This window comes from Emydura macquarii, unplaced genomic scaffold, assembly GCF_026122565.2.
Source record: "Emydura macquarii macquarii isolate MOO-44397 ecotype Brisbane River unplaced genomic scaffold, CSIRO-AGI_Emac_v2 contig_3477, whole genome shotgun sequence".
Lineage (NCBI taxonomy): Eukaryota > Metazoa > Chordata > Testudines > Chelidae > Emydura > Emydura macquarii.
The window spans coordinates 7,667,537-7,811,715 of NW_027133614.1; the positions used below are offsets into that span (position 1 = coordinate 7,667,537).

The window sequence follows — 144,179 nt, forward strand, 5'->3', positions numbered from 1 at the left end:
AACCATACCTCCATCCCCTTCCTACCCACTGACCTACCTTGTTGGTCAATGGGTAGGAAGGAATCAGACTAGGAAATGTCCTTCTGTTACAGGCCCATAGAAGTCTGCTCCTCTGTGAAGCAAGGAGGACACAAAGGAAGAAGCGTGCCTCAGAGAAGTGCCCCTGCCTATACCTTTACATATACCTCCTGCTCAATGCTGTGGCTGATGTCGCAGGCTTGCCCTATGGGTTGTGTCTGAAGCAGTGACAATAGAAAAGCTCTGTTGCAATGTGAGGAGGAATACCTAGCTTTCAATTCCAAGGAAACTATTACTATTACAGTTTCTATTCAGGGTTTTGGAGCAATTATTAAATGACCCCAAAAGCATTAGGAGGATTAGAAAGGACTTTGTTTTAAGTCATAGGTTTTTATTACGATATTAATTATGGTGATTTATTTAAGTTACATACTTTTCCTTCTGTAAGACCCCATGCTCTATGAATAAATTATATAAAAGTGAAATGGAAATATTAAATCTTTAAGGCTTCATAAAACAAAATACTGTGGGCAATATTAATCCAATATATCAATCTAAACTAATGTTTGCATGATTTCCAGCCATTGAAAAACCAATCTTATTTCTAACTTGTGTTACAGATATTTTAGCAGAGTCCATAAAAAAAGTCTGAAAAAACTCCATGCTCATTAGATTCTGAAATACATAAAGTCTCAAGTCTTTGTTTGTGAGAATTAAAGGAATACAATTGATATTTCTAATAAGGAATGCAGATATTAAGAGCGTACATGGCAGTGACTGCATAGTTTTTAAAAGTGCCAAATTTGGCTGACTCACATTATTTGTGACCATTCAAATAATCACTGGGTATTTGGGAAAATGTTTGTGACTCTTGAAAGTTTCATGAATTTTAATACAAATGATCATTCATTTGAAAGTTCACACCACAGTGTTCATTCATTCATTATTTGCTATTTGTTATTACTCTTAGGGTTAAAATGATTTAGTCATCCATTCATATGGTAGAAATAGCACCAGGTGATTTAGATGACCAATCACGCAATATGAACAGTGTAGGTATACTATCTCTGTTCATCATCAGACAATGTTTTCTAAGGCTCATCTTTTAAAATAAGTGATCAATTAAAAAGTACAGTCACATCTCTGATTTCCCTCCTTCAGTTTACAATAGACTCAGTCATCCAATCAGGTAGCAAAAACAATGCCATATGAGATGGGTCAACCAGTCACCCAGCACATACAACCAAGTGACTCAAAGCAAAAATATTGCACTCGAACAGGCTTTGATTTTTTACAAATTTGCTCATACAAAATTATTTAATGGGTACTTCATTTAAGACTACATGCTCACAAACACACAAAACCCCTAAATCTTTGCATAAATCATCTCCTATAAACAGTTCACCCAGCTCCATTTACCAATCACTAACCTATGTAAATTATGACTGAAATTAATTATCACCTAACTGCTAATTTGATGAGAATTCCTAGTTTATGTATTTTACATAAATTGTGTTTGCTTACACGGGCCATGAGAATGCTGATCATGAGACAATCTCAGGCACTGGGACTAACCTACCCAATCTAGCTTTATAGTTCTCTATTGACTCAACAGAGCTGAGATATCATAGTTCTAATGCAAGAAGAATACAATTTTAATCTTTCTACTGACCACTGAAACATATGGGACTATTCATGAAAACATGAAACATGGTACTACTCAGGATAAGTAAGGATGGCATAATCTGGCCCTATTTTAAATAACCATGTTTGTTTGTGCAATCTTTGTGTATAACATGACATCACAATATGATTGCACCAGATGAGAGATCTCCTTAGAAGAATTTAAGGTGCATTAAGGTCTGAGATGGTGTCTGTGATGCCATGTTAATGTGTGACTCAAGATAGCATTTTGAAGCGTATTGAATCATTTCATTTCTCATCACATGATTTGTCAAAGAGAAGAAGGAAAAGGAGGGGGGGAAGTGAGAGGAGAGAAGAGGGTCAGAGGGGTCTCACTTCTACCACATACCCACCATTTAGCAATGGGCTGCTCAAACAGTAGCAGCAGCAGAGTTCAAGAAGAGGCGGTGGAGAAGAGAATGTGTAGATCAGGGATTGGGCTCACATTGAGATAGACTACCATCTAGTTTAATACCTTAATCTGCTACAGTACTGAACACAGCTACAAGCCCATACAGGATTCAGCCTATAAAATTAAACAAGCTTTTGCAAAGATTTCTGCAATAAACATTGTACCTTCTATGTTACAGCAGGTAAAATTCAGGTCAAACCCATCTTTAAAGTTTCCAGTATCTACGCAGATTTTATGATAGCTCCATTAACTATGCTTCAAGTAAGTTTGCAAAGCCTGAAGCAGTTTCCATGGTCCCTGTAGAGTAAATGCAAAAACAATTGCATCATAAACACAGCAGTTATGATTCTACGGGGCTTGTTGCAACCATTTCGTGTCTCCTCTTCCATTTATTACAGGAAAAATTACCAACAGCAGAAAAATCACAGTGCTCCCTAACACTTAGGTATATCACTTAATTCAAAGCAGTGGTGGGTGAAACTCAGTGGTTTTGGTTCACACAAGGTTCAGTAACCTTTTTCTTTTAGTTTGATCTGTAGGGTTAGCACCAACTGAATTTTGGTTTTGGATTTCAAGTTTGAATGAAATCAAAAATTCAAACTAAGCTCACTACAGCCCAGTCACCAGACTTTTAGATCCCCAGTATCATGGGGAAAGGGGACAGTTTGTATCTCTCAAAACTCAGGCAGCCTCACTTGGAAATCTGCTTGGGCTCACTTAGAAGTTTCAGGAACCTTTATGGTGATGCTCTTGTGGTATGCTCTCCTGGTCCTATTACAGAAACTGACATGAGTTAAACTCTTAGGGTGACATCCTGCCCATTGACAGAAGTTTTGTCATTGACTTCAGTGACATATAGTGACATATAGCCAAGATCTCTTGTCAGTTACAGCAATAGAAACCTGGAGTCACTCAAAGGTGAGGAAGTTATTTTGAATTTACACCAATGTAATTGATTTTGGAATCTGACCATTAGAACACATGAGCAAAGATGAAGGGGCAAAAAGGACTATTCAGTAACATCCAGGTTAGTGAAATTGCCTAAATACATCCTTATTAAAACATTATATTACAATTATCTAAGCAGAACAGAACAATATCATTCATATTATCAATATTCTAAATTATATGACAGAATCAGAGAACAAGAAAGTTAAAGGCAAAGAATTTCAAAAGATGCATTAGAAAATACTCCTTCTTCAAGAGTATAAGAAATGTGCCTAATGGTTTAATAAGAAAAATGCAAAGGTAATTCAAGAAGCAATTAGATGCTGTCCTGGGAGCACTAGTACATTAAAAGGAATGAATCTTAGATGGTCATTGCCACTACTCTTTCTAAATAGCACTATGTTTTTATATCTTTATCTTGGAAATGGCTTTATGCATCAGTTAGTGTTACAATAAAAAATTGCTACCTACAGTGCAATGAAGGTTTGAAGGTCTTAACATGATTGAAACCTAATGATGTTCACACATTCTTGAAGAAAAATTAGACGATCTAGTCATATTTAGATGGAAAATGCTTTAAATGCAGTTATACAATATTTGAGTTTCATGTATTCATGTAGTACTATTAGATCTTATATGCTTTTAACCAGAAAAATATACCCCCACATTAAGAGGATTGTTTTTCTTTTTCTTTCTCCTCTACTCCCCCCCCCCCCTCCCCATGATTTAATGTAAACAAATGTCTCAATATTACAGTTCAATATAGCATAGCAGCACTTGGCATCAAAAAGATGATTTTGATAAGTCATATTAATTCAAAAATATGCCGTATAGAGAAGATGATCATGTAAGCACCCATGCCGAAAAAAATCTTAGTACCCTGTGCCTCCATGATGTTTATTGATGTTCCTCACTACTAGAGTTTGCTCATTTTTCACTATCTAAAATAAACTGAGAGGTCCTCAAAGGTGCTAAAAAACTAACAGAATCGTATGGGACCTATTAGCGTCCATAGTCTTTAACTCAGAAGTGTTAATATTAGCTAATTGCATTCATGCACTAGCATTACTCAGGCCAGTACAAGAAGAGATGTATTATAAACCTAAAGAACTTTTTAGGAATTCCTCACTGCCTGAACATTCAGGCTTCTTTGTGTCACATGAATAAAATGACCCTAAAGCCAGCACCACAGCTTGTCCTGGAGGAACAGCCCAATGTAAGGAGAATCTAATAGTGGTACAGAGCTACTACAACACCTCCTACACCAATCTCACCTCTGTTGAGCCCAGTGAAGGGAAGGTAGTTAGGAGAATGGAGTTATTCAGGGTTCCCCCTCTACAAACACCAGAAATCCCCAGATCCATAATGACTCCCTGGGGCTAATGATAGTTGGTGTAATTTAGGGCAATATATAGCCTGTTCTGATTTATGCTGAAGCACCTGACTGGTGCAGAGCCAGCCCAGGATTGAAGAAGTACACTGCTGGCTTATAATCATATTTGCATACATGCCTGAATTGAACTATGCATTCTTTGGCCTCAGCTAAGGATTTGAGCCAAAAACCTTTTCACTCTAAGAAGTCATTTCTCCTTACTGAAAATGGGTGTCTTGGTTCATTAAAAAAAATCAGAACCTGCTCAAACCTACTGCATTTGCTCAAATTCCACCATGCTGTGGGTGGCATGGCCAAGTATGATGACCATGCACAAGGGCATGCACAAAAGGCAAGCAGGGGCATGCTCCCCCTCCCCCCAAAAACTCCATGTATCCTTGCAGCCCGGGGAGGGAGGGAGGGAGGGAGGAAGCAGCAGGGCAGCTGTCTGCCGACTGAGCTTCTACTTCCCCAACCCCTACAGCGGTAGTGTTTCAATTGTGTGTGTTTCACATGCCTCCCCAAAGGTATTCACATTTAAATTCCTGCGCACGCCCCTAACCATGCAGGAGTGGATCATCATGACTAGCTCAAATACAGCTATTATGAGCATGACTAGCTCAATTATAAATCACTTGATCAATAGTTAATTAAATAACATTTTTCTAACTAGTACATAGAATTCCAAACACATATTTTACAGGGATAAATCCTGGTATACTCAGCCAAAACTCCATTTGATCCAAACTCTACTCTTTTACACTGGTGCAAATCTGGAGGCAACTCAATGCGTTCTGGTTACTTCAGTGGAGTTACTCCAGATTTCCATGGGTGTTAGTGAAAGTTGAATTACTTACTTCATTGAGAGATTTGCCTGTTTAAGGACAGAGAAAGATCTTCAAGGTTTGTCCCACAGCTATGCTGTATGCTAATGCTACAAATAGAACGTATCAAACAAATACAGCCCAGACCATCAGCAAGTGTAAATCGGCATCACTTCATTCACTTCAATGGAGCTACACTGATTTAGGCCCATTGAGGATCTGGCCTTGTAAAAGGAGAACAATATTACTGTAGTAATATCAGAATATACAATATCAGGAATAAAAATTGATCATCTCCAAAAGTATTTGATCACATTTGCTTTGATAAATGACTTTAAAATATTAATTGCAATCAAATACATTCATAAGAGTCAAAGCAATTATTAGGGATTGTTTAAAATTACATTAGCTGTGTAAGAAATCATTAACACAATAAATGTTAATTGCAAGTCCAAAGGTTAGCAGCTCATGGGTCGCCAGCCCCATTAAGTCTTTCAGCAAAGTTTTCTGCAGCTTGAAGGGCCATTCAGATCTGCATAACATAAATATCATATATTGATGGGCTTCAAGTTCACAGAACAAAACATCACTTATTTATTTTAGGAGCTACAATTTACAAGAAAGAACAGAAACTCATTTACAATCTAATAAGTCTACTGATGAAATAAAAAATCCTACATTAACAGAAGAGGAAAAGCAATGCCTAATGCAAATTCATAATTAAAATTTGAAATGAATAACATATACACTTTATTTTGGAATTAGTAAATTACCCGAATGACTCATGCAGCTTGTGATGTACATTCATAAAGAATGTTAATGTGTTGAGTTGGCCTATATCTTTCTTTTTTTCAGAATTAAAGCCACTTTTTATTTTGTATCTGCAGTGCGTTGGTTCATAAACTCCTTCTGCTAACTATTAAGAATGCTTCTGCTATGTTTCTGCCTTTGGTACTTTAAAGGATGTGTTGTCACAATCAATAAATTGTCCTTCTCTAGGGGCATATTTTTCAGATTAAGTATGAAGACTCTAGAATTGACTTGGCACAAATTTCTTGTGTGTGTTTTTCAGCAAGACTATGTAAAGCACAATGGTCAGATATGTTATAAATACTGTGGTCAAGCAATATCCAAATGCATTGCCTTATGTATATTTATACACACTGGAATAAGTTATATTTAGGCATGTGCTTATACTAAATTTCCATAATGGCAAATGACCTCCAAGCTCTTTTCAAACACCTGGTTCTAATTAAGTCTTGTGACTTACTGGGTATCATCATAAATAGATGTTAAATATTTTGGGTCTGATTCTCTTCTCATTTGCCTCCATTGTAAACTATTTTAACTCCTGATTTACATGGGAACGAGAGGACCTTAATTTGATATTTATATGAGATGTTTCATGATATATGGGTATACAGATACAGCCTGGTGACTTAGTGAGAATAGCTTTTTTGCAATACTTTTTAAAGATGCTTCATTTCCAGCTTTTGGAAGGATTTCTACTGGCTGTTTCTCCCCTTACTCATAACCTACTTCACTGTGGATAGTCAAGCACAGAGGCAGTATTTTGATGCATCCTTGTGATGCAAAGGAAATGTACATGAAACTAAGTTTCATAGACATTTCATATATAGATATATATAGAGAGAGAGAACTCAGAGAAGTGTCAGAGGTATATTATTTCACCACCAGTGGAGGATAGATGACAGTGTCACTGTTGCCTTCTCTCAGGAGTTTTGCTTGAGGTGTGTATCTCTAGTATCCACTAGGCACTCCAAAAGAAGGGAGGGTGTAGGAAGAATAGTACAAAGGAGAGCACTGAGAAAAAGTAAGTTCCTAATAAATAATTTTTGCATATAAATAATCATTTGCAGTCAAGCTTTTCAAACTTTGTGTGTCACGTAATTCAACAGGGAGTGCTCTCTAGCGGACAGGGCGGGGGTCAGAAATCAGAACTACTGGGTCCTGTTACTGATTCTGCCATTGACTTGCAATGTGAACTTGGGCAAGTAACAAATGTTCAGACATGTTCACTAATTCTATGTGCCTCAATTTTTGATTGCCCAACCCTAAGACAACATGGGCCAGATCCCTAGCTGGATTTCCTCTGGAAAGCTATCACAACTCAGGGGCACATTTTAATAATTTTATTTATATTGAGGAATTCCTTACTGAATGTATAGTCAACTTAAATATGGATGTCAACATTTTGCTCCAAATTAATGACACTTTAGCCTTAATGTTTTTGTGTCTCTGCTTTCTCATTTAAAGAAAATATATTTTATATATATAAATACCTATCACCAGTGGGTAGTGTGGGTTAATTCAGTAAACTTTGTAAAACCCTTTGAGATTCCTCCATGAATGATACTTTATAATTACAAAATTAAAATTCTTATGCTTTTTAATAAAGGTAATACATACTGTTGTAACAACTAAGATTTACAACAGAAAAGCTGGCAGTGAAAGCTAGTAACGTACCAGCCTATCATCTTTGGAGAGCTGGATTCAAATCCTATCTTGGGTTCTAGGTAAAAACAATCTCAAAAGGTCTCATTTCAAAGGCTGCAAACTTTTCAAATGTCTCAACCTTTGTTTGTCTCTACCAAGAAGCTGAACACTAATACACTCGTTCTTTCTGACTCAATGCAATGTTACTTCTCCACCACTTTCAAGTGCAATAAATTCATCTGCTATTTTATTTTCTGAAAAGAACAATGAAGAGCCTCAGTAATATTTAAGGAGATAAAATGATTAACTAACTGATAAGACACAAATGTTTTCCTCTTGATTTTGATTAATCTTTCTTTGAGTTCTTTTTTGTAATTAACAGCTGGATTGCTGCCATATACCTTGGTGGAACACACCTGGTATGCAGTTTACATGGTCCAGATGCATTCTACTATTCCACTCATTCCAATGGAGCATTAATGGATGCTGCAGCAGAGCAAATGTACTGAAGTGACAGCCGCAAAAGCACTGAAACAATGTAAAAAGAGATACTTTAAAAAACACAGCAGTGTTAATACTTAGTTAATGAAGGGGATTTAGTTTTGTGGTGACTTCAGGGAAGTTGATGCGGCTCTCAAGCAGGTGATAATTAATAGAAGACGGTTTGTAAGCATTAATCAAACTAAAGACAACTTTAGTTTATATTTCTTTTTAAATCAAATGCTTGTATTTCAAAAAGCAGCATGGGAGTTACTGCCTACAGATTCTTCTTGGAAAGATTCTCAGTGACTTCAGTGCATTTTGGATCAGGTCCTGATAGAGCTAATAGAGTCCTGTTACTTTTTGGACTTATGATTGATGTGTTCCCAATGATACATTGCCCCTCCAAAAAATTATAGGTGACTACTCCACTATCACACATGGAACAATTCACAGAGACATATTAATTAAGGCAAGAGAGATGATTTGGACTATATCATGTACCATGTTCTAGAAAATAATATGAGAGGCTTATCTGTTTCTAAAACTAAGCTGGCTCTTTGTTGAGAGAACAATTTTCAGAGCCGCTGCAAAGGCAGCTAGCATTCCAGACGTGCATAAAGACTGACTTCTTGGTGCCTCTTCAAAATTCTTCCCTTCTGCAACCTGTTCTCCTCCCTCCAAGTTCCATGCTTGTTGGTTCCATGCAAGTTGCTGTATGCACAATCCTTGTCTGATGGTACATTTGAGTAATCCAAGTGAACCTTCTATAAACAGAGACATAAAGCTTACACAGTTTGGGTCAGATTCTCAGCTGGTGGAAATATGTGCAGCTTCATTGTCTTCAATGGAGTTACACTGACTTACACCAGCTGAGAATCGTGACCTTTATTATTGCTACTGTTATAAAAATGAAAACAGTTTTTCAGGTTTTTTTTCAGAACTATCATTTTGTATTACTGACAGCACCAGCCCCTATTATGAGTTTTGTAATCTAAACAAACAAGTTATTACTGGTACCTAGTTATGCATGTATGTTTTTTAAAGATAATTATTAAGCATAACTGAGTTCACAGCAGACCAATGCCATGGGAACTACTGTTAAAGCAATGTCAAGATAAATCCAGAGGCAGGAAAGCAGAGTGTGAGATGATAAAGTAGAATGACATCATTGTGTAGCAAGGAGTCTTTACTTGAAGAGGACACTTTCACACATGGAAAATGAAGTCAGGAGCCAGTGGCTTCAAAATAAAATGACCTGTCGCGACTTTGATCTCCCCTATTTTATATCTACCATGTAAAGAGAATTACTTTGTTTAAAGTAAACATAAAAACTGCTTAGATTTTGTTTTTCTTGAATCATTCTTCAAGTAGGGTGCATTTTAAATGAACCACAGAGAAGGACAGATACAGGTCTGATAAATAAACCCAAAAATACAAATGCTACATGTCAGGCATAAATAAGTCACAAACATGGCAGACCCCAGCAACCACCAACAAAACTCCTTTCCAGCTCCCACATCAATAACATTTATACGGATCACAGAAATCCTAATACATTGGAAACTTTTCCAAACAACAGGAGCCATAAAAACACCCTACCTCTCTAGAGAAGATATTCCAGCAATGCAATGAATGCACCATAGGAACACTGTTTTGTTTCTGATCTACAACATCTATTACACAAGAAAGAAAGAAAGAAAGAAAGAATACAGTTATACTTCCTATGCTGAGGCACCGAAGTGTCCCAGGGTACCAAAACAATGCATGTGAATGGGGGAGTCAGTGGGAACATAGGTGATAGAAGATATGCACATGGAACATTTCACCTTTAATTTAGTTTACTGTCTGTCATTCTCTTAGTACACAATCTTAACCTGAACACTGCATTCAGTGGGTGAATTTACCTTAAAAAATAAACAGTATGTGCATTATTTTAAATTTACAAACTAAAATGTAATTCTCCAAGTAAGGAAGGAGGGGAAAGACTAATCTTTTTTTTTTCTCTGCTCTAATTATGTTCTCAAATTGAATCCATAAACAAAATATGAATGTAACTTGATGGAATTGAATGTGAAATAGACACAATATTTATTCTTTCATTCAGAAGAGCTCATACACATTTAATCTCTGTCCAGTCTCAACACAAGATCTACAACCTGGATACTCTGGCGTTTCTATTAAGTAGCTAAGTTTTCTTATCTTTTCTTTTTTGTTCTCTTCTTTGTAAAAAGTCAAAGATTCTTTTTAGTGCACTATCATTACTGTCCACTATCATAACTCTGCTATATGAACTAACCCATTTTCCCAATCCAGATTTATTGGAAGTCTGTGAGGCTTTTATACTGTTCAGTAAGCCTGAATCTATCAGACTAAAGCCTAACCCTACAAAGATTTATGCACGGTGTTTAACTTTAAGCATGTGAGTAGTCTCTCTGAATTCAGTGGAGTCTACTCTCATGCTTAAAGTTAAGCATGTGCAAAAGTCTTTGAAGGATCAATGCCACAATGAGGTAGCAGCACTGCACTTAGCTGAGCTATGCAAATACGATAAAGCTTGATTTGGTGAATAGTTGTTCACTCTTTTTAAATAGAATTTGCTCTACCATTGTTGCACAGCTTTTGTGTCTGCTTTCTGTGAAATATTCAGGAAGTTGGGTTTCACTGCCACAAATGTTTGCACAAAGTAGTTTTCTAGATACCATGCATGTCATCACCTGATCAGATAACCACAGAACTGAAAGAATACGTCATGACACAAAATTACAACTGACCAACAATAGTTTGAATGCTGAGTATTGAATACTGAGATCGAAATATCCATGATCAGTGTATCCAATAAATTTAGGGGGAAGGAATCATCCAATAATCTGAAATAAATCTGAGGGAATCACAATGTGCTCACAGACATTCTAAAAGCAGAAAAAGAAGCTAAATCCATCTCGTACATTATTTGTTCAACTCTAATCTTTAATAAACTAGACCGTGTAATCCAATTAGATGTTATACATATCCATTAGCTACCAGTGAAATGTTAATTTTTCCATTACATTAACATCATTTTCCCCAAAGTACCAAAAGGTCAAGGTTAGAGTTCCCAATAAGTTTTGCTTTAGAAATTCCAGCCATTTCACTGAATAACTAACTGTTCAGCCTATACCCTGTAAAATGAGCTAGCGGACCAGTGCAGATCTAAGTGGTACTATTCACCCACTCTCACCAGGAGCTAAGGACTGAGTCAGTAACCAGGCTTATTGGGGGTAGCCCCTTCTTCACAACAGGCTACAAGAAGATTGGGGAGTCAATGAGCTTCTACAGACTCTGTCCGTATAGCCTGGTCTTGTGGATTGAAGATGCCAGTTTCCACAGCTCTCAATAAAACACCTTTCTCCACCTTTAACTTCACAAAGAAAACCGCTTTTAATCAAGAATTTCAACTTCAAAGCTTTTGTTCTTGCCCTGTGGGCAGTAAAATACTTGCCAGTATCAGAAATGTTTTGCTTGCTGCCTTATTAGACAGCCTGAAAAATTCACACACTATCGATTCAACAAACCTCATTCATTGCAGGCTCAATATGTAGCAGCACTGAGTATAATTAAAACTTCTGCTGTAGCTTCAAGTATAAACCAGGATGTTCAATGATATAACAATTTGCATGTTTTCAATCCAACTGAGCTGAAAATTTCATTTGTAGGTAAATAATTAGCTCAGAATAACATTTTTAAAAGAATATTTTTGATTGGCAATTTGATTTTTTATTAGACTAGATTGGTTTGAAGTATCCAATGTATCTTGTATGCAGTGTTGTTGTAGAAGAATTCTGCATAAGCGCCAAAGCTTGTCTCTCTCACCAATAAAAGTTAGTCCAATAAAAGATAATAACCTCCCTCTACCTTGGCTTTCTAACATCTTGGTCAGTTACTAATTTGCATTATTGGGAAAAGGATATACCATATAGTGTCTCTTATTTACATATTTTCAAGCATTTAAAGAAAAAAATCCAAAGAAAAAAAATGAAAAATGTAATTTGGCCCTGCTTTTTTGCTAAGGGACCTTTCCATAATAATATATTTTAGCAAGAAAATCCCATTACTGCAACTGCCAGTGTAGTTGTATCGGGGGAACCCTAATGTGGACACAGTTCCATTTATTTCTGGTGACTTTCAACTCCATTGACACAGCACAGTAAGCACACTGACACAGTAGTAAAAATTCTGAACGCTGCCAGAGCCTTGCCTATGCTAATGCTCCCAATGGCGCTACCATGATGTAGCCAAACTGGTGGTGGCGCTTGTGAAAACATTTGCTGCACTTCCCTATTAGACACATGGCCGTGTATGCTATTTTGAGTAGGGAAAGGAATGCTATTTTAAGCCTCTTTCTGTCTCAGTTTCTCAGATGTCCTTTAACACAACTAAGCAAGTTTTTGAATGGACAAAGCTGCAAGTTCCAATAGTTGTGAATATCATGGGAGAGGGGATTATTTTGCCAAATAAATTTGTTATAAAACAGCTCATTGTTCCTTGAACTTCTACAGCTATCTTAAGCAATACTCTCTTCCATGGTGAGAAATATATAGCGAGGTCCTAATTCAACAAGGTACTTAAGCACACACTTAACTTTAAGTAATAAGTAGTCCCATTGAAACCATTAGGACTATGCATGAAAATAAAGTTAAGTGTGTGCTTAAATGCTACAGCTAGTCCTGACTGCATGAAATTGGTCCACTGAGGAAATACCAGGCTTCTACTATGACCTTTGCTTATTTGGTAGCAGTAAAGTTCTGTTTCTAGGATTTTTATTTTGCTGCTGAAACCTAGTCTTCATTTGTTATGTTTACTGAACTAAATTCTGCTCTCTCCTTTGCTACGGTCTGATCCATCTCTCAATGAGAAGGATAACGGGCAGAACACAAGTGGGAAGATAAGCTATTCAATGAAGAGTGTTTTTCCCTTCAGAAGCCTATTCTCCCTTCACTGCCCTCAAGAGAGCCCAAGGAAAGACACTTTAAGAGGCATTAGTTTGTTAGTCACTTCATCTCTCTTTTTCCTCTTTCATTTTCTGAAGCAGTCACACTCCCAGTCATCAGAACATCTCTCCCCTTACTCACTTCCAAAAAAAATCAGTGAAATGACCTTGTTTTGAATGTGACCTTCCATTTGAATAGCCCAGTTGGCTCTTACCACTTCTGAAATGCTAATCTCTCACATGCTTGCTGGTGCAAATTTTAAATTTTCTGCAGGCTCTCTCTTCAATGTGAGCCTCCTGGGCATAATTCAGTCATCCAGAGAAGAGTGCCCCGACAATGCGGAAGGCGGAAAACATCTCAGCTAAAGCTTCTAAGCCTCAAGAGACTTGTTTGTACATTTCACTGAGACTCGCTCTTAGAACAGGCTCTGCAACTTTAACAACTGCTAAAATTGTATTCATCTCAGGAATCTTTTAGCTATGCAAACAGGGAGGCATCATTAAAAGGGTATGAAGTGTAAACAAAAAGACGTGTATGGGATATTTCTGAACCAAGTTACATGAAGTCTCCTGTTTTAAAGGAAACTGCACCTGTTTTCCTCAGTAGAATAGCCTGAGAGTGGAAAAATACTTGTGATCATGAATGTGCTATACATAAAACTGCATACTGCATCACTACAAGTATTACCATTGCATTGACATTAATAAAAAGCTTAAGAATTATAAAAAATGTAAGGATGAAATTCTGAGCTGATTTTACACGTATAGTTGCACAGCATGAAAATCAGGGCAAAAAATGTCCCTACGGGTCAAATCCTGGGGTTCGGACTCTGGGCTCTAGAGGACCTTTATGGAACAACTCTGCATCAAGAGTGCCATGGGACCACTCCATCCCAGTGGGAGCTATGGGAGCAACAGTATCTCAGAGAGGAGAGAACAATGGAGGGAATGCAGCTGCTACATCTCCTCTGAAGATGGTACAGCACACACATCCCGTTTTTGCCCCACTGTAGTTTGTTGTGCAAGTTTAAAACTAGGCACACACACAGAAGCATGTTTAATGATGGTTATTTGCAAAGCTCCAGCAATCTGCTCCACATTCTGACAACTCAAGCACTCCATTTCTAGCAGCGCTGGGTTTTTTCAAATTACAGTACTACAGTAGCCCTGAAGAGACACATCATTACATTCCTCCCCTATTGCTTTTACAAACCTACCAGAGGCAAACATAAACCTGCATAGTTTTGTTCTCACAGAAAGCCCAGTAACTATTATAGTCATTTAAACTTCTCTCCACTGGACCTATCCTTACTCTGGTCACAGTCAACACACTGTGAGTCTTCATATCTAAAATGCTTCTGAAGAAATCTGCTTTGTAAAAGTATCTAAAGGCCTACTAAGTCTTGGATTCAGTTTACTATCAGCAGTCTTTGGGGCTCTGTGCACCTTTTTTCTTCATAAAGAGCTCTTTTTTTGGTGTGATCTGCAACAAAAGGCAGGATGTATCTGTCTTCCTAGATCCGCCTTTTCTCCGTTTATTGTCAATGCACAGCCAACAAGCTTTATTTTTCCTTTGGGAATATTTACCATGACAATTGCACTTGCACTCAGAGGTCCAGATTCCATGATGCAGTCTATCACTGGTGTGAAGTTGCCTTAAAGCTGTCATAACTGGCAATGGAAAGATCTCCCCTGTGTAGGGCAATCCTGTGGTGGCAGAGCAGCTCTAAGCTTATATTTCCCCTGATGACATCATTGGGGATCAAGACAGGCGCAAAGAGGCATGGGCTGGAGCTCCCGTATGCTCAGCTTCCTTCAGCCTCTGCTTATTTATGCTGGCAAAGCAGGTAGGCACACAGCCAGACCAGAAATGTTGGAATTCAGTAGTGAACTCCTTCACACCCCTCACCTGAGATGTATTGTGCACTGTTTGGAGTATTCCAGTGTCTCTCCATCTAACACCTGCCTGACTAACAGCAGAGTAAGGCCCTCAAGATTTGTTCCAAAAAATTAACATTGAGCAATTAAATTTCTTATTCTCTATTGGATAGAAAATATTAAGAGCCCCAGTGTGTCTCCAGGTTCAGAACTCTCATTTACTGCCTTAGGAGCTCTGCACAAAGAACAAGGGCTTAATCTAGATTTAAGATTTTCTTCTGATTACTAAACAAGCTCTTTCTCCCTAACTGATAGTAACCCCTGTGTCTTATTTAGACTGGACTACAGCCAGCTCGCTCTGACCCATGCCCCTATCTCAGTCAAGCACTGGTAAAGCAGAGCAATGGTGCTTCTCAGATCCTATGAAAGTGAGAGACGAAGCTGACTTAGATCTGCAATAGCACTCAAATCCCAAACTTCTCATATGTTTTCTCATGGGTATCACATAATTGTTAAGCAGGACAAGAGCACACACACAAAAGAGACCTCAGGTTAGATAAGCAACTTCCCAAAATATTGCCGTCTGGCAATACTGAATCTATTCAGCCCTGAAAGCTTCTGTAGGTAAGTTAACAGTGCACCTGGCGGCCAACTCTCTTAAATCTAACATGCTCAGTATGGATACCTATTCTTTGTCTAATGCAAGAGAAGATCACTGATTCAGAAAATAAATGCATTCTCTTCACCAGACCCATGTCTCAAACTAGACTGAACAGGGTCAAGGAAGACAGAAGCCTCCAGATTCTGCCAGCACTGCTTTACACTTGCCCTTACCACATAGGGAAGATATGAGACAAGTGGTAATTGAGGAGATTGTAAGCATCCATTAATGATATTTTGTGCAGGGACTTAAACACCAGTTAAAGAAGCTGATCCCATTCCCACCAAAGAGGAAGCATTAGCAGTCACTACAGCTAGCAATCCCGAATCCCTCCTCTTGCTTTCACCAGCTATGACTGGCTCTATTGTGCAGGTGATGGGCTCAGCTTGTCCAGCACTCAGAGTCTTGGTAAGTGAAGCCAGCTGAATAGCATCCAGAGAAGACAATGCATTTTTCCCCTGTTGGTGTGAATCTGCACCCATACAAGCAGACAATCCATTCTTAATGCAATCTGTTATCTGAGTAAATACAAAATTCTCTACAGGCAGAAAGAGTTGATCATTTCGGAGGGGAAACTTTCCCAGTTCCCCAAGCTGCCTATCACTCAGAACAACCCATTACTATAGACTTCATGCATACTAAGAGTTGAAGAATACTTTCTTAGAATCTACCATAATTTTGTCATAGGTTGCAAGCACTCTGTGCTACAGTTACTAAAAAACTCTGAACTGCACAACAGCCAATGGTGTTAACCTACTCCCCACATTATAGATCATCTGCAATGCAACATGACCTATAAAGACAGGGTGATGAAGGAGGATATCTAGGAGCCACTGCATCAATGTCTAAGGACAAATGATCGTCTTACTCTCCAACTAGACCATTACTACAGCATTTCAATGGCCACACAGTATTTTCTCTCAGAATTCTGAAACCCAAGTCGGATCATCAGTCTTCCCAGAAAGATCTCCAGGCCATAAGCAAATAGATTCCTCCTCACGATCATCATACATATTTCCCATCTATGAAAATGTATTTTTCATTCACAGATAGAGTATTCAAAGGTGCTAAGAGAGAGTGAATAATAAATAGAGTCCTCTTCCAAATGCTTTGGCTCACTTTAATGGCTGGATTAAAATGCTGCCAAAATTGAGCTGTATTATAAAACCAACAAAACAAATTGACTCATTCCTATATGTACACGTTCTACTTTAAGAATATGTTCTGTTTCATACAAGCATTTAAAGCAATTGTACTGTGCAATCAATTTGTTACTACAGTAAGTGTTTAATCTGATATCAGTTTGAGTTACATGGGCTGATCAAGGGCATTCATTATGTGGCCCTAACATTACCCTGTTTTATAGAAGAGAAAGCAAACAACCATATAAAGCTGACTTCATTTAGACACTGTTATTTTAGTCCTGAGCTCTCTTGAATTCAGGGACTATTCCCTGATGGCACCAAGAGGCGTTAGCCACCCCATATGGGACAAGGAAAAGTTTTGATGTTAGTCCATTCCGTCTCCACAATGGCAAATAGAACAGTCTGGACACACCGCATGGGCAAAGCTGCACCCTCCTATGGAGTAAAGCAGCATCAACACACCACCTCTCCTCTTTGAAGGGATGGTATTTTGAGAAGGGATCTCCATGAGTCAAAGAGCTTCCTCCAGCACTTCCCTATATATACCCATGCCCATCAGGCACAATCTAGGCTTTCCATGTAATCAGTGCTCCTGTGGCGGTATATCTTCTTTGATTTGAGATACTTCATTCCAGATTCTCAACTTGTTTACATTGTCATAGCTTAGCTAAAGTCAACGGAGCTCTAATAATTCGTACCAGCTGAGGGTATGGCCCTTTATATTTGAGAGGTACATGACATATCATTATTTCACTTTTACAATATGAGACCTTACATGATTTACTTTGAAGTCTTGTTTGACCATATTTATCATAAGAGTACTCAGTGTGCAGAAGAGAGACAGACATATTTTGGTGCTCATGAAAAGTCCCTGAATGACAGATGTGAGAGTAGTGAAGTTTTCTATTTACGTGCAGGACAGGTTCAACACAGGCAATGTCCTGCCAACATGCCTCCGCCTATGAACTAGAGTAAATTACTTCTTTATAGCCATTCTATCCTTGGCTTCATTTCTAAAACCATCAACAAGAGTGCCAGTCATGCTGGTGGCTTTTGTGATATAAATGCCTGTTAACCAGACTGACACTACCTGACTCTTTTGACATAGTTCACTCAAAATCTATCAAATGGTAGCAATTTTCAATCATAACTAACCGAGGCAAACAGGCAACCTAAGATGAAAGGCTCATTCCCCCCTGTACAAATCCCCTGAGAGGTTCAGTTCCCTTATCATAGGATTTCTTGCCAGACTGCCTAAAAATAAATAATAATTGTGAATTGCCTGCATTGCACTACCGTACTCTAATACACCACTGTATACCGGTAACGCTCATTTGAGAGAGACTATACCCTTTCTTGTTGGGTATATATTCTAGCCAAGATCCTCAAGATGTGCCCATGGTGCCTGGATGTAAAATGATTATATACCAAAGAAAATGCTATTCTGAAGTGTGTATGTTATAATGGAACTTTTATGTGATAAATATCCCAAGGATTTTATTTTATAGGCAATTCTTAAATCCATGGGGCAGGTGCATTTGTAAAACAAAATAATATATTTAAAGCATGAAATAAAACAATCAATATATTTCTAATCTAGTCAGAAAAATTGCAGATGCATGCCTGTAGCAGATGGAGAATGAGATCAATTCAGTGTAAATTTCAAGTTTTTCAACTAAGTTTTAACCCTGTTGAAACTGTAATATTGCACAAAATCAAATTATAGTTGAGACAACTCCCTTTCCTGTCCTTTTCTAAATTAAGGTTTTCACATAAAGTGAAGCCCTGGTGCTCAAATGCAGACTGAAATTAGGTCACTGAACTAAACTGATTGGCTAATACCTGTTAGATGCTCTGTTGATTTCCTGATAAAGACGATCCTGGCAAGATATAGAATAAGTAAATTGTTTACATATTCTGTCCCATCCTGTGCTGTATGAGAAGTTATCTGCAGGATACATTTAGTGTAAGAGTTAATTATAAGCATATATACATGGCAGTAGCTACAATCTTTCTACAAAAACAATAAGCGAAATCTTGAGGACTTTAACTCCATTATCATTCAGTCCCCACATGGTGTATTCCTATTGTCATCAATGGAATTTACCAGCAAAAGTAATGAAAGAAAACAAAAGACCATATTATGATCCCCATATTCACAGTGAGAAGCATCTTAGCAAGTAACAAGTAGCCCCACTGAACTTACTGGGGTGATGCCAGCAGAAATTCTGACCTCACATGGTTGAGATGTTACCTATTTCCTCATTAAAACAAGCACAGGAAGAAACCAATCTTTGTAACATGAAAAATGTCATTACCATATTCAAAAATCCTTCATAAAGAGACAAAATAGCAACTCTTGTTTTCTCATTCTTTCTTCTATACCAACTAGTTTACTGGTTTTGTTATATGTGCATAATATATCGCTTATTTACTTAGATAGGTCTTATTGATCAGCTTTCATTTAAAAAAATCCATTAAAACTATACAAGTTGCTATAATAAATCTTCTTGGACATTTAAAGCAGTTTATAACAAAATACATTAAAGGAAGCTGGTCAGTTCAAATACTAAATTATGTGTCCTGTCTAATTATTGACCTTTAGAACCCATTTAGAAGAGATCATTTAGAAATCTGTATTCTTAAAAGAAGAGAAAACTCGCCTCACATCACCTCTTTCTGTCTGATGTATAAAATGTTAATTAAGAGCCTAAAGAAACCACAGCAGGAGTCAGAACTGCTGAGCATCTTTTCCTTCTAGGGCACGCTCAGAATAATGTGAATTAAGACTCTAGATACCGAAGCTAATAAATTAAACACAATATGTGGTGTCTACTTTTTTGACTTGTGGTTTCATTTGAAAGACAAGTTACTTTCCCAAATGCACACACAAAACATGGTCCTGAGACAGTAACAATTGAAAATTTTCTTCTTCTCCATTATTCAGTTCTTTCCCTCTCACGTAGGACTAGGAGATTCTCATAACAATAGTTTACTTCTGTGTTGATTGCTATATTTCTGAATATTCATTAGTTTTATTTTAATAATTCATAAAAACCTGCAAATATCATCAGTTTTCATACTTATTCTGTTAAATTTAGCTGTAAATTAGGCCTCATGGAGTTGTTTGCCTTTGTATCTGTTATTAATTTTCCAGAACGTTTCTGTTCTGAAACGGTGATGAAAGACACCTCTCTAACAAACAAACTCTTTCAGTTGGGATTTTGGTAGCACTATCAACTACTCCATCATGCTGCTGGTTTGGGTGTCCCTGAGTAATAACATACAAGTGAAGAGAGAAATTTCTACACAGTCATCAAAATCAGGACTGATACAGAAGGGGAGCTAGAGGGAAATGCAATTCCCATTGTTACACTTAAGTAATTTATTTACATATCTGCTGTAAAAGTACCAGGGATGAATAGTTACACTTTTTAAGTATTTTCAATTCAAACCATGATCTAAATGCAACATCTTACAGCTAACTCATTGGAAAGACAGAATCATAGAGATGGAAGGGGACCTCAGAAGGTCATCTAGTCCAACTCCCTGCTCAAAGCAGGACTAACTTCAGCTAAATAATCCCAGTGAGGGTTTTGTCAAGCCACAGCTTAAAAACCTCTAAAGATGGAGATTCCACCACCTCCCTAGGTAACCCATTCCAGTGCTTCACCACCCTCCTAGTGAAAAACTTTTTCCTAATGTCCAACCTAGACCTCCCCCACTGCAACTTGAAGACCGTTGCTCCTTGTTCTGTCATCTGCCACCACTGAGAACAGCCTAGCTCCATCCTCCCTGGAACCCCCTTTCAGGTAGTTAAAGGCTGCTATCAAATCCCCCCTCATTCTTCTCTTCTGCAGGCTAAACAAGCCTAGTTCCCTCAGCCTCTCCTCAAAAGTCTTGTGCTCCAGCCCCCTAATCACTTTTGTTGCCCTCCGCTGGACTCTCTCCAACTTGTCCACATCCTTTATGTAGTGGGGATCCCAAAACTGGACACAATACTCCAAATGTGGCCTCACCAATGCCGAATAGAGGGGAATAATCACTTCCCGCGATCTGCTGGCAATGCTCCTACTAAGGCAGCCTAATATGCTATTAGCCTTCTTGGCAACCAGGGCACACTGCTGACTCATATCCAGCTTCTTATCCACTGTTTCCCCCAGGTCCTTTTCTGCAGAACTGCTGCCTCGCTCGTCGGTCCCCAGTTTGTAGCTGTGCATGGGATTCTTCCGTCCTAAGTGAAGGACTCTGCACTTGTCCTTGTTGAACCTCATCAGATTTCTTTTGGCCAATCCTCCAGTTTGTTTAGGTCCTTCTGTATCCTATCCCTACCTTCCAGGGTATCTACCACTCCCCCCAGCTTAGTGTCATCTGCAAGCTTGTTGAAGGTGCAATCTACCCCATCCTCCAGATGATTAATGAAGATGTTGAACAAAACCGGCCCCAGGACTGACCCTTGGGGCACTCCTCTTGTGATCGACTGCAGCTAGACATGGAGCCATTGATCACTACTCATTGAGCCCTATGCTCTAGCCAGTTCTCTATCCATTTTATAGTCCATTCATCCAACCCATACTTCTTTAGCTTGCTGATAAGAATACTGTGAGAGACCGTATCAAAAGCTTTGCTAAAGTCAAGGTATATCACGTCCACTATTTTCTGATAGGTTCCTATACGAACTTATAGGACAGGTTCTTATATGAACTTATATGAACTGCAGAGACCCTAGAAGTAACTATCTCTCCCCAAAAAGCTTATAACAGTCATATCAATGAACAGATGTTAGACAGTTTAGGACTGTGGCATGCAATTTTACAGGAAAAGAGGAACACAGGATCTGCATTATTGGCTCAGACTATTTCTCCATTAGTCTGGTAACTTGCCACTCCCCCTGACAAATACAGCTATCTGCTGCTTCAGGGGAAGGTGCAAAAAATCTGCATGTATACCCCTAGAATGTTGAGTTCTGCTGTTCATACTGAAGGAAAAAAATGTTTAGCCTTGACCCCTGTGACGTCGATCACCTTATGCTTTGAAGAATGAGCTTTGATTTCCACAGATTTGGGAAATGTTTTCCATTTGCAACCCTTCTCCATTATTTTGCGGCTGCATTACTTTACATGTGAACCTAGATTTTCTGAGTACATTATTTTTGCCCATTGAGTGTTGAACTCTTTTACAGAAAATATACAATATTACTAGATTTGTTTCTCTGATCCCAATTTATGATGATAGCTAGCAACACCCACAAGCTGAAATGTTATATACAGCGTTGTAGGAAGGCGCAGTGGCCTTCCTCTGAGCCTGGGCCCGCGGAAGGGCCGCAGGCACCCAATCAGACTCTAGACTTGCCGGCAGCCCAGTCTGCCCGGCAACCAGGCCGCTGGGCCCCGATAGGTCCTGCCAGGCGGCCAACCCGACAGCAGGGGGGCGGAGCCTTAGGGAGGGTGGCAGCCATAAAGAGCAGACCCTGCAGCTCAGAAGGAGGATGGCTGCTGGTGGAGACAGATGCACTGCCCTGCTGGCTGCAGCAAGGGGCCAAACCATGCCAGACCTCCGCCTCAGGTAACCCTCTCCCGGCTTTGCGGCCCCCAGGGCGACCCCGGCGACCCACCTCTAAGGCCTGGGTTGGGCCTCCGGGCCCCCTGGACTGGCCGAGGCCTACAGGCCCGAAGTGCTGGGCCCAGCCTCAGGCCTGCAGCGGCTGGGACGAGCCCCCTGAACCGGAGAGCTGGGAGTTCCGCCCAGAAGCCGGTCCGGACCTGGAGGAGCTGCCAGACGCCCAACCCCTGGAGGCAGGATCCGACCTGGAGGAGCTGCCGGAGGCTGAACCGTACCCCCAGCCCTGTGATCTGGAGGAGCTGCCCCTCGCTGAGGAGCTTCCCAGTCTGCCCCCCGTGGACGCAGAAGGACTGACTGGCCTACCCCGTGCGGTGTACCCCGACGACCCAGAGGAACCGACGGACACAGGTACCGGGGAACCCGGGGAGGAAGGAGCCCAGGGACAGCCAGAGGCGTGGCTGTACTAGGGGTAACGCCCAGTCGGCGTGTTGCGGCAGGAGCCCTGCCGACTGAGTGGCAACACCCATGCCACTGCTAGGGCCCTGGGCTGGGACGCAGTGGAGTTGGGTGGGCCTGCGTCCCCCTCCCCTCCCCCCTGATCCTTGCCAATCCCCAAAAAGGGAAATAGTCTCTACCACCCGCTGGACTCGAGCCCACTGCTCCTTGCTCGCCCGCCCGCCCTGCCTGGGGCCGGGGCGAAAGACTCCTTGCTCGCCCGCCCTGCCTGGGGGCCGGGGCGAAAGACTCCTTGCTCGCCCGCCCTGCCTGGGGGCCGGGGCGAAAGACTCCTTGCTCGCCCGCCCTGCCTGGGGGCCGGGGCGAAAGACTCCTTGCTCGCCCCCTGCCTGGGGGCCGGGGCGAAAGACTCCTTGCTCGCCCGCCCTGCCTGGGGGCCGGGGCGAAAGACTCCTTGCTCGCCCGCCCTGCCTGGGGCCTGGGGGCCGGGGCGAAAGACTGAAAGACTAACATTCCCCTGTTGTGTAGGAAGGCGCAGTGGCCTTCCTCTGAGCCTGGGCCTGCGGAAGGGCCGCCAGGACTGGACCGGGCAGGAGCCCGTCCTACAAGCGTAAAGCTATTACTTTCCCACATCAGCTGAGATTTTCTTCTCAAAAGAGTTTCCATAAATTTGAGCATGTAGAGCCATATTGTCTTCTCCACTGTCTATACAACATTTTAAGCCTTTCTTCCAGCCCTGTGAAAGGACCACTATAAGGGCTTCATGGATGAGGAAGAGGCAGGAACAGCCACTCTCCATGGCAGCATCTTAGCCCCAAACCATAAACATTTCAGTGGGTAAGTCAATACTGTCCCTATCAGAATAATTCACCCCAACTCCCTAGAGTTGTTCAAAGGAAGTGACTAGTGGGAAAGCTCCTGGCCATATGGCTTTGTAGGAGCTGTGCTGCCAAAAGGGTCAGAAGGGGAGGGAGGAATTGGGCATTAGCTCAAGACATAGAGGCTCTGCACAGATAACTCAGGTTCCCATTGGTCCTCTGAGATCTGTATAGACATCGAGGGATAGGGTCAACAGGTCTTGGAGGGACAAAGCACACACTTCAGTGGATGAAAGCAAAGAGAACTGCACACCTGCAAACATACTGAGTTTCTTGCCCCCGTTGTGAAAGAAGATGGGACCCTTAATATTTCTGAATTCTTTAATCATGACACCAAAGGTCCCAACTTACAGAGCTGATGGATTTTAAACTAGCATAAATTACTTTGGACTGGTGGCTTCAGTACATTTATAAGTTTTAAAATCAGATTGTTTTCTGATGTACTCTTTCAGTAAGACAGCAAGAGTGCTGTGGCACCTTAAAGACTAACCAATTTATTTGGGCATAAACTTTTGTGGGCAGAGACCCACTTTGTCGGATGCATGAAGACGTTCATGCGGAAGTTCATGCATCTGATGAAGTGGGTTTCTGCCCACGAAAGCTTATGCCCAAATAAATTGGTTAGTCTTTAAGGTGCCACAGGACTCTTGCTGTTTTGCTTAAAAACTGACTACACGGTTACCCTCTGGAACTCTTTCAGTAAGAGATCTAAAATAAAAAACATATTGTGGGTATCTTGATGATGTTAATTTACCCTGAGCAAATCCTTGGAAAGCTACCTACCCAACATTCTGATTATGTATTAACTGAGATGAACACGTATAGCTAGCAAGTAGAACTAAAAAGGTGCAGAGATGGAAGTATAGACCAGCTTCATGCAGATCCTGCATAATCTACCCAGTGCTATTCAGTCTCTCCCTTATTATCAATATTCAATGACATAGGCTTCCACAAAAATATTCAGAAAAGCTCATTTGAGAACGTTCTATTTGATTTCATATTTGAATTGATGGTGTGTCAAATTATCCTATGCTCTAAGAGGTCACATTACAGATGACATGAAACATCTTAATAACATAACTAAATATGTCAAGGGCCTCCTGCTCCACTTTTTAGCTGAAGTGGGGCAAAGACCAAATATTTTAAGAAGAAGAAAGCTGAGCAACTAATTCACAACTAATAGCATATTCAGCATATTTAGACTTCTCTTTTCTTCTTCATCTTGAAGAAATTTGAAAATTGAGTTGTGTTGCTAAATTGTGACTGGTAGAATAATTCATATGATACTGTTTCTGTTTCTGATTGTAGTTGATGCCACTGATATGCATGCTAATAACTACCTTCACTCCACATAAGAGTTTACTGAGAATTCTCACTGAGGAACTTTGTAGTGGGAAGGGAGGAAAGCATAAAGGATCACCTGTAGATGCCTACAAGCAGTGAACAGCATGTTGAAGTTCTACCACCAGCGGGTTAGGAAAATGTGGACAACTTAAATAAATGTCTTGATAATGAGCTGGTATTTAAACACTATCAGCCACGCTGTCAACCTTTTGCTCCCTCTGCTAAATACTTACTTGTGTGTGTAGACCTATTGACTTCACCGACATGGAAAAGGGGTTCACAATCTGTCCCTTTATGAACATTGAACCAAACCTTTTATAGATAAAAGACGGGTTATGCATGGTGTATAAAGTACAAAATAATTCATAATAATATTTGACAAATTCTTCTTTTAACACTGCATGTGATTTTTGCGGTGATGAAGTATGCTGGATTGACAGCAGTGGAGAGTGAAGTCTACTGAACCAAAGAGCATCTTTAACATGAATAGTGTAAGCTTTTCCGACATCACCTTGCCAATGCACCACACCCCTGCTCTGCGCAGCATATTGTCTAAGCATCATCAAGTCTTGGTCACTCTGTCTTTCTGTGAGGCTGCCACTAATGGTTGCCAACAATGTGAAGTACAATGGTGACCACTGTAATGCCTACACACATTTACTCAAGTTTAATAGATACATGTACTTGATTACATGGCTAGAAACGCTCAGCTCATGTTTAATAATAAATCTATATTTTATCCATTTAAGGATGAAATTCTCTGTTGCTGAGGGCTCACACAGAGCCCCACATACTACTTAAGCCTCACTTAAGCCCTTAATGCAGCATATAAATGGTATGTAGGGTCCTGTGCATTCACTCATGACTGATGTGACTTCACACTAATTGATTAACATTGTTTCATCAATGACACTGAAATGCACATCAGAACATTGCTTTATCAATTGTATTGATAATATTATTTGTCAGATATATGATTAAGAAATGGAGTGGAGTGGTGGGACAAGCTGACATACAAATGGGAGACAAAATTAAAACTAATGGCCATGCAACAGATTCACATACTACACTCCTGGGGGGAGAGAGAGAGAGAGAAAATGCATGTGGCTAGCATCTTCCTTTCTCCACCACTGAATTATTCAGCTGCATAAATTAAAAAGAGAGGCATGAGATTGATTATGAAGGATTTAATTTGGGAAAAAGCATAATCTTCTAAACTTTCCAGAATTTTTGAGCAGTGAGACTCTCTTAGACCCCAATAGCCACAAATTGCTGGCAACACATTAATAAAATGATATTGTTACAAATGCTTCCCAAGGTGAAATTTTTGGGGCAGAAAAATATTTCTCTGAAACAGAAGACAACTTTTCTAACATGAGCACTTGCTGCAGCAGTTCTGATTAGGCAGCCTGTCACTGACATCTATTGGCCAAATTCAGAATCAGGAATTTGGTGTCAGAGCTGAACTTTCAGGCCCAGCTTCTTGAATGATGTAATTCAGCATAGCTCCATTTAGTCAATTTACATCAGGTGAGCATCTGATCCTTAGTCTCTTTATAATGTAAGTTATGATTGTGCAAGTTTTTATGAACAGGTTCAGTCCTATAGACCTAATGAGACTTCTGACATGAGTCCAGCTATAAATATGCATAATGCTGGAGTAGCCTCCTGGGTCTCTTCTGCTCGGTTCCCCAAGAACTCAGTTTGACTCCACTTTTGTCACTTGGGTTCCTTTATTTGGCATACAGGAAAGCTATGCTGAGTTGCTCAGTCTCAAACATAAGGGGGTGGGTAGAGCGTATACCACACACCCAAAGTTACAAAGAAAACCCCTTCCTTTATATACATTTAATAATCACTTTACATTCACTGAACATTTCATCACATGTCTTGGGATTGGCTTGGTTACTTTGCAGGAATCAATCCCTGTACAGCATGTCCTTTCCATGCACCATCCACATTCAACTTTACCCTTCACCTAAGCATTCTGTTTTCAGCCTGCTGATTTAGTTACCTCCCTAATCCTGTCTTGTGCTGTGTTCAGTATTTCAGGGGGATGGAGGGTGGACCAGACCCCACCCCTACACTGGCTCCTCCTCTTGGAGGATCGTTAGATCACCACGGAGCCCCCTGTAGGATACAAAAGAAGTTTGGGACAGTAACAGAGAGATAGCTGATTCCACACAGGAAGGAAGTGATGGGCATGCAGAATTTCTCTCCATTATATGGATGTGGGGGTGGAAGGAACAATCCCCCCAAATAAGGAAGGTAGCAAATCTGCAGAAGCTGCTACTGTAGGAGCACATAGAGAGGGAAGTGGCCATGTAGGATGCTCCTCCATGTCTTTGCATACCCCCTGTCCCTTTCTCAATAAAACCCTCTCTATGGGAGAGGTAAGTGGGACCAGGAGGAGCTAGGGAAAAGCCATGCTAAATGGAAGCTCCCTACTTTCAGAGCTGGGGCCAATCAGCTGGTAAAGTATGTAGAGACCTAATGCTGCCTGAGGCATGTTGCACTTCATGGTTGAGACTTCTTAGAATCACAAAGCTCTTGCATTAACTCATTTCCCTCTTCATGGTTTTGCACAATAGAGGAGCTCATGGGCCTATATCTTATGTATCTGGAGTTCTCATTTTCTTTCATTTGAGTACTAAATATGTACTTCAATTGTGTACAAAAATACAAAATAAAAGCAAACCTTGTCAGGCTAAGATCATGCATGTGGAACAGTTATGCTATAGATTAATTTGGACCAATATGTCTATTAAGAGCTGATGTAAAAAAAACCAAGAACTTCTGAAAACTCCCCAGCCCTCTTTCCTCCACACCTCTCCATCAAGGTTTGTACCTTCATTATTCTCCCTGAGGCTTACAACTCAAGTATCATTTTTTCCTCATCATTCAGCCTCCAATCCCAGCCTCTCCCCACAATTTCTCCTTTCTATCCATCCCAATTGCTAATAGTCTGGTCCATGCCTTGATTAACACTTGCCTTACCTACTATCTTCTCTTCTCCAGATTCCTGGCCTCTCATATCAACTATCCCAATGCCTTAGCTAAAATAAAGAAATAACTGTCATCTCATGATGGTCTGTCCACATCACACATACACCTCTCTCAGCTCATATTCCTGGCTTCTGCTTCCCCGTTTTTGTACTGTTCTTAAATATCTCACTTTCACCTTTAAGGCTCCTCACAGCTACATGACATATACATGTCAGCCATTGTTTCCTTTAAACTCCACCCTCAGACCCATGCTCTTCTTATGTCAATAACCCCTTTATTATCTTTTTCCATTCTTGATTCCAAACCTTTAGATCTTTATATATATATATATATATACTTTGCACTGTATTTGAAAAAGATTCCTCTGTCTTCACTCCAAGGATCTTCCCTCTCCTCCATACCCTACCTGTTTGCATAACACCCACCACAAAGTGACTAGTACTTACTCTAAACCTTCCTTATGGCTTACCTTTTTCCAGAGTGAAGCCAAGGGCAAAGGGTATGTTCTGAACTCAAGTTAACTAACATGAGGTAAAATCCTAGGGAAGGTAAGGCAGTTGTAGTTTTCACTTGAGTGAGCAAATCAAGATAAATTCTAACGTCGCCCACAGTCTTACTTGACCTGCTCATTCAAGTAAAAACTACAGGCTGCTACCAAAGACAAAGCCTTTAAGGTTTATTTTCTAAGATGTCTGTAAAGGGACATAAGTGAGAGTAACCACCCTCCCTCATCACATACACCCCTGCACAGACTACTTGGGTCTGGGCCCACAGGAGAAGTCAGGAGTTATATACTCACTACTCCATGGCTCTGGAGCACATAGATTGGGATGGGGAGGAGCAGGGCATGGGTGGAACTTCGGCTTTGTCTTCCCATGCATTGGATAGCACAGCTAGCCTGTATAGACCATCAGCAAGGTACTACCACTGGATCAAGAGAGAAGAAGAGAAGGAATTGTGACTCAGCAAGGTTTCTAGGGCATGCTTTCCATGGCTACTCCTGGATTGGTGCAGTTTCCATCTTGCTCAGAGTTGTACCTAAATCCACAGTCTGGCCCTAAATATTTGTACTGTATTGAAGTTCCTGTAGAAATCGTATGTATTGTTAAATTACATGCTATATAAATAATAGTGTGTGTGTGTGTGTGTGTGTATCCTAGGCATGAACTGTGCTAACATTTTGATATTTGGAACTCAATGAGAATTCTCAATGACATATGCTTCCTGGGAAATTTTTCAAATTCTCTCAATATATGTGTTCAGAGAAAAGTATTTTGAAATTGTTTATTTTATTTACACACGCAGAGAGAATGGTACTCGATATTTTACTTGAAACCTGTTTCATTTGGCTTCCAAAACATTTTACCTGAAGGACATGCATAACTTGAGTGCAAAATAAGAGTTCATTTTCCTAAGCAAAATTACTTTGTGGTATACTGAAGACAGGCAAATTATACCTATGAAAAAAAAATAGTTTTCTAAGTTGACCTTGCTCATCTCAATCTGTGCAGTGCAACTGCAAAATAGAGATTTGCATAGTGTTCTGACAAAAACGTATTTGAATCTCACATGGCAGGTGTCTCCACATTGCTAAGATGCCAGCTGTGTCCTGAACATCTAGTGGCTCTTTGCTTTTCAATGGCATAACAAAGGCAGCAAAGTCTTATGGTTCACCTGACCAATCTTTGAAAACAGAATATTCCCTTTCGTTCCATTAACGTGAACCATAGAAAAAACAAAAAATCTAAACAAGCCTGGGTATGGAATGGATTCAGCAGCACTTTAGTGTTACACTTGAACCAGACGGTTATAAGAAGTCAAAACTGACTTAGGGAAGAGGAGCACACTTGGACCCAAACCAACAAAACAAATCATACAGCAGCCTTGTAATCCGGTCAAAAATCAAAGCAAAGAGTGGAGAAGTGCAGGTCCTTGTCCCACATCTCATCTAGGTGAGTACAAAAGTATTTTTAGGCATGCAGTGTACATGCACTTGACTTAAAATGAAGATGTTTTAATGTAGTTGAATATTGTACAGTAGCTGTCAAGTCGAGCAAGTTTAGAAAAGCTAAATATTTCAGAAAACATACCACACCACTGTACCTTATTTGGCAATGTTTGCAAGAAATAATGCATTATCAGTTGATACAGTAATATCACTCTCTTTACTAAAGTTTAACTTGGGTTTTCCAAGGACATGAGACTTAAAGCAAAGAGATTCTCAAGCACACCTAGCAATGCTATAGACGTTCTTCTCAGTCTCATGGTTGAAAGTTTTAAAATAAGTTGGAGTTGGTATATTAGAGATGGGCCTTAGCTGCAAACTACTCCACAAAATAGGGATATTTAGAGCTGGGATCTGAATCCAGCACATCTCTACTACTATATATTAATATTTTTTATTTACCTTCTTTATCATGTGACAGGCTTTGGGGGGGGAAGTTAAATCGTGATTGGTCAGGCTGTTAGCAAAGATAGTCAGGGATGCAACCACATGCTCTGAGTGTCCCTAAAATTCTGACTGCCAAAACCTGAGACTGGACGACAGGCAATGGATCTCTCAATAACTGCCCTATTTTGTTCATTCCCTTTAAAGCATCTGGCACTGGCCACTATCAGAAGACAGGCTAGTGGGTTGTATGCACAACTGGTCTGACCCAGAATGGCCATTATTATGTTCTTATGAACTACTGGTTCATAAATTAATTTTATGAAGATACTGTACATTATAAACAGGCATTATTCTTTTGCAATATTTTCATCCTATTCTACTACTAATAAAATAGTTCTAAGAACAGTTGGGTTTTGCTTCATAAACATTTTCAGTCCTTTTCTGAAAATTATTCATTATGCTCTGAATGGAGTAAATACATGACAAGGATTGTTAATATTAATCTTCTAGGTTTTGGGATTTGTAAAGTAAATATATTTCATATGATTGGTTATTTTCTCAGAGGAGAAATCAATTAAAATTAACTTTGCCACTGTACACCTGAGAGATCTATGGTAAGAATATAGCCATATTATCTACTGTGACATTTGTGACATATTAACTGATGCTCCATAGAGGAATCACAGAATCACCAAGAAAAACAACTGAAATATTCCACGTTGCTGTTCAGCCTGAAATGCAGTCAGACTACTGCTCACGTAGTGTATTTCTAAAACATAATCAGATACTGTACTGCACTTCATAAAATAATAGGAATGTCCGATGGCTGTTTGGCAGTCTCTGTGCATTGAGACTTGGATCTCAGTCCAGTTCCAGGTGGACTGGCACCTACCACACTAAACCACCACCATCACCAATGGCACTATTGCTAGCAATCAGAGCAGGGTCAAAGAGTAATGGGCTATGGATTCTGAGCTGTCCTCTTAACACCAGAGATGTCCCTCCTCGCTCAGGGCTGAGGCACATAGCACACTGGTAGAGAAGATGGGGAAGCTTCCCTTGTGCTGCCCCTGCTATACCTGTTAGGTGAATAAGTAAAGGACTTTACTCTCTAGCGCTGTCAATCAGACACCACTCACCAGCACTAAATACACTACAGAATGTAACAGTAATCTGATTATATACAATGTTGTTAAAATAACTGGTTGTATGCTATACAAAGTGTTTATGGTTATTAACATCTCACCATGACTGCTATGATGATTTGCTCTGCAATTAATTTAATTCACAGTTGAATAGCCTTAGTGATGCTTGAAAAGTTTAAAAACTATGGAAAATCATGTGATGAGAAAGAAATATTTTAATGTTTCTAAGTGCATTTAATTCCAAAATATCTGAAAAATCCATTCTAGGCATCTTAAATTATAAATCCAATATTTTAAAATGGGGTACATGATTTGCTATTGCTAATCACATAGCAAAAAATGTGAAAAAGATATTTTCATTAATAAAAACCACTAGTCGATAGTTTGAAAACTGACTATGATTTGGGGTTCTCCTTTGTTTTTGGTGTTCCAATTGAATAAACAGGCCCAATTTTCATGACGTGTAGAGCCTCTACCTTGTGGAAAGCAGGGCCCTTTAGGATACTGGAGTTGGGCATTCAAAAACTAAACGACCCTATCACGCATATTTTTGAAAATGTTAGCCATGAAAGTTGATTTGTTAGAACTCTCAGGGTAATATTTATTATTTTTATGCATTTGGACAACTGCCTGTGCACGCATGAAAATATTTTAGTCCTCACTGGGTCACAAATTTCAGTACAAACAATTGTTTTACTGAAAACTCATACTTGAAGATGCTATTTGTTAGTCACTATTTGCTATGCTGCTGTTTAAAATACTTCAGCCATCTGACTAGGAAGCAAAAATAATATCACGTGTTGTACAGTCACCAACCACATAAGACTAAACAAACAGTTTCAATGTCAGCAACTGGTAGATGATCCACAATCTGAACATTATTCACCTAAATTGTTCAGCAATGAAGTTAATAAATTTGAAGAAAATCAGGATCAGTTCATAAATGAGTTGAACCACAAAAATTCAGCGTTTTTAACATGTTATTGGTAAAGAATAGGTTGGCAAGCTCTAATAATAACCATTAAAGCATTTCTGTCACTTTCCTTTACTCATGTATCTACAATAAAGGTGCAGGATATAAAGACAGGAAAAAAACAAACATAAGAGCAAAAGATTTACAGAAACAGATTGAACTGTTGGCCATCTTGTGTGGCATTATCCTGCATACAACAACCACCAACACCTATGCTTTATGGAAAGACAAATGCAAAATAGGCCCTCAGTGAGCAAGTGTCTCACATTTCAAAAAGGCTGTTGAAGCTTGTGAGTTTACAGACAGACTGGGTGGCTAGAGTTAGGCACTTAAATCCACAATGTGAACAGTTTTCAAGCACAAACCACTCCCCTAAGAATGGTGAGATCTCAGCATCTCTGGTAAAAACAGGATATCTTTAATCTAAACACAATGGACCACATCCTCAGTTAGTGCAAATCAACTTAGTTGATTGAAGCCAAGGAACTACATCAATTTATACTAGCTGTGGATCTGGCCTAACATTTTAGTTCTTGATTTGCATTTTAGTTCTTTGATTTGCAGTCCATCCTCTTTTACTCCCCACCCCATTCCCCCAACTAGACACACACTGACATCATAACACCGTGGTTCCCAAACAGTGGCGTGCGTACCACTGGTGGTACACAGGCCACCTCCCAATGGTACTCATCCACCTGCTGCTGGGGGGCTGGTCAGGAGCCGCTCCAGTGCCAGCCTTACCCCCAAGCAGAACGGTGACCCAGTCATTCTGCCCCCTCCTTCCCGGACACACAGCAACTGGCCAGGATCCACAGCAGCTGGTCAGGAGCTGCCTCAGTCCTGGCCGCACCCCCAAGCAGCGCGGTGGCTGTTCCCCCATTACCAGGCCCGTCCCTTCCCCCCGCCCCTACAGGTGGTACTACAGGTTGTGGCATTTTATGTTGGTGGTACGCAACGTGGTAGAGTTTGGGAATCACTGCAACCACACATACTCCAAGTACACATTAATAAATATTGGCAGATTTAAAGTTTACTTTGAATCCTGAGTGCCTGATTAAAGACAGCAATGTTGCAAGTTTTTTCATGCAAGCATAGAGGAACTTGTGCACCAGACCTTAAATATCTGAGGAACAAGCTACAGGAACTATTCTGATTCGATTAACGTTACTTAAGATGACCTAATTTGGTTGAATGTAGATGCCCACTCACATTATTGGCCTGATTTTACTTCTTAATATACATGTTAAAGTTATATTGATAATTAACAATCAGACAGCCTAGATTCAGCTAGAGCATGTAATAGTGCATACATACATAACATTGATGTGGCACATCATTTAGGAACATGACCAGAGTTTTTAAAAAATGGCGAAATATACCCATTTACTTTCATCAGTAGTAGTAGCAGTAGCATCTTAGTGCCAAGGAGCCCCTGCCATGGATCAGGACCCCATTGTGGTAGGTGCTATACAAACACAGAAAATAATGATAATTCTTGCCCCAAGAGCTTACAGTCTAGTCATATACCTTTCCATTACCTAGCTGTGATATTCAAAATGAAGTGTATAAATGGTGCCAGAAAACAATATTATACTAGGAATGGAATGATTAGCCATAGGTTGCTCGGGTATAAATGGCTGGATTCCTATACCTTTTAAATTCTCTATAGGTGAAATTCACCCACAGTGGTCCAATGCACCATATAAGACCTCAAAAATAGGGCTTATGTGGGCTTTATATGGTACACAGGACATGTGTACATTCTTTGAACCGGGATGAATTTCATCTTATCTGACTTACCATCAGCCATTTTTACTATGCCACCAGAATTATTTTATTGATATAAATTCCCTGATTAGTGAAGTCATGTGTATAACATCTCATTTTTTAATAAATAATAAATAATAATAATATATCTGGAAGGCTCCCTAGATTAAGTATACCTGCCATTACATCTGGGCCAGAAATATCACTATTCATTAACATATGGCTTTGGGTCAAACTTGTTCAGTTCATTGCTAGTAAGAAGGCATTCTGCAGGTGTCATGTTACAACAGGTAAATGCATTGAGAAAGTAATTATTTAATGCTTGAGCACTTCTGTCATCCTGTGTGACTTCATTTCACGTTTCATCTTGTATTATGTTCTAACTTCTTTCTTTTTCTCTTGCATTTAAAGATCTAGAAAACTTCTGCCGCTGTATTCAACATCTTTTGCTTTATTTCAAAAGTATGAAGGGAGATTTTCAAGGACACAAAACAGATGTAGGTGCACAAGCCTCATTAGACATCAGGGGAAGATAGATACCTAACTCCCTTTTGTAAATCTCCCACATTGTGTATATGTATTGTAAACACGTATGCACGTGAGATTGTTCACACACATTTAGCACTTCAAAAGCTCACTCTGCCCATCCTGAATATAATGGCTTAATATCCAAGCTACGACAAGCTAACCATTTAACATCTTTTCATGAAAAATCTATTGATTGTTGGAAAGTTAATTGGTCAAAAATAAATACATGTACAGGTTTGCAGAGTTTCCTGTTTGCAGCCTGGAAAAGGCTGCCCAGGTATCACAAATCAAAAGATTAGAAAACCTAAAGTGGTGAACAAATGACATTATCGACTGGAGGAGTTGTTACTGCCTGATTCACTGGCGCACTCTGGCTTGATGACTTCCAGTCTTCTTTATAACGTTAAAAAAAACTAAAAATAAAAAAGAGTGAGCTATTCCAGCCGTAATTGACAAATTAAGAGAAATTCATTCTCACTCTGCCAGGAAATTACATTTGTGACTATTTACAGGTGCCTGACCAGAAACTGTATCCATAAATGTTGTTAAGGATGACTACCATCTTTTTCCCTCTCTCACCAGAGCTTAAACCTGCAACTTGAGTCACCCATGATTTAAAGTAAATGCAAAGGTTTAAGCCCTCCCATTGGGAATAGCTGAAGCTATTAGCACTGTCAGCATGCTCCTTGTACTTTAAAGAGAAAAGGAAGCAAAGCTTTTGGTCCTTTGTGACTAGACATTGTAGCTCATGGTTAATTACTGTCATACAGGTGCATTGATAAGAGGAAGTGAAGATTAAATAGAATAAGCACTACAAAATGACATATTAGTTCTTTGGGTCTGATTTGTTTTGCCCCTTCTAGAAAAAGAAATATGTATTTTTCATAGAGCACCATAGGTCAGAAATATGTCAGTAATGTCAGGGAATGGACTACTTAGACTTAAAATCAAACTCTCTTCTCAGAGAAAGATTCTTTTAGATTTTGTTTCACAAATGATTTTTTACTTAGCCATACTTTGTTTTACATCTCCCACTTCCCACTACTGCTTCTGCCAGCTAACACAAAAAGGAAGCTTTAAATCAATACAAGCAATTTTACAAAGTTTGTACTTTTCTTTCAAAAAGCTTTCTATTGCAGTCCATAATCTGCTGTGTGCTCTTTTTAAAGATCCTCTAAAGTGGATGCCTGCTAGGTTTCCTTTCAGATTTCTTCTCGTACAATTCTGAAGCTACATTTCTGCCTTTACACAAATTAATTCTGTCCTTTTCCTACAGAGTAGGCCTGAAGCTACTATAATTTGAGAATTTATTTACAATGTAAAATAGGAATCAGATAATAAATAATACATTAATTGTGGCATGATTCTGAAACCCTTACAATCACATTGAGCAACACTTACGTATTCGCACAATTAGCCCCAGACACACATATGGCAAAGGTTCAAACTCAGAGGTCCTGCATGGCAACCCAAGCTCTGTGATTAGTCCCACTGAAAGTTAATAGGGTTGTTTGCTTACTTAAGTATGTGAATAAGGATTGTACAATTGGTTTTTGCCATTCCAATGCGCTTATGAAATTTTTAGTAGTGCTATTAATTAATCGCAGTTAACTCAAGCAATTAATTTGTTTTCAGTTAACTCAATTAAAAAAATTAATCGTGATTAAGCACAATTTTAATCGCACTGTTAAACATTAATAGAATACCAATTTGAATTTATAATAAATATTTTGGATGTTTTTCTACATTTTCAAATATATTAATTTCAATTACGACACAGAATACAAAATGTACAGTGCTCACTTTATATTATTTTTATTACCAATATTTGCACTGTAAAAAAGATAAAAGAAATAGTATTTTTCATTTCACCTCATACAAGTACTATAGCACAATCTCTTTACCGTAAAAGTGCAATTTACAAATCTAGATTTTTTTTTTGTTACATAACTGCACCCAAAAACAAAACAATGTAAATCTTTAGAGCCTTCTAGTCCACTCAGTCCTATTTCTTGTTCAGCCAATCATTAAGACTAACAAATACGTTTACATTTATGGGAGATAATGTTACCCGCTTCTTAGTTACAATGTCACCTGAAAGTGAGAACAGACGTTCGCATGACACTGTTGTAGCCAGCATTGCTAGGTATTTATGTGCCAGATATGTTAAACATTCGTTTGCCCCTTTGTGCTTTGACCACAAAGGAAGTGCTGCTCCACAGAAGAATGAGTGAGATAAGATATGCTTAAAATGAAAACACCTTTTCAAAGGTGAAATAATGTTGGCATTTTGTGTGGAAAGCCTCGAAATTTGCTTAATCTGAGCAACATAGGGTCCACATTTTGGAACTGTACAACAGGAGAGGATAAAGCACACGCAGATACTGAACTTGGTTGTCATGCCGAGATGTTGTTGATTCCATACTTGTTGTAAACGACCACTTGTAGGCAAATAGTGCAAGATGGACCAAAGATGGCACAGGAGGACCACAGGCAGTGACATGGGGCCATTGCAGCTCTCAACTGTCACATCAAAATTGAGCTTTCTGCTGGTGATTAAGCATAGCGGCAGAGGTGCTGGTGGCCAGTGGCTGCCAGTGCTGGGCACAGGGGCGCCAGCAGCCCAGCTCCTGGTACCTAGTGTAGGTAGGCTGGTATGGGTGCTGCCAGAACTGCGGCTTAGATTACCAGCGGCGGGGGTTGGGTTGTAGATCCTGAGAGACCAAAGGGTCGCCTGCAAATCCTTCAATGAATGTAAGGCCTCATCCGTCTTTGTGGAGAACAGTTCGTCCTTGTCAAAAGGTTGGTCCTGAATGATGGGTTGGACCTACCTGGGAAAGCCAGATGACTGGAGCCATGCAATCGCATCTCATCACCACTGCTATGGCCAGGGTGCAGGAGGACATGTCTGCTGCATCCATCAGGGCCTGGAGACTGACTTTGGCCATCAGGCCACCCTCTTCCAGCAAGGCCTGGAACCGCTGATGCTTGTCTTGTTGGATATTCCAGCTTGGTAAAATTCTTGAAAACATACTTTGCTAGCAGAGGTTGATAGTTAGAAATGCAGAATTGAAGGGCCATGGAGGAGTAGAATTTGCAGCCCATGAGGTCCAGGCATTTAGCCACCTTACCAAAGGGGGGGAGGAATTGGAAGAGGTGGAATGCTGGCACACCCATCTCATGGCCATGTGCATGACCCGTGATGCCGGAGGGGGTGAGAAAACAAAGTCAGCACCCTTAGACAGCATGAAGTATCTGCACTCCGACCGCTTAGGTGGAGGGTGCAGGATACTGGAGTGTGCCACACCATTCATGCAGGTTGTAGAATGGCGTGATGAATGGGCAGAGCTACACACAACAGGCCCCAGTGCTGGAGAATGTCCAACAACTGGTCCAGTTGTTCTTGGACCTCTTCCATGGGGATGCTCAAGTCAAGGGCTAGCCTTTGTAGCAGCTCCTGGTATTGGTGGTGATTGTCAGGAGGTGAGAGAATCAGTGCCTCATCTGGAGAGCAATGATTGCCATTGGGGCCAGCATTACGGGCCGTGCCGGATCAAGCACTGGGTCCTCCTCTGGGTTCGAGATTATCGGAGCTGGTGGAAAGGCTGAGGTGGGCTGGTATGAGGCCACCAACGATGGCTACATGCAGTGATAAGGGTCCCACATGGGCCAGTGATGCCACAACACTGGTTCTTGATAATACTGTGGGCCACACAGATACAGGTACCAGGTGGACTCGGAGCATAGGGGGATGGAAAAGGCGGGTGAGCCCAGGGATCTGCACTATGCCAGAAGACCGAGGAAAAGGATGGCTCTTCTACCAAGAAGCCCTTCAAGTCTGAAGAAGGGGTATGCAGAAAAGAGCACAGAGACTCCTGCCGCAACTGAGTAGCATGCACTCTCGGCCCTCGCAGGAACCAGCAGTGCTGGTGGGTTTCACTTACGCTTTGCCTGGACTCGTCTTATGGAGTTACCCTGCAGGGTCATCACGTGACATCTCACATGACCAAAGCAGGCTCAGTGAGGAAACAAGGTGCAGCGCAGTGGTTCGCAACGGGGACCTGCTGCAGTACTCATGAGAGCACTTGCAACTGTCCTTGTGTGCCTTCTCATGTCCTGACAGTGCTGATGGATCCAGGCATGAAGTCGAGGGCGGAGCACTCATTGTCAGTGATGGGCAGTGAATCGCCAGTACCAATGGTCCAGGATCAGATTCTGCAGGAGACTGGAGTGCTTCCACCATGAAGAACTTGCAGGGGCACTGAAGTCGAGTGTCTCATGTCCTTGAGGGGAAGAGCTTGCAGGTATCGCAGCACACAACAAAGAGAGTCTCGCCCAGGCAGTAGAGGCAGCTCACGTGCTCATCACTGATAGAGAATGAGCGAGGGCACAAGGTGCAGTTCTTGAACCCTGGAATGCGGGTCATAATCCCTTGAAAGGGTAGGGAGAGGCACCATAAGGGGCTACTATATACACTAACTGAACTAACATTTTTACAAGAAGAAAGGAAACAGAAGTATCTACCTACAATGGACCATTGTTCTCGTAGAGTGTATGAGTGTGAAGAGAGGATTCTGACTCTGACTATGCAGTAAGAGTGAACTGACACTATGTCGTCTCTCACAGCCTCTTATAACCTCACTTGAAGCATGTGGTGACATAAGGTAGCCATGCGGCTCAACCGACACTGCTGCTGAAAAACTTCCAGCTCCAGCGCACTGTGCACTCATATGCACCTGCGTTTGGAATACATATAGGGACCATCACTCGAAGAAGAATGAAAAGATTCTGAGAGGTGCAGAATGTCAGCAAGTGGCAAGAGTTATCATTGGGTATACAATTCAGGTATACCAGCAATTTTGATGGATTGGTAGAGATCCCAGCTATGATTGAATACATTGTCATGGTATACTGCAGACACACCTGCTGACATCAGAGAATGTGTCCCCCCAGAGGGGCTTTGGCACAAGCCCGTCACATTTGTGCTGGAGGAAGATGGCACCAGCACAGCACATGCAGCTGACAGTAGAGCAGGGACTTTAACCCTGGTGCTGAGCATTAAGTTATTCATGTCAATCAAAAGCCAGAACAAATGATTGTCCCACTGGGATGAGAGGGAGGCGCAGTAATGTGAACCTTTTCCTGGTTTACCAGTACTGGCTTCATGCTATGTGGCCCAAGTCATTGAGTCCTTCTTGGTGACTTCCTTCACCTTGGGAAGCTTGGTGCAACTGCTGTCCTGCATCTCCATCGCTTGTGTTAGCCATCATTTTCTGGTTGGACCAGTCCACCGCGCATAATGATCAAGGCAATATTTGGGACCAGCCTTCATCACCGCTGGCATTCATCACTGCTGGCATAGCTCCAACAAGCAACCCCCTATTTCATATGTTACATCCCTCCTCCATTATGTCCCAGAGCCCAGATAGCCCCAACATCAGGGTGGAGGCAGCGGTCTGCTAAAGTCATCACACAGACCCTCCCCACAAACACACACACACAAGCACATGCCAAGCACCGCTGAGACACATCAGATACCTGGAGTGCTAGTGTGTGTGGCGGATTGTGCATTTGTATCTCACTCCGAAGTGAAATTTCATTCTACAATTTCCTCTGCAAATTTGCTTTGGGAACTAGCATGTCAAAGGCTGCCATATATCTCAGCCTGCACCTAACTGTAGAGTGAGCCAAACATTATGATTAATGGCCTACTGCTAAATGTAGTGACAAAATGTACTTGCAGTTCACTGGAACTGTTCTCACCTGCAATGTGCTCAACTCACGCATATATAAAGCTAGCTCTACATTTGGTCATGTACATATTGTGTGTGGATGCAGCAGAACATTTACGCTGGCACAAAAATTCCACCCTATTACATTGTGTAGAAACATGGATGTATATGAAACAGAACTACATTAACGTGAACTAGATACCTGTTAGTTTGCGTTAGCAGGGTCTACATAGGGCAATCACAATGCAAAACTTTAGCATGTGTGCGCTGCAACTCACATGCCTGTATCCCTGTATCACTCTGTGGGGCCATGAAGATAAGCCCTCAGACCGTTAAAGTCCTAGAAATTCATGAAAGTTGTATAATAAAGCAAATCTATGAAAAACAACATAAAAATGAACTCAGGAATTTGAAAGTATTCTCCAAGGGAAAGTGCCTTTGCATTGCACTGACACAGATTGTTGATAAAATAGAGCTACTATCCAGCTAAACCCAGATGAACAGTAAATGGAATAAAAATGTTTGGGGAGGGGAAATCCATCAGTGTGATTGTGAAACAAAGTATCAATGACAACTGAAATAGCAGTCACATCCAGGGTATTGGGCCTGGTATATACAGTTTTGGTATCACTGTAATTATGTTGATTAGGAGTGAGATTTTTCCCCCCAACATAGTTATACACCAGTACAGCCTCTAATTATTATACCAGTATAAATGTGCTTGAACAACTATAGTTCACTCCCTTTCCCATATGGAAATAAGCTATACCAATATAAATACCTTTATACTGGTATAACTGTCAATATTAGAGTGTTGTACTGCTTAACAATAACGTTATAGTGGTTCACCTAGTGGTTCAACTTTTGTGAAAAGACAATGCCTTAGCCTCACCGGAAACAACAGACCTACAGGTTATAAATTAGACTCCACAGTAACTAAGGTCTTGTCTATAAGAACACCTAGTGCATGGCAAGCTGAGGTGTAAATCTAACTTGCCTACCATGCACTGTCCATGTGGACCTTGCTGCTGCTCACCACAAGTTCCATAGTGTGCTTTGATCTATCCCCTTTGAAACAGGAGTGGATAAAAGTGCACTGAGGACAGTTTGTGTGCAGCAGACTAGTGTGAGGTAGATTTACACCCCAGCTTGCTGTGCATTAACAGTTCATTTAAATTAGCTTTAATAAACACTTGCAAGTCATAAAAGCAGCCTTATTTGGTTAAGAATTGACACACCTACCATCATAACTATGGGAAAAGACTGTATCTGAGGAGAGGTAGCCCCAGCAATACAACAGATCTGGGGACAAGACTTTCAAAATTGAGGCCTAAAGGTAGGCTCAATGGGAGCTGTTGAGTGTTCAACACTTCTAAAAGTCAGGCAACATATTTAGGTGCCTTATTTAGGGTATAGGGGTGAGATTCTGTCCCACGTTCTTGCCAGAGCTTCACTAGAAGTTGTTCTGATTTACACTGAGGACTGTTTCATCCCCTGAAGTTTCCCAGAATCCAGAGGGAGCAAAGGTGACATTAAATCACTTTTGGCCCCCTTCCTTCCTTGGAATGGATCTTTTGTGAGGCATCTCCTGGAGGTAAAGTACAGAATCAGATCCAAGCAGCCTAACTTTAAGCAGAAAATCTTGGCTTTGTACTCGACGCCTCACTGACAAAGTAATTATATAACTTATACGATGCCCTTGTATGCTAACTGTGGTCTGAGCCCCAAGCCTTCACCCAAGGCAGTGTGCAACTGCACTGCTGAAGCAGGAGTACCAGGGAATCCAGAGAAAGAAGAATGCACCCTCTGATACAGTCTGTTGGAGGTGCAGTAAATTCTTCCCACAGCCTGTCAGATTTGCCGTCCAGACTGGAGAAGGGTTCAGGGCCACTGTCATGCCTGCTCCTCACCTAGCTGTGCCACAAGAAGAACTATGCAGGAAGTAGCCATTATGCTCAGTGGAAGGCAGATACTATGACAGTGTTCTCCCCATCCCTTGTACACCTGCACAGGGGTCAGCCAAAATCTGGCTCTGTGTAAATTAATTACAGGGTTTGCCAGCCAAGAAGCTGCATAACCTAGTTTTATTTATTCCTTCCTCCCCTCCATCTATTTGCCTAATGCAGTGTCCTGTCTTGTTATACTCAAATTAAATGGTAAGCTGTTTGGACAGAGCCCATGCCCTTATTCTCAATGCACATTCTCTATCTCATCATTTTTAAGCCAATATCATGCTTTTTGACACCCAACTCTTGATTTGTAAATGTTTAGGATTGACAATATTGATAACTGTAAATAAAATGTGGTCCCTTGTCTCCCAAAAGTCCTTGAAGAAAACAACTCTGTGCTTGTGACAATGGAATAACTATGGAGAAACTCCTGTACAAACTTTAGAATATACTAATACTAACTTTCTGAATTGCTATCTTTGCACTGTTCCCAATTTTAATTTTAAACATGCCTTTGGTGTCAACCAAAATGATCAATATAATGTTCCATTTAAATCATTACTAAATTAGATGAATTTCTAGGGAGAATGTTACTGTTCAAATGAAAAGCTACTGATAAAATGCTGTTTTTTCCCTAAAATCTCTTTCCTCCTTTCAGAATTTTGTACGTTTACTGTAGGTGTACTCAGAAAGTGAGAATTCATCCCATCCCTCCTTGCTCCTAGGAGGAAGAGTAAATTGTGACACCCTTTTACGAGGTGCATCTTATTTCCCCAATTACCACAACCCTGCTCCCCTGGCAAGGGTATTGGAAAGGTGACAGACCCTGCCCTGTCTTCTTTCTCTCCACCCTCACTTGCCTGTAGTGGAGCAGTTCAAGTGCTGGGCTTGAACCCAGGTCCAAGGTCTATGCAGCTCTTCCACAGCTACATAAGAGGGGCTGATGGAGCGGCTTTATTCCCCTACACAACGGCACACTTTAGCAGTCAGTAAATAGTAAAATTAGAAGCACATCCATGATAGTTTAGTCATAAGCAATGAGAGGGAAAAGCAGGGATTTGGGAGGGAAAAAAAGATATTTACTTGTCTTTCTTCAATAATTAGCTTTTTTAAAAGGTGGGGAAATGAAGAAAAAAAACTGAAGTGAGGATTGCACACCTGTACAGCATTTTTTTTAATTTATTAAATTATTAAAAGTAAATTTCATGTTTGAACTACAGGACGGAGGCCTACAAATATAGACCTTAGAGAGCAAAAGAAAATCCCTTTTTATCCATACCATTTAAATACTTAAGAGTTTTGTTTAATCTTCCCAAAATACATTCTCTCTCTCTCTTTTTCTCTGTGTCTGTATGTGTGTGTATATATATAAGACAAAGACATATTGCCGTGGTATTTTTTTCTGTTACACCAATGGTCTATGGGAACCAAGCTACTATTTTCAAACAAGTGAAACTTCAGAATACTTTTTAAACTCACTCACTATTTATATGGTTTTGGACTGATAAAACTGCAAAAGAATTTCTAGGCAATTAATGTTGATTTTTTTAGATTTTATCATTATTTTTCAGATAAGACTTTGTTGGTGTTTGATACATTTGCATTTAACTTGCACTGCCATTAAAATGACAAGAAACTGTATTTTCTTATCAATGAAAATATCCAATATCGCTGTGCAGAGAATGTTTTAAGTATTGCTGATGTACTTAATACAAATTCAATTAGCTAATCTAACATTCTTTTAAATTTCAAGATCAATCTTATATTTACTTTAATAAACAGACATTAAGAACTAATGAAGTTTCCAAAATACTGAAGAAGTTCTAAAGGGAATATTTGAAACACTCTTCTCAAAATACTAAATTAATCTTTCCCAGGTTAAGTTATTTAAGGCCATCCAAGATACACCTACAGTTACCCTTTAAAAGCCAATACAATAAAACTTGTCTCAATTGATTTTCCAGAATACTAGCAAATATTGGTTGCCTAGCAGAGTCTGCCTTTGAATAAAGGTCAACCAAAATTGTACTGGCTGCATAATAGCTGCATAATACTACTTTGAAGTGGTCCCTAATGCAGGGGTTACTTATTGAAGACAGTCCTTAGTGCAGGTCTCACTTGATTAAAAATTGCCCAAAACAATATTAATTAATTCATACCACTCATATACCCAATAAAATCCAACACTGATCAGTCAGCTGGGCAGAATGTGCAGGGGACAGCTGGAGAACATGAGGAGAGGAGAAGGACACCAGTCTGCAGACCAACATGTTCAGGGGAGTGGGGGAGAGAGAAATCAAAGGAAGGACAGAGAAATGTGCAGTAGAAGTAGGAGAATCAGGCAGTATGAAGAAAGTGCTGGGAAGCTGGGGAATAAAGAACAGAGGGAAAGGAGAGATAACACAAAGAGCAGAAGGAGACAGTGTGATTAGATTTTCCAGAAAGAAAATACACACATAGCATTAAGCATGACTGAAAATACATAAAGAATTTCTATAGAAAAGAGATGTATTCTGAAAGAATTGCTGTAGTTGCCACTGGGATGTGGCATGATCACATTATTAGTAGTAGAAGGACTAAATACTTATATTATTATAGCACGCAAAGGCCCAGGGCCCATTGTTGTGGGTGCTGTACAAACACACAAAATGAACAATTCTGTCTTGAAGGGCTTGCAATTAAAAGATACAAATAGGAGGAAGACAGGGGATGTAGATACAACATACAAGTAAAAGAATTCAGTAAAGAATTGGCACCGTGTTGTTAGTTGTATGCAGTGTTTGTTTGTTGGTTGGTTGGTTTTGTTTGATTTGTTTATTGGGGTTAGAATTAGGTAGGAAGGAAACAGGAAAATGAAAGAAGCAAGAGGAACAGGCCCAGCTTCCCATCTTTCTCACCAAGATTGGCAGGCTGATAACAACATGGGTTCAAGACCAGGAGGTGGCCCACACCATGATGTCTCTTTGAAGATGTTGCCCAGAATATAAATAAAGTTTGAGAGATGTTTCCATCTAAACCATGTTTAATTAAATAGCTGTTCTTTACACTGGGGGGATTAAATTAGGCTGGCGGTGATCAAAAACAAGCCATGTTTCTGAAACAGAAATAATTTGAAAGAAAGTGGTAAAAACAGAATGTCAATTTGCAACCCGCTGTTTGGTTATTTGCATACTAATTGTAATGTTCCTGCTGTCACATTACCTTCAGCTTGAAGATCAGTCAGAAAGAAAAATTCTGCATTACCTGTGACAGTCAGACGGTGGAACGAAAAATGCCAGTGAAGTGAGTTGTTTATGGCTATTTTTATCAGAGAACATATATGGAATGGGACAGTTGACATCTGATTAGTCTGGACAGTTTTTATTTCCTTCCTACTTTATAATGAATATGCTGATTTTGGTCCTTGGGGCAAATTCTGCTCCCCATACTCATGTGAGTAATCTCACTGAAGTCTGTAAGATCACTCTGAATGAGGCAAACAGCACTACTCTCACGAGGAAACTATGCAGGATTAGGTGCATTCTGTCTGATTTGCCCTGGTCTTTCATTCTGCTTCCCCATGAGATTTGAAAGCACTTAAATATTCACTCAACTTCCCACATATCTGTTATATATTTGATTAAAGTTCTTACAATTACTTGTCCAATTTCTCTGCTGCTGTAACTCCACCAAAGGCAGCAGAGAGCGGGCCCACAGATTGTCAGACAACTGACTAGTCACAATTTCACACAACATATTCTATAGTTTTGATTTGTGTTTTTAATATATATTGAATATATTTAGGTTTTATGTGTATAATTTTGCACAGTTATGATGCAAGTAAATTGACAGCTACTTCAAAATAATGCTTTCAATTTTATAGTATTGATGCATTCACCTTATAGAAACTCCTCTGAAAACAATGGCACTTACATAGTAACACGTTGATGCTCCCATATTGTGTCTTGATAAATATACAATTAATGAATACTATTATTGTCTGTAATATACTTTCATAACGGTATGTGGAGTATAACTCCCTGGTTATCTCAATAAGAGCTGTGGCAACTTAGCTCTCAGTGACTAGTTAAGAATATCAAACATATTTATAGTAATCATGTCTGTCAGAAATGTTAAAAAGCCCCTCAATATGTTATTCAAAATCATGAGTTTGACCAGTTTTAGCCATTACTGGAAGCACGGCTTTCTAAGTATATAAAGGAGCATCAGTCCCTACTAGTGTCAACGACTGGCATAAAGGATGTTCCTTAGATGATGTCAGGAACAGATTTGTCAGTCAGACAAGGGCATAACAAGCTTCACATTAAAGGTTACTATAAAATTCTCTCCTGACTAATGGATGTCCAGTGTACTCTGAAAGAATCTGCTCTCACATTTCTACTCTAAAGAAAGAAGCAGCATAGAATTCCTGATCAGGTGTTATGCAGCTGCAAAGGAGAGAGATTGCTCCCCTCCAAGAATTACAAATAGCCTCCACAGCTGATAGATGCAGAAGGCCTGCAGTGCTTCAGTGAGCCAATAATCACCAAGTCTACTTTTACACATTGAGCTCCTGTCCTCACTAGGGGCTGTATCTTAGTGGTCTAAGCCTCAGGTAGGAAATAACTAGACTTGCATATTTGGAACCTAGAAGGGGCAAATTAGACCCTTCATTGTTCTGAATGAGTGATTTCCATACCAATTTACTTTGTGGGAGTCTTTTGGATGAGAATATTGTTACCAACAACCTCCTCCAACTCCCATCTCCTTCTTGATCTTTTGATTTCCCATCTAGGATAAGTATTCATTGCATAGTTATCCCAGACTCTTACCCGGGTTTAGCTCAAACTTCCTTACCATTCACACAGAAGAACCTCTGACCAGAGTTTAGAGGTGCTTAAGCACAGGCTATTCAGTTTAGATAGATAGATAGATAGATAGATAGATAGATATGTAGGATATAGGTTAGAACCTGAGCTTCACTATACCTTGGGCTGGAAACTGCCCACTTTGCAGTAAAGACGCAGGCTAAATCACTCACATGCTGATAGTCTTTTTTTTTTTTCCTGTGTAATTTTTGAACCCACCTCCCTTCCCCCCAGCCCATTCCCTGTGTGTATGAGAGACAGAGCTGCCCAGTACCCCAGATATATCAGTTACAGTTAATTGGGTCCTGCTGCATAAGCTTGCCTCTTGCTCCCACATCTGCCCATCCTCTGCCCAGTAATTAATTGTGCCCCCAACCTCCAAACTGTCCCCTCTCTCCCTTCCAGGCTGGGGTGGTAACTCCAGTGGTTTTTCATCCCCTCCCCTTCTACACCTCCCAACAGTCCTGGGTTTCACAAAACTATCCTATTTTGACCCATAAAACACCCATATCCCCACTATCCCACCAGGCTGGCCATAGGTACTGGAACTAAGGGTGCTGGAGGTGTTTCCACACTTCCTGGCTTAAAGTGGTTTTCATCATATGTAGGGTTTACAGTTTGGTTCAATGGCTCTCAGCACCCCCACTTTACAAATTGTTCCAACACTGCTGGAGCTGGCTAAGCTCAGCTGCCCACTATGGGCACTGGGACCTGGCCCCTAGAGCACTCTGGTTTGCCCTGGTCCTCCTGATACGGGGGGAGAGCTGGGAAGAGAGCCATCAGGCCAAATTTGAGTGAGTGACACCAGGGACCAGGTCTAAACACCTGGAGTGCAGCTCAGCCATCCCCATGGGATGGGAGACCCAAGAGCCATTGATACAGGATAAGTGTGGGGTGGACTCGCTCTGCAGTTACTTCCTGGTCCTCCCACCATCCTGGGGGAAAGATCTATCCCAAATTAGCCACTTTAAGTGTTGCAAATTATGACCTTCCCAGGGAGAGGGAGAAACAGAGGTGCCGTCCTATCCTCATTGGTCTGAGGAGGGAACAGGGAGAAGAAAGCAGGACTACCCTGAGCTGCTGGGCTCTTTACCTCTCTGGTCCACCCTCCCCTGTGAGAATGGCTTTGGGTTGCTGAGGGAAGGGGGAAAAGAAAGGAGGTCTTCTTGTAGCAACTCTGATTGGTTGCTCAGCTCCAGGCGGTGGGCAAATGGGGCATGCCGCCAATCAGATGGGGGTTTTCAGAGAGTTAGCCATTTTGAAATTGTCCAGGTTTACTGTGCAGTGAAGACATATCCTAGCGTTTGCTAGCTCTAGACTAGTAGTAACACAACTCAGTGGGATAAAATCCGTCTGTCCAGACTGAGCCAGAGAGGGGTGTAGGTTAAAGAAACTCGTTACCCTTCAGCACTTTTCCTTACAGGTGATGGGGTTCTCTCTTTTCCTCTGGACATGGGAGTGAAGTTACCCACACTAAAATCTTTTTAGCAAAATTTCTATACAAGATTTACCAAAAAAAAAAAAAAAGAGAGAAAATGGAATTAAAACAAGCTGTTTGCTTAATATATCTTGATTTACCCCTTCTGATAAGCTAAACTGAATATGGCCATCTCAGCTTAGCTGCAAAGGCAAACAAATTATCTTATATGTCTAAAGAGCAAGGTCTTGCTGTGATATCTCCTTGTCAGTGAGATCCTGATGTTGTTTCCAGAGAGAGGTGAGTGACTCCTTGCCTTATTTAGCCAGCTTATTAACAAGTCCTTCCCTGACCCAGAGCATCTGCCTCTGCTTTCCAAACCAGTAACCTACACAAACAAAAAGGTTGGAGCTGCTGAGGATACCAAAACCCTTTACCAATGCCAAATAATTGCTTTTGGAAGGCTTAAGAACCTAGCACATCTCTGCTCCAGCCAGTTTCTGCATTGTCCTTTCAAACAGGCAGATTGGCATTTTCCTCAGTACAGCCCACCTCTCCCACTAATTTTTGGTTATGAACTATGAATTAGGGAATGAGCCTAGATCCTCTCCCACAACGGTTAAAAATGGAGGCTTTACAAATGACAAGGAAGTTTTAGTAAAAGTTTTCTCTAGTGCATGTGACCAAACTCCCCGTCGTTCCACTGTGATTCTGTGTGCTGGTGCTTTTTCTTCATCTTAGGGGTCATCTACTCCTTGAGTTCAAGATTTTTACCTTGCATTTATTGATTAACTCAAGACAGTTCACACTTGAAAAGGCTAATATAGAAACTCCCCAACTCTTTGTTTGCTGTTGTTTACCTAGGCTGATCCCATAAGCCACAAACATTTGCATTGGCAATCAATTAACTAATAGAAAAATACTCTGAAGCTATGAGTACACTTAAAATGCTACGGTCCCCAGCTGTAGCGCTTCACTATAGACACTCACTACAACAATGGGAGAGGTTCTGCCATCACAGTAGTTAATCCACCTCTCCAAGACGTGGTAGCTAGGTTGGTGGAAGAATTCTTCTGCTGACCTAGTGCTGTCTACATAAGAGGGTCAGGTCGGCATAGCTATGTTGATGTAAATTTTCAGCATAAATCTGGCCAAGTTTACATATATCCTCATCTTCGCTGCACATAACCTTGTCTTTAAAAAAGGGTGTATTTAAAATGTGTTAAAATCCTAGTTTAAACAAAGAATGTTAGCTGATTAAAGTTAAGCACAGCTAAAGGGTTATATCTACAATTTGCCTTGTCTATGCTAGGATTATAAACATTTTAGTTAACAATAAACCTTTCTTTCTAATGTAGATATGGCCTTAGAAGTACATACATTTGAGTTTCAGAGGGGTAGCCCTGTTAGTCTGTATATAGCAAAAACAATGAGATTCCTGTAGCACCTTAAAGACTAACAAATTTATGCCCGCAGAAATTTGTTAGTCTTCAAGGTGCTACAGGACTCTCGTTGTTTATACATTTGAGTGGCACAGTCATTCTGCTCTGTAAAGCACATCTTGATGAAATGCTAATATAAATCACCTAAAGTAGACAGATTTGTGCTATAAATATTGTTGTCCAGTAAAATCTTTAGAAAGTGGACATTTAAAAAAAATGTAGCCAGCCTAATAAACAGAACATATAAACAACCACTTGACTGCTTTGCATCAGATACCTCTCTAGGCTGGAAGACGTATATAAGAATGGAGAATTGGAGGGGCAATGGATAACACTTCAGATGCTCAGTATTTCTGTTGTAGACCAGACTGCACATGCATCAAGCCCAAAAGGACCCTTCCTTGGAAGGAGGAAGCAATTAAAATTATTAACTAGTTTAGAAAAGATCTTATTCTGCCCTAACAGGTTCCTAATTTAGATACATCAGCCCAGAACTGAGAATGAACTGAGTAATTGTATTCTTGTGCTTTCTTAGAGATGGGAGAGGGGGATCCTCCAATACCATTTGAAAACAAAAAAGAAAGATTATTACAGCTTTAACAAACACTTAATCAAACCCTGTTGGGAACCAAATCTATGAATGGATCCAGTTTTTATACCACTAAGAAACTGAAACATAGCCCATTTATCACACCATTGCTAGTGTGATAACCTTTTAGATAATTCTAGTCATTCCAAGCAAAAATGTCATATAAATTAATGGTTAATCCATTCAAATTTGAGAAGAAGTCCAGCATCCACTACAGAACAGTGAGTAATATATCTCCTGTACCTTTATTATAGTTCAGCCAATTGTAAACATTATTACAACTGTCTCCTAGATTAATAATCAAGTTGCGAATGTCAAATTACATTTTACTTTGCAGTGCTCTACCGTGATCTAAATACTATAAAAAGTCACACTTCTTTTCACCTTTTACTGTTTGATATATGGTGCCATGTGGTAAATTATTCATCATGGTTCGTTAATGAGGTGACGGTGCCATGTGTTCCAAATAGCAGAAAAACTACCATACACTGCATAGGCAAAAGATCACAATGCTATTTTCAAGGGTAGATGTTGTTTCCACAGGTCAACCCCTAGGGAAACAATGACATGGTCTGAGTCTGTGGATACACTACTGGCAAATAAAGGTAAGAAGTACCTGTAACTGTAAAAGTGCATGATCTGACCCTGCTTACTTGACCTGAAGAATTTGGACCAAATTAGATTATTTCAATGGTGTTGCACAGGCAGAATGGAGGGTAGAATTTGGTCCACTCTTTCTAAAGCGTCCTCCACTTTGACTCCAGTTTTCCTATCCAAGAAAGTATGGGTTTCTGTAGTTAAAGTATCACGTTTGAGTACAGGAGAGTTTTGCCACATTTATAGGATTAGAATAATGTAGTAGGTAAGTAGTCTCTTGCAGTCCATTCATAGGTGCAAAAAATATTTTTAAAAATGGCACCTTGAAGATGTGGGACTAAATTCTCTGGAGATGTAATTGGTGATTCATGTTACATATTAACTGCAGGGGTCTGATCCAGGAAACAGTTATTCACATGCATTGTCTTTATATGAATAAAGACTACTCACATGAGTAAGAATTTATAGGATCAGGCATTAAGTTGGTCAGAAAGCTGATGTAAATGCAGTGGTTAAAGTATGTTCATACTGTGTCTGGAGCTGTAGTGTTGCACTCCTAATGCAAGCCATGGAGGGGGGGGGCTTCCCCTTTCCCTCTGATTTTAGCTATATTACCCTCATTCACCCCCAACCCTATCCCACCCCCGCACACACTGTCTTACTCAAACTCCCTGTGTAAGTCTTAAAGTAGCCTAAACTCTGCCAGCTTAGAGCTTTGCAGTTATGCAAAATAAGTATGTCTCCATTCAGATGCCCAGAAGTTAAAAGAGAAGCTGGGAAAGGAGGTGGCTGGTCATAAAGGGACAGGTCAAGGGGAAAGTCCAATTAAGGTGTGTAGTCAGTGGTGTGTGTGGCCACAAGGTGACTAGCATTAAGGCACCAGATAAAGCAGCTTTCCCCACCACCCACACATTAATTTACATCTTCACCATGGGTATAATTCAATGATCACATACTATTTCTCAAATACTATAAGGTAACTCCACATCATTCTTTGCCCCTACCAATTTAGATATTCCTGTGAAATTCTTGGTTTTGCTCTTTAGAGGGTTTCATGGTTTGTTTAGACCTTTCTGACAACGAAAATATTGAAAATAACGAATAGCATGTCTTTGACATAGGGCCTGATTCTCATTCACACAGTGAGAAAGATCTATGGGTATCCAGGACTAAGGGTGCATCTTCACTGTTGGTGGCAAATTCGCCGCCGTCAGATCGATCTATCCAGATTGATTGAGCAGTCAGTGAAGACCCACTCAATTAATCAGGAAGTTGATGCATTAAAACCACCCTCTCAAGTGGCGTAGCGCTGCGTCAGCAGGAGTGCATTTCCCATCGGCACAGCACAGTGAAGATGCTGTGTAGAAGAGGAGTTACGAAGCCGATGGGAGTTACACAAGCTACTCTGCGTAGCTTGCGTAACTCCTGTTGACTGCTGCCCAATTTCCAGGTAAGTTTAGACTTGGCCTGAGAGTCACCTTGTTACCCACCTGCCATCCAGTGAGAGGGAGATTTGTTTGTGCTTAACTGGGTATCAGCTCCCTGACACCACCAGCCTATTAGCTACCCAAAATCTCCTCTGGCCTACGCAGTCCTTACTTTGCACCTTGCAGGATAACAATAGGTGCACCCCAGTCCTCAAGTTCCCTTGAAGCATTGCGCTGTAGTGTCCAGCCCTTTATCCTCTGAACACTCACACAAATTCCAGTCATTTGTCTCCAAGGGAACAGTACACGCACCAGCTGCACAATTAATTTCACATCTCCCTGTTGACTGTATGTAGCTGTGTAGTCATTATATTAACTTACAATGCTTAACATGCCGGCAGAGAGACAGGTGAATAAGCATCTTTTGTGTGACAAAAAGCCTGTTTGTCAACCCTGCCTTGATACAGACTTCAAAACACAGTTTCCGTATACATATATAACTCCTTACATAGTATCTGTACAAACATTTCACAATGATATTAATGTCCAGCATGACCCCAGCTTTCATTTAAGATCCCATGTGATATGCTTTGATGAACTAGATTATACACACTAGAATCAGGACATTCTTGTATCCCCCTTGCCAGCTGGCATTGAGGAGTTTATGGGTCACAGGACTCTTTACATAGCCAGAACAATGTAAACTTAAGGACTTTTGTATAAATGAGCTTTCGGCTGTTAAACCCTTAATGTGATATATTCTGCTTTTTCTAGGGTGTTTTTTGTCATACAGTGCTTAATGTGCAGTAAGCAGCCACGTACTATTCATTTTCTTTTCAACCAGCAGCACAGCCTTCTTCAAGTGCCACTGAAGGAACGAGGCAATTATATCACAAAGCTAATTTAGGCCCTGATCTTGCGCACCCACGAGCTTCAATTTATATACTGCAGTAAGACTACTCACCTGCTCAAAGTTAACCACAGAAGTGTAACAGGACTGGAGCTTCCCAAAATAATTTATGTGGCCTAAGCAGACCAATTCTTTTTTACTGTTACTGTTGTTTCTAATCTCTGCCTCTAAATTAGCCAGAGAATCTTCTCTTAACTGCTCACTTTACAAGCTAAGTGGAAAGAAACCTGCATGTGCTCAGTGCATTGATATGCACTGGTAGCTCAAACCAAACCATGAAAAGGCATTTTTTCATTTGACAAAGCTATTTTCACATCAACTTTAAATCCCAAACCATTTTGACTGTTGAGCCATTCAAAATTTGCTTGCAAGTTGTTTTTTTGGTTTTTTTAAGGATATTTTCCACTCTCCTCACCCGTCCTCCATTGCAGTTGAACAGTTTTTACTCAAACCTCATCCTGACCCGCTATTCATATTCACGCAGAGACAGAGCAAAAACAAACATTTCGGCCAAAAAGGTGAAAATTTAGGGAAGCTATCAGTGGCTGAAAGCAAGAGAATAAACTGGAACAGTTAACTATAGGAGTTGTGCAGTCACTCCTGCTATAACGTGTTTCACCCATATGTTGGCATACACTGTTCCTGGATTGTGTGGTGGCTTTTTGTATGGCAGGTGCAACGGTTGCTTTTTTTTTTTTTTTTGGCCGCAGTTCCTCAGGATTTAACTAAATACCTGTCACAAGTGGTACCTGCTGTGTCAGTAAGCAGATTTCCAACAGGCCTCTGCAATTCAGGTCATGCACCATTCTTAATTTACCAGTCATTGTTTCTGGCCATCCTCTCCCATGGCCCATGACAGACAACTGATTGAGTCCAGATATTGAGAGGTGCTATATATACAGAGGAAAACACAGTACTTGCTCCAAAAAGCTGCCCTTTTTATACCTCCCTGGCCCTTCCACTGGTTGTGACCTAGCAGAGGGTTCCATCTTGCTGTCATTGAAGTTAATTGTAAAAGTCACATTGACCTCAGTAACTGCAGGATCAGGCTAGAGTTCTGCAACAACACAACCACTGGTAGACAAAATTCCCATCACCATTCCCATCTCAGTGCCAAATTCAATAGAAATCCTATACAGCTTTCAAGACTAGATAATGGATTTCTCTGTTTAAAGTACAGTTGCCAGATGGAGTTTTCAACTGAAAGGCATAAAGTCTTAAAACTTGAATTTAAATTGCATTCTTAAATATTCCCTTTTCATTTACATGGACTTTAAATAAAATGACAGTTTCACTCTCCCAAAATAAGTTTTAAATTTCCACAGACTGTCTCATGATCAATCTGAAATGGATTTCCTGAATGGGAGAAAATTGTTTTCAAATGACAAGATATGGAATACAGGATTATTACTTCTTATCTGTACTACAGTAGTACCGAAAGACCCCAACCAAGATTAAGATTCCACTGCAGTTGGCACTATACTGACACACAGAAAAAGACACTCCCAATCCTAGAGTTCTTATCATCTAAATAGACAAGATAAACTGGATTTCCTAGATATCCCCCATCTACTAATGGGGAACTGAAGCGAAGAGAGATTAAGCAAGTTCACAAGGTTACTCTGGAATTTTGTGGCAGAGCCAGGTACTGAACTGGCATCTCCCAGGTCCCAGTATAGTGCTTAAATCCCAAAACCTTTTCTGATGGTGCATAATTTTCATATGAACTGCAGGTAATCCTGTAAATAGTGGAAAGTTAATATTTTTCATGCATTAGTCAGTCTTTCTAATACAAGTAAATATCTTCCCATTAAAATTACTTTCCACATGTCAAATTCTGCAGCTCTTAGTTGGAAAAAAAAACTTGTATTGATGATTCTGAATATTTGAAGGGGGGAAAAACCAAATAGAAACCAACTACCTTTCCTCAATGGGAGTTTGTCTGAGTTATCAGCCCCCAAATGTTGACATTTGGTTACACTGATATAGCTAAATCCTATGGTCCTTTCTCAGATAGTACTTCCATTAAATTCAAACTTCCAAAATCAGTGCTCTGTAATATTCATACAATTTCACTGAAATGAATAAGGTTTTATGAGTCTAAAAAAGGCTGAATTTGTCCCAGGGGATTGTAGACTGAATAAGGACTGGGTAAAGACAGTAGGATTCAATTTTTGGACCCTAACATACATTACCCCCTGCACTGCTACATAGGTCATATACGTCTTCTCATTTATTTTTCTATTTCTGCAGATGGCTTGGCTGCCTTTAGAACATTCCTGAAATCAGAGTTCAGTGAGGAGAACATTGACTTCTGGCTGGCCTGTGAGGACTTCAAGAAAATCAAGTGTTCTGCTAAAATAGCCCCAAAAGCCCAAAAGATTTATTCAGAATTTATCCAGACTGATGCTCCAAAGGAGGTAAAACAGTCATTTGTACATTCTTTTGATTGACAATATGCTTCATCACTACGATAAACAACATTCCTTCCACAAAGTAAATTAGACTTGACTATTGACTACTATCTATTCATTTCCTTTAACAGAGATATTTTTGATGCAATGAATATTGAAACATTCCCTTTGAAATACTCCTGCCACAATGTTCATGTTGATCATGAAAAAACATGTTTTGTGTGAATGAACAAAATCTGTGAATTAATTACCTTTAGGATATGTGTCCCTCATTGGCCTTTCTACTGATGCCTCTGCTTTTGATAATGACAGTGTTTTGAATGTCCTAATGTCTTATGACAGATCAAAGCTCTCATTATTATTATTATTATTGAAAACAAAATTACAAAAATTATAGGCCAAATCCTATCATTTTTCTCTTGCTGAAGTCAATGGGAGTTGCAGGTACACAATGCCTCTGAATCTGGAGCATGGAAAACATGAATGAAATTATCTACCTGAAACTGCAGATGATAGCAAAAAGGATATTATCATAATTAAAGGCTGGTAATGCCAAGTAGGAGTAACTAAATGACAGGGAGTCCAGTTTAGTACTTACCTTACATGAAATCACTCTTTTTAAAAAATATTTTTATAACATGTCCTTTTTTCTACAGGAAGTAAAGTAACACCCAGACTTTATTTTTCTAAAACAAAACAAAAACATTAAAATGTCCTTTAAGACTACATTATAGATAAGGCCCTTTGTTTTCAGTTTTTACCAATTTTCCCTGAAAAATTACTGGGTTTAAAAAAAATTATTTGGCTTTTACTAATTTTCACCCAAATTTTGGACATGCTGGAAGTCCCCAGACTCAACTCCTCACTCTGGAAGGAAAGAGATAGTTTAGTCCCCCCTTGCAGAGTCCCTGTTGGATGGCACAATGTGCCTCTGCAGAAGACAGATATTCTGGTCAAAGGCTGCTGCTCTGCAGTGGGTAAGCGAAACGGGCAGGAAGCAGGGGAGCAAGACAAGCAAGGAGCTGGGTCCTGGCAGCCAACATTGCCTGACCTGATCTCTGCAGCAACAGGTCCACAAGGAACAGAAAGTTTCCTTAACGGTTGAATTGTGGTGAGAACCAGGCACCCCTTCCATGGTGTCCCCCATGAGTATTGGGCACTTCTTCAGGAACCCTGTCCCCTCTGCCTGCTGCCCCCATGCATCCCCTTACCTTCTAGGCACCTCTCTCCCCTCAACCACTATCCCCCACTGGGTACTGGGCACTCCTCCACACCACCTGGTGCCCCGTGAGTACAGGGTACCCCTTCTCCATCCAGGCACCCCAAGCCCTGCCCATTGCCTCTTCTGAATATTGAGCACACTGTCCCCCTCCAGACATTTCCCCTGCCACTTGCTTGCTGCCCCCATGAGTATCAGGTGTAACAGAATGCTAAACTGTATTATACAGTTCAGACACTTGGTGGTGCCATGTTTAACATATTAATTAAGCTCACAACAGCCATCCTTCCTGGCAGTGTAATAAAGGATCTTATAGTGAACGCATCTCTGGTGTATCTCTCTAAGAAGGAAGCTCTGTAGCCAGTCAATGTCTGGTACAAGAGTCTGCCGTTCTAGTAGTAGCCCTTCAGCCTACTGTGTAGAAGAAGCACATAACATGGTGTCAGAAGTAAAGGTAGCCTAACTAGTGCCAGAGGAGAGTACAAACAGAAGGAAAATAGAAACTAAGGTTGCAAACAGAAAGAACAAAACTACAAATGTTGCAAGATCAATCTAATCAACAAGCCACTCTTCAATGCCCTTAAGAACTTCAGTTTTGAAAGACCTTCAGAATGAATAGACTGGAAGCAGTATTTTGTAAGATTTTGAACTGCTACAAAACTCCACCAGGAAACTGGAGATATTCATGTACCTTCTTTAATTAATTCTATGAGGAAGCAGGCAATGCATATCTTTAAATCTTTTGCCTTTACTGAAGACTGTTACAAAGATGATTATGAAAGCATTCTGTATGTGTCTGGTTTTATAATTTATATCTCAGAGAAATGTGGCCTATGAAAGAGTATGTTTTCACCAGACAATTCAAGAACAAGGAGAAAATGTTGACTCTTTTATAAGAGTTCTTCATGCATTAGCTGAAAACTTTGATTCTGGGACTGTTAAACATGAAAATATTATAGACAGATTAATTAACGAATTAGAGATAAAAACATTTCACAGGAACTACAATGAAAGACAGATTTCAATCTACAAACTGCTACCCAATTAGCTAAGCAGTCTGAACTAGTCAAACAGCAGAACAAGAGGCAGGAGGAATTTGAAAACCTGAAACTAGCTCAGAAGATGTAAACAGACACAGCAGGAACACTAAAAGTCATTATTATAAAAGCCCTGAGGCTATGAGGGAGTGCCAGGCTACCAAGAATTTCAGAGGAATGTACAGGATTTGGAAAAATTCATAACTCAAGACACATGTCCAGCTAAACATGAAATATGTAATAAATGCACAAAATATGGACATTTTCAGCTGTTTGCCATACCAAGGCAATCAGGAAGTTGACTAATATTACAGACAATTAAGAGCCATTGTTTCTGGGTTCTATCATGTGATGAGACAGACCCTGACTGGAGAGTGAAACTGAATATTAATGGAAAGACTATTGACTTTAAAATTGATTAAGTAGCAGATGAGACCATCATCTCAGAAGGGACCTACAATTACCTACAATCTCTCCCAGAGCTGAAATCCCCTGGCACCTCCTTGATTAGCCCTGTAGATATTCTGAACTGCATGTGGCAGTTCACCACAGAAACAATTTTTTTAAAAGACTTTGCATTCAGAATGTATGCGATCAAAGGATCAAAGACCAACAACCTTCTCAGCCACAGCATGCAGCCATGATGGGCCTCATGAGAAAGGCGGAAGAACTTGGAATATTTGGAGATAGTGGAATTTTGAAAGGAGATCCAGTACAAATAACCTTAAAACACAATGTTGAATCATATAAGTGTACATACACCTTGCAGGATTCCTATCCTGTTGCTTCATAAAGTGGAAATTAAATAAAAGAGAATGGAGCAGATAGACATTACTGAGAAAAACTGAGCCAACATAAAGAGAAATGGAAAAATACAAATCTCTATGGATCTTAAACAACTTAATGAAACAGTTGTGAGAGAAAAATAGATCCTCCCACAATGGTTGACTTCCTCCCCAAAGAGAAAGGAGCTACAGTATTCTGCAAACTGGATGCCTCAAGCAGATTTTGGCAAATTCCATTAGCCAAAGAGTTCTAAACTGGCTACATTCATTATACCCTTTGGGAGATTTTGCTTTTGAAGATTAGCTTTTGAGATTACCAGAGTACCTGAAATTTCCCAAAGAAAGATGGCAGAACTGTTAAGAAACACAAATGGAGTTGTAGTTTTCATGGATGATATTTTAATACATGGGTCTTTGATGGAAGATCACAACAAAACCTCAGTGAAGTTCTAACCCTAATCAGTCTGTTTGGACTAAAGCTAAACAAACTAAAAATCATTTTCTGAATACCTCAAACTGAGTTTTTGGGACAGACAATGAACAAAGATGGAAAAAATCCTAGCCTTGAGAAAGTTAAAACTATTTGAGAATTGAATACACCAAATGTACCAGAACTGAGACGTGTATTGTGGAAGGTAAATTACCTTGGTCAATACCCACAAGATCTTTCTATAGTGACAAAACCACTGAATGAACTGTTAAAATCCAACACATCTTGGCTACGTACGTCAAGTCAAGAAATTGCCTTCAAAATGGTAAAAGAAATTATCTCAAACAGCTCCAGTTCTCAAGTACTGTGATGTGACCAAACCTACAATGGTTAGTCCAGATGCAAGCAGCTATGGCCTAGCTATGATAGCTCCTCTGCCTAGCTGGGCCTTTTAGCAGAGCCCTGGTAAGGTGATACCACCCAGACAGGAGTCCCAGAACACAGAGCCCAATGCATTTCCCTCCTGGGCAAAGTCACCAGCACTCTTCTGACTCCCAGCCCCTGTGTCCCTCCTCAGTGACAGGAGGGAGAATTATTTGGGGATGGGAGTTCTGCTCAAGTAATATTGCCTGTCTATTCTCTCCAGTGGCTGTCAGGTGATAGTGACCAATTCTGAGTGCTGGAACAGCATTAGGTCACCAACAGTAAACTGTTTTTAAAAGAAAAGTTCTATTCCTGTAATGGAAGTTAGAGATGATAATTTCATAAACTCTTACTTCTCCATATTTATTCCTTTTTTTTTAATCAATCCTCCCGTCATCCAACAGTAACCCCATTATTTACCTGCAAAACTGTGAAGTTAATGTTTTGCATTGATTTTCACCCATTTTTAATTTTTTGTAATAAAGCCTAATAAATTCCCAGGAAATTTTAGGCAACATAAAAACCAAAAAGGAAGAGCCTTATATAATAGCTGCCTTGCACCTAATCAGCCACCATAAGGTAGGTCACATCTGAGCAAAATACAACAAGAAAGATCCTAAATATGTTCAACTGAGTCAACCTATATATCACTGAAGATACAGAGCCATAAGTGTACATGGTGTTAACAAAATACATGTAATGTAGAGATAAACTGGAAATACATCTCCAAGAACTGACCGGTGACAATATTCAGATCCAGAGCACAAGGTCAGGACCTAAGAGGAAGCTGAATATCACTCTCAAAAGCCTTACATGCTCTTCTTCCCTCAGCGATTTTCGATGGGATTTGTCTACACTTAGAGCAACAGTGTGATTCCCAGCTTGCAGAGACATACTTGTGCTAGCTCTCATCCAGCTAGTGTTCCAAAAAGGAGCGCAGCTGTGGTAGCACAGGTAGCAGTGAGTGATGGCATGGGCTAGCTGCCCTGAGCACATACCCATGGGGCCCTGGCGAGTTTGTACTTAGGGCAGCTAACCCATGCTGCCGCTCACTGCTGCCTGTGCCGCCATGACTACACTACTATTGTTAGTGGGGTAGCTCTCATCCAGCTAGCACTATGCAAGCTGGGAATCTCACACCTAGCTCCAAGTGCAGACATTGCCTGAGCCACTTGGCTCTTTTCAAAATCCCACCCTCCACCTTTTATATTAACTGTGCTGTTTAGAACAGGAGACTTACACTGTGTCATTTATACATTGTGTTCCACACTGTAATGGGGACCTGCTGCTGTACCACTTAAATGCTGAGCTCCAGAAAATAGTAGGAGGATCTTACTGTATGCTTAATATGCTTATGGCAGCCTTCAGTTCAACACACTAGTAGCTCAGCTTGAGCCACCCAGTATTAGAAACCCACTACATATTGTATGTAAATCAATTTCTGCCAAAAGTGGCAAGAAACATTTGGATTAAAACCCATTAAGTGTAAAGTTTTAATAGAATGTTTTCATGATTAAAAGGAATATTTTTAATTATTTCCCTATCCTTTGTCACAGATTATCTTTTCATTTTTTGTCTTGCTATTATTGTCAGTTTTAGTAAAAACAGAGAAGGCCTGTGGAAATTGATTATCCTAATTGACTAAAATTCAATCAGAGGTGATTTTTATAAATATGAATCCAAAGTAATTGATCATAATGTCTCTTGGGATAGGAGCCAAAAATGCTGTTAGTTGGAATATGCCAGTTTTGCAACAAAATTGAAGAACTGTATGAGATTCAAATAATACTGATTTAACTCTTATCATCTTATTATAGATTATTACTTGTAAATTACGAGATAACCCATGTACATCATTTTTCACATGAATTTACATCATTTATGTACATTTGCCTTTGCACAATTTCTGTTAATATTTATTATAACAACAATATTTGTGTTAATAATCTGTTGACTCTTCCAAGCACTCAGGCAGTGTAGCCAAGCAGGCAGCCTACTACAGGCCAATTGGGCTCATTAGGTTGCCTGGAGACTGGTTCTGCTACAGACCTTGCTTCAGACTGGTTCTGCTGCAGGACCTGATTCCTGTCAGCAAGGAGAACACATGGGAGAAATAAGAGTCACACCTCTGAATCACAATATCTCCAGGAGCTATTCCTGGGTTGATGAGGCTTCCACACTACCCCTTGGTTCAGACTCTGCCCAAAATCACAATCCAGCCCTATGGGCACTCAATACCTTACACAGTCATGCCCATATGGAGCTCTTCCTTCTGCAGGGTTCTCATAAGGCTTTATAAACTTCAATTAAAGCTTACAGTACCTCTGTAATAGATAAGTAGTCATTTTACAGATGGGTAAATTGAGGCACAGAACTGGAAAGAGAAACCGGTAGTCCTGACAATCAGTTCAGCGGTCCAGACACTAGGAATACACATCCCTGTTTGGTTTATAACAGGAGTTCTCAACATTGTTCACATTTTGATAGAGAGATCATTCTGTGGTCTCCTCTCCTCCCATTCCCACAGACACATGGACTGCTTCCTTCCTGATTCACAGTCACTTAACAGAGACAAACAGAGCAATTGTGTACATGAAAGAGTAATTATTTTATATTTTATAATTAGGGAATTATTTAAAGTAGGTAGCTGGAAACAAAGATGAGAGCCAGTCCTGTGTGATCATCCTGCTCTCAAGGACCACAGCTTTATTATTGTTGTTAATAATTAACCAATTAAAGAACAAGTAGGAAGTCTTTTTCCACTCAAAAGACACATACTTCCTTTATGATTAATAAGTGACACAGCTGTGATTCATCAGGAGAACAGAACTCCCTTCAGTTAATAGTAAAGCTACGGTTCTTTAACATTCAAATAGCCCTAGAATGACCAGAGAATTAAGGTATCTCGGTTGATTGTATTACAGAACATCTTTTGCAAAGAGTAGGTCTCTGAAAGGAAATGCAAATGTTTTCCTTTTTTTATTGTAAAGAGTTATAATTTTCAGCCTTGATCTATCCTTAGATAATCAAAAGCATTTTTTAACTTCTTTCTGTAGCGATACCATCTCTTTAAGACCAGGGAGCCAAATTAAACTAAATATTCAATATGCTAGAAAATAAAGGCATTAACTATGTGCTAGTTTGAATCAGATAGTATATTTTGAGAAAAAATTCAAATGGTATTTGTAACATGCACCGATACAAACTTCAATTCTCCAGTAAAATTTAAACTAATGTTATGACACTTTACTTTCCACAGATTAATATTGACTTCACTACCAGAGACCACATCTCACAGATTATCTCAGAACCAACTCTGAAATGCTTTGATGATGCTCAGAGACTAATCTATAGTCTCATGGCCAAGGACTCTTTCCCTAGGTTTCTGAAGTCAGAAATGTATAAGGAATTGTTAAATAAGCAACAGAATGGAAACCAGAAAAGATGGCTCCCATTTTTGTGAATAAGGTAAATATCAAAGACACAAGGGTTATGAATCTAACTCAATACATTCCATTGCAACTAAGTATAGCATAATATATTGTTAAAGTAGTTATACACACTACATCTTAGAATTCCCATTCCCATTTGCTTTTGAAATGCAAAATGCACCACACTATTACTAACACAACTGGTTGGGAATTTTTCGATGAAATATTTTAATAAAAAATGCCAATTCATCAAAAATGAAACTCCTTGAGAAAGGGTTGGTTGTGACGAATTTCACAGCACACTTTTTTTTTTTTTTGGAAGTTTCAAAATTGTGAAAATTCCAGTTTGAAATTACTTTTCATTTTGAACTTTCAGCTAAAAATAGCTTAATAGGACAAAAATAGAAAAATGGTTGAAATCCAAACAAACAAAACAAAAAAAATTTTGGTCAATTTTGATTGACCTAAACCAAAATTTTGGAAAATATTTGGTTCAGGAACATTTTCAATATTTTGACTTTTATCTGAAGTTGAGACAGGAAAATATTTTGAAATCTCAAAAATTTTTGCAGGATAGAAAAGGTTTCCTGCTCAGCTCTAATTTCTCATTTTACTCCAAAAGGTTTAAAAATTTAGTAAAATATTCATTAAACCATCTCAATTCTCCAACATTCTGTATGAGATAGCACTCCTCTATAACGAGGAATACTTGCAGAACACTGGAGCACCCTGGATAGAGAGTAGCTGGGGAGGAGGAAGAGATGGAACCATATAAAAACATCTAACATATTACCTATAATTAAGAACTCGTGTAAATCACAATTTCGTGGACTGCACAGAAATTGTAGAACTAGCTCAATATTGCAATTTTTGCAAGGCGGAAACAAGCATCCCTGTTTCTGCCTCCTTCCTGAGGCTATAAATGCTCATGAAGTGCTTAGCAGGGCAGCTCCAACCCAGACTGGAGATGGGAAGGCCAGTCTTATCCCAGAAGTGAGGTGTGTGTGGGGGCCAATCCTACCCTGATTTGCTCGACACTCAGCCCCAGTCCAAGCCCCCACCACTGCTTCCTGTCCAGCTGGCAGGGAGAAGGGGGTAGTGCTGACAATGCAGTGACTAGGGACCCCAGCCTACCCCACAGCAGCTCCCACAGACCCAAGGCAGATACCAGAGTGATATAGATTCATCCCCCTTCTATAGCCAGCACAGTAGCCAAGGCTGCTGCTGCTTGGACAGGAGCAGGTATGTGAGGGGGGCTTGCCCTACTGGGGGATGGATCCCTACCTCAGCTCCTTGCCAGCTGGTGCTGAGGCAACTCCCTATGCCCGTGGGGCTGCTGTGGGGCAGGACAGGCTGCATCTTCTAATCACCGAGTTGTCAGCACTGTCCCCACTTCCCACCAGCCAGACAGGAAGCAGCAGAGGTGACCTAGGCTTGAGCTGAGTATGGAGTGAGTCGGACCCAGATTCCTGCCCTGGGCTGGACCGGCAGAGCCACGTGGTTCATCTACACACTGAGTTGCTTCTTGCTGCTCATCCAGTGGTGTTTGTCACCCTGGCCATTCGTGTCTCAACCTACCTCCCCACAGCCTCTCTCTCCTTCACTCCTCTCAGGGACACCCCCTCCAGCATGAGACTGGCCTCCTAATCCCCACGAGCAGCTGTGGCCTTCCTGCTATTAGGAAAATTACAGCAGTTTGGGGGGAGGAGGGCTCAGCAGCCATGCATACCCTATAAGTACGAACATTTACCTCTGAGGCTGCCTTGAATTTAAAAAAAAACAATCAGCAATTCTCTCAGGGCCTTGTCTATCTCGATCATCAATCCTGTAAAGTCTACTTTGTGCCACTCATTTTGTATAGTCAAAAACAGTCATGCAACATACGTTTCAAAATATATCATGTCACTAGAGCGTTTATGAAAAACAATGCTAATCCTTGTTATATGTCATCCAAATTATTTCCAGAACAGGATACATGGTGGTTTGGCTTACAATAACATTCTGATATGATCATTACTGGCAACGATTTTCCTATCAGCTCCCTCTTACTGAATATGTCAACACATGCACCCAATCGTCAATGCTAAAATGAGGAAGGAGGAACCACTGGAGGAAAGGAAGGCAGTGACGTTACAAGTATGAGCAATTTTATAAAGGCTAAATTCTCAGCCCATCCCAAAAAGTGAGGCTGGAAGCTGGCAGATGCTTAAGTAGCAGAACTGCTAAGAGAGGATGTAGAGCCATTCTGCAGTGGCTACTGTACTCTACTAGCCTCCATGGCCCTTTACATGACTCCTATCCTTGGTGGAGGGGGATAAAATATTTGTGTAGCAAAGGATCCTTGAGGTTTGTCCCTACTACAGTCTACCTATGTATGATCCCCATCCCTTGAATGGTTTTGCACCCTTTATGTGACCCTTTGATACAGATGTCATCATTTCTGCTACAAGGACCCCTTCTGTGATGTATTCCTAAATTAGCATTAACTGAATAAAAGAATGGTGAGGACCGAGTACACATCTGACACGGTTATACCAATAAGAACATTATTAAAATAGGGACATAACAGGAGAATATTGGGGTAGTTATTTCAGATTTTATGTTCCCTTCCCACAAAATAAAGGGCAATGAAACAATTGAAAAGCACCTCAGCTTTTGAAGTGCACTACCATCACATTACAAGAACCCATAGAAATGCATGCTGAGCAGAAACTAGGGATTCCACAAGAAACGGTTGCCTTAGCCCAAAGGTAGAGAGTACAGAAGGTCTGTGACATGACATAACATATACCAAATAATTGAATGGTCAATCTTGAAAGTACATGAAATATGGGCACTACAAAATTATGTTTGAACCAGAATATTCTCTACATTTTGATTGGTATTAAAAAAAATTAACTGCACGATAATGATTATTACTTCAGCATCATCAATCCAGCTGGGATTTCTGTCAAACATTATTGCTGTTTATAGCAAAGATTTGACAAACTACACATCAGCAATTTGAATAATATATGAGCAAACATACCTGAATGTTTCCAAGCAGAGCAGATGGTGAAAAAGTGCTTAAACAGATACAGAAGGTTGCATTAATTCTGTGCGGGACAATGGACTGTAATGGATTTTATTTCCTGATTTTTTGTTCCAAGAAGTAAAAATGAGACTGAATGGACTCACAGCAAGTATGCCCACTGATAGTTTAGCAAGCCTGTTGTTTTAGCACTACATATTTAATGTCCTGCACTGAATCTAGATTAAAATCAACTACTGAAGGCATCTGCCTAAAAGAAACAGTCCTGTTGCTATTCCCATTTTTTCCTCGGGTAATAATTATTTAATTAAATGTGCTTGTACTTTTGACATTTAAAAAAAGAGGCAATTTCAATCATTTATATACTTTACAGACAAGAATGTTTTGGAGCTACTGAATTAATGTCAGCACATCCTTTATGAATTCTTTACTCTAACTTTTTTATTGTTTTTGAATATTTAGCAAATAAGTTTATAAATGGTGGATAATATATATTTTAAATGATAATTAGTTATGGATAATATTTAATAAATAGCTGCCTTCTAACAACCTGGCATTAAGAACAAATAAAAGTTTCATAATATACTTGTCTCTATTTATTTCATTTACATTTTTTATTGAAATATCTCACTGCTTTATTAATTGTTTGGGTGTTCAGGAAAAAAGAAATAATTGTGTGTGCAGTAATTTCTCATCTCCTTTCAAACATTTCATGTGCACTGTACATCTATAATCATACACTCCAAAGTCACACTGCCAATTTTCACTAATTTTTACCGTAATATGGAGAATTCAGACAGGGGGAAGCATGCATTCTTTTTCATCATGAAAACAGGTTTTCAAAACGTAACAATTTAAATATGGATTTGTTACCACATGAACATATATGGGCTGGATTTTCCAGTCTGTAATTTCATTTTCCCAGTGAAAGGAGTAGGAGGAAGCATGTGAGGGCAGTTTGGAGGCAAGGTATAGTAGAGGCAAGCTTCATCATGCCTGATCCCGTGTTGACATAAATCCCATTATGGCCTGATCAGGAGTGGTGGAAGTTGGAATAGAACAGCCAGGGAGCTAACATTCATTGGGGCCAAACAACCAGGGAGCAGAGAGCCAGAGCTAGTTCCTAGCAGCCTCCACTTGGATGTAGTGGAGAATGTGGGCAATATATGTTTATAGGAGCACAGAGACAAGGTGGGTGAGATAATATCTTGTATTGGACCAATTTCTGTGGATGAAAGGTACAAGCTTTCGAGCTACATAGAGCTCTTCTTCAGATCTGAGGAGGAAGCAGAGCCCAGACAAATTTAGGAAACTGTCAACATGCCTGATCCTCCTGCCAGGTGCTATGTGCCCTTAACTCACTATTCAACAAGGCACCCAAGCATGTGCTTAACCTTAAGCATCTGAGTAGCCCCACTAACTTCAAAAGCTGGTGAAGCAGTGATTCTTACGGTAACTACAAGCAACTTCAAAAGGAAGTTTTGAAGCCAGCATTTGGGTACATGCTTGCTCAGGTTTGCCTGACCATCAACTAATCCATATTTTCCTCTTTGTAGTTGGAAATATTTGAGAGACACTGACAAATCCTGCTGACCCTCTTCAGACAAGGAATCCAGCTGTCATCAACAGGGTTACTTGTGTGATTAAGACCAGCTGGATTTGTCCCACAATGTTTTCATCCACAATAGTTCAAAATACATTAAACCACAAAGGGGTAGTCCTAGGCTGTTGGTGCAATCCTCAGATGACTACAGACACACATCCTGATGTAATTTATTACTATTATTGTATGGCTCTCTCATTTTTTTCTGAAAAAAAAGTTCTAATTTTGGGGGTTGTGAGGAGATATGCAAAATGTCCTGCCGCTATGAAAAATAGTTCCTAGTTGGAGAGACAACAGTAAAGTTTTAAATACTATTTGTTTTGACTATATTTAATGTTACATGATTTTTAATACTTATTTTATTTGAGGTTACATGAATTATTTGAACTCCTCCTTCTTTCCTCCACCGCCCACCACATCCTCTGGTGCACAATCAGCAATTTTGTGGCTCCAAAAGCCATTTTTTATTTATAAAACTAAATTAGGAATCCAATTTAGTTTTGGCAACAGAACGCTACATTGAAGTAGCCTGAAGGCCACAATGATCTGCCCAAAGAGCAGCCTGGGTTGGGGGAAAGTTCAGTTTTAAAGTGACACTTCCCTGATGTTCTTCCCCCCTGCCCCATTTCCCCCTCTGTTTTCCTCCTTAACCTTATTCCCCCTTCTTTCACAGTGAAGTTTAACTGAAAGCCAATCTGGCCACTGATGTTGGAGTTTAAGGAGGAATTGGTGGTTTCTCTTTGAGGTCCCATTGCTAGTGCTCCTTTTGATACCCCAAAAGGAAACTGCAGCTTTCCCCTGTAGCTCAGCACTGATGCTGAACAGTGTCCAAGGCTTTCTCTACACTGGGGATTTGCCCTGATAATAGCCATCAGGAGCCAGCAATCAGTATAGCTCCACTGAAGCAAGCAAATCTGCTATTTGCTCTAGCGGGGCTTACCCAGGGCTCAGGCAGGGGATAGTTATGTATTTCTTCTGTTCTGGCTCTGATCCTGAAACTCGTTACTCAGAAGGTAGAACTTCCATTGGCTTGAGTAGGAGTTTTACCTAAGTATAGAATTTCAGGATCAACTCCCCCTTCTTATCAGGAAGAGTGGAAAATTGAGAGATTCTGCTGTATGATGTCAGGGTCTTCAAGACAGAAACAAAAGATGAACGAGATGTACAAAACTGGGGATTAAAAAGTGGCACAGCATAAAATCAGACTGAATTATAATTGCTACAATGTCATGAGAACTTTTCAATGAAAGTCCAACCCAACATACCCACCATGATCAACAGTATAACTATCGTCAAAGGACTAGATCATTCTTAGATCTTCATTTTAAACTATTACATTTACAAAAGAAAGAATTGGTCATGGGTTTAACTGAATTCAAACTCATTCATACTGTTTTAACTGAAATATATAACAATTACACGCTGAATGGTGATTACTGAACTCACATGTAGTATAACAATACTAATTATTCTATACTCCCTGAATTAAAAATATATTGCACTGAAGGCCTGGTGTTAGGAATTTGTTGTTGAACAGGCCTTACAACAATTTTATAAATTAAGCTTTCTCAAGTCCATCATATGGGATGGAAACCTGCAAGTTTAAATAAATGAATCATTACAAATTCACATAGAACCAATAACAACTGGGTGTCACAATTAATTCATTGTAAAAACACTGAAAGCAATAGCTGGCAATATAATATGTGATTAAAAACAAGTATCTAACACATATTAAAGCACTTCCAAGTTTCGAAAATTCTCTTATGTATATAACATATGCATCATTAAAGACAGGACTCCTAGAGGCAAGGAAATGTCTGGCAGAATATTAACAGACCTTAATCTTTATTTATGAGGAAACTGTTTGAAAATGGCTAAATGTGAACTCTGCATTAATTTACTGACATTATTTTGCTGTCAATAGATAAAATTTTAGGAGTATAGTCCTACCAACCTATTCAGGCAAAACGCCCATTGACTTCAAAATATTCCTAAAACATTTTTATGTTGTTTTATGTGCAATTTGCAAAGCAAATCATTTTTTATATTAATCAGTACATCACTACTTATACATAGAGTTTTCAGATAAGAGGCCACATCAAAGGGAGTTTAATTTGATTAAGGACTGCACAAATTGGCCAAAGTCTAATATATTGCTACTTTTCTTCCCTGGATATAGCAGTAGACATAATGAAAGAATATACTAAAACTGAAAGAAATGCATCTATATTCCCAGATAGTCTTTAAGATACAAAACTGCAGCATTATACTTTTACAATAGCTCATCAATAAAAATCATAAAAAACACAAACAAGTCAAATAAGTTCCTCATCACTAAGGTATGATAAATAACTTGGCATAGCAAAAGTCTGCAGAGGAAGGGACAGGCACTGGATTATGACTCAGCCCTGGTCTACACTTACCTGGGGATTCAGCGGCGGTTGACAGGAGTTACGTAAACTACGCAGAGTAGCTTGCGTAACTCATGTCGACTGCTCTGCTTTCCTTCTGTGCACTGTCTACACTGCACTGCGCTACTTGAGGGGGTGGTTTTACTCAGTCAACTTCCTGATCGACTGAGCGGGTCTACACTGACCGCTCAATCAATCCAGAAAGATCAATCTGGCGGTGGCGACTTTGCCGCCATCAGTATAGACATACCCTCAGGAGATTTGGGTTTAATCCACATTTTTGCCATAGACTTCATATGTGACTTTGGATAGTTGCTTAATCTATAAAATGCAGTGATCACCTCTTCACTTCACAGAGATTCTTTAAATAGACATTCAGTAATATATGTGAGGGCCCCAAATACTACAGTAAGGGCAATATAGGCAGATTTTAAAAGACTACTCAACTATGGTATCCCTGTTCCACTATTCAGATTAAACATCCTCGCTGTCAAGTACAATGAAGGTCTGAAAAGACTGATTGTAAACTCTTTGAGGAAATGATCAAATCTGACTAGACGTTGTACAAATGTAGATGGAAAGTCCATATTTTGGAGACACTGCAACAGCTTTTACATCCCAATCCATGTCCATTTTCTATTGCAGGAATAAAGGCATTTTTCTCTGTACTCATGATGCTAAAACTCACATTTGCGCACACACAGTCTTTGGGAGAGTCTCCGAAAATCTTGTTTTAAAATGTTGCAGTCTCAGAGCAGAAAATCCCAGCACACTGAGCGAACAGCACCCTGCTTCTTTGCTTCCCATAGTCCTAGATATTTTCGTCTGCTGGCTCTTCCTGAAACCTTCAAATCAATCATGTGACTGATTCAAGGAACAATCTCTCGGGAATCAGATGCCACTTCAACTTCTCAACATTCTCAAAAGGAGCCCAGATAAGACTAACAGCAAAATTGGCTAGGATCAAAAAGATCAGATGAATATTTTCTTCTGTAATCCCAAGCAGAGAGCTGCTGGCATTTCTGGATACCTAGCAGTTTAAACTTGTTTAAAAAACTGCATCATGTAATGAATTTTCTTCCTGGTCCTCCCAAATGTACAGAGATCTATATTCTATGCTAAATGCATTTGTTGCCATTGTAATTAGTGTATTTTCAATTAGTATTTCTCTGTTCATTTTAGTATGATCCTTATATAAATTAATGCTTTGCTGATTTGGTTAGAGAAAACATTTTGAAGTGAAACTAACCAATGAAAAGTCTGTAACAGATTTAAGAATAACTCAAATTAATATGAACAGTACTGATCTGAGTGGCAAAGGAACCAAATAACCAGCTGTGAATATGCAAGATAACTCCCATTAGGACAACACACATGGTTCCTTATGACTCTGAATTATATTCCGTGTCTGTCAATATACCCTGTCTAACACACTTCTACAGGAACCTCCAAATTGTAAGTTTTTGTGTGCATTTTTAGGCCTCATCCAATGCCTACTGAAGTCATTGGAAAAGCTCCCATTAACTTATACAAACACTAGATCAGGCTGTAGGTGCATCATGTATAGAACAATTAAGTAAAATTACTATTATAATAATTTGCCTATCTGAATTTTTTAAATTAATGACTTCCTATAACTCCTAGTCAGCAGGATACTATTTCTCTGACCTGGAAAATAAAACCTCTTTACATTGGTCAGGTTTAGTCATTTGCATTTAAAATGAATAATGCTGAATTTTTCCTCCTACTGAAGTCCTGTTTGCATTTAGGTTTGCATGCAAGTTATATTTAGTTCCGTGAATAATTTCCACATTTTGCCTGACAGTGCTAGAAACAAGCAAGCTACATAGTGCATAAAATGAAAAAAAATCCCTAGGGAAATAATTTTTGCTAGTGCACGGATTACTACTTTTAGCGACACAAATATCTTTATTTCCTTCTAAAAACGCAGGATCATAAAAAGGCTAGTGACTTTGTGTCAGATAGTGTCAAGAGTTTCTCTGAGAAGGAAGGCCATGTTTCAGCTGATTGCTCATCAAGTTCATGTTCAGACAATGAGGCACTCACATTCAGCCCTAATATAATACTGGAAAAAATGTAGTCAAGAATAATTTCTTCTCCAGTATTCAGCTTGCTGAAGGTCCCATCAGTGAAAATTTGACCTATGTTGGAACAATCTAATGAAACAGTGCAGTTACACCCATTGTGATGCATCCACATCACAGCAGAGAAAAAATTACATTCAGTGTTTGGATTTGTTGGGCCACTCACTATGGTTTTCTATGTTCCAAAGAGGAGCAAGTCAGTGATCATGCTAGGTGGAAGAGGAGCAGTGAGCATGGTGCTGGTGAGGTGCTCAAAAGTTCATAATAAATGCAATTTCTCATACAGGTTATCATTTTTACATGGCTTTGTCATCACACGGATATTGCATCATGACAAGGTTGTAGGAGACAAAAGAAAAACACCACAGAATTCTCCACTACAATGATACTACAAGTGGTGATAACAGGGACCATCTTACAAGAATGTACTTCTGCAGGCACAAGATAAAAGGTGGTCAGTGGTTCTTTCATTCAAATTGCTTGTTCTTGCTAGCATTGCAAGTTTCATCATTTGGATCAGCAACAGTCCTGCTTGGCACCACCCTCGGCCAGAACAAAGAAAGTGCTTGTTCTTTGTCAATCTAGGAGATCAACTCGTAGATGTACATATAAAGAAAATTATCCTTGATACCCATCATCTCACCATGCCCATCAAAGCTGCAATCTTGTCCCTTGGTACCATCGAAAACCAGCCATCATGGGAACACTTGGAAAACTGGTGGATGTCACATTTGCCCAAGGTTGGCTGATTGGAAGAGTCACAAGCAGTGTGGAGAATACAGTGAATTTGTATGCGGTGATGACTCCACACTGTTGCTGATGTGTGAAAATTGCATCTAGGCTCACACTGAATGAGCTCTTTCAACATTTTAGTCACATAAATCTTTTTCACCAAAAACATTAAAGAATTGTTCTTAGTTTCTGAATGCATTTGGGGGACAAACTTGCCTCACAATAATTAATGTGGCTTTTTTCTCAACATAATCTCATGATTTTTTAATACTTTGGGTGATCAAAACTGTATCTATACCCATGCACAAAAAGGCACAATTGGGAGCAACAGACACGTAAAAAAATGATAAGCTGTATGATAAATTGTATTTTTTATGAACTTTTGAGCACCTCACCAGCACCGTGCTCGCTGCTCCTCCACCACCTAAACTTCTGATCACTTTCCAAATTCCTGAGCAGCTTCAAACAGCTACCATTTAAAAAAAAAATCACCTGGCCACAAAAAGCTTTCCTTTTTCCCCCAAATATTGAATTTCCATCTAAAATTATACTTGTTTGAACTGCAGGGTGGGCAACATTTAACCATGGTCCCCCACCAAACTTATGTTCCATTATCCTATAACTATTCAGGGGTAGAAATGGGAACTTTATGTCACTTGAGTGGGGACATTCCCAACCACCCAATGGGGAACATGGGATTTGCTTTTAATCCTAGAAGACCTTGAAATACTGGATATTAAAATCACAGAATTATGCCTGGAACAAGATAGGTCAAATTTTTACAGGTGATAAATATATTAACATTTTCCTTTCAAAGCCAAGAATTGTCATCTTGCTACTAAGTTAGCCTATCTTTTCAAACAGAGGGATATGAAAAATAGTACCAACAAAATTTTTACTTTTTAGGGAAAAAAATCCATAAAAGATATGCTATATTCAAGTTACATGATGGTGTGGCATGCCATAAAAGTTTTAAGGATAATTTCAGATGATCTGCATAACTCATATATGGTTTCACCTGTCAACAGTAATGTGAACATCCCAAACAAATGCTGATTAAATCTTTACACCAGTCAACTATATTCCATATTTGTACAGTTTTCTTTAATTCATAGTTCATCTCCATAGTAATCATCCAGAATGACAGAGACATGGACACAATTGGAATTCAGGAGAAAAATTAGTTAAAAAAATTTGTTTGATCCACATTTTATGAACTGGTAAATATTTCCTGGATATAATAGTCAGTGAAGATAAACAACGCAATATTTAAGAATACATGAAGTCTATTAAAAACAAAGGAAACAGAAGTAAAAGCGCTGTTGGCTGCAAATACCACTTTTTAAATAGACCTATGACATTGGTTCTTTTCTGCTTTGTTTATGTTAAGCTAATTATTTTTGTAACAGCAACTCTTGAACAGTGGTTCTCAAACTGTAGTCCAAAAAGCACGAGCCATAGGCGCTGGGTCCTCCTTATTTCCCATTACAAAATTGTCTTAACAGCAGTGCTTAAAGTGCGTGAAGGGGAGAAGTGTCACAGTCACTCCCACAAGATGTTTATGAAGCTTGAAGGGGGTAGCTGCAGAGAGCAGAGCTTCTGACGGACAGCATGGGACCATTGGCAGGCACTTCCCACTCACCAGCCTATCTGCTTGTCCATCAAACCAGAGGGGGCCTTTGTCCCTGGGATAAGGGAACAGAGCTACCTCTTCAGCTCTAGGGAAGGGGGGAGGTGTACACAGCCTAGAAGCTTTGGAGGAGCTGTGGTAAGCCAAAGGGGGCATGAACCCTCCCCAACCAGCTGCCCAGCACCTTCAATGAATAGGCTTGCAGCCAGGCCAGCAGGGAGGGCTGGGGTCAGGAGCAGCAGAAGTGCAAGGGTGTGGAGCAGGGAAGACAGAGGCAGCACCCATGGCAAGGGCCCGAAGGACCGTGATTCCCACGGTCACTGCACTCCCATTCCCAGAGAGACGCACAAAGACACTGATGGGCATTTCACCCAGCCACAAAATCTCCCATCCCCAATGACTGTCACTTCACCCTCATCCCCAGAGAGGCCATGAGCACCACCGAATCTCACTGCACTTCCTGGCCCCAGAGATCCCCAACCTCACTGAATCTCATTGTACCCCCAGCACTGTATCTCCAGAAAAATCTTCTAAATCATAGAGAGCCTAAATTCCAGAAAGCCCCCAAACTGCAATGAATTTCACTGCACCCCCAGACCCTTAACCCTAGAGACACCAAATCCCAGTGAATCTCACTGATCCACAGTCCCCAGAAAGACCTGCAACCCCACTGAATGTCCCTGCATCCCCCAAATACCCCCCCAGTCCACTGAACCTCATTGCTCCCCCCAGCGCTGTCCTCCACACCCCACAGAATCTAACTGTACTCCACATATTCCCCAAACTCACAGGATATATTTTATTTTAATATTTGCATGAGGCCTGTTGCCTCATTTTTAGGGGAAAAAACAGCAATAAGTATAAGGAGCTTCATGATCTAAAAATTGAATATATTTATGTAATATCTATAAGAAAGAAATTTTGCATTATGTATATCCAGTGCATAAAAATTTACTTGGACTGTGGTTATGACAGACCTCCCACTGTTTTAAGACCACTTTAAGTACTGATTAAAAGACTTACTTTTCCATGTAAGCAATTGCTGTAGTTAGCATGTCATATAATTGTGACTGGGAAGGGAGGTGGCCTATGATGCACAATATTAAGGCATGATCCTTGCTATGAATTGTTCCAAAACCCCTGTTCCACATATAATTTCTTAACCACAAGGAGCCCAATCCTGCACTTCTGCACACTTTAACTCATCGTTTTCAGTGGAAGATCTGGGTGCAGAGTCGATGCAGAATGAGGGAAATCCTGGCAGCATTGAAGCCAATGATAAAACTCCCATTGACTTTAATGGGACCAGAATTTCATACTATGTGTCAGTCATTTTAATTCAACACACTAAAAGATGGGGGAATTTATAAACTTTCACTAATAATTAAGACTGATAAAAATGTTTCTATCAAAACTGTTTTTCAAAAGAAAATTGAGATTGGCTTCAACTAAACTAGATTTTTTTCCCATAAAAGGTGATTGCTTTCCCCAGAACATTTTGAATTTTCATCAAAAACAGTTTAGCTGAAAACTAAGGGTTCCCCACTCCCAGGAAAAATAAACATTTTCTACAAAAACATTTTTCAACAAGTTCTCTAGTAATCCATCTTGAAGAAATGTTAATGTATCACCAAAAAAACTGTAGTCGCAAGAAAGCCTAATCCTTATGTAAGGTACGAAGGTAAGCTATTATGAATAGTTGAGCTAATTTGCCATTTAAAGCATTATATTCAGTACAGAAGATGTATAGTCAAATGCAAAATGACTAGACTGACATCAGGAAATCTCTGAAATTCTTGATTCTATAAATGACACTACTTAAACTGGAGGATGACAGAAGCAATAACACTGAATGATAGAAGGATTTTAATGCTTTTAGTGCCAAGATTTTTCAAAATTCTATGCTCTCTCTGTGTATGTAGGCATATATTGCAATCATCACCATGGAAGAAGTTTTCTTTGTGCAAGTCCATTGAAAATCTGTTCGGCATTATCACTTGCCTTGAAATATCATCAGCCACTATACAATCTGTACAGTTTAAACTTTGTCTGAATTTAATTTTTAGAGCAGATGGACTGGACTTTGATCTAACTACAATCATTTTGCTTGTTGGAATGAGATAAAATGGCAACAGCGATAACACCTTGTATTTATTGAATTTCTTAACACAGCAGAGCCCTTTAATGGGAAAAAAAACCCATCAAGTAGTATGGTGGTATTAAACAACATAGAGGTTCTTGTAGCATTATATATTTATCTCTTCATTTTAAAGGCTAAGCACAATATTTTTGAACTAGACAAACTCATTAATCCTGGGATCTTTTATATTCCCATATATATTTTACCCTTCACAGTGAATAAATATCACCTTGTACTGAGTTCTGATGGAAGAGTCCTTAGCATAAATTCTTGGCTCAAACTCAGCATTTTCTGCTGTTTGTGGTTCTTTTCAATTAGCCCTTACACTACAGTTTAGTACATCTCTGTTCATTGTATGCAGTGATGTTTAAGACCCAAATCATTAGCTTTGGTAATTTAAACTAAAATTTAACCTAAATTCTGGAACTACTGCTTATTTGAAAAGCAAATGCATGCTTTCTGGTTGTGGTAACTCTCCAAGATAAGACTGTCAATTAAAAAAAAATCTGATTAGTTAAAGCAGACAAAAATAATCATCAATATATTTGGGGTCCCCCCCCCGACACACACACACACACAAAACTATTAAGAAATATATTCGGACATAAAATAAATAAAGGTGATTCATACAAAGGGCAACACAATTGTTACAGATCATCTTGATGGAATTTTAAAAAGTGCTCAGTGTTGGCCTAATGCTGCTTCCATTGAAATCAATAGTTAAAACTCCTATTGACATCAACAGGAACAAAGATAGGCCAAAGCAGAGCATTTTTTGAAAATTTCTCACAGGTCCACTGATGGACTAAGTTGGAGAACAGAGCAAAGGACAGATCAAGCACCTCTGCTTTACACACACACAATCCTCTCTAAAATCTACAGCAGTTGCTTCCTTCACATCATCATACCTAGTGTTCAGGCTTCATGAACATTTCTAGAGCACAGTTTTTTAAAGGAATGATTGAAGTTGTGCTAGATATTTGTATTCTTCTCTCGGACTGCTTACAAAAGGACTGCTTTCATCTGAAAATATAGCTGTAATAAAATAATGTGTATCACATTACTAATAATTCTCTTTGCCGATTACTTTTACCTCTTCCTCCTTCCAAATATTTTATTTATACGTATTCAGGAGTATGCAGAGAAAAACATACAAATATATCAAAGAAAGGAAACGTAATAAATAGAAATGAAGGCTTCAAAAAGTTGCTCTTTCCATACACATATCCTAAGAAAGAAATTAGCCCTATTGATTAATTTAAATGAAAAAGTCTTTTCAGGGTAGCAACTTCTACCACATTCATACTCCAGTCATTTAGTTCCAGATTCTATTGTTTTCAGTAAAACTGGCACATAAGAGAAAAGGTTAGACTAACTGTAGTGTCAGGGAAGGACAATATATCAAACTGTGCCCTTTTTGAAAACAAAGACTGTGCTAAATGTGACATACATAAACAAGCTCAAGAGCAACTGAACTTTATTACCTGGCCCGACTCACCTGACACAGATTACATTACAAAAGGTTAATGCCCTATCGCATTGCAAGAGTCAGCATCCACAGATTCCAGTGACCATTGTTACACCTGTGTGCTGACCCCCAACACCACAAATTGTATTTAATGAGGCTGAAAGCCAGAAAACCATGGATTAATGTCTGTTTCACATAACCTCAGTGAAGCCTCTCCTCTGTGCTCATTATAACCAGTCCTCTCTCTCCTTCACCATGAGGATCGCTATGCTCTCTTCAAATTCTGCCCAGTGCAGGCCGAAGGACTGCTAATCCCAAAACTAAAATTATGCTCATTACATTTATGTTGCAGCTAACACAGTGCCCTTGGAATTCTGCAAGCCTCCTTTTGCCCTCAATCCCCAAAATGTGATGATGTTTTAAAAAAGAAGTTAAGGGGACTGTGTGTGCAAATGCTTCTAAGTATTGCAGCTACAGCAAGAGGAGAGAAAAAATGTTGGATGGGGGAAATGTTCCCCTATTCTTAGTGACTGAGCTTATGCTCTCAGACCCACCTACACAAAACCAAAAAATTCTCATCACCATTTTATTGGGGGTATTGCATGAGGTGTTTGTTGTTGTCTCTTCTAGCAATTTCGTGAAATTTTGCCATCATTCAAAATGGCCACCATCTCTCATAATTACATTAAAGAGTGAAGTAAGGCTGCCCTCAGCTAAGAGGATGTGGGAGTGGTGTTTCCCCTATTAAAGATGGTCACCATCTTCCATTGTTTCCAAATAAAGTGAAGCCAATCTGTTCTCAGTGAAAATGGCTGTTCCCTGAGCTCTGTGGTTTGGAAATGGGACTGGAAACTTTCAGAGGACAAGAGAATGTTGCTTGGGTAAGAAACTGAGGGAGGTAACAGGGGAACATAGGATGCAGGAGGCAGTCTGTATGAATAGAGGGATGCGGGGTGTAAAAGAGTCTGATGGGATGCATGAACAAGGCTGAGGTGCAAAAAAAAGAGAAGGAAATGAGGGGGAAAGGGCAGAGAAAATGTAGTGAAAAGGAAACTGAGGAGAAAGAAAATATTAGCACAAATGAATGTAGACTTGCAAGTGGGGAGCAGAAAACTGAGGTTGAGGGGGAATGAAAGATGGTCAGGACATTTAATTGTACAGGGAGGAAGTGAAGAAGACGATGAGGTAAGAAAACAGAGGATGGATAGAATGGCAGCTCCCCATTCTAGGATAGGAGAGGGTAAACAAAGTCTCCTCCAAGCAAGCTTCAGAGAAGCCACATTTTTTGTGGATGCATTTAACACTGATTTTTTTTAACCTGAAATACTCCAGTGAGGTCATCCCGCACCCGTTTATCAACAATCTTACAATATTAGCTGTTTTTTGTAAAGCTCCAAGGAGATTGCATATGAATATTTTTTTAAAGAAAAGCTTGAACTCACGAAACAAGCACACCCGAAAGGCTCAGAAATCAGAAGACAAACAATATCAAACACCTCTCCCCCAAATCATTATTTTAATCTCATAATTTTAAAGTCAATCTTATGGGGTTTTAGGTCTGACATGATTTTTGGACATTTGGGGTTGGCAATACTGATAATCACACACAAATTGGGGCTTGGTGGCTTCCTACAAAAGGCTAAATATCAGAAGGCAAGTGAAAAATAATGCAATTCTCTCATTTCATTCAATTTTATTCCAAGTCTCACAGGATTTTTGAATAACTGTGGATGTCAATGTTGTGGTAGAGATGCGCAAGGCAGGCACATCACAAAGAATTTTTGTCCTAACATCTACCCTGCTGTAGGAAAGAGAGGTGGATGAAGCTGTCACCCCAGACAGTATTAGGCCCTCACATTAGTCCTATAGCAGGGTAGAGGTGTACAAGCCCAGCATCTCAGAGGACTCTGAGGTGATGTGAGAGTGAGGAAGGCACCTCACAGCAGCCTTGATCCGGACATCACCCTGCAGCAAGTTAGATTAGGATGAAACAGATCCATGATAGACAGAGGGTATTGTCTACACCTTCCAGACTGGGTTGATGAATTCAGGGTTGCAGGGCTCACACTAGTGCTCTAAAAATAGCTGTGTAGACAGCACTTTGAAGCTGCATCTTAGGTTAGGGCTTGGATTCCTCCCTAGCTTCAGAGCCTGAGCTCCAGCCTGAAATGCAACATTTAGTGTGGTAGCATGAGCCCAGTAAGCGTGAGTTTGTCGACCCCGGCTGGGAGGCTTGCTGCCACAGGCGACGTAGACATACCATCTATGTTCTGTGACCAGCCTCGTTCCAGCATAAGGCTATGTTGTGCAATCATTTTGCAGAAGACCATGCCCTGACATTAGTCATAGCACAGGGCAAAGTTGAGTGACCCAGGCATCCCACGGAGGCCTGTTCCCTGACGTCAATTCCTGCTCTGGTGCAGAGGAAGATGAGGGCTGTATCCAAAAGAGGCCTGTGCCCTAACATTATCCTTACAGCAGAGTAGTTATAAGTGGATCCCCCAAAATGACCATGTTTGACAGCAGCTTTGCTCCAGCATTTCAGTGACTCCACGGAGCCTTTCCCTCTAAGGCAGTGAAATCAAAGCTGTTTTGTTATCGAAACTTGCTTTGGCTTATGACAAGCATGTTTTCATGAAATGAATTGTTCTCTTTTTCTTGACAACATCCAGGAGTTGTTGTATGTATGAAACTTCTCACACCTCCATTACAAATATGAATTTTATAGACGGTATTTGAGTCCTGTAGAAACATGGTCTCATCACCACAAATTCACTTAGGATTCTGAGTAATAGTACTAATTCATCCTATAATCATTGGGATGTCACGTTTATTATCACAGGTGTTTGATTGTAATTTAACATTAGTTAGTGACCACTTGAAAGAAGTGTTATCCTTGTTTCTGAAGCTAGCTTGTAGCTGATTCCCTCACTGCATCCAAATCCCCACACTTATGTGCAAAATATGTTCTACTTCCACGCTCTCTAAATATATATATATATATATATATATATATATTTAAATCATTCCCCCCCGCCACCCCCGAGTGCCGAGTGTCACGTTAAGCACATTTGCAGACATACTGACAGCACATAACTATTCTGAAAGAGTCTCATAAAGTAGGAACTTGGCAGGTACAACTTACATCTGAAAGCTAGTGGAGCAGCTAAAGCCGTGGTAATAGACATGGACAAACTAAGACTTTCCCTTTGTGTTAGATTTCTCACAGCCTCAACTGCCCGTGTTCTGTCTGTACGTTTTTGCATTAGTGAACTTCCACTTCTGTTCCATCGTGTTCCCTTCATGTCAGAGGCCTGGGAACAATAATGAGTCATGGTTTGCTTTCTTTTATTACATAGTGCTCTTCTGTGGACCTTCCCGAGAGGAGGAAATTGGTAATGTGATTGTTCTTAGCTCATCAAGTCTACTATGTACTTGTCTAGTATGCACTTTTGTAATTGTTACAATTATCTTTAAAATTCAGTATTCTTTTCTGAAAATGCATGCTAATTTAAACAAACTGGCAAAAGTAGAGGTTTTTGGTGATGAAAGACAATATATTGAAGGGAGGGAAATGGGCCAGAGGGGAAGATATGAAGACGGTGGATAGTCAATGCTTCCAGGAAAATGGTGCTTACCACGGAAAATCAAAAGATATAATTTGGTTAACTAGGGGTTGTGATAACATATAAGGTGCCACATTTAAGGGGAAGCACCATGATTCTGGAATAAAATGCAGAAGAACCCACATCCAAATTTAAAGAGCCCACCACCAGTATGGAACTGAATTAAAGGACCAAAATACTATGTGCTCCGGTCTCCCAAACTCAAGTACACAGACTGTAGGAGGCTAGCCAGTCAAAAGACTAGTGCCCCAATTCTAACAAAGTGGTAAGAAGAGAGAGATGGAAAGGTTGAGGAAGGGTTAGAGAAAAATCATGGAAGGGGACCAAGAGAAAGGATGACAATACATTTAGAGCTGGCCATGTTCACTAAACAAACTAAACTTATTATTGCATTCTTCATCATGCTGTAGATGAAGGAATTTTCTTCATGTGAAAGGGCCCACTGTGAACCTGAATATCACTCCTGTTAAGAAAATAATTTTACATGTCTGCAGCAAAGCTATGCCCTTTTCTGTATGGCCCTAATATCACCTTCCAGACTCCTCGTGCCATCTGGTCATCACACTGGAGGCCATGGCATGTGCTGAAAAAAAGCAAAGCACCTCTGATTGCATCAGCTACAGATGCTAGAGCCTTCAGAGTTAAAGAAAATCTAACTGCAATGAGCTCTTAGCCTTATTGTCAGTCCAGCTGCCAAATTGTCAATCCAGGCTATTAATGCTCTTGCAAAACCTGCTCCTCTGAGGACTTCTGGGGCGGTGAAGAAGCCACCTCAAAAACATTCAGCTCAGTGATATTACCATTGATTGGTCATCAGATTCTTTCAGGAGAAAGTCCCCTTCTTGCAGTATAGCAGCATCCAACTAGTAATAGAACTGCCCTGTCTATTTAGGGAAGAGATGCAAAATCTGCTTTGCTATGGTATACGTTGTAGAGTTTTTTGGAGTAGCTGGACAATCTCAGAGACTTTGCTGGTGTTTCCCATTTGGTCTTAATTATTTTTTCCAGAGAGACAAAGGCAATGTGTGGTTCAGATTTAGAACCAGTTGGAAAATGCCTTTCTGTGGTTTCAGTACCAATATTCTTTTAATCTTACTTAGAATCTATTCTAATGGACTCATCCAGTGGAATACCCAAGTATCTAATCGCCTTTTGTAAGGTCTTCTAGGGGATTCAGTTGCCTCTTGCTTTGCTTCATCCTGTGGTTCAGACCCCGAGATTGAGAGCTCACCTCCCTTCTATGAAGATAATCCTAACTTTTCTCTTGACTTCTTTTTTCCCTCTCTTGGCCTTTGATTGACATATTTCCTAGCCTTAGTTTTCTTTGGTGATGCCCAGGAAGATGAGGAAGAAAATGAATTAAATTATGAGGAAGATAAAGAACCAGCAAACAATTCTATTCCTTTTATTACACTTTTTCTTTCCATGTATGAAAACCTTGTGATCAGAGCCTTTAACTCTGGCACCCTCTGGTGATAAGTCATAGGAACTTCTCCCGGGAATAGCACAGGTCTGGTCTTTTCCTAAATTTCCAAGATAATTTCTTGAACGCTTTTTAAAAATCTTACTCCTCTGAGCCAGATGAAGAGTCCTGCAAATCAATTCTGCTAACAGGCATCCCTTTACCTTTGCCCTTTAAGAATGAATAGAACGCCTGTGATGAGACACTGAAACTGCTGCCTATAGCTCACAAGGTAGTGGCCTCTGAGGTAAAGGTGGTTTTCACACCAAATCCAAGAGCTCTCTAGCCCAAAAGGGACTTTCTTCCTGAGGGGAGATTCCCTTCTTCTCACCTCCATGCAGAATTCCTGACTTCCCCCGAGGCTAAGAGAACAAAACTGAATTGCCCAATGTGAGGGAAGAAAGGAAGGAGGGACAAGATGATAAGACCCATATTGCAGGAGGGTGCACACCCAAAATGGACTCACAAGCTGTTCTTTGCTCTGTCAGTGGTGGATTTAGCCGGTGCCATTTATGGCTTCCTATTGCTGAGCCACTGCCCCTTGATATAACCACCTCTGGAACCTAAAGGGCTCTCCTCATTTTCCTGCCATTCTTCGAGACATCCGCAGCCTGTCAGAATCCCCACTGCTGGAGAACCCCTGGGGAACCAGCTCCTGGGTCAGGGTGAGGTGGTCAAAGTGAAACCCTTCTGATCCAGTGGATGAAGCAGCTGGAGTGCATAAGGCACAAACCTCTCCTTCTACACCCTCTGGCAGGGACAGCCATGCCAGAAACCCAGCAACCCACCTGACCCATCTTACAGGGATACAAACCAGAGGGGTGGTGGGGTAGGCACTATGGTAATTCCAGGCAGGAGAGCAAGCCCAAAGAGAGAATTTGCCATTTCTTCAACCATCCTGCCCAGTGATCCAGGCAGTGGACATTTATTCTTTGAAATACCAGGGCAAGCAATACTTCCATAATAGATACGCATTTCATGAAGACTCAAGCATAGGCAAAGGGACCTAATTTGAGCCAATGCTCCTCAGTTTCAATGCAGAATTTAAGGAATTTCTTTTGTGAATCTTGAATAGAAAAGAAAGTTACTTAGCCAGTGACCTAGATGCATACTATCTGTTATTAGTTACAAGTCAACCTAATATAGGCTGAAATCACCTCTTTTGGAGAAGACCATTTTGCCTCAGACAGTTATCCGCATCTTAATTTCCATATGATCTAAAATAATCTTCTAACGATTGACATAGAAGTGTGATATTTACTAGTCAAGTTAGACGTTTCTTTTTCCATTCTAAATTGGTTGCTAATGACCACAGTTCGTCCATACTCCCAGAGCATAGTTCATACCTATAGCTGTACTGCAATTTACTAATCAAATAAAAATAGGAATGTCTATCAAGCAACCAGTGCATGACTGCCTGAGTTTTGTACCACAAGATTTATTTACGCTTTTCCAAACTATCCAGGTTGCTCCCCAGACGGTTTAGATATAATTCCGGTATTCTCTCAGATTCTGACTAATGTCACGTTAACCCTGAAGTCAGTGACGTGAACTGATCCAAACTGTGAATGTGTAAGGAACCACACACTGATGGAACACAAATAGTCTTGATGAAAATCTGAGCTGTCTGAAGTACAATTAGGTATATGACTTAAACTTCCACTTTTTACTCAGCTGGAAGTGACGTAAACTTTACACCCAAGATAACCATTCTACAAATGAATCATCAAAAAGCCTGAGGGTATGTGGTGGTTTCATGATCTTCAGTAAGATTAGATATCTAAAAATGTCATGTGCTTGCCTGGAGACTTGGAAGTGCATCAGTTTAAATTTTAACCCTTTTTCTAGTGAAATGGGTTTATTTTCTTGCAAGCTGAGGACATTAAACATAAAATTCTCAAAAATGGCAGGTACATATTAAAGCATACATTATCCTCTTTCCCATCTGTTTCAAGGGGTGGAAGAATGTTGATGAGCAACAGAACCCGCTCTGGCCAACTCCATAAGCATAACCATACATACATACCTAACCATAAGCTGAGGATAGATGATCTCCCTTCTGTTTCACATAGAAAAGTTTCCTTGTAAGACTTTCTGGCAATTCCCTGCTTTTGCTACTTTTCTACCAGTAAAGACAAGGTTCCATGCCCATTTCAGAAACTCCTGTGTAAGGGTGTGGCTCTATGCCCCCATTTGTTCTCCCCTCCATGTATATAGTTATAGAGATCCTTAAGTGAGTGGATTCTCTATTGTTTGTTATGTAGAAAAGAGTCCTGCCAATAAAAGAACTATGAGTTCAAAAGGTCAGATCAGACCAACTGCCTGACCAAGGTTAATCTGACTGGCAACCGCCAGCCAGCTTATCAGAGGGCACATCCATCTCTTTGGGCCGTGTGCATAACTGTTAGAGTGCCGTGTGCACATGAGAGTGTCGGGTGCAAAACCCAGCAAGGCGCGAAAATCCCGAATCTGTGATTGGCTCCTAGAGACCCATGCGAAGCTATATAAGGCTGAGTCAACTGACAGTTGGGGCTGCTGCTCCTGCTGCTGCTGTTGTTCCTGCTGGACCAGTGGAGGGAGGAGAACATTGACGGTGGTTGTTAGTATTGGGGTAAGACACAACGGACTAGGAAGAGAAGTAGGGGAAACCAACGAGGACGAGAAGCAGACGAAAGACCAGATCGGTACCATCAGCGCCAGGAGGCGAAGAAACAAACGTGAGCCAGAAAGAGAGACTTTGGGATTCCCACGGGTTGCTTTATTAAGGTTTTGGGTCTTGGGGTATAGCCCCACATCGTTCTGACCCCTGTGTGTTTGTTATATTTTGCCACTTTAATAAATTGACACCCTTTGTTTTCAAAGAAGGAACCCTGAGTGAGCATTTGTCCTTCGCCTGAGCACGCCGTTAAATAGCGTCGGGAAAAGACCCCTCACTCTGGCTTCGGGAAGTGGGAAATATTAGGACGCGGGCCCTTTTAGATCCCCTTCATCCGGAACACCTGGTTCACTAAAAAGTTTACAGATTATTCAAATGAATCCATAATCAGCAGCTCGCACTCTTTTTTGCTTAATTTTGGGTACCTAAATGGGATATGGATGAGTGCTTTTGAAATTCTGGCCCTAGAGTTTCAAGCAAATCTGGGCAGAATTTTGGGTGCTAGGAGGGATTTCTTCTTTCAGGTAGAAACCATGTCAGATTTGCTGACTTTGCTTGGTTTCATACCCATGCCAGCCAAAGCCACTTTTCATTGTTTCATTTGGGATTTTGCATTCTTGAAATAAACTTGCTGGGTATGAGTTCATGTGAGTTGAAACAAAAAATAGTCAACAGCACTTCCTGCTAGCTAATTGAAATTGCTGAGTTTCACACACACAGCTGTATGTTTAAAGTCATGTTTGACCTTCCAGTTCAGCATTTCCCCTTCCCTCTATTTTGACTCATGAATAAGTCTTTTTTAAAAAAAAAAAAAAAAAAAAAGAGAGAGAGAGAGAGAGAGAGAGAAAAAACCACTTAGAGCCAAACTCTGTACTTGGGTGGAATTCACCCCCTGTGCAAAAAGCCAGCAACAAGATCTTTTCACCACTTAAACCCTATCTTTGCTCTCAGATGTGTGTTCTGTATCCCACACAGATCTTACTGAAGTCAATAGGAGCCACAAGTATGCATCTGAGAGCAGATCTTGTCTCTTAATAGGGAGGCCTGAAACCCAATCTTCTAAAAATTTCTATTGACCTTGCAATTTTAATCTACATTCAAAATGTGTCAAGTAGTAATTCCATGAGCAAACAAGTCTGCAGGAGCAGAGGTCTACATTTTGTCCAGAAAGAGCCATTCAGCATAGCAGTTTTGCAATTGTATTGTTTAATTAATTCTTCCTTTGCCTAGTTTCCATGCTTTTCTCCACTCATGTTTACACACTGAAATCACACTAATAATGGGGTTTATCCTCAACTTATGCTACTTCTTTAAAAATGTGTAAAAATTGCATCCCATGCAGCCATACATTTTCTATCAGTTCAAATGAAAAAAAAAATCTCACATGACTATACATTGGCTAGCAATGTATGTCCTTGAGTTATTTATTATTTTTCCTACTCATTCAGCCATGAAGTGTTGCTCTCTATTCTCTATACTGAGCACCTATTTTTATGGTATCTGTATCTATCTGGGCACATTACTATTACCTGTTTTTATTGTGAAGTCAGTCAAAGCTCTAATTAATTTCTGATGAATACGTAAATCTTTGTGTTAAACCCACGATTCTCACTTTAGCAGAGGTTTTTGTTAAAGGCCTTGTCCTGCCTCTGTGTTCTCTATTACATAATGATAGCTGTTTGGTTGCTCATGTTTTTATAAGACAGTACATTTTCTGGTGCTAGGGCCATCCTAAAAACACAAGACTTTGCAGTTCTGAATTTCGTCAAAATACTGAACTATTTCAGCTCCTGTATTTAGAGAGAAAAAAATAAAAAAAAAAATAAATAGATCATGTCTCTAATTTAGAGGGGTAATATACAAAGCCATTTCCAGATAACACTATTTCCTCTGCACTCATTGGTAAGGTCCCTTGTGGGGAGTGCGTAAAGACCAAAAGCAGTGTAACTCATAAGCCTGCTGTGCAGGAAGACAAAAGAACTGGAAACCCTATGCTGGGGAATTTTGCAGTCTCAGACTGCATGGAAGAGTCTGTTGCTCACTGGAGAGGATGTAACATGGAAGCTCATAGTGTGGACAGAGTGCAGACACTCACAAACACACAGGAAATAACTGTATCTTTCCCTATATTCAGCAGTAGCTGTGTGGGTATTTATTTTCATTCAGCAGCAGTAAAGGAAACGCTAAACCACTATGAGAAAATCTGTTCTTGTGGCTTCTCTAGCTCAACTAGAAACAAGAATTACCATGAAATGTTGCAGAAAACCCTATTCTCAAGATTTCAAGCCCAGTTTTGCCATGTTAGTAGAGATGGATCATTCAGATGAGGTTTCAGTAAGCACGTCAACTTTTGACATTTGAACCAAACTGAGCCTCCAGAATTTCCAGTGCTCAACCCATCACTAATAGAACTTTGCTCCTTATCCTGGTCCAGAAAAGGAAACCATTTTTAGGCCAGAATCTCAGCTAGCTAAGTAAGTGTGGCTTCATATAAATCAATGAAGCTACACCAATTTATACCAGCTGGAGGAACTGGTCCATGATGTTTCAAAATCTCAAATGTCCCATAGGAAGGGAATGCATCAGGGAAAGATATTTTTATGGTTATTTTTATTTTTAAAGGGACTCAGTGTTGTTCAGTATAATTTATTTTAGAAGGCCAAAAATACTGCACAGTAGGTCACATTTTAAGGCTCCAAGACTATATTGCACATGCATACAGTGGTAGTAGGCCGGAGAATCTAATGTATTACTTTTATATAAAACTGATAGAATTAACTATCCTTAACTCCTATAGTGGATAGAGCACCAGACTGGGATTCAAAAGCCCTGGGTTCTATTCCCAACTCTGCTACTGATTTCCTGGGTGGCCTTGAACTTGTCTCCCACTGAGTTCGGCAAGCTTTGCCTCAGACCCTTGCAAAGGACTTTTCAAGTAGCAAAATATTTCCCTTGTATCTGCGTAGATATTAGGTACTCATATCTGAAAGCAGCAATGACCTTGTCTTTGTTTAAATGTATTGTCCTGAATCATTTCTAGCACTTCACTTATCTGTGCCTTGGTTATCTCGCCTGTAAAATGGGGATAATGATACTTGCCACCTTTTGTAAAAACAACAAGAGTCCTGTAGTTAAAGACTAACAAATTTCTGCAGGCATAAGCTTTATGCAGATGCATCTGACAAAGTGGGTTTGCAGCCCACGAAAGCTTATGCCTGCAGGAATTTGTTAGTCTTTAAGGTGCTACAGGACTCTCGTTGTTTTTGCTGTATACAGACTAACAGGGCTACCCCTCTGGAACTTTCCGCCTTTTGTAAAGCGTTTTGAGATCTACTGATGAAAAGTTCTACAGAAGAGCTAAGTATCCTAAATATATAAACACGCACCTTTGCTCGTTCTTCCCATTGCTTATTGAAACTCACACACTGGTATGGAAACTTTTGTATTCCTAATTGATAAAAGAAAAATGATAGGTGCAAACAAAATACAAAATTACGCAGAAAAGAAAACAGCTAACTTTCCTATTTTTATTACTTCAGCTTATATTTTTCAGTTAATCTTAAAATTAAAATCTTAAAAGTTCTGTTTGTAATGCTTATCAGATTCCTTAATGCCTTGAAACTATCTGCTTGGAAATTCACCGGTACCTTAGGACATCTGTTTTGTTTTTTAAGATAAGCTTATAATAAAAAATGTTAAATTTAACAATGTTTTCCCCTCTGGCCTAGCACTTTATAAGATCTCAAGTGTGCAGTGCTCAGAAGAATGCAGAATAGCATTGCAGCCTTTAGTCTCTAATTATTTTCATGCCTATCATTCCTGTTTTCTACGCTTACTGTGTCAAATATAAATAGTGGAATTACAAATAATGATGAAAAATAGTTTCTCTTATTTTTTGAAGATACAAGACTATTCCATATGAACTCTGACTAGGTAGCTGAAGAACATGCGCATTATTTATGAGAGAACTTCATCCACTCATCTCAGAAAGAACAGTTTCTCAGAGTAAACACTACTTTTCTGGCTTAAGCTAATCCATAGATTAAAAAACCAAAGATTTTAAAAAAACCACAAAAATGCTAGCTTCAAAATTGCAGCTAATTCAGAGCTTTCTGGAGTGTTATTTTACTATGATGCACCTAGCACTGCTAGATAAGGACATAGTTAGCAAATTCATGGTCTTACTCCCACATTTCAATATAGAAGGCCAGATCTTCAGTTGTAGTACAACTGTAGTCAATGTAATCAATGGAGCTGCACCCATTGACACCAGATAAGGATTTGTCCCAGATCCTTTAACCCAGAAATGGATGAATTAGTTTGGAGGGAAAGAAACACAAGACATTCCCACCACCTCCACACACAACTAAACCCTTCAGTCACTTTCAGACATGCTTGAACCAATCCCATGAGGAAAAAGGTGCACGTGAAGTTCTACTCATGTTAGCTCAGTTAAGTACCACAAATTACATTGACTGTTATGGTGCCCAACTCAGACAGGCCCTTGTAGAAGATCTTTCAAGTAGCAAAATATTTCCCCTGTATGTGGGTAGATATTAGGAACTCAGATCTGAAAGCAGTAACAAACTTGTATTTCCCCTGTATGTGGGTAGATATTAGGAACTCAGATCTGAAAGCAGTAACAAACTTGTACTGAATAAAATTCAGTGGCCTACATAATTTCTAGCATAAAATATATGTAACTATTAGCAGCCCACTGAACTCCCTGACTTTTGGACAATTGTCTCATTGCTGTTACTTCAAACTGTCATTGCCACTCTCAAATAAAGTAGTGTGGCTCAACAAGTACCCTGGCAACCCACGGCACTTAACACTTGGACACAGCCACCAGGGACTTGTGCCTTCTTTGAATGGTCACTCTATAGATGGAGGGTTCTCTCTCCCATTGCCATTCTCTCAGCCACCCAGTTCCCTGCAAGCTAAACACGTTATTAAACAATACCTACTATGTTCTGTCACCAATAAAGTTATGGAAATTGAATAAATTAAATACCAAGCCAGAATGGCTGGAAGACAAAAAAGAAAATGCTCTAAAAATTTACAAGATAGCCCACCTTAGAAGTGGAGTACTTATTTTCAAATAATGTTTCCTTCATGCTGCATATGAAAATCCACAGAGATAAAGCACCTCATTTACTGGAGAACTCAGTAAACAGCAGCAGTTAGATAGCCAGTCATGGGAATGAAACAAACAGAACACATAGCCAGATTACCCATCTAAACTTTATGATGCACATAATTCACAATTATTATTAGCCTAAGGCATAACAAGTTTCTTAAATGTGTACTTTTAAGCCTAAAGAATCAATTTATAGTGGGCCATATATTTCTGTACCAACGTATTTCTATGACTAAACCATTTATAATTTGATGAAATTGCCTAAAACATTGGACTTATTTCATGTGACTTTCCCTTTCCTAATGAAATGTACAGATGGTGAGCAGCTCAACCTATTTACAAATGCTGACTTATAATATTTGAAAAGAAACGTGAAATTACCACTTCACAGGAAAATGAAATCAGAGCTGAAAGGAAAAATAACTCTGTAAACTTTATTACAGTATATTTTAGTTTAATTCCTAATGTTTATAGTACAATAGCTTTAAAACATCCAGTTAAGATAGCACAGAAAGCTGCTTTACTAATATTGAATTTTGGAATAGTCTGAATTTCTGATTTCATATATTTAAACTTTTCATTTTATGATATATCAAATGCCTCTCTCAAGAGAAATATTCTTTGTTAGTTTCATGAGAAGCTAATTCCTTATCACTCCCGAAATAAGCCGGTGGGTCAAATTCTGCCCTTATAAACTGTGGTTTCAATGGAAATCTCACCTATGCACTAGCAGAGAAATTTGTGTTGGAATTAACAAATCCACACACTCCTGGCCTTCAAAGCATAATGCAATTATGAAAATTTAAGTCGTAAAAGTGAGGTTCCATGAGGGCATTGTTGTCCGCCTATATGGCGCTCACTGCAACAGTAGCATTCACCATATCACAGTAATCATCACACTGCAAAAAAATCACAGGACTGGACAATTCCGACATCTTACGAAATTACACAGCAGTGTGTAAGTGCTACACTTTTTGATTTTAATGCTAGCCCAATCTAGTGATGTATTTTGATTTTGGTACAGCATTTGATACTTTCTCACAGTCTTACTTTCAAAATCAGCACAAAATTCTGTGCTAATGCACATAGTGAGTTGCCAAAAACATTTGCTAGTGCTATCTGTTATTGCCTAGTTGCAGGTGTCCTTCAAATAATTCCTACTTTATCCAACTACTCAATCTATGGTAGTATTTTAAAAGATTAAAGAGAATTAGGAGTTGAGTGGACCAGGGGAGGCCCTGCTAAGCACAAATTAAAGAGATGAGCCTTTGTTGAGATATATTGGTAACCCATTTAAAAATGTCTGTTTACAGGATAGGAGTTTCAAACACTAAAAAGTCTATCCATATTTTCTTAAGAGCAGACTGGAAGAACAGCAACACAAAGAAGGATCTGAAACACAGATTAGAAACTCAGTTTCCAAAAATGGTTGCTCAGAGTGTCCTGAGGATATGTCTGTACAATATATTGTACATATGTACAATGTCCTGAGGATATTAGTCTGTACAATAGAGCTGGTCATGAATTCTCTGATGAAATGGTTCTCTGTCAGAGAATGTAAATTCATCAAAATCTAAAATTGTTGTGCAGACAGACTTTCATGTAGGTCCAACAGATCAAAGCAAAGGCTCCGACAGAACTGTGCCTGCCAGCCAGGATTTGAAACCTGCCTTGTTTGAAATCTGCCCAGCCTTTCATCAACCTTCCCGGTGGGCTGATAGACAGCCAAGACACTGGAAGGCCTAGAAATGCTGGCTCCCAAGTTTTAAGGCTCCCAGCTCTCCCGCTGCATGCCAGCTGGGCAGAAGGGGAAAGTCAGGATTATGGAAACCTCTGTTGATCCTGGAGCATCGGCGTTTGGGAGCCAACTCTCCCCCAGGGCTTCCACAGTCTTGGCTCCCCATCAGCCTGCCAGGTGGAATTGCATTTTGAAATTAACAAATTCCAAAATTTCCAAAATCCTCTGTGAAATGAGAATTATCATTCTCCACATAGTTCTACTATACTGTGCAATGCTGACCTTGGTCAGTACTTTTCAGTGTAAAGCTAGTACAACATAGTCCATAGAGGGTGAGTAATTTGATTTTAGGAAAGCAGTTGAAACTATGTTTCACACAATCTGACTTTCAAAATTAGACATGAGTTGGATAGGAATATCCCATGGATTACAACTGGCAGATGTCCATATAAAAAGCATAATGATAAAAGGAAATGGATCAGCATGAAAAGAAGCATGCAGTAGCTACTGTAGTGATCAGCATAATATTCTGTCTTACAAAATATCTTCATTAACAATATGGAAGTCAGGGTAAACAGCATGTATATGAAATCTGCTGATAATAAATTGGGAGGTGCTGTGAACTGCAATGAGGACAGAGAAGGAATACCTGGAGAGAATCGAAACAAGGGCAGAAATAGTCCTTGTATGAGATTCAGCTAATATGAGATTCAGCTTGGCAAACTGCAAGCAATTACATTTTGGGGGAAAACAGATATTAATTGAAATCTAGAAAGCAATATTGCTGAAAGAGACCTTGGTACTGAGAACTATATAGTGCTGTCTATCACCAAGCCCCTGGCTGCTTCACATGTAAAGAACAATCATATTGTTTCAAAAAAAACATCCTTTCAGCTAAAAAGCCAGCAACAAAGCCACCCACCCATTAACAGCACCTGTTAAACCAGACCAAAAGTATTTCAAGTTCTGAACAAACAGATAATGTTTACACAGTTCCCTGAAATTCATTAAATTTGGCCAGGGGCTGGAAAATGGAGGGCCTCAATTCCAGATCTGTGGGCCCTCCACCAAGGATAGCATGGTTGGCAGCAAAGGACGAGTTTAATCCCAGGAATTGATGACAAAATCAGGTTGCCCAAATGCAGGACAAAAAGGGAACTCTCAGATATTTGGGTCCCAGACTAATTAAGGCTTTATGGACTCTACCTGAGACTTTAACTTGCTCTCAGAAGTGAGCAGGTGGCCAGTGCAGAGCGTACAGCTCTGGTGTTACCTGCTCATGGTATTTCATAACCATCAAGAGATTGGCCACTACACTAACCAAAACATCTGGATTTTCTCAAGGGCACCCTAAAACAAAGTGCAGCGTGAATATGTCATGAGTTGTCAATGAAATGCAGCTACAGATATGGTCAGTGCAACTTTGCTCCCAAGTGCAGAGACAACATGACAGAGCAAAGAAGTAACAGTCTATCTCTACAATGTTTTCGTGGAAAATAATCTGGAACATTGTATTGGAATACGGAGCACCTCATCATCAGAAAGGCATTGACAATCAGGCAGAAGTTCAAAGAACGGCTACAAAAATGATGAGGGCAACAGAGAGACTGATTTATGTGAGATTAAAAGGGTTTAATATGTCTACAGTATTTTAGCCATGAAGAAAAAGGTTGTAACTCATTATATAAACATTTGAAGGATGCAAACAAAGTATGGAAAGGAATTATTTAGGTGTTGCAGTGGAGAATAGGAGCAATGGAATACATAAGCAAGTAAAATTTAGGCTGATAATCAGGAAGTTTTTATGACTATTAGCCTTTGAAATATTTTCTCCAAGGGAAGTGATGGAATCCCCATCATTTGGGATGTTTACTGCAACAACCAGTAGAAAAAATGTGCTGTAGGGAATAACCCTTCACTAGAATGGGGAATGGACTATATTACCTAATAAATCTCTTGTCTTTAATTTCTCTTGGCCTGATCCTGAACCCATGAGAGCAGAGACTCTAAAGATGAGCAAGAAGCTTGTGGTTATTGCCCATGAGGGAGAAAGTCAGAGTTTTCATGCTCTACAGACTCCTGAATATCTTGTGCATTAAGAATAGAAGTGCAGAGCATTGGAGTGAACAGCTTTACAGAAGGCTCAAGGAAGATATTACTTAAGCCACTACAATATTAGCAATGAGCTCACAAAAACATTGCCTATTGAGTTACTGATAAATGAAGAGAAAAATTAAGGAAATTTTCCTTATTTAGATCCTGACTCAATAAGGCCTATAAACACCTGCTTTACTTTAAGCACCTGAATAATGTCATCTCTATTCATTGTAGCAGCTGAGCACATTGAAGTCAATGGGACTAAACTGAATAAAGTCAATGGTACTTAAAGTTTAGTACATCCTTAACTATTTTGTTGAATCAGAGCCTTAATGCTGAGTATTTCAGTGGCTATTTCAGAATACAATGGACAATATTACTCATTACAGTATTTTATAGGAGTGGTGCAAAGCACTCAATTTTAAGTAATATTTCCGGAGTATTAAAAGTTATCAGCTTTACATTATTTTAAAATAAGAGTATTCCTTACATCCATGGCCATTTCATATGACTCCAATTTTCAGAGCATGATTGTTATGATTTGGTAATTGTAATCTTTCAAAAAGCTGTGGTACCACCTTGTGGTAGCTTTTCAGATAACTGTAACAGTGATGTCAAAGACTCCATGAATTAAACTTTAGAAATTGTATTAGAACAACTAAAGGTTTGTTGTCATCAGAGTTTTGAGCTGGCTTCCCAACTACTCATATGTGAATGGGGATAGTGTTCTCTCTAGGGGAAAATGCCTTTCTGCTTTGTGAATTATTTGAGGCAAATCAAACACCTTTTAATGGGAATTGGATGTCTAACACCCTTAGGCTTCTCTGAAAAAAAAATCACACCAGTGCATAATTTAATTGGCTCTCTCACATGCATGAATCGGGAGTACTCAGCATAGATACTTGCACACAAACGTTGGAAGGATCATGGCATTGCTGACCAGATAGGGGGAAAAAACGGTTAATAAAATATACACATCCAATTGAAGTTGGCAACCAATTCACTCCTTTCTGAAGCTTCCTTTTATGCAAGAGGTATTGATCAATAAACATTCAAACAGATAAAATGACAAAAGGGAAAGTAATTCTCCCCTCGCTTTCTCTGAGAGCTCTATAACAGAAGAGATTCTAGAACAACAACAAAAGAGAGTTTTTAATAAGGTGCACAATAGATTCTCCCTCTGAGGGCCAATGTTTCTCCTCCAAATGAACTCATTTTCAATAACTGTTTAAGAGAGTATCCCCACCACAATATTTCAAATATTTCAACTTGTCATATTTTCACATTCGTTATTGACCACATTTGCAGTTTATCTCAGTTCACCTAATGGGAGCTGCTTGATAATTTTTCTTTTTTTCCATTTCAAATTTTTAGCAAACATTCTAAAAATTTACACAGGGATTGTTTTACAGCTATTAAATGTTATCTATATTAGGGGGCTATCTTACTATATTGGGGGTTTGTTTTAAATTGTGCTAGCTTTATTTAGTTAGAGCTATTGATTCTGTAACTTTTAGGATTCTCATATGGTTAATCTTCCAGGGCATATTACACAGAAATACTTTTAATAAAAATACAAGCTTTTTCTTTTACACAGGATGCTCACTATATTTCCAATTTTACCACATTCATTTATGCTAAATATTACCTTGCCTCCAAGTAGTATCATTAAAAGTAACAGGACTGCTTGCAGATAAGGTGCAACGCTACGTATACAACCATTAGAGCAAATGGACTTGTACTAATTTATAGTAGATATATTATTAGTGAGGACTGAACTTCCAAAGTTCAGAGGTTCTGTTCAACTAAGAATCTACATTTATACAAGCTGGAGACACGCACACAATAATGTATCATTTTGGAATGCCGTTACTAGGTTTTACTGAGGACTCTATTCAAATACTGGAATATAGAAAGTCTAATATGAGCTACTAATCCATGGGATTTTTCAAGGGTCAATATGTTCTGGGTCAGTGTGATTAATATAAAGTATATGCATTATACAAATATAGGAATTGTAATCCCCTCAAGGGTGCAATTCAAACAAAGATGTTTTAACATACTGGGTGACCAGGGGACTAGCACAAATTATACACCACTTAAACTCACAGAATAGGTTTTAAGTGATACATAGACCTTTTGGCTGGACCTCTGCACAAGGGTGAATTTCATCCAATGAGAAAAGCCATGTCATTTCCTAGAATATATGCAATAAAATACTTGCTTTGTAGATACAGTATATTTTGGAAATGTTAATAGGATTAAATGTACATAAGGATGCAAAACTGATTGTTCTGTAATCATTCATTTGTGAGATCAGTGATATCCCTATTCAACAATTTTCCTTTGTCATAATATTTAATTATGACTTCCAAATAATTGAAAATGATCTAATGGAATGAGAGGGCACTGACAATTTAGTTAAGCACAGAAAGATTGTATCCCATTTTCACTAAGATAATTTAGAATTAATTCAAGAAATGCACTCAGACATTGAAGTCAATGGCGCTACTCACATTTCAGGTTAAGCAAGTGGTGTAAATGGGTACAGGACTGGATCCCAAAAGGTCCATAAACTATCCTATTTTCCTTGAGTACAGTACTCTAAAAATCCTTTTCTCCTAAACCTCAGATGCATTCTGGGAAGAACAAACAAAAAATAACAACTTTTGAAAATGTATAAATTCATATTTGTAGCAAATATGATTCTCAACTACTGGATTAGGGGAACAAGAAACAAGGGAATCTCTGATTGAATAAAGAAGTAGGTAATGTATTATAGACCTAAGACAACATTTTCAAAAGCAGCAAAGTGACTTAGAAGCCTAACTCCCATTTAAAACCATTAATAAATCATTATGGACATTAATAACCATGGGAGGAAATTAAGTTACTGAGTAACTTGTCTTATGAAATTTTCAACCCCCAGCAGCTGCTAAGGTTGATCATAATCGTTCCCCTTTTTAGGAATTTTCTTTCCAGTGGACAAGGCACAGGATTGGGAGTCAGCAGTCTTGGATTCAAGTCCCAGTTTCTGGTACTAATTTGCTGTGTGAACTTGGTTATGTCAATTAACCAATCTGTGCCTCATCTTAAATATCTGAAATAGTCAAAAAAAAAAAAAAAAAAAAAAGTCATCAACTCATCTTTGTAAAGAATTTAGAGCCTGAGTTTTAAGTCAGTGGGATTTAGGTGCCTAGGTACTTTTGAAAATCCCACTAGGTGACTATCTGCATCTTTAGGTTCTAAATACCTTTACAAATCTGGCCTTCTGAGATCTATGGATTTTAAAAATTGCTTACATATTTTCCCCTGGGGATACTAGATCTCCATACCACCATCAAACATTTAAACAAAGACACTGAGATCTATGAATTAGCCCTACAATATATTTTATATTTAAAGTTTATGAGTTTGGGCTTCCTACCATCAGTATAAGACACTCGTTGATACAGATGATCTTGAAATTCAGTGAATGTTCCAAACATTATATTTAAGAAAAGCTTATCATATTTGTGAAAGCTCTGATCCCTCATGCCTTTCTCCCCCTGGAAAAACAAGATTTTCTAAACTGGTATGACATCTTTTGAAGAGGTATAATCATGTGAAAATACACCCACGTCTGTTACAGGAGCCAGATTAAGTGTTTCATGTTCACAAAACACAGCATAGCCATCTCAAGGTTCGGCATCTAAAATCAGTGGCGTTACTCCAGAATAAAAGTAGAGTAACCAGTTGGGGGAGAGACACAGGCAATGACTATGATAGGAAGAGCATCAGCTGACTAAAATTCCCTTAAATGATGTCTTTAGCAAAAGGCAAACTTGCAATACTGGAACTAAAGAAAATGGAGATTCTGCTTCAGACAAAGCGTGCATGCTGTGGCGTACAGAGCTGATCTTGATTTAGCAGAAGTCTGTTTGCACAGAAGAAGTTGGCTGAAGATTAGAGATGCCTATGTAAAGAGCTTAATTATTCAAACTACTCTTGCAGGAAATGCTCCAGACCAAAGGTCATGACATGAAAGCCTAGAAGTAAGCAGTTTTGTTTTTGACCGTCTCCTCTTTAGATTTACCTTTCAAACCAGGACAGAGACTTTACAAGTAGAGGCACAGAACAGCAGCACACAGAATGGAAGCAGTCGTATCACAGTCCCTTCAAAGATCTCCACTGGATCCTAGGGGGTAATGGCACTCACAATAGCAAAGTGGCGCTCTTTGAACTGGAAGGTGATCTTGAGGTTTGCCTCAGGGAAAGAGCTAAATTTATTCCACATTTTGGTCCTAATTTATATAGGATAGCATAACCCTTGGGAGTGGGTAATGTTCCTTTACTGAGTCCTACCTTCTCCATAGGATGTGTTGGAGGCCCAGTACAATCTGAGTTGCTTGACCACTGTCCTACAGGCCTAGCATAGCTTCAGTTGTTTGCTTGGTTATTCTGACCCCTGTAGCATGACATCTTCCTTATATATGTCTCAGTTTCTGCATACCATTGCATGTAATAAGACAAAATACAGATACTGTATGCTTGCAGCTGCACATAGATAATGGTGATGAGAACAACAAGTTATCCTTGAACGTCTGGGGGTACACTGTTTTATTGCCAAGGGGCATACTTTTACTTTGCCCCGCCTATCACCAGATGTTGTTTTGATGACCCCAATTATTATGGTGAGAATGGAATGTAGTTAAGGGTGGAAACCCAATGTAGGTAATTAGTATATATGATAATGAGAGAGAGAGATAATTTAGGTGAAGGTTGTTTACGGAAGGGTATAAGAAGTCACCACTTAGACAAATGGGGGTGCTCCATTAACACCTGACTCCGCGGGAGGTGCTGCTGGTTGGACCAGAGGATCCACTGACTCCCTGGCGGGGCGCCTGAAGAAAGCCGTTCCTGTATACAGCCTTCTGAGTAACTGCTTAGCTCTCCAGGCTTAGTGAGTATGACATATTTTAGTTAATTTTAGGCTTTGTATTTAACTAATATATTTATAGAAAACCTTGCACATTAAACCTTATTGATCTGCAAATCAGGCATACCATGTCTCACTGGTATCCACACTGATCACAAAGTGTCCAGAATCAACAGGATGAAGCACAAAGAGGAATTACCTTCTTTGCTTTTTATATGTTACGGGGGAAGTTCCTCATTTGACTGCCAGTACCTAATCTGCTTTAAGAATAAGATTATCACTATTCTGGATTTTGAATCTGATTCATCCTATAGGAAGCAAAGGAGACACTTTCAACCATGGAGGAGGAGGAAGAGGAGGAAACCTCTCTTAGACCTTTGAACCTTTTTTTAAACAAACACAGGTAGGGAGCCAGAGGTGGTCAGAGATGAATCCAAACAGCCACTCATGTCTGGGTTTGGGAGTTTGTTGCCAGGTGTCTCTGGGTGGTCGATAGTGGAGGACATTGTCTGAGCAATGGAGCCAGACGCAGGTGTTCTGATAAAGGCAAACCCCATAAACAGGATAAGTAACAGCTTGTGGATTGTACTGGGAGAATACAAGTGATCTAACTTTTAGGAACAAGCGCTGAGTGTGGTGTTGGTGGATTAGGAGTAACCAGAAATGAGGATTGAGGATTTGACATCCTGGCAGTCACATCGGAGCAGGATGGATCTCCTCTGGCCAGATCACTCAGCAGCCCCTACCTTTGTTCATGTCCACCACAAGACTGGGACTGCAGGACACCCTTTCGCTTTCTCATGTGACCCAGCCAATCACTCAATCGAACCACCACCAAGAATTGTCCTCTCCTCAGCCTCTCAGAATCCGTAAGGGACCCTTCCTGGTCTGTAAAGACATCCAATGAGGTGTAGAATCACTTGCTATTTTAAGGATTCAAGGGTGCATGCCTCGGAAGCTGCACCACCTACATCTGCAGCCCAGGTCTGTTTCCAAACTGCCAGTAAGGATGGAGGAAAGGGGAGAGGAGCCAGAAAGAGGTAAAGATGTGTAAGAAGGGGGGCTGCCATTAAATCTGAGAGTCAGTGGCCTAAATCTACCCTCACAGGAGAGTGGTTGAGAGACACTGTCTGCTGTGACACACATGCAGCAAACGGAGGCTAAGATTCAGTTCCAAAATAGGAGAGCAGTTGGGGTGCCAAAATGGACAAAAGGCCATGGTTAACCCATCATTCAAATCCCAAACCAAAGAGTCCCTTCCATTTGTAAAAGCTGGTAACCTATGGTTATGTTCACCTAAAACTTCCCATCACGAATCCTTGATATTGGCTTCTGGTAACTCTGCCAAATGGTTTTGAGCATTCAGACTGACACTTTCTATGTGGGGTGTCTGTCTCAGACAGAATGACTTTTTTTTTTTTAGTCAAGTTTCAGATAAAACAGTTCAGCTGTTTTTGAGAACAAGATAGGGGGAAATATGCTGTTCTGCCCAGAATAAGCAACTTGTTACGACCATTTTGTCAAGAAGCTCTAGTGACTCCCTATTTTGACTTGAAGTTTGACAGGATAGTCGCATTGGTATCAAAAATGGGTCTTTTGCTATTCCCATGAAACTTTGCCCAAATTTAGCCTAGTTATGAGCCTCTGAAAATTCCCAATTTGCACCAGTTCAGTAGAAACATGTTAAGTATGGCTGTTAAATTCACCAAAGACCCCATCTGAAGTGAGCATGAGCCAATCCAGGAACGTTGGGGCCGAGCAGGACTTTCCCTGCAATTGCTCCTCCCGAGTGCCAAGGATAACTGCAGGGCTGAGCACAAAAACTGAGAGCAAAGAGACCATCTCTGCTGTGCTATCAATGTTTTCCCCACTCGTGCCTGCAGTGTGGAGGACTTAGAAGAAGTAGCCTGAATTTGAATGTAGAAGGGTGAAAAATGATGGAGGCAGGGATAGAACAGGACCCAGGGAGGTGAGGAGATGCAGAGCATGGGAAGTGTTGTCAGTTGTTGGCTGCGTGTGCATGCTCCCCGTGTGTATGATGTCCCAGCTCTGCGCACAAAACCAAGACACCACTCCACAACTGAATAATTCAACATGACCACAGATCCGCTGAGCAACAAAGGCACCCCGCCAGGTTTACTGCCAAATGAGCACAGCAGAAAGCCTTATGTTAGGCCTTATGTTTCAGGCTCTTACTTTCTACCACAGGAAGATCAGAGGGGGAATGGTTGGGGGGATATATAGGTACACATCTGGAGGATAGAGGAGCCATGGAGAAGGGGCACAAGAACAGGGCATAGGACAAAAGGATCTATAACTACTAGACACACACCAGAACCAGGAATGGAACCCATGAGTCCTGATTCTTCACATCCCTCTGCTGTCAGGAAATAGCTGTGAAATTCAGTGGCAAAGTGTCTCATTCTTTTTAGAGGTTGAGGCACATAGAGAATAAAAGCCTATTACTGCTACCAGTTACTCTGTTAGGTTAAATTGTAAAGGTTAGTGCTGTGGATCTAAAGGTTTGTATCCTGCTTTTGGCCAGCATGGTTATACAAGATAGAAATTCAGAGGAGGGGGTCAGGTTTTTTTTGTTTGTTTGTTTGGTTGGTTTTTTTTAAATAGGAAATTACATTTAAAAACTCCATTAAAAGAACAGCAAGGTTACACAATCAAGCACTCAAAAGTTAGGAAGTGCCTGAATTAAGGTTGTTGAATAAAATGCTGTCTTATTTCATGAGATGAAATCACTTTTCAGAAAGACAAGTAAACTGGCTTTGTGAAGGAAATAAATAGAATTTAAGGTGAATAATTTCTCTCATGCAAGGAAGTGCTCACCAGCATGAGTAAGGATAGCACAATCTAGTCCTTAGTGAATAAGAGAAAATCTCTATATTTTAAATATAAAATATTTCTATATTTTGAAATTTGATCAAGATTGCCAAGTATTTCTATCTGATTAAACCTACATTGCATTTTTAGATTTTATAATATTTTAAAATAAAATTTAGTTAGAGTGCCTGATATATTTGCATTGCTATTAACATACAAAATAATCTGCAATTTATTATCAACAAGTCTAATATTCCTGCTGAAAACCTTATTAAATATTACGTGATGAAATTTGTAGTTATCTTTTCAAAGATATAAGAAAAATATTTCTCTCTGTTTAACACTTTTCCCCTAATACGGCATTTGCTTCTTCTTACAATAATTTGTTCCTAGAGTCCTTTCAAATGTACTTTTAATTTTTCTAGCGATAGTAGGGCTGGTGTATTCATTCGTACATTCACTTGCTCTCTAGTTGAAGTCACTGCACTTTCAGAATACTAGCAAGTTAAGAGTGGAGTGCTAGTGACATGAATCCATAGAACACAATGAACTCAGGTACACTGTTCTTAAGCTGCTCTACATAACCACTTTTAAGAGAGGAGCACATGGACACTCTACCATTCTTGTTGATCAGAGCGCTCCAAGAAGAGGCTACGTATTGACACAACTGTGACCAGTGAGCAGACAACTCCAAATGAGAATCTTTAAAGTTCTCTGATTTTTTTCACTATACACTCTTACCATTGTCAATATTCTTTAATGATCACAGTCAAGTGGGACATAAATGGTGCATGAGCTTTGTGCTGGCCCTCTGCACAGGAAATAATTTCACCCTACATAAAAAGATAAAACATTAAAGGCATGCTCTGTTTAACACAATACACTTATTTGGGGATTGTTAGCATTAGATGTCCATAGGAATGCAGTACCAATTGTTCTGTGGTGTATTCATTCAATTGTCAGATGTAGTTTCCATTGTTGAGTTTTATTTAATTAATTTTTACCTCCAAATAATTCAACATTACATAATAAAATGAGAGGGTACTGAAAATTCAATTAAACACATCTCCCATTTTCACTGACAAAAGATAGTATAAGTTCTTTCAAGAAATGCACTGAAAAGTCAGTAAAGCCAACTAAATGGTTCAATAAATGGGCAAAGAATATGGCTGAGAAGTCCTTGATGTCTTTCAGTCCCATTATGAAGTAGTATATGCTTTCCAAGTACCATGATGCTAGCTAGAGATTCTCATCAAGTTTTTGCAGCTACTTGTTGAGAACTAGCCTTTCCAAAATGATTAAATCACCTTTTAATGAAGCAATATAAATTCTCCTCAAGAACCCTGACCTCTTCATCATTCGGCAGCTGGCTTCACTGCAGTCAGAACTTGCTGTCTCTTTCTACACAATCATTCTGTGCATTCACACATTATTTTATTGCACTAGGAAGTAACATGCGGAAGCTACAGAGGGCAATTTTTTTTAATAAATACTACTGCAGTATCCAGTTCTGCTTTCTATTCAAGACACAAAATCACTCCCTTCAGTGATATAATTTTAATAAATCTCCCCTTTAAGATCTACAATTTTGTGAATTTAGGTTGGACATTAGATCATATTTAGTTACCTAATGCACCATTGGCTATGAACAAAGTAGACTGTGATACTTAAAGAGTATTTGTCGTGGTGTTCAACAGTCTTCCCTGGTTGACAAAGAGATAGCATAGGTCTCACACAGATTTCCATACCTTCCATAGCAAAAATGGATAGTGAATGTTGTGCAAGGTTGAAAGCATGTAGAAAGCTAAAGTGAGAAACCTTAGGATTATTTAAGAGATGTGGAGGACCCCAAAGGAAAGACAAAATGTCTTGCCAAATATACCCAGATTTTATTATTTCTTTGGTTTTCTCATCCTTAATAAAAATAATTTTGTGCTGCCCTCCAAGCTGAAAACAGTTCCAGGGAACTGAGGAGGTACCTTTAAAAGGCAGCACTTGGAGCACCTCAGCTTCTTCTCTTCCTCTTCCATAGGAACAGAAGCTGTAGGACTATGAGCTTGATGACATCAGGCAGGGGGGAGGGGGGTTGAAGGGGTAAGGGAGGGATCTTTTTGGTCTCTCTATAAAGAAATCCACTCACCACTAGGGACCCTCTCATGCCCAGATATGGCATTTCAGGTCTCTCACAGGGCTAGCACCCCATCAGTGATCATCCAGCTCCATGGTTGTTTCTCTGCCAGTAACTCATTCAGTGAATCAGTCCTCCAGCTAGGTCACAGTCTTTAGTCCACCACTTCCAGGGTCACAACTGTCCAAACTCAAAAGTCCCCAAAATGTCTTAATGCAAATCAGAGCCTTCTGCCCTCTCTGGGGCTCTTCCTCATCCTGGTTGAAGTTCAGCCTGAAGCCTCCTTCACTGCGGCTGGTAGGGGAACACAGTCCCACCCTCAACTCTGGGGTCTGAGCAGATCCCTGTACTACACAACTAGGTCAGCTTCTCTACTTTTCCCATTACCACCTCCTACCTCACCACTTAACTTCCAGATCACCCAGTCTCTTTCCTGTTTGATCAGGATCCCTCCCATGTCTTCCTGCCTGAAGAGCTTTCCTCACTCTTTCTGCTTGGTCATGGTCCCTCCCTGCCTGGGCAGCTTCCTTTCTGACTCAGGGCCGCCACAGGAACATGTTTGCTCCCTAGTCTCTTCCTTCTCAGCCTTTGCCCAACTGGGCCCCTATCAGCACTTATACCTGGCTCCTTTTATACAGGAATCACCTAATTCCTCAAAGGTGGGGCTCATCCTATAATCAGGAGTTAGCTTAGCCTCAGACTTTCCAGCCCAAGAGCAAGCCACCCTGTTATACACTCTCAAACGGAGAAGGAGTGCTTGATGTCATTTGTCTTCCACAGACCCTTTTCCCCTTGCATATCGACATTGTGTAAATTACTTTGCTCACCCATTCTCACCTCCTACTCAATGGTCATCATTAGTTCTTAAGTACCGGACTCCACCTCCCCCATTGTTCTCAATGCACCTGGATATCTATAAGATGCCTCTGGATATCTATAAGATATCTATTTTCTGTATTAATGCATCTGAAGAAGAGAGCTGAAGTCTCTCGAAAGCTTATGTCTGCAAATATTAAATTTGTTAGTCTTTAAAGTGCCACAGATCTCTTGTTGTTTTTGCTGTACACAGACTAACACAGCTACCCCTCTGGAACTATTTATTTTGAGGAGATATAGTTTAAGAAGCCCTCTCTCATCTAATCCTAGAAGATTAGGGCTGGAAGGGACCACAGGAGGCCATCTAGTCCAACCCCCCTGCTCAAAGCAGGACCAACCCCGACTAATCTTTGATAATCTCAAGCGAACAGTGAGCTGCAGATAAACTTCATGGGCTCTTCAATGCAGCCGTAGGCAATTCATTGCTGTTTCCTTTATAACCACCAGCAGAGGTCACACTTACTCCTTAGCTCAGATCATAGATACATGCTGTCAGCCCACGCTGAGGGTCAGTCAACAACGGAGCTAATTATTGCTTACCTTGATCTAATTACATCAGTGTCTACACTACAGCCTTCCTCCTGCTGACATAAGTACCTTACTACACCGACATAACTCCACCTCCATGAGAGGCCTAAGGCTTAAGTCAGTGTAGTTAGGGCAACAAAGAGTCTGTGTATATACTTCCTTACTTACATTGGCTGTCTTGTCAATTTCACGGTAGGAGCCAGGAAATTGACAAGAAAGTTGGGCAGCTAAAACCCAGCCCACTCCCCTCCAGGGGCTGGCTGGCTGGCTCCTGGCAGGGAGCAGGTGGGGGTGGAGGAGGGGCAAGAAACTGGGGCAGCTGGACCTCACTCCCCAGGGGCGAGAAGCCCCAGGCAGCTTCTCCCAACTCCCAGTAGGGAACGTGGACCGTAGGGGGACAGCTTGGGAACCTGTGGGGAGCTGGACTCCCGGCAGGGCACTGCCACCGGAGCTGAGAAACTGGATTCTGAGCTCCCCACACAGTATCTCTTAGGTCAATAGAAGCGCCTCTGGTGAAGGTGTGTATCAGTGACCCAAGGAGGGTAGTGTGGACATGCACCACCACAGTAATTACTACTGTGGCTGTAGGTTGACCTAATATAAGTTGACTTATCTTTCTAGTGTAGACATAGCCTAAAAAATGATAGTGTCTCACCCTCTCACATAACTCTGTGATCTTCACTGACCCAGCTGCTAACTCCACCTACCCAAACAGCAGCCCACCCTCCCTCCATCCTACAGGGATGGAACTTCATTTGGATAAAACGTTTCACAATCAAATACCAATCTGGTCCCTATAAACAGGTCACTTTGCCAGCAATACTGACCGGACACTGTCAGATCCCCTTTTCGACCAGACTTTCCGGTTGAAAACTGGACACCTGGCAATCCTGTAACTGGTTGAAAACTGGACACCAGGCAACCCTGCCTGTTGTAGGCTAGGTTCATCTTAGTTGAACAAATTATTTGTCCAGCTGTAAATGTAACTGGAAGGTCACTACGCTTTCAAAGTGTATGTATCCCCTAACTTGTATGTGGAAGTTATGGGGTGGGGGAGAGCAGGGAAGGAATGACTGGAATTATTCATATGTCCAATCTGAATGGAGCTATTCAGTGTCTGAATGCTCGCTGAAGTGTAAAAGTGACAGCAATAAAGAGTAAATTTCCAGAGGGGTAGCCGTGTTAGTCTGTATACAGCAAAAACAACGAGAATCCTGTAGCACCTTAAAGACTAATACATTTCTGCAGGCATAAGCTTTGAAGCCTATTCACAACCATTGATGAGAAGGTGAGAATGTGTGAACAGTGACAAGTACTTCTTGTAATGAGAGAACCATTCCAAGCCCCTATTCAGACCCAGCCTGATTGTATCAAGTTTGCATATGAGTTCCAGCTCTGCAGTTTCTTGCTGAAGTCTGTTTTTGAAGTTTTTTTGTTGAAATATGGCAACGTTCAAGCCAGCTACAGAGTGTCCTGGGAGACTGAAGTGCTCTCCGACTGGTTTATGGATGTTACCATTTTTTATGTCTGATTTGTGTCCATTTATTCTTTTGCGTAGTGACAGTCCGGTTTGGCCAATGTACATGGCTGAGGGGCATTGCTGGCACATGATGGCATATATTACATTAGCAGACGTGCAGGTGAATGAGCTCCTGATGGTGTGGCTGATGTGGTTAGGATCTGTGATGGTGTCACTAGAGTCGATGTGAGGGCAGAGTTGGCAACGGGGTTTGTTGCAGGGATAGGTTCCTGGGTTAGTGTTCTTGTTGTATGGTGTACGGTTGCTGGCAAGTATTTGCTTCAGGTTGGGGGGCTGTCTGTAAGCAAGGATAGGTCTGCCTCCCACGGCTTGAGCGAGTGAGGGATCATCTTCTAGGATAGGTTGTAGATCTTTAATGATGTGTTGGAGAGATTTTAGCTGGTGGCTGTAGGTGAGGGCCAGTGGTGTTCTGTTGTTTTCTTTGTTGGGTCTGTCCTGTAGTAGGTGACTTCTGGGTACCCATCTGGCTCTGTCAATTTGTTTTTTCACCTCCCCAGGTGGGTAGTGTAGTTTAAATAATGCTTTATGGAGATCCTTGACTTTGTTAGCACTTGCCCTCCCCATTGTTGTTTCTTACCCTTGGATGTATATATATACCTCCTATCTGTGATTTCCATTTCATGCATCTGACGAAGTGGGTTGCAGCCCATGAAAGCTTATGGCTGCAAAAATTTGTTAGTCTTTAAAGTGGTACAAGATTCTTGTAGTTTTAGCAATAAGGAGTGTTTCAGCAGCTTTCATGTCTGAATTTGAACAGACACTTTTCTGTACTCTCACCACTAGAGGGTGTATTTGTATCACTGAAAATCAGATATTCAGCCAAACCAAATAAAATCTTGGATTCCTGTTCATGGCAGTGTCTGAATGAATCTCAGATGATGGGCTCAGTCCCATAGTCTGTACTCGGGCAAAATTCCCACTGAAGGCAGTGAAACTTTTGCTTGAGTAAGGACTGTAGGAATGGCTGAAATATACTTGTCTCTAGGAGAAACAGTCCAAAACAAATTTCTTATGATGATGCCCAGTGAAAGCAAAGAGCTTGGGGTGCGGTTGGAGTGGGGCGGGGGGGAATTTGTATGTACAGCACTATAGAAGTGTAACACCACAAACAGCTCTAAGAAGATAGAATTTGCTTTTGTACCGTGAGATTCTTACATATGGTATTCAAAATATTTTAGAGAATAAGTAAATATGAATAGCAGAAGTGAAAAAAATAGAAGATATAGGCAGACCGTTTCCAGCTGAGATTTGAAAGGAGATGTAAGTCAATGAGACAGAGACATATGGGAAGGTTATTGTAGATAGTTGAAGCTGTGGAGAAGAAGGTGCCAACTGTAGTGAGATTTGTTAGAAGGAAAGTGTGGTATGAGCAAGGAGGTGGACAGGGAGAAGCTGCCATCATAGTGGAGCTGTAGAAAGAGAAAATATGAGGAAACAACAGGATGAAGTGAAGACTGAGAAGATAGTACTGGGGCAGCTTTTTTCTTTGAATCTCCTAGTGTTTGCTGGTTTAGGTCAGTTCTTTAACATTATTCCCTCACTACTTATCTGGTCTTTTTTCTCTTTAAAGTTGTCTTACCTCCCAATTCCACCTACAATGCTCATTCACCCCTTTGTCCACCTCTCTCACAGCCAGCCTCATCCTTTTTATTATGCCACCCCGAACATTCTTGAACTAGTTGCAAAGACTATTTGGATCTTGTATTTTGTATCAGGCCTTCTCCAATTCTTATGATAAGTTTACATCCTATCTAAGTATAACTGGGTTCAAAAAAGAATTAGATAAGTTCATAGAGGATAGGTCATGTCTGGAATGTGTATACACTGCCTTACTCTGGGTGCCCTTTAATCTCTGACTGCCAGAACCAGGGACTGGACAATAGGAGATAGATCACTCAGTAACTGCCCTGTTCTGTTTGTTTGCTGAAGCATCTGACACTGGACACTGTTGGAAGACACTGAGCACTGTTGCACTAGCTGGACCATTGGTCATAGTGGGTCAGATTATTCTTATGTTCTTAAATTACTAAGAATTTGAATAGCAAATATATGAACCATAAAAACATTGCAAAATGAAAACACAAAGAGAAAGGGATAGCTTCTCTTGTTTGAAAATGGCAGTATAAGTGCACTTTTATTGCATCTTTATGGGAGCTCTGGGCTTCTTCAATTTAATGTTTCATATTTGAAGAAGCTTGCCTTATTCCAACTTCAGCTCACCTATGGTCCTGTTTTGGCCTCTAACTATATGGGTCAGTAAAAGGTAAGAAGATGCTCGTTTGCAGTAGTAAGTGTAGATGGGTGAGCCAGTTTGGATAAATTAAAACACCAGCTCAAAATCTTTGCCTAATTTCATGACCAACCTAGAACCAAACATTTTGAGGCTCTAAAATGTTCAGCTAAGGTTTCTTCCACCACTCTTACATCTGGTTTCCACGTGGGCCTGGAAACTGAAGTGCCATAACTACGAGAGCAACCCTATTCTCTTGTATTTATTCTCTGGGATTGGCAATGATAGCCAAAATAGCAGGTATTTGGGTAAATGCAACGAGAAGTAAGAATATTAATATTAAGAGTGATATAGAATTAAAACCACATATGAATGCTCCTGCACCATCTCAAATGTTCCCCAGCTTAGTGTCTGTTCTTCCCACCAATCCACCCATCTATATTCTCCTCCACACCAACGCCTTCAGGGAGTCTCCCAGCCTGAGTCCCAGGGAAAAGATAGTGCCTGGGCAGTGAAGTGACGCTGGAGAAGGAGCATAAGCTCTTTTCTTTAGAGCTCTAAGCTTGTGGGGAACCATAGTGGGACATTTATTTTCTTTAAACTCTGTCTTCAGTGTTAAAAATGTCCAGTAAAGGTCACCATCACCGTGTTCGCAATCGGAGTCGCAGGCCGTTATTATGGCATATTTAATTTTACACTAAGCAGGTGCTGGTACCCGAGGTACCTCTGACATTGACCTCCTGCAGCGTCTGCTGCACGCTTTATAAGGCAATGTTGACAGTAGCCTCCAACATGTTATTTTTAAATACCTATCATTCACAGTATCAATAGGCTATGGCTTGATACTCCGTTTAATAAATTAGAACTTGTATATACACAAGAGAAAATGTATTGGCCTAGTTAAAGTAACTCATTATCATACACCACTTCTTTAGTCTTAATATGCTCTGCTCTCATTTATCATTTTGATTCATGGATCTGTAGTATACTATGCTGTGCGTCATTGTCCTGGGGAGAGAGGCCCAGTTCAGCAAAGTCCTTCAGCTCGTGCTTAACTTGAAACAGGTGAACAGGTTAAGTGCTTCACTGAAAAGGGCTCTGCGAATCTGAGGTTGAAAAAAAGGCTGCTAGGCCGTCCCCAGAAAATTACAACCTGTTCAGGCCCAACTGAAATATGGATTTCTTCTAAGTCTATAGCAGAAGCCAGTTAATTTATCGGCTCTGAAACAGGGAGCTTTTAGTAAGAAAGTAGGGCAAAGCTCCCTCTTCCTTTATTTACTTTCTCCTGAATATTAGGACAATAACTGGATAGATTATTGCTGCCTCAGCAGCTTTAGTGAGTATATTACACACAAAAAATAATCTTAAAAGAACATTCAGGATGCAAAGTCAAATACTCAAAAGTTATATAATGCCAAAATTAAGGTTGTCCATGCAATGTTAATTCATCCTCTTTGTGCACATGCATTATGAAACAGCCTTTAATTATGTGATCACATACTATTTTTCCATAGGACACCTGGTTTATTTGGTGCACTGGCTAGACCTGCTCTGGGGATGAATCAGAATTATGTAGGGAAACAGGCTGTCTGTAGGACCCTTGCTTCTTGTTTTGCAGAAACTGGAAGGTGTGCAGTGAATGAGACAGGGAGAACTGTTTTCTATCCTGGCCTCTGAAACAGAGTTCTTTTGGGATGCTGGGCAGGTCACGTACATGAAAGTTTTTTTTACAAGTAGTTACTAATTGTGTGTTCCTTATTTTCAGGGCTCAGGGCATGTGATCCTGGGATCGGATTACAGAAGTGCTGAGCATTCTCACATGCAACAGAAGTCAATAGGAGATACATTTGGAATGTATAAAGTGCTATATAATACTCTGAAAAATCAGGTTCTAGGCATCTCAAATTCAGCACTTAAAATTAGCAGACACTTTTGACCTTAAACTCTCTTTCATTCCTTATCTATCTGTAAAATGGGGATAATACTACCCCCCACCCTTCACAGGGATGTTGTAAGGATAAATTTAATTGATAGCTGTGAAACATTAAGCTATTATAGTGATAAGCACCACAGAAAAGCCCATAAGCAAATTAATAATTTGTCTTCAGAGCAGGGCTAAAACTTTTGCACTAAATAAGACATGGGACCACATGTTCAACAATGAGGATACACAAAAATATTGAATAGTTGATCACTCAGTGAGCAATATCCATCCTGTGTACTGAATGTGACAGGGGGTCCTATGAGAAAAAAACATGTGACGATGTAATTAAAACCATATCATATTTCATACCCACAAAGAGTCCAAATTAAGATGTCATGGGCAACGTTCATTCTGGCATTCGCTAGCTGTTGAGTGCAGCTTTAAAAATGGTCTTGTAACATAGGAGGGTTTTGTGTGTAATTTGCTAGGTTTAAAAACAAGTAAAATGAAAAAAAAATGAAATCCTGTCATTTGACATCATATTGACTCAATAGAGCTGGACCTTTTAAATCCACAGCACAGATCTCCATCACTTGAGATTAACACCCCCCCCCCCAACCTTTTTTTTTTTTTTAAATGATACATTCAGGGCTTATTTAATTTGTTTTCTGAGCCCCAGGAACCAACAAATCTCTTGCTCTCAGCCTGGTTCAAACCTCACTGTCAAATGAGAATCAGCTGCCAATTTTCAGATGAAACTTTCATTGGTGACTGAGTTGGCAAAAGCTTTTGGGTACAATGTCCAGCTCTGCTACAGCCCCTGTATGCTTCTACGTTTTCAGACAGACTCCCAGCAGTGGCTGCAAGAATCTCCCCAGCACACGCATTGCATAAGAAAGTTGTAGGTTGCCCTTCACAAAGAAGCCCTTGCATAGAGATCATGATGGGGTTGGGGCTGAGAGCTGGAGGGAGCACGTTAGAGGGGGCACAGACCTTCTGGGCAGTATGTCACCCTGGAATAGGCTTCCATGATTTAGAGCAGTTCCATGGGTTATCCTAAATCATGCTAGGGACCATTTTAACCCTTGAAGCAGCCCAGAATTGGATAAGCACAAAAATGACTTTGTCACCTTAGCCCTTCCTCCCCTGGGGCTGCAAGATCAGAGTGGCACCTTCCACTGTGGGTTGTTTTTTGGGTTTGTTTTTTTTTAAATTAAAAAGGCTTTTCTTGCTTATTTTCAATATACTTGTATCAGTGTTTCCCAGCCTTTTTTTGTTCGATCCCTCACTCCCCTGCCTGGCAATGAATTTGCAGATGGGTAGCCTCACATCCTCCTAACGTTATAAATACCCTGACACTGCTGCTACTGCCTCTTCCTTCTTCTGCCCATTCCCTCCTCCCACCACTTCTCATCTTTTTTAATTTAATTTAAAGTCTACTGGTGTCTTCCTACACCCATTCTTCCCTCCACCGCAGACTAAATGCTGCTCAGTCTGGGCATGAGTTTTGTGTCAGTGACTTGTTTGGCCTTTTCTGATGAAACTGAGCACTGGGGGAGCAGGAAATAGATGCGTGGACCATCACGTTGCGGTCTGAGTCTGTATGTCTGATATGCATGTGTGATGCTCCCACAGCTGTCTGGCTTAAAGGCTGCCACAGAAGCAGGAAGGGAAGGTGGCACCTTTCAAAGGAGCTGTCAGCTGCTTTATACTCAGCCTTTGAAAGCTGCCAGGTGGGTAAACGTGGATTCATGCAGTTTTTCCTTGTAGCTGCTGCTTCCCTCCCTTGCCGCCCTCCTCCCCACACCTGAACAAATCCAGTGCATCTTCCACTCCCTCCCCCCGCGCTCTGGGAAGTATACTCCCTACTTTAAACACATTGAGTTACACAGTACGAATCTAGGTTTGAAGCGCTCTACTACACCCTCTTAATTACAGCTGGTCAGGCTACTAGCTCTGAATAATATTAGTTAGTTAATCCTTTATAATTAGTGAATCATTCATGCAGTGAACCTGATTTCTGCAAATGTTTTTGTTTCTTCGGAAGTATGTGCTGAATAGTTTTGACAAGTAATTTTCAGGCTGCTGGTTTTTCCCATAATAGTTGAGTGTTTAGGTTCCATTATTCCAGGAGTTGTGTGACTGAGTACCTAAATCAGATAGAGCTCTTTCTGCTCCCTTCTTTGATAACTGAATGTTTTTTAAAAGGAGTGAGAGAAATTTGGAACTGCTTGGTAATAATTTATTGATATTGTATGTTGGCCGAGCTACTGAACTGCTCATTGTGCATATATATATATATTGGGTTAAATTAATAGAGGGCTTTCTGGCATATCGACCCCAAAATGGCTCCAGACAGTCACTTATCAAGTGACACTGAAGAGTTGTTAAGGGACAATGCCAGAAGGCACAAGATCCAACTGTGGGTGGTTGTAGCAGTTAGGCCTACCACCATTACAATCAGGAGTACAATATAAGACTTTACATAAGATAAACAGACACGTACACTGCTGGTTGTTTTAAAATCCTTCTTCTTTAAAGCTTTGTCTATACTGCTCAAAAACCAAAGTTTTTGTTAAAGAAAGCTGTTTGATCAATATACCACTGGCCACAGATTCCCAAAAAGCAAGAACTGAAATTGCTTAAACTCAGTTAGACTTACAGGTAACAAGGGTAGATACAAAGGATACTGTAGCCCAGGTCCTGATCTAAAAGTGGGAGAACAGCGAAATTCCACCCCAAGGCAGACATCATACTCTTGCTCTAAACAGAGGAGGTGCATTTAGAGACACCAAAAAGGGGACAGAGGTGCAGCTAGTCTCAGTAACCAAAGAAAGAGACTAATGAATGACAGATAAATTCATTATAAAATTGGTGACATACTGGGGATTCTTTAATATTGAATTAATATTTTTCAGACGCAAGGTAGTCATCCAAATACGCACAAGGCCCCACAGATCATAAAGTCAGCACTTTTTTTTTTTTTTTTTTGCACAAATAAAAGGTGCGGGGCGGGCTAATGCAACTAGCTCTGACTATAACTACTGCATATATTTTTGTTGCTATTACATGCGTTTTAGAACCAATTAGATTCCATGCCATTGTCATCTCCCCCGGTAATGAACTTTCAACCTCATCTATCATCTCACCCAATGTAGGGTGTGTGATGCTGGCTGGATTAGAGGGGCCCTTGAGGTGTATTCAGGAGCTCTGATTACTCCCTTCTACACCAATCTCACGTTGGGAGTGTCACGGTGGCTGGATTTGGGGGGGGAGGGGAGATTTATTATATTATTTAACATCAATATTTCAAAATCATCATAATTCATATAAACTATGCCGTGTCAGGTACTGTTAAAAAAGCTATAATGTGCTAAGTAAGATAATGTTTATGTTCATGTGTTATATGTGTAATGGAAGTTATGAATATGTTTGATATATCTATATTTCAAATTGTGCTGTGTCTGGGAGACACCCTAGACAAGATGGCTGCAGCACTAGCCTGCTTAATGGGCCATTAAAGAAATTCACAGGTACATGGGGCCCAGAGGGAGAAGCCAGGGATATACCTGATGAGTCACCAGGACTTACTCATGTGACCTTGGACTCCATCTTATTCCTGTAAATTTCCTCAAGCAGCATGGCAAAGGCCAAAGGACATAAAAGGCAGCTGCACCACATCTAGTTTGTCTTCAGTCTTCACCTATCTCTAGATCAACTCATCTACAACTGAACTGAACTGAAGCTGTGAAACAAAAGGACTGAGACCCATCCAGGGACTATACAAGCCTGCAAACTCCACAGTTCTACTAGAAACCTGATATATATGGACTTTCCAGTTATTTGTATGTATGTGATTGCTTTAATCCTTTAACACTTCTCTTAAAGTTTGTTTCTTTCTTTGTATAATAACCCTTTAGTTGTAGTTACTAAAGGATTGGATGGCAGCGTGGTATTTTGGGTAAGATTTAAACTTATATTGATCTGGTACTGTGGCTGACCTTCTGGGATCAGGAGAAACCTTTTTGGTAAAGAGCAAAGAGTTTTAAATAACGGATCTCTTTACTGGACCCAGTGGCTGATTGGGAGCCAGAGACTGAAATGCAGTAAAGGAGGCTGTGTATATTTTATTTTGGCTTCTTGATAACCAGTGTGAGGAATCAGAAGCACTGTTTGTGACAGTTATTGCCATTGTGTACAAGTCAGACTCTTATTGGAATACTACATCCAGTTTTGGTGTCCACACTTGAAAAAGGGTGTTGACAAATTGGAAAGCGTCTAGAAAAGTGTCGCAAGAATCATTTAAGGCAAGGAAAACCTCCCTTACACAGTGAGAGACGAAAGAAGCTTAACCTGTTTATGTCTTTCTAAAAGATGATTTAGCTCATCCAGATATGATGGGTTTAATATAGGTATCACGGTGAAATTCTATAGTCTCTGTTATGCAGTTCAAACTGCACAATAATGATCACTTCTGGCCTTAAAATCTCTGACTCTGTGATATTGGCATGTTTTGTGAATATTTCCAGATTAATTCGAGGCATCCACCATTCTCAGGGTTTTATTCATCCTTTACTCTCTGTTATGCACTCTAAAAATATTGTCAAGCCCAATGCCAAAAATATTTGCACACGAGTAACTTTACTCACATGAATAGTGACACTGAAGTCAATGAAACTACTCATGTTACTAAAGTTACTCACATGCATAAGTAGAGGATTGGGCCCCATGCATAGGCATAGTTTGACTTCTATATTTGTGGGGGTAGGTCCAGCTAGGTCAACAGGCCAGCGCATGGGGGGTAAATTCCATGCCTGCCGAAGGCTTGCAGTTTAGAGGGGGGCAATGTCCCCCCAAACTACACCCACGGCCCCATGTCTTTTTCTCCATCAATAATCAGGGATTTTTAAAATTTCAACTGAGCGTATTAATCACCAGCAACAATGGGCTAGAGTTGACAAAAGACAGAGCAGCAGGTGTCTTGAACTTTTATTCTGCAATATACCCTTGTTGCTATCAACAAGTATAAGCAACATTAATCTTCTGGCAGTCATACTATTTCACTGTCAACAAGGTTTATGTGAACTTGGAAATCATACCAATTGATTAATGTACTTACTCAAGGACCATTCCGGGAATTGTTACATTCTCAAAGCTCCCACTGAAGTCAATGGAAGGTTTGAGTGTGCAACGATTTCAGCAAGGTAATTAAGATGTATTAAACCAAGTGAGATTAAACCTTCTAGAGAGATTATCTTAACCTCTTTAAGCCAATAATTTTTTGGGGTGAGGAACAGATAGATAGATACTACTTTATTCTAAGTCACTGAAAATGGTGGGCCAGATCCTCAGCTGGTGTGAATGAGCATTTTTCTATATATGGGCCTTTATAGTCTAATAATTTATTTTAATTACCTTTTTCATAGATTTTTTCCAGTATCTTTTAGTAGATTAGCTTCTAGCTAGGCATTTCACATCAAATTTCAACTCATTGCCTGCATTTCTGTGTGATTCAGCACAATTTGTAACTGTAGTTTTACCTACAAGTCAGTCACTATTTACCATCTAATGAAGAAGTCTTCTTGGTACGGCAGAGGAAAAAAGATAATTTCAGTATTTTCAACCATGGTATCTACCCAAGATTTGGCTTCTGTTAAACCTAATCCTGAAGTGTTGTCCTAGAATGTCACTGGATGCTTGATATTGAGTACAGAATAAGAAACTGTACCCCCTTTTATATATATATATATAAAAATAAAATGTCCATCAATGGAAGTTTGGACTTCATTATCATCAGGATATACAAATGAACAAATACAAAGACAACCATGGCATGTTTTATTTTGCATGGACACATGCCTGACCTTAAACCCAGGTTTGGCGTGTATGTCTGTGCAACTAGGTTTCTTGTAAAAAAAAAAAGTGCTGAACAGAGTCTTAAACTGACAGTGTCCTTCTAGCTTATTATGAAGATCAGCCAATTAAATTAGACTGACCAATTATACTTGCTTTTATGCACAGCCACACTATCTTGCTTTTATGCACAGGCACATGCTGTTGGATCAGGATTTACAACTGAAAAGGAAGGTATACATTTTTTAAATGCTACTAAAAATAATTAATTAAAGCTTTTCTATTAATATTATATTTTAGGAAACATAAACACATAGATATTCTTAATCCTAAAATCACTGATACTGTGACTAATACTAACCCTGTAGAGAATGCAGATCTTCATATATAAATGCACATGCTCTAAGAATTCACTTGATTGGACAACTTGAAAATGCCGCAGGACAAATGCTCCCAGGGTTAACATAAATTAAGTTTGTTAAAATAATTCCCTGAATTGTAATTGCACTATCAACAAAAATGTGTACATATTGAAATTCAATTCACTATTATGCTAAAACATTCAGCATAGACCACAGCTGACAGCACTACAAGAAAAAAACAAAAGGCTTGTTTTTGTAAAAAAAATAATATGCAATATTATTGAAACTATTAGAGCAGAAAGGACTTAGTAACTTTCTGTTCAATATATTTATACAATGAGGAGACATGGTGTGTGTTTCCGGATATGGGTCTGTCTGGGCAAGAGCATGTGGTTATGTGGGACACGTATCTTGAACATAGTTTTTCAGACAGTTTGTCCATAACTTCCTTTTGTAGCATTGGTCTCTTCTGTAAAGTGATTCTCAGTGGAAGTCTCTGTTTCCGTCTTCAAAGATAAGTTATGACTGATTAGTCTATTACTCAGTTCAGGTATCATTTGTGATATCATGTCATGTTAAGAAAAGCTTTATAGGCAGAACAGCTCCACGATATCATCCACTTTAATCTGGGGCAAAGTAAGATTAGGTATAAGCATTAGTGGCAAGCTGTCCTTATGTTCATCTTGTTAATAAAGTGAGAGAACTCAAATGAACAAGGACTGTAATGAATACCACATGATCATGTGAGCTAGCATTGCACAATGTCCAAAGGGAAGCTAGGTAATTGAGGGTAGGTCTACACAGCAAAAACAAAAACCATAGCAGCAAGTCTCAGAGCCTAGGTCAACTAACCGCCTTGCAAGGTTCATGCAATGGCACTAAAAATAGCTGTGTAAACATTCCCACTCGAGCTGGAGCCCAGGTTCTGAGACCCTCAGCTCCAGCCCTCATGGGATTGTGGACTCTGCAGGTCTGTCTACACTGCAATTAAATAGCCACAGCTGGTCCACGACAGTTAATTCGGGCTCAGGGGTCTTGGGCTGCAGAGCTGTAAAATTGTGGTGTGGACATTTCGGCTTGGTCTGGAGCCTGAGCTCTGGGGCTCCACAAGGGGGAGTGTCGCAGAGCCCTGGCTCCAGCCTGAGTCCAAAAGCCTACACTGTAATTTTACAGCCCCAGAGCCCAAGCCCCATGAGCTCAAGTCAGGTAGCACAGGCCAGCCACAGGTGTTTAATTGCAGTGTAGACATACCCTGTTACTTTTACTCCCATAGCACAAGTCCCTTATGCCCGAGTTTGTAAGACTCTGAGACTCACTGCTGTGTGGGGTTGTGTTTGTGTGTGGATTTAAGGGAGGGGTGGGAAACAGCTTCTATCTTTTAGTCATCCAAAGAGTAATTACAATAGATAAAAGAACAAATTTAGAGAAGATTGTGTGTGTCAGATGTTTTTTAGATATCAGAACGTTGTAACCTAATTCTCTGTGATTCAAGTCATCCATCTTATCTAATGCTGCAAGAAATCTGTACTGGTTAGTTGTTCACCCTCTAAATTAAATGCATGGAAAAATCTGGTAGAAGTTAAACCAAATATTTTTGATAGCTTTGCAAAACTCAGCAGTTTCACATCAGTGATTTGCGCTTCAGTTTTGACCCACATGGGCTTGTACTTACCAGATTCTGAGGCTGGTTTTGAGTCTGGGGATTGGACAAATCCAACATTAAGCAAAACTCAGCTAAAACCTCCACTTTTACCTCATGTTCAGGCCAAGGCCATGAGAAACTTCACGTTTCACAAACTCGGGAGGAGAACTGGGAAACAACTGAGCTTTGCTCAAAACTGGACAGCAGTTCACTGTAAATGTTCTTAACTTTTAGCTGATTTAATTTTCTTATGTCTAGAGAACACCTGGGTTTCCCTAGCATCTAGTCAGAAGCAAATCATTTCTATGTTCTATTATCTGTGTTGATACAGGTGCTTTCTGCATCCCTCCCTTCCTCAAGTTCCTTTGCAGGATTAGTGGGCAATGGTTCTGTCTGGAACTCTTCCCTTCACTGAGGCCATTTCTGCACTACAAAGTTATGTCAGCCTAAATTACACTGGCATGCAGTCGCCACAGTCAGTGGGTGTGGACGGGCACAGGAAGGCCACAATGGCAGCAGCTGCAGATACAACACACAGAGGTAGATTGTCAGTGTATTCACAATGGAAATCAAAACTTAAGATGCTGAACTCACTCCTTTTGCTCCCCAAAAGTTGAAGTGCTACATTCTCACTTCTGCTTGGGATTGACTGAACATGGCGCCAGTCACAACACCAGCCATGATGAGCATGGCCCTCCAGGGGATGGGGAAATGAGGAGGGAATAGCTCGGTTTCATTATTCTGGTTGTGGAGGGCAATGGAACTGAATACTGGCACTGCTTTCCACAGGGGGTGGTGATTTTAGTGGTTCTCTCACTCCTGACGGGAACAGCTATAGAGAGAGCTCCGCTACTGTGGGCATCCCAATGGCACCCCAGGCTCATAGGCTGCTAGCCTGAGTACTGCAATAGTGCCTGCTGAAGTTATCGCTGAGCGATGTGGGAAAGTGTCCTACCAGAGAGGAAGAAATAAAGCAGCCCTCCCCTGAAATCTTTGGCAGAGGATTGCAGAGTACTGGCATGAAAGTTTCATCAGGATCTCTGTGGAGGATTCACTGGATGTCCTGGTGCACATAAACAAACTGCTTCACGTGGCCCCCTACTGCCTACCTCCAGAGGGGAATGAAAAGCAGATAGCAATACTACCTCTTGTTCCACTACTACTTCTAGCAGAAGTAAAAATGAGTAAATCCAAAGATGTGTCCTGCAGCTTTGGGGGCACCGTCCCTGTTATTTCAAAGTAAACTGCATTCTTACCCAAGGTTCCTTACCCTGCATCGTGCTTGCCCATGCTCGACTGATGGGACTGGCTGGACTGTGGTGGAGTCAAAAACAGGTCCTGTCTCCCTGCACAGCTAGATTCTCCAGTCACCTCTCCCCCATACTCTTCTTCATTGTCCACCTCCTCCTCACTGTTCATGGCTGGGATCTGTGACTTGGGCTCCTTGGAAGTATCCACGGTGCTGTTGGTGGTTGAGGGATGGCCCCTGCCAATGACGACATACAGCTCCTTGTAAAAGTGACAGGTCTGTCACTCCGCACCCTATCAATAATTGGCCTCCCTAGCCTTTTGGTATGCCTGCCGCAGCTCCTTTGCTTTCACATGGCACAGTTCATGGTCCCTGTTGTAGCCTTCCTCCTGTATATTCCAAGCAATCTGCTTGTAGATGTCCACGTTTCTATAGCTGGTTCAGAGCTGTGCCTGCACATCCTCTGGTTCCCAACAGGCCCAGAAGATCCAATAGCTCCTGTCTACTCCAGGCAGGAAAGTGTCTGAAGCGTGTAGCTTGAATGGTCAGTGGGACAGATGCACTTGGTAATGGAGAGCTCATAGGTGTACTCACGAAGCCGGGCAATGAGGAAAAAGAATTTCAAAAATGTGTGGCACTTTAAAAGGGAGAGGCGGCTTCTGGTCTATCTGACACCTGTGTGGCAGAGTTAACAATGGTGACCACAGCAGTCAGCACAGGGCATTGTGGGACAGCTGCTGGAAGCCTGTAATGGTTGACATAAGTAACCCCATGTCCAGATTCGCAGTGCGTTGATCTAACTACATCAACCATGACTCTATGCCACTCGGGGAGGTGATGTCATTAAGCTGGCATAGCCGGCACTTACATTGGCAGGAGTCAAATTTAAGTGAAGACACATGCAGAGCTAGGTTGATGTAAAGTGCCTTGCATCAACCTAACCATGTTGTGTAGACCAGGCCCAAGTGGCCCACAGCAGGGGGCATTCAACTCCAGTTCAGAGCATGTGTGGAATGCAGAACACTGGCCACTGTGGTTAAACTAGATTGAAACAGGAGAAAAGCTCTTGCTACATCAACCAAGGAAGATGGGTAGTAGAGCTCTACTTAGCCAGGTAAAGAAGGGCGACCGGTGTTGCCACCACTCCCATTTATCCCTGACTAGCTCCTTTTCCCCCACTCCTGCAGAAAGCAACAATATAGCTGAACGTGGGAGCCAGGCCGACAGTTTTGGGGAAAGAGAAGAGATGACTGAAAATGGCATCTTGAGAAGGGAAGTGGGCTGTGCAAACTGAATCAACCAGGCCAGCTGAACTTTTCAGTGGATTTTAGGTTCTAGCCAAACTAATACAAAGCCCATGTGCAGTCTGAGCAGCACAAACACCACACAGTCGATACTAAATCCAGCTGAACATTTAAAAGTTATCCCATAATATCCTGTGCATAACTCTTGAGTTGGATGTAGAATCAAACTGACTGACCATATCCACCTCTTGATATACCATCTGTTAATACAGATCTACATTAATCTTCTTGTATAAGACATTATTACTCCCTCAGGCAATCCTCTACCATTTGAAATATGGTATTTGCAGATTTGGCTTTACTGTGTGCTCTCCCCTTTCTTGACGCAAAATCTGGGAGACAATGATTTTTGCAAATGCTCAGAAAGGAGTTTGTGAAAATGAGGAAGTATTATTAATTATTGTTCTTTATCTCTTCCTTGGTAGCACTTAGAAGCCTTATCTGAGATCAGAGCACTATTGTTCTAAGCATTGAATAAGCCCATACTGAAACAGCCTCTCCTCCCCCCCAAAAAGAACTGAGGCACTGACAGACTAAGCAATTTGCCCAAGCTCACACAGGAAGTCAGTAGCAGAACCCAGAAATTAATCCGTATTTCCTGAATCCTAGGTCAGTGCCTTCGCTACAAGACCATCCTTCTTCTCTACACAGTTAGGGATCAATCCTACTTGACCTGATCATTACCGAGGCGGCTCACCTTTTCTACCTGCCCCTTAATCTGAAAAAAATACAGCTCATTTTGTATGTTCCAATCTCTGAAAGGCAGTGGGTTGCCTCTTTTGCTGTTTTTATCTCCAATGCTTGCACTGCTTCCTTCTCTTGTCCTCAGTGATCTCACTATGAGTTCTGCTGAGTACATGACTAACATCCAGATTAAGATCCAGTGATGCACTAAAATATATATCTACTATGATCATCTACTCCACCGCCATACATTCATTAAGCTTTAAGGAAGTGAAACAGCACCAGCTGCTGAAAAATCTTATGGGTAAAATATCCCCATGTGAAGAACAGAGTAATTACACCAGCTGGGTAAAAACCAACCAACTGTACTTGAAATTGAAACACAAAACTGTTTTCCAGAATCACAGATATCGGAGTGGAAAGCTGATCTGCTATTTTACTACATCAGTATCTACATGACAATATTTTCATAAACTTCCCAAATTCCTTCCATCTGCTTTGCCACTTTTGCCCCATCCATGGCAAACCATGAATTGACAAAGCTGACATTCAGTTGCTGATAGAAGAATAATGCTCTGTTCCATACGCAAAAGGAGAACCAAATGGAATGACTTATGTTCTTTTACGAAGGAAAAAAAAAAAAAAGCAGAAGTACAAAAAGGAATCAAATTCACATGACTGGGAAACTGAAGTGTTCTACCACAGATAGTTTTAACAGACTGTTCCATGCTGAAAATCACCACTTGGAACAGAAACCTGACCTTCAAAGGCAAAGGTATCAGTCCTTTGCACGTCTGCTATGAATAAAGACTAGATTCATGTATCAGATGATGATGTTCTGAAAATGTCAGGTGGTTTGTTTTACTAATTTGTAAAGATGAAGTCGAGATCAAGTATATGCAAAGGATTCATCCTGAATCATCTGAAAAACAGAGCAGTCTTGCAAGGTTCATAGTTCCTAAAGGGACCACTGTGGTTATCTAATCTGACTTTTTGTACAACACAGAACACAGACCTCCTCCAAAATAATGCCTGTAGCACATCTTTTAGAAAAACATCTCTAATGCAACAGGTGAGATCAAGATAAGGTGAGCAAAGCCTAGCAGATTTGGGGCTGCTACAGTCCACCTCCCTTCCTGCTCAAGAACCCACATCAGCTATAATAAATATCCAGCAACCCCTGTGCCCACTAACTTCATTTCTTACCTTCAGCAGAAGTCATTTACCTTCTGCCTTTGGTGAACTGTCCCTTGGTAAAACTTTATGCATAGTTGGCAATATTTGTGCCTAGACACCAATAAAAGCAGCTGGGTTCTTCTTCTTCGGCACCAGCAGGCTGGAGTATCGTGCCCCCCAAATCCCTACATTAACAGTGTCAGTTATCTATGGGGTGCCCCATACCAGCATCTTACGGAGCCTCCTGTAAATCTCCAAACCATCTTTTTTCAAATTTTTTTGGCATAGTGATATGGTTATTGCTTTTGGAGCCAAAATGTTTAGGCCCTAGCAATTGGTGCACAAAGCCCCTGCCTGGGCCTCCCCCATCACCACCACGTTATTTGAGTGGTATGAAAAACAAAGAAAAACCTCAGTTTTCATTTAAAAAACAAAAAAGACAATTTCTAGCCCTTTCCCTGGTGAAGGAACCCAGAAAATATAAGTCCATGTACACAGCTTGATAGGACTGAAACCCACTATTATGTCTTCCTAAACGCCTTGGGGATCCTGTAGGTTCTGCACAGGAGGGAAGAGCCCAGAATTAATTTATGCATCTACATATGGTGCTGCCTGAGCTACTGATGATGGCACTAGGGCCTGCAGCTGCACTAGCTCCCATGGTTACAAGAAGGAGCAACTAAATAGCATGAGACACAGCATCATCCAAGAGACTAGACATGGGGCTAAAAGTGACAGACAAGCATTCTAACACTGGCTTCTTCTGTACCCTGACTACATTCTTGCTTTTTAACACACACACACACACGCACGCACGCACGCACGCACGCACGCACGCACGCACGCACGCACGCACACAAATGGGGACAGTATTTTCCTACCATTGAGGAAAGTTGGTGACAGTTTTTTGTAAAGCACATTACAATTCATTAGAAGACACACAAAATCCCATAGTCTGGGGTCCTTTCAGACATTTGTCCCTTGGAAAATATTTTGTGAATGCTGGCAATTCTGCGCGCACACCCCCCCCACACGCACAGTAAAATGAGTCCTATACATTCAGGATGGATCCCCAAAAATCATCTTGACTCCTGAGGTTGTGCTTGTACCTAGCAGTAAGAGAATGGTGGAAAGGAGTTGATTATGTTTTGGGAGAAAGGGAAACAAAACTTATTTCACAGATGCACCCAAAAATGCTAATTCTGAATGGCTTCCCTTTTGTCCACCACTGCAAATAGAAACTGCAAATCCGAGCTGTATAGCTCACACAAGCTAAACACCACTGTTTGTTCTCCCCTAGTCCAGATGTTCCTTCTAATTTTGGCAGTAAAATTAGAGAGTAATTACTTCCAAGCTTTGATTCAAATTCAAACAAATATGTTTGTGCACCTTATGGATTTCTGTCACGCTCCCACAATTAGCACATCTGTCACTGTGGCTATAAATAGAACAACCTCAAGAAAATGGAAGTTTGCAAAATGAATCACTGTCTCAAAATAATTTCTCAAGCATTTTTCAAACTTCCCTCTTATAGGTTTTCATAAATGCCTTTGTATTTTTAAGGGGAAACCCAAGAACTTTTGATATTTTCATGGAAAGCTGCTGTGAATATCAAGAAATTCTGGACTAAATTCAGTGGTCAAGTTAGGAAGAAAATGTATCCCTTCTCTAGAACCTACTCTTCGTCCGACTGAAGTTATTAGCAGGATCTCTACTGATCTCAAATGGAGGAGGATCTGGCCTCTACTTCTGAAATTCAGATTTAAGTTGTAGTTAAGTGCAAAATTCACTCATCCTTTAATTTTTTTCCTTATCCCCCCATCTCCCACCTCAGCCCACTTATTTGTCTCATTTATCTATTATTGTCTTATGGACCCAACTCTTTAGAGCAGGAACTATCATTTTCTGTATGTTTGTGCAGTGTCTACAATAAGAGGCTTTGACCTAGGTAGTCTTTAGGTGCCACTTTAATATAAATGTTAAATAATCATAAAAAAGTGAAAAGTTGAGCTAATGAGGACATAAAGCAGAAGCACACACTACAGCTCCTGTCAAGTGGATTGTTGTCTTTGCATTTCTTTCTTTCTTTCAAATATTTGTGTTGTTTATTCATTTCTCAGCCTTTGCTTAATTTTATTTCTTGACCATGTGAAAAAATATGCGGTACATTCAGGACTTGGGAGTGTTAGAATCTTCTGAGAAGAAAGCCCTGAAGTTTAGCATTTTGAGAGTTCCTGATGGGTTTGACAAACTCTTGTTTTACCCTGAACTCATAAATAAGAAAAGGTTATAAAAAAAGGAAACATGTGATCATCAGCCGGTAAAAGCAAGAAAGCATCATTCACAGAATTATTATTCACAGACAGTACAATGCACTGAAACACATGGCTCTTCTTGAAATGGCCCAATTGATCAGAGAGACAACATTCTAATACACTAAGATATTAAGACAGTTAAAAATATGATCCATGAATAGTAATATTGTGGGGTCTGTGATTATATTTTTCCAGTTGTTCTGCTTTGTTACTGGAAACCTTAGCCAGTCTTCTGCCTTGTTATATCACAGTTCCCAAATATTTATAATGTTCTATAGCAACACACAGAAAAACTAAACCAGATGACAATAGAATTCCACTAGTTACTCACTGAGCGTAAGATGAACCCAGAGAGAAGGGGGATGGCTTTTAACACACATACCTCACTACAACAGCAACCAAAAAAACCCCTAGGAAAAAACCCAGGAGTTTTTATACAGACCATACCCTGGCATTTCTAATACATTTTGCCTGCCTCATTTGGTTTCTGTCTTGCGCACTTTCCGGTATTAATTACATCAGTTAAGTTTTGGGATACTGTTTGTATAAAAGATATAATACATAACAAGGATGTACTGAATTCTCTTCTAGACCAGTCATGTACTTTATATCTTTTGTGACAGCTCTTCCTCTAACTCGGTGGGTCCAGCGCTTCCTTCTAGCGGTAAGTCAGGGAACTGTTTCACCCCTTAGTGTTCTTCCACCCTCTAGTGGTGGGTGAGGGTAATACAGCTCTCTAAGATGGCTGTTCCCTGCTAGCTCCCAGTCCTGTCTCTGGTCCTGTCTCTTCGCTGGGGCTCTTACCCCTCCAGTGAATGGCTGGTAAGGGGTGGGGGGGGGGTCCAGTCCCATCCTCAACTCCAGGACCCAACCCAGGGACCCTACAAGTAGCAGCCTCACGCTGTGGCTTCAGAAAAGCTGTTAACTTCCCTGGGTTACTTCCCCGTGCCCCTTGACTTAATATCTGGACCCTGCTTGGACAGGGGCCCTCCTTGCCAGGCGAGGCTCTTGATCTCCGACAGCTCCACTAGGCATGATAGCACCGAGTCACATGTCCGGTTCGATTTTTCTCTTCTGGCAGGGTCTCTTACCTTAGGCCTCCAGGCCTCTCCTGCCAGCATTCTGATTCTTCTCTGGAACTCTCCTAACTCTTGACAGAATCTTTCCTGCTCTCACACTCTGATAGCTCCCTTCATTCCCACAACTCCAGCCACACCCTTTCTCTGGAGGGGAGGCTTTTAACAAGTCCTAGGCAGGGCCTTGATTGGCTCCAGGTGTATTAATTAACCTGAAGTAACCCCTGCTCAGCTACCAGGGGAAAAAGGACTTGCTGATCCTGGAGCTGATATATCAGCCTTCTAAAGCTCTCCGATAGCCATCTGATCTGACCCTGTCACACTTTCTATTCAACCTCCCCCACTTTTTAAAGCCATCCTTGATGGCCATGGCCACCCATTTGTGTCACTCATTCTTTGTCAATTGCAGTAAAAATAGCTTCATTGGTGCTTTTCATAACAGGTGAGGTCTCAGGAAGAACCTGGACAAGTTTGGCCAATGCTGAATAGCAATTAGGGTATGCCACTCCTAGTCAAATACAATCCATTACCTCCAAGTACCAATCTGCTATACAGCAATGTATTGCATAGGAGGTTCCTATCAGATTTGCTACCGCAGACACACTGTCATCCAAAAAAACATGGGCCATATCGTGCCCAGATTTAAAGAGAAATCCTCAGTGATTTCAATGGTGAGTCAGTTTAAAAGCAGATGCCATGATATGGCCCTTTGTTAGATCTGAACAGATCAGGAAGATAACAATAGGTCAGGAAAAGCTCTGCCATTATTGCCATAGAAATTACCTGACCATTTGTATCTCTATTTCCAGCACAAATGAGGCCTATTGTTATTCAGCTCAAAATCCCTTTTGGGGTTCACTATTGCATTGGAAACCCTTTCTTTACTCAATGATTCACTTTACTTTCGGTCTCCAAGGAAGACGGAGATGGCCTTGGCTCCTCTGTGTTTTCACTTTCTAACAGAACAACAAAGATTACATTTAGGGAGCGTCTACACCGCAAAACAAACAAACAAATAAAAGCCCTCTGGCTGCGAGTCTCGGGGCCTGCTGCAACTGATTTGGCTTTGTGCTATCAAGCTAAAAATAGCAGTGTAGACATTCAGGCTCAGGCTGGAGGCCAGGCTCTGAGACCCTTCCTGGTTTTCAGAGCCCGGGCTCCAGCACAAGCCTGAATGTCTACACTGCTATTTTTAGCCCTGCAACACAAACCCAAGTCAGTTGACCCAGGCTTTGAGACTCACTGCTGCCGATAATTTTTTCTTTTTTGGCTGTGTAGACGTACCTTAAGTCTTTTTAATCTTCTATAGAGTAGGAACAATAAAAGAAAGAAAGTCTTATAGTCACAAGAAAAATCTGTTTTGCTTTGACTTGCTTTGACATTTCTTGAGCCTGAAAGCCATTTATTCCTTCGTATACCATCCACTTCCACACTTAGGGACAGATTCTCAGCTAGTGTAAATCAGCATAGCTCCTGGACTTAAATGGAGAATTCAAGAGGCCTTACTACCACTAGTTTGTTTGTTTTTTCTTGTTTCTTTGTTTGTTTTTTGGTTTTTTTAAGTCAGGCTGGAGGCTGTACTGGCTATTTTATTTTAAAAAATAGAGCAGAAGATGGAAACAGAGCATATTATTAGGCTTCATGGCATTAAAAAACCGTAAATGTAATTGACAATCATTCTGATTAAAATCTGCGTAAATAACAAAATCATACCTGAAAAAATCAAATCATCCCTATTTCCTTTATTTAAAGGGAAATATTCAGAAAGTTTAGCTCATGGCAGGACTAGATCCTGGAGAGTATGATCACATCCTAAACAATTCAAAGAAAATGATGCTTACATTTTATACAAGTCAATTTATACTGTACATACAATATTCTTACACCTTGCTTTTTCGGCAGCTAGCTATATTACTGCCACAAAGGCAGTGATCCTGTTGGTCATTGAATACAATACGTTTCAAAGACACTGTTTATGAGTTTGAAAAAAAAGCATAAGATTAAATGAAAATTTTGAGCAAACTGTGTTAGATGGAGGGTTTGCCTTTTTAAAGGCTATTTTAAGTAACTTCACTAATAAAACAAATTTAAATGAAGAATTAGTAATAGTTTCTGACAACTGATAAATCCAAAGACTTGGTATTTAACAGATTTGCTTCAGACAGCCTGATGTTATTGATCAAAATACATGGGGTGGGGAAGGAGGGAGATAGTCTTCCAGGTAGCAATGCAACTTTAAAGAGACACTGAATATATAATATGTGTTTTATTAATTTAGAATTCTCAGTACTTCTCTCACAATCCAGATACACACACACATATATATATTTATAAAAAATACCTGACTTGGGTTAGTAGTGATACCATGTGTTATTAAAACAGACAGAATATTAAAAGTTAGATCCTTAGCTTCCTTTTGCATTGCAGCATAAGTACTGCATAGGCTTCCCCATTCAGGCAGCATAAAGCAACAGTAAAGCTGCCCAAATGGGAAAGCTATGCCACCTAACTCTAGACCCCCTTCTCTGGCATAGAGAATGTATCATTGGCGGGCCAGGGCTTGGAGCAGGATAGGGTATGGCCAAAACATCTTGCACTCTGAAAATCCGTAAGTGATCTTTACTGCTGATATAATTCAGGGCAGCTTGACATCATGTATCAAGTTAGTGGCAGAAGTGGGACTAGAACCTCAGCTTCAGGAAACAGCAGGTTTGCTTTGCCGGGGCTCATACAAAATCTTGATTATTATGGGTTGCACCCTGAGTTTTCCCTTGAGTTCCAGCTTCAAGTTAACCTCAATATTCAAAGGAAACAATCGCAATGACTGAATTTCATCTGGTTTCACAGTGAACATAAAAAACTACAAAGTAAAGCTCACAAACAGAGGGGAATTCCAGAACTACAAACCGACCGGCTGTATTATAGAAACAAGCAGAGTCATCACAGGCAGTAATGACCTTGTTGGCAGTCTCAGTGGGAAAGCTGCGGATGAAGACTGAAAGACTGAACTACACTCTCACCTCATAGGGTCTGGCTAATGAAACATTGGTGGGGAAACAGGGAAAATCAGTAATTACAAAGTCTATATTTTAACTGTTATAAACCTAAATAAAAAGACTTCATTTTCCAAGGTTATCAAACCCACTATGGGCACTGTGTGATCACTGACTACCACAGCAACTCATTACTGTATGCACTAGATAGAAGTTATAAGTTGCCCCACAAGAAGTTATAATGTGGCTTTGGATACCAGAGACCTGATGTTCCCTTACAGTATAAATGAGCCAACTTTACAAAGGTATTTAGATACCCAAAAATGAAGATATTAACTAGTGAGATTTACTGAAGTGCCTAAGTAGTTTAGGTACCTAACTCCCATTGAAGTGAAGAGTATGTACAAGGAGGAGAGCATCTGAGACTCAGTACACTGTTGTTCAGACCCCATGTTCTCACGCATTAGCCATGTTTTATGAGGGATATCCTGCTCATGTGTAAATCCTGTCAGAAATGCACGCATCACAGCACAGACTCATGGGCAGACTGGTTCAGGATGTTTGAGATGTCAGTCACATCCCAGCCTTCTCCCTACAAATGGTCTCTGTCAATTTTAAGCTAACTCTTCAAGATGACTCTAACACTAGCGGCAGCAGTTGATGGGAAATATACAAGCTACATAATGTAACTTGTGTATCTCCTGTCGACATACTTACATTGACCTGCCATGGTGTCTCCACAGTGCTGTGTCAACGGGAGACGCCCTCCCATAAACACAGCCTTACTCTTTTTGGGGAGATGGACTAATTGAGTCAACGGGAGAACACTCTCCGATTGACTGAGCGGGTCTCCACAGACCTGCTCAATCAATGCCACTGCATCAATGCCTGCCACCATGGCAGTGTAGACATGCCCTAAGTCATAAAGAGGAGAAAAGGTTTTTTTCCCTTGTGATACTGCTGACTAGAGCTGTGCTCCCCCTGCACACAAGTGCAATGTGGCAATGAAATGCTCGGAGGTGGCTGGAACTCCCTGTAATGCACAGCTGGACTAGTACTCCCAAGGAAGGCAGCACCAGCCTCTACCAGAGAGGTTCTCGACAGCCAGTCTTCCCTATCAAAACAGCCAAATATTCCCCATCACAGCAGCAGATACCAGACCCACCCCCCCAAAACATGATCTAGGTTTCCTCTTCCCCTTTTCCTTTCTTCCTTCTCCAAACATTAGATCCTCTCAGCAACCTACACTGCCTAGCATTGTGTCCCCTCCCCCAAGAATCCCTTTTATCTCTCCCAAGTCAAACATTGAGTCCCCTCCTATTTTTCACAGCAACCCCACATCACATCCCAGCACCTCCATCCCTGTCCTCAAATCCCCAGCAGCATTTCCTTCAGTGCCATAACAGCAGCACATTTCTCCCAACAGAGTCCCAGCAACCCCTCTCTTTCAGGTGCTTGGCTGTCAGCTTCTTGCTCACATGTTCAGGATCTAACTGATCACCATATGTGGGATTGGGAAGGAATTTTGGCAGTGACACTGTTAGTTTGGGTTTTGTTTTGTTTTTGTTTTTTTTAAACACTTACTTCTGCAGCATATAGGTGTGGGTCACTTGCCAGGATTATCCCATTTCATCATTTTCCTGCCATTCTAGGAGCCTGATGCACCTTGTTCCATCCTATTCTTTTCCTGTGGCACATAATAGTTTAGTCTCCTGTGGGTCTCATTTACTTTGATCTCATTTCCATTGTTGGGTTTGTGTGGTATTGGTGGACCAGGATATGCAGGTCAGACTAGATTATCTGGTGGTTCCTTCTGGCTTTAAACTCTCTGACCCATTCTGTTTCAGAAAAACCCTCATTCTTGGCCCACAGTGAAGCAGATGCTTCTACGATGCCTTTGGCGCCAGTGTCACTGCCCCTGACCTGGGAGAAAATTCCTTCCCAACCTCAAATACAGTGATCAGTTAGACCCTGAGCATGTGAGTAAGAACCAGCCAGCCAAGCACCTGAGAGAGAGAGAATGCTTGATGACATCTCGGAGCCTTGGCCTAACCTGTCCAGTGTCCCATCTCCAGCAATGGCCATCCCTGATGCTTCAGAGAAAGGAGATATAAAAGTCTCTCACAGAATTCACTGCTGGGGGAGGAAATCCCTTCCTTACCCCTCTAGGTGGCCTGCTGAAACCATGAGGCATGAGCTTTTATGAACATAGACATAAACCAGAAGTGAGCCCCAGGGGTGCTGAGCCCTGTCCCCACCATGAGAAGCAACCTCTTCATACAATCACAGTCAAATTTGCCCAGCTCTTTCTTAAAACTAATTAAGTTGTTTGCCCTCACTACTCCTATTGGGAGGCTGTTTTGGAACCTCACCCCTCTCCTGGTTAGAAATCTTCTAATTTCCCACCTGACTTTGTCCATGGCCACTTTATATCCATTTGTTCTTGTGCCAACATTGTCTTTTAGCTTTAATAGCTCTTCACCTTCCCCTATTTGCCCCACTAATGTATTTACAGAGAGCACTCAGATCCCCAGTCAGTCTTCTTTTTGAGAGACTAAACAAGCCAAACTCTTCCAGTCTCCTCTCATAAGACAGGCCCTCCATTCCCCTCATCATCCTAGCATCTCTTCTCTGCACCTGTTCCAGTTTTAATTCAGCTTTCTTGAACATGGGTGACCAGAATTGTACACAGTATCCAAATGAGATCCTACCAGTGCCTTGCACAATGGCAAATGCTTTACTCTCTCTACTGGAAATACATCCTAGGATTCCATTTGCCTTTTTCAAAGCCGCATCAGCTTGGTGGTTTATAGTCATTCTTGAACGATCATCCTGGGATCAACCCAAACACACCAATCTTTTCTCATTTCTGTCACTCCAGCCTTCAAGTCTAACCAGATCTTCATGTATAATCTTCCTATTCTTCTTTGTATTGCCTCCCAAATTTGTATTACCAGCAAATCTCATTAGCACACTCATACTTTTTGTGCAAAGGTCATTAATAAAAATGATGAATAAGATTGCCTCCAAGATCAATCCTTGAAGAATTCAGCTATTAACCTCTCTCAAGTCCAATAATTCACCTTTCAGCACAACCCTTTGCCTTCTCTCCTTCAGCCAAATCATTATTCACCTTACGATGCTTGCACTATCTCCATCTTCCCTAATATAATTAATAATTTACCAGGTGGTACCATGCCAAATGCTTTACTGAATTCGAGGGACACAGTTGAGTTGGCCTAGGAGGGGTATCTCAGGCATCAGATAGGTCATTGGACAGAATGGGGTTGGCAGTGGGGTGTATCAAGTGTGAGGTGATGTGAAGGACACAGCACCTCTGAGGATAGGAAGGAAGGAGAGGCTAATGAGCAGGATGGAGATGGTCTGTGACTAGTTGGTTTACAGGCCATGTGACAATCTATCCTGCTTTCAATTTCATCACTATGTCAACTAATGTATGTAGAGAGAAATAATAAGTAAAGGAGGAAATCAAGATCACCCATCCCACACACCCTGTTACTCAAAGTCAATACTACAGGCTGTAGCTGCAAAGACAGCTGATATTTGTTTGCCTTCCCCACTTTCCCCACATGCACACACCTGTTTCTATCAGAGCTTCCACTATACCTCTAACTTTTAGTTTCTTTTTAAAAGTAAATGGTCTCCAATTTCCACCTTTCTTAAAGTTACTGACTGTTAACTCACTCAACTGCCAGTCAAGCAGTTCTGGGGGCAGGTGAAGAAAGCAGTAGTTTTGCTAAGTTACTTTCTGTCCTGAGTTTTTGCTAGAAAAGGGTCATCTGGAAGCCCTAACTCCCACAACTACCACTTTTAAATAGATCTAACCTAACAGAATCAAGGCACTGAAGGGTGAGCTTTATTGGTCTTTTACACAGGCTTTAATGAAACCTGCAGCTGGGGCTGTGCCGGCAGAGAGGACCAAGTGAGTTGGGAGTGAAAATGGTAGCTAGGAGCCTTGCAACACTTGTTACAAAACAGTTATGTGCAAATTCTCTGCTGGCATAACTCCACAATGGGCCATTTTCACCCTATTTTCTTGCTTTAAAATGTAAAAATGTCCCCAAGATTCATTCATTAAACCAAGCATTGCAAACATTAAGTCATATGTTGTAGTCCATAAACAGGCTACACTTCTGTTAACTTCAATGGGAGTTTAGCATAAAACTGAGAATTTGACTCTTTCTGTAAAACAACAACAAAAGCCGCACAATTATGGGCCTGATTCTCCTATCACTTACACCAGCTGTACAGCGGTAATCCCACAGGCTTTAGTGAAGATACTTCTTATTGACACCACTGCAAGTCAGGAGAGAATCAGACTCAATAACTTCAAAAGGCAAGTTAAACACCCCATTTCTAAGTGTGCATTGGAAACACTCTGCAGACTGGTCCTCTCATAACACCAGTACAGTGCCTGTCACATCTTGTTGCTTAATAGGATACCAGAAATAAAGTATTGATTCTGTGTGATCATAAATGTGTGTGCAAAAAATGTGAGCTGTGCAATCAGAAATGCTATCAGTTTCCCAGCTAGTGCATGATGAACACGCTTCCTGCGCTGCAAAACATCAGACACAGGAAGCATATCATCCATGCTCAGAAGATACTGTACTGCTCGTTTTTTTCATCCAGGTGTCTCAGTGTGGCTGAGAACCAGAAATCCCCTAATTTCACAGAATTAAAACAGTTAATTTATTTCAGATGGAAAGCCCCAGGGTGAAAACGATCTGACTTCTTATAAGCAATACAGATTTATCACACTGTAATGAGAAATGGCCATAAGAGAAGGAGAGTTACCGAGTTACTGTATGTAACAGTAAATGATATGTGCTTAAGCAAGATCAGGAAATATGATTCTATGATTATTTATAATGACCGAACTTACCAGGTAATCAGAAATGTTAATTCAAAAGACATTTATCATTAATACCCCTTCATGTTCCTCTGTATGTTATAAAAATAGACATAGCTCATAAACATCTTTAGAAGATGTCTCTTCTGCAGAATAAACGTATAACAAACTATACTCTTATATACAGCACTGCATTTTTAGGGTTGCCCGCCATTTCACAAGCAGTAATTAATGATGACTCACAACTACCAGGTGCGGAAGACAGACAGAGAGACATTCTCAAGGTCACATAGGCTTCAATCACCCCTCCTGTAGAAAAATTCAGGGAAGAGCTCTGAAATGAAGAATAATTCTGTGGTAATCTTTTTACAGAGCTTAATTCCAATTAGTCCCCAATGAGGGCATGTTTCTGTCCCCTAATATTGTGTAATCCACAACCAAGAAGTCTTCTGCATGGAGGCACTCTGCCTCTACACAGTTTCCAAGCACCCACTTCACCCTCTGGCAACACAGTGCAAATGTCTTCCCCATAGATACCTGCACTCCCTCCTTAAAACAGGGAGTTCCCTCTCACAGATGGTGCTACAGAGAAGGTAGTATGGATTCAGGTTGAATTACCTTCTCAAAATATTCTCCATTGGGATTGGTGAGGTGAAAATGTGTCTGCCCACCTATTCTCCTTCCCTCACATTGATCCTGAATTATTTGAGAATCCTCTGTGGATTCCCAAGAAGCAGAGGTCAATACCTTTGAGATGTCTGGCCTTCCTTCCAGTTGGGACATCAAAATCTGCCTGTAGAATTCTCTTTCTAGACAAGCATCCTTGTGAAGCAATTTTGCCCAAATAGTGTAAGTGAAGGAGCTGGGAAAAGAACCCAGGAGTTCTAGATGCCTGTCCTTAGTCTCATGTAACTGGCTGCAACATACATGATATGAAACACTAAGATGAATAATTCTAATAAAAACTTTAATTATTTACAGTATGCGGGAGGCAAAGTAAACGCATCCACACTTTCCCTATTCTCAATCGATATTTAGCACAAGAGAATTCACTTATATTTTAGTCTCTGTTGGGAAAGGATAATATTAAATTCTAACTATGTTTTAAAAATCAAGGCTAGGATTTTCAGAAGTTCTCAGCATTGGCTTACCTCTGCTCCCACTGATGTAAATGATAAAACTTCCGTGGAATTCAATAGGAGCAGATTTAAGCCAATGACGAGAACATCTGAATATCAAACCTCCTCTCTACCCCACCAAAGAAATAGCTCTCTCAAAGGAAAGGATTTGCTATCCCAGATCCGTCCATTGGTCTATCAAATATACTATCAGTTCTAACTACCCTGGTCTTTGGAATACTGAGGTAGTTTCAATATATGGAAGTTTCCAGGGATGCCTAGAAAAAAATTATTTAAATTAAGAGGTGTTTTCAGAAAGCCTGAATTTTAGAAAAATCTGTTTCCTAGCAAGCAGATTTGTATGCATCAGATCAAGGAGGATTCACTAAATGGCTTGCAAGGAAATAGATTACTTTTCCACAGTAACATGTTTAAAACAATCCCTTCCGGTTCTTTCTAGGTTTGTAAACTCAATTTAACTCATGCTTAATGGCATGTATGTAGTCCCACTGACTTCTATTACCTTCAGTAGTTCTGCTCATATACTTAAACACATCCTTAAATGCATTGATGAATCAGAGCCTTGTATCTGGCTACTGAGGCCTCCGTCCTGCAAACACATAGGCACATGAGTAACGTTACTCATATGAATAGTCCCATTCAACTCAACGATACTACACAAAAGCATAAAGTTACTCATATGTGTATGTGTGCGCGGTATCAGGACCCAAGATTTGAGGTTGTTATTGGGCTCCACCAGATATAAGTAGAACCTTAAAAACCCAGGGTGAAATCCTGGTCCCACTCAAGTCAGTGGCAAAACTCCCATTGATTTCAGTAGAATCAGGATTTCACTCCAGAGAGTATCTGGCACACGTCTATTAAAAAGAGTGAATTACAAAGTAGATGGGATTAGGGCAAAAATAGCCAGGATTTTCTGGCTACCCAAGCAATAAGAGGCTCACCACCTCGTTAACTTTTATGCTACAAAACATGAGCTAAAATACTAAGTTATTAAAAAAAAATTGTCATGAACTATTTCCTCTCATACAGAAACTAGTTTCTATTTCCTTGAAGTGCCTCTCTTGAGAGCAACAGCAATCTGCATTTCATCTCTCTAGGTCATGTAGAAGACAACTACATTTCAGAGAAATCACTTGTTTTTATAGCTAGGTTAAAACTCTACTTTCGTGATTGGAGAGGATTTTCAGGAGAACCATGAAATGTTTGTTTCACCAACAGAAAGCCTCTCTGGGCTCAAGCCCCATCAATCCAACAACCTTGCTGCCATCTACCCATTTGGTTCACACTCCTCAGTTATGATAAAGAGAAAGACTACATCAAAATTGATCATAGACAAGTGTGAGAGCCAACACCTTTGATTAAACAAAATGTAAGAAGTGGAGTGAGTTCAGCAGAGAATGAGAGCAGGGTTAAGGCTAGTCTAATAAGTGACTTGAGAAACAGGAAGTACAGAGAAAAACAGAAGCAAGAAGTGAGCTTGAAATAACTCACACTAACTTGTAAGAGTTAAAGAGTTCATGAAATTTTCTTCTCTCTTCACTTGAATTGAAATGTGCCCAGTGTCGTAATCCTGGACAAACATGCTCTGTCTCATCTCCCCCCCACCCCCACCCCACACACACACAAATTTAATCAAATCTGCTCCATGAGCAGGGAGTACAATGTACAGCAACAATTCAGAGATAGTTAGAATACTAGAAGGTATCTGAGCTATTAATGAGACCCACATACCCTTCTGTTTTGAAGTTTTTTCTGTTCAAACTCAGAAGGAACAGCCCAGGTAATGGAAATTACTCATCACAAGCACACACACAGGAGATCTGAAATCTCTCACAAATAAAAAAAGCAGATTATAGTATGAATAACAGCTGGATCACTAATATTGCTGCAAACAAATTCCCCTACCTATCTTCTTACTGGAGTGGGTTGACACCAACCATTAATGAAGAGGTCTTTCTTCTAAATCTAGTTTTACGGAGGATGATCAATACCATTATTTTAAAAAGCTTTGCAAAAATAGTTCCGTCTCAAAATCTACAGATTACCCTTCACTGTAATGATGATGATGATAATGATAATGAAAAAAGAAAGGCTGCTTTAATGGCACATCAAGAAACCATGACATAAGCAGTAATTAATGGTGCCTCAATTACTCCACAAGGTAGGTATTTTATGGATAAACTGAGGCATGGAGAGATGAAAAGTCTAGATCTTAATCACCCTTCTCCTGGTCAAACTCACAGCAGGGCAATAAAGAGGAGGGAAGCTCTTCGCAAACTTTCACTCAGTTTATTTCACAGGGCTGTTGGGTTTGGTCCCACCACTACATGAGATGTGATTGTGTCCTGAGACCCCAAGGAATCTGCAAGAAGCAAGGATACTCCACTTGTAGATGAATGTGAAGGTAGCATTTGACTTAGATAAAGTAATTCAAACAATTAGAATAGCTAAACACCTTATTTCCCACAAATCTCAAGCAGGCATGCTTGCTTAATCAGCAAAAATATTTGTAACTTAGGAAACACCACATAGAAATGTCCTTGTCCAGCTAGGATCTACAGAGGTAGAGCTTAGATGAAGTCTCATCCCCTCCTCACCACCGTCAATCTAACATTATTATTTTACCCTCTTTCACTGATTCAACAAGGCATAAATTTCATATCCTTGGAAAATATTTGCTTTTAAGCCCATTTCTTTAGAAGTCAGTGAGATGCACGAACTGGCTCTTGGAATGAGATCACCCATTCTCAGCTCATTCAGCTTCCCCTGCTTCCAGCTCTGGATTGACTAAACTCTGAATTGTCTCCACTTTCAGTCACTTGCAGTTCTGAGAAGAATAAGTGATTCAAACTGAGGAAAGGGGAAAAAATGAGAAAGAAATACTACATTGAGACAGAAAGGGATGACCTGAGGATGAGAGTTACTCACAGAAGGAAAGTAGTTTATCAAATAAGAGTGAATGATGTTCATGAGGATCTGAATCTCCTTTATAGAATCATAGAAACGTATGCCTGGAAGCAACCTCAATTAGTCATCTAGTCCATCCTCCGTGCTAAGGATTAAATATTCCTAGACCATCCCTGACAAGTGTGTGTCTAACCCGTTCTCAAAAACCACCAATGACAGGGATTGCACAGTCTCCCTAGGTAACCTGTTTCAGTGCTTAACTATCCTTATAGTTAGAATTTTTTTCCTAATATTGAACATACATCTCCTTTGCTGCAAACTAAGCAGATTATTTCCTTTTGTGCCTTTGGTGCACCTGGAGAACAATTGATCAAATATGTGAAAGGCTGTTATAAAGAGGACAGTGAAGACTTTTCAGGTCTCCCCTCAGACTTTTCTTTTCTAGTCTAAACATGCCCACTTCTTCCAACATTTCCTCAAAGGCCATGTCTTCTAAATTTATTTTTATTCCTCTACTCTGGACTCCATCCAGTTTGTCCACCACTTTCTTTGTTGTGTTATCTAGTACAACACTAAAGACTCGACATATTACATTAGAATATTTAGCTACTATCAACTTTATTTTACATTTGAAATTATTTTAGACCCCAATTTTCAGATCCATCTGAGCTGTGTTTGGCACAGGACCTGAGGAAAGGCATAGGGCAAAGTTGGTTTATGCCATCTTTGTACACTCCACATCCTGAAGTTGGCTGGGCCTGGTATTAAATCCAGAGGAAATTAGGGCCAGCCTTTCTCCTAAATTCATAGCGTTGATTTTCCACTTGCTTGCACCTTGCACGGCCATTGACAACTAAGCAAAGTGGTTGTCAAATGCTATTAAATCAGAATGGTTGCATTTGATGCCCACTTTACACAGGGGTATATATGAGAGCAGATGTTTCACAGAACGGGAGAATCAGGCCTCCTGATTTTTGGGATTGGACATGAGTCATGGATAAAAGCTAGAAAGGGAAGTTCAAGGAGCCATTCAACATCTTTGATTAACCACCCTAAGAGGCTGCACCAAATAGTCCCCTCTTCATTTCTGTGATAGACACCAGGTGTGTCTCTCTGCAACAGAATTTGCCTCCTTTTCCACCATGACCTCTCTACTTCTGATCCATTCACAGATTTGCTACGAGGCCTCTTTCTATTCCTGTGGAGTCACAATCTCTACTGGTGAACTATCCCCAGCCAGTAGTATGATTCTTTGAAAAGGCTACATAGCCCTCATCTGCCTACTTAATGATACATTTTTTGGGGGGGACATACTTCACATCTTTGCCATTCATCTCTTCTCCCAATGTGGAAGCAGCATCAGCAAAACAACCTGGTAGGTTTTCTGCCCAGCATTGCTGTCATTAGAGGGCATTGCAGACTTAAGACCATGTGTCAGTTCAGCAGCAACATGATGCAGAAAGGAAGCTATGTCAGCTACTGGACATAGCAACAAGGAATCCGAAGAGGGAGAGGAAAGGAACAAGAGTGGAAAAAAACAGCTGGAGGTTTGCAGAAATGGGGAATATTAGAAGAGACGAAGCCATGCAGCTAAAATCAGATTGTAGCCCAAGAATGGCTTTAGGTTTAACCTTTACTCTTTCAAGTCTCACTTCACATTAAAATACAAGCACACCAGAAGACCCCAAGAGCTTTAGCAGGAATCCTGAATGAACCTGCAAAATTTACCATCAACATCCATTTGAGTACATGCATTAGCATTTGCATAAACAAACCAAGCTGTAGGTATGCAGTTACCTTTTTTGCATGCTTTCATATTGGCTCATTTGTGAATGAGAATGGTCTGCAAGTGTATCTGCAGAGACCCACTGAACATATAGACCAAAATTGTCTAAGGACTACATTATTTAAAAAACAATATAAAGGTTGCCATTCTATCCTTAATTCATCTTATTTTGCTTCACAGGTATGCAGTCCTGTGTCATATGTTCTGTAATAATGTGTACCACAGGATGGGTTAAGGATGAAAGGAAAACCATGGCTCAGATCCTCAAATGATTCAGAGTAGGTCCATTGTTCTCAATGGGGTTACACTGATTTATGCCAGTTGAGAATCTGTCCCCAGATTTTCTTTTTATCCTTAATTCATTTTAGAGAAAAATCAGATTAATTTTATTGAGATCAATGGAGCTACTCTGATTTACACCAATGAAAGCCCCCACATGAATGAATCCTGTTTCGGACAGATCCTAGTTAAGCTCTTTCCAATATATTCATTTTTATCATTTAATTTACCTTGTTGGTTTAAACATCTTAAAATATTTCCTTTGGACTTGGAACACAAATGTCAAGAATCCCATATTGAAATGTTTGGGGGCTGGACTGCATTTTTTACTCTAAGCTTAAGGTCATCATCATGCCCTTGTTCATAGCGTTAGGGACAAACTCATTCTTTCGTACACCCTCAATCATCATCACCTCAAGGCTGACCAACTGTAAGTAAATGACAAAAGTTCCACAACCAGGTTCCAGATATCTTGGCAAATACCAGACAGAAGTGGGATTATGGTGCATCACACCAAATAGGAGAAGGTGTATGTCAATCCAACCACAAAATTTCTGAAATATTTTGAAACCGTTTCCTCACTAGTTCCTGCATCAAAGTTTCTGTTGCAACTTCCTGGAAATTACCATAAAATTATAAGGAATACCGACTACAGGTTAAAGGATTTTTCTAAAGGTATGCCCCAGTCAAGCCACAATATCAACTATGAGAAAGCAAGACTAAGGCCCACAAAGTCATCAGCGATGAACAATGTTTTTCTATCTTAGGGTTTCACACTGCTGCCCATCTCCATGGTATTTGAACCTCCTTCACATAAAACAGAATGGCAATAAAAGTCCTTCATTTCCTTGTTATTGAACTACAGCTTTGTGCCAACTCTCAAAAATCAGTACTACAAAAAGGAACATACTTGGTCATTAATATTTCTATTCATATTTTTAAAAATTGGATATAACAAATAGATTTTCAAGAAGAGTATATTTCAACTGCGAGTGCCCTTAGCAAGCTGAAAAGTTACTTTAAATGCAATTCTGTTAAGTACTGCAGGTCTGAATCATCAAATCATTAAAAAAAATTAATGCTTAAACTTCTTAAATAAAATAGTCATTTAATAGACTAAACATACATACAAAAATAAAAAATAGATCCAATTCCCTACTCACAACAGTGTAAATGAGAGGTAACCACATTAAGGTCAATGGAGTTACACTGATGTAAGTGACAGGAGAATAAGGTCCATTATTTATTCAGTTGAATAAATTACCTAAGAGGGATGCTAATAGGTCCTGGCAATAATAGGTCTTAACCCCATTCTAGGAGAAGGAAACAAAATAAGGATTAAAGGTACAGTTTTAACAAATTCTAGCTCTAAAAATAAGAGACAATTGCTATGTTCCCCTTGTTTGGAGTGGGGAAATGGACTGTTCACTAGCCATGCTTCGAATGGGGACTGGTAGTCTATGACCTTCCTTGGTGACAAACAAAAAAACAAACAAATTGGTTTATTTTCTCAGCATGGACAGCAAACACACACCAGGCCTGGACCCTCTTCTCAAAGTCAAGGAGACTTTGTTTGTACCCATCCACAGCTATGGATTCATAATGATGTCCCAGTTGATACAGCAAAAGTGTCAAGCACCATCAGATGCCACCAACTCCAATAGGAGTTGAGCATTGCTGAGCACCCTCAAGAGAACTAAGCATCTTACAGGACCAAGCATTTGGTGCTTAATCTCCTGAGTCCAATTCTGAAACATGGATACCTTAATCAGATGTCCCAGCCCTGTATTTGGACGTCCAACCCAGCAAGTAAACACAAGTAGGGGTCACTGACCCACTTGAGTTCAAATTTGAGTATCTAAATGTGGTATTTATTGCCCACTTCTGAAAAGTGGGCTCCTTATGTTTCCACTTGGCCCCACATTGACCTGATGCATTTATTTTGTAAGCCACAAAATTCCCATTGTACTTAAGAAAAAAATCCAGCACCTAGACAACAAATTACTTTATTATAAAAACAGTTTTCTGAAAGTAAATAACCCTTCCTTCCTTTTTAGCCCTGCATGGGTAAGAGAGTTTGAAAGCATTTAGTAAATAAACTGTCTCTGTGGAGTTCGTTGTTTACCTGATAACATGAGCACAAACTTCACCACAGGAAGCAGACAGAAAGACT

General features: G+C 40.3%; 1 protein-coding gene across 1 annotated transcript; it reads left to right on the forward strand.

Annotated features, from left to right (window-relative positions):
• The first annotated feature begins 45,850 nt into the window (after window positions 1–45,850).
• RGS21 (regulator of G protein signaling 21) lies at window positions 45,851–63,579 on the forward strand. Its single transcript, XM_067535088.1, has 4 exons — window positions 45,851–45,861; window positions 51,403–51,479; window positions 56,062–56,228; window positions 63,376–63,579. Exons 1-4 carry the CDS (start codon window positions 45,851–45,853, stop codon window positions 63,577–63,579), a joined length of 459 nt encoding a protein of 152 aa, XP_067391189.1.
• Window positions 63,580–144,179: the final 80,600 nt, after the last annotated feature.

What these genes read in the sequence shown, in the direction of transcription:
- RGS21 (XM_067535088.1), top strand. An exon ending in TACACTACTGGCAAATAAAG is followed by an intron (nt 51,480 to 56,061) that starts GTAAGAAGTACC and finishes CTATTTCTGCAG; the next exon opens with ATGGCTTGGCTGCCTTTAGA. An exon ending in AGACTGATGCTCCAAAGGAG is followed by an intron (nt 56,229 to 63,375) that starts GTAAAACAGTCA and finishes TACTTTCCACAG; the next exon opens with ATTAATATTGACTTCACTAC.